Source organism: Syngnathus floridae, chromosome 8, assembly GCF_059516105.1.
Source record: "Syngnathus floridae isolate MCC-2025c chromosome 8, RoL_Sflo_1.0, whole genome shotgun sequence".
Classification (NCBI taxonomy): domain Eukaryota; kingdom Metazoa; phylum Chordata; class Actinopteri; order Syngnathiformes; family Syngnathidae; genus Syngnathus; species Syngnathus floridae.
This window is the reverse complement of record NC_142420.1, coordinates 9529139-9652656: the sequence shown is the minus strand read 5'-3', so window position 1 is coordinate 9652656 and position 123518 is coordinate 9529139. Positions and strand designations below refer to the sequence as shown.

Genomic DNA, 123518 nt, shown 5'->3' with positions numbered 1-123518 from the left:
TGTAAATTTAGTACGTTTTCACTAAAAAGGGAACGTTAGGAAGCGTCACTTGGGCCGTGCTTGCACTTGGCGTACGATTGGCTATGCACACTCTCATGCATGTTCAATGCAGACATGAGAACCCTTTTGGAATAAATTATATAAATATAAGCAGAAAGTCAAAACGCTTATTATATTATATTATATTATATTATATTATATTATATTATATTATATTATATTATGTTATGTTATGTTATGTTATGTTATGTTATGTTATGTTATGTTATGTTATGTTATGTTATGTTATGTTGTGTTGTGTTGTGTTGTGTTGTTGTGTCGTGTTGCTATATTATGCTATGTTACATATATTATATTATATTATTATATTATATTATATTATATTATATTATATTATATTATATTATATTATATTATATTATATTATATTATATTATATTATATAAATGGTTTTTAAACCTATATCCATCCATGAATGAATTGCTTGAAGACCTATGGCAAGGTTTAGTCAGTGTGTGTTTGTGTGTGTGTGTGTGTGTCGCAGTGTGGGAGTGAGGATACACTTCACTACTTAATAATGACTTTTTTGCCCTTCCTCCTCTCTGTCACTTGCAATCGATTCTGTTTTTGTATCTTTGTCCTGCCCCTTAGCATGGCCAAATACAGTCACACACACATGCGCATACAGTACAGACACACACACAGAGTGAAGCTGTCCGGCAGACATATTTCCGCCAAAATTCTGTCAAGTCTCCTCGCACATGCTCCCTCTCCCAGCCTCCCCAAAAAAGGAGCAAATACATGCAGCGTTTGACGTCAACCGTTAGGCAAGCCGTAGGGAACGGCTCCTGCCAACTGCTTCTCTTTATTAAAGTGATTTTTCACAACGTCAATGCCGCTAACGAGTAGCTGTGGAAGGCACATACACGCACAAGAATACACGCACGGCAGCCACACTGAAGGTGACATCTAAATTATGTTTACCAAAAAAAGGCCCTCAAACATGGCCTCTGAACCAGCAGCGGGCAAATAAAAAGCTTGTCACTTGGAAATTGTTGATGTGGGTTTAGGGTGGAGACAAATAGCTTCCTAAATTAGAAGCTTCTTGATTTGAATCACTTTTTATTAGCTTGAGTGCGCTTTCTATAAATGATTATATCAATAGCAATCGTCCAAAAAAATTTCATTGACAATAAGAAAAAAACTCACTCCAAATGAACATTGGCGTTAGCCTCGCATCGCTAGCTTTGGCTAGCCCGATAGCGCAGAGACTCACGACGACCAACAAACTTTCAATATCACCATCAAAATGGAGTTTAATATTTTCATGAATATTTAAACAGCTGTTTCTGTTGGTGTATTAAAAACTATGGTACTTTTCCAACCCTTCCATTTAATCAGACATACACGACATCACAACAAGGCAGTCAGTCATGTAATTTAATGAAACCTAACACAAAGTTCTTTTATTCATACAGCAACATATATTCTGCCACTGAAATCTCACATCTGACTTGTAAAGTAGGTGCTCTTTGCCTTTTAGCATATCTCATTTGCAGTATGTTTGTGTCTTGCGGTTACTGCCTGAATAAATATTCCCGCACGGAAATTATCAGCAATAATCCAGTAGCCATTTTGGATACACTTGAGTTGATGTAATCATTAGTTCAGGTTTATTCCACAGTGAGCGATATCACTTTTTGTTTTTTTGCTCTGACTGAATCATTATCAAGTTAATGAAATTTACACCTCCGTGGCTTCCGTTGTACCTGAATGCTTATCATGCATAATCGCTACCCAACGATGAAGTGGTAGTCATAGTCAGTCTGCAGCTTTTGCGTGAAGGGGTCAACTACACCACCTTAATGGGGAGATGATTCATCTGCTGGAGGTTATTACTCACAAGAGCATCTGGCCTTTTTTAAAGATCACAGTTTATTTCAGAAAACCACAGCGGGAGCATTAACATATTTCCCATGATTGTTTTCATTAGTGCGTAAATGCCAAGGTCACCCCACTGACTGTCCCGCAAGGAGCCGTGCAAAGCCCACAAGCTGTTTGGGATGATCAGAAGATAGACAGGGATGGCTAATTTAGAAGAAACAGCCAAAATCTAAGTTTTGCTCTTTTAATGACCTTTTTCATAGCAATCATTTTGTCATAGTAAAAAGCTGTTACATTTATGAGGGTTCTGTTCCCTTTTATTTCAATTTAAATTGTTGTTTGCTTATGTTTGTTCTCATTCTAGCACTGACTCAGTTATAAGATAATTAATAATTAATATGATATCATTCATAATTAAATTGATAATTATTTTGCCCTGCACTTGTTGTGTGAGTTAGCCCGTTTCCCTGGCAATACTCTCCACAAATGAAGAATAGCTCAGACTTTCGGTTGCACCGGTGAGACGAGATGGCTCAAGTATGAAACTCTTTCACTGACAAAGTCTCTGAGGCAGTGAAAAGTAAGTTCACGCAGCCGTGAACTCCCGGGAGAACCTGCCTTTCACCATTGACAGCCGCCTTCTCCTTCCTGCATTCCATGCACCGCAAATCAAACCAAGTGTCCCACTTGTGGTTCTCAAAATAATGTTTTTAAAATGTGTAAACATTCAAACTACTTATTGAATGCAATATTTTTGCTGATAAGAGCAAGAGAAGAACGCTGATCTGAATCTTACACTATTTAATTTAGCGATACTTTGCATGTAAAATCCCGTCATTTGTGGACTGAGAAGAACAAAACTAACAAATACTGTTTTTTTATTTTCAATCTGTAATAAATCTGCCACGTCCTTCAAGTGGTTTTTATTGCCCCGTTGACTTATCATTGTTGTTCACTCGTCCTTTATGTCCATTTTCAGAAGGACGGAGGATTACTCAAGGAGGATCTGAGGTAAAGAACACAATCCGCCCACACAACCTCTAAACATTGATCGATTTGTTACTCAGGCTCAGACTGTTAATTTTGGATCGCCCCATTTTGAGACAGCAAACAGCAAATAATGTCTGCATGAGTCTGTTTACTCGAGAAAGCGAATTCATTTCGAGAAAAAACACGTTTCGCTGGTGCAGCTTCTTCACAAGCCGGTTGAGGAGAAGCACCTGTGTGAGAACATGGCGTCCTCCTCATTATGCTGACAAACGTTCTATGGAAACTCTCCATTCTTTCCTTGTTCCTAGCTCTTATCTTTTGTGCATCCGTGCTCCCGGTGTTATCCGGGACAACGGTTACGCTAAACTGCATCAGCCCTTCCCCCTCCCACCTCCGACATAGAAATGACCTTCACCACAGCGAGACGCAGCAGAAAATGGAAAAAGGCAGAAAAACAAGGAATGTTATGAGTGGGGAAATTCTGATGGAGGGGTGCAGGGGAAAGGCAACGGGGGGCCATCTTTAAATGGAATATGGGGGATATGAATAAGATGATGGGGAAAAGAAAGAAAATCATCGCAGAATGAGAAAATGGGGTCTGAGTAAAGGAGGCTCTTGACAAGATCAGTCAGAATGTCTCACCTCCCTTCTCTGTTCAATCTAAAACGGAAGGCGCTATGTATTGGACAAATAATTGAGCATACCCTCCGGGAACATTGTCTCGCACGGTCGGGATGACAGGCGAAAGATGAAGTGAGTCCATCTGCGTTTGACCTTCTCTTTAACCTTGTTTAGCCTCCTCACACTGCGCCATAGAGACGGCGAGCGAGCAGATTCTCCACAACGCTGCAGGCGTCGCCATCTAAAACTCCCTCTTTTTTTCCCCCTCCACTCTGAGTCATCGCAAAGTCATAAATACTAAAGCGGGTAAGGAAAGATTATTTGAAAACTATCTCATACGTTCAGAGGGAAAGCGTGACTGTCAGCTCCGGCGGAAAAAGAGTGAGCGAGAATATAGAGGAGCACTCTTGCTCTCTCTCTCTCTGCTTTTAGCATCAAGCTTACTCTTCCTTGCTCGACCTCGCTCTTCACGCTGTATAATCTTCAACTCATTAGCATTTAAAAAAAATAATATCGTTTATGAGTCATGCAGGGAGAGCGCTTTGGTGAGTTTGTCATGACTTGCTTATGAAAGCAGAGTCACCGCGTTTGCTTGCTGCAAGATCCTCTTCGGGGGTTGCTGCCAAAACAAAGACGAGGGAAAGCACAGTTGGAGGTTGGGAACAACTTGTCATTGTTTACATTTTGATATTCTCCTGAAAAAAAAAAAGGCATGCTCATATTTTTGGGTAGAGGACACAACATGTCTTGTTTTTCATACTAGGCTTTAAATCAATTCACCTTGCTTAAACTAAGATCACAGAGGATTCATTTCTGTGCAGATAACTTAGTTTTTATTCCAATCTAGATGTTCCATTGTTGTCTTTTGTCTGCCAAAAATAGTTTCTAAACAATCAATGCAGCTATTTTTCATTCAAGACCAACTGAAAGCACATTTTATATTTTATACAAATTTATTGTCTTCTGTAATCTGTAATCCAAACATACATAACTTCCTACAATACCAAATTCATCAAGGTCAACAAAACCCAAAAAGGGTTTGAACTTTACTGCCAATTAAAGTCAGAATTTTGAGAAAAAAAGTCAGAATCCTGTCACCCCTCGGTTTTTTTTTCTTCAATGGCCCTAATCCTCTTCCGTATGAAACAGACATGAGACAAAATAACCTTGGAATTGGAAGTTGAATCTAACAAATCACAACAGACTGTGATGCTTATACAATCAAAAACAAAAGTAGTTTTTGTGATTTAAATCCAAACCAAGTGTATACATGTACCAAATCATTGTCACATCAAAGTGATCTTTCAGGGAAAACCCATCATGATATCTGTTTTCAGTGATTAGCATAATAATAGGCACTCCATTGCATAAAAGTGGGAGTCTGGCAAGATGAAAGATGAGGCGGAATAAACGGTAGGAGGGGGGCATCGCAAATGTGACCAACCAAGTGTTGCAGTCAAAAAATTAGACCACCTCAAGGTGGTCTAATTTATTTCAGTAAGTGTTCAAATGAGCCAGAACAAAGACAAAGTGACAAAAATAAATAAATAAATAAATAAATCGTTCTGTTGTACGAAATGGAAATCTGTCTTTCTCTCGGGTCAGGATGTAGGCGTACTGCCGTGTTTCCGAACTTTATTCAGAAAAATCTCATGCCACGCCAACAAACAAAAATGACACAAAATGTATAGATAGAGAAACAAATAATTACTCAGCGAGAAATCTGGAAATTCAAATGACAAGAACTAACTAGGGTTAGCTAACTCAGATTAGCTAACTTATGTTAGGGTTAGTTGTAATGCTTATCTCAGGGCATGCCCCACCTAAAGCACAAAAAAAATTGTGATAGGCAATAGATTTTAAGTGTTGATTTATCCTCAAAACCAATTTGATTCGTGATTGAAAGAAAGCCAACATTATTGCTAGCAGTTATGCAGACGCTTTGCTTCACTTGCCTCGGAAGATTCCATTTCAGACCTCTTTGTTAGGGAAACAAAAGGTGAACACTTGGCTGGACCAGAGGGACTTTGACTCTGCATTAATCACGGTGTCTGCGGCGAGCCCCTCGTCCCATTAACACTATTATACCCTCCCCGCAGAACTTGGCCCACATGAATTTATCAGCATGGCCCCGATAGTTGAGTGGCAGCTGTGCTATCTGACTTCGCTGCTGGAAAGAGACTGCTAATTCACAGGTGCAGCACTGCCCGATTCTTTCATCGTGCGGCATAACGTTTCCAAATTTGCAAATACGTCGCCGCTATGTTTTCAGCGCGAGTTAAAGCACACGTGCTAAAAATGAAACGCACTCAAAGGTGCATGCACTCGAGTGTTTTGAAAGAGCTCCTCACGCAGAGAGCCATCTCAGCACCGCAGGGTCTCAACAAACACTCGCATCAACACCAATTTTATTGTTTGCACTCTAACAGCCTCTCCGTCGAGGTTAAGCCGCCCCCGGCCCGCTACGCTAACTGCCTTGACATCAGAGAGCCTCTGATTTTTTCATGACAAGGGTCAAGACATGTTGACGTGGGTGAATGTGTCTCATCCCAAAGCACCTGAGAATTAAAAAAAAAAAAAACAACTCATTTGTATCATCACATCGCTGGCACTTTTTGAGGCAAGAAAAGATGTACAGTATGAACTTAGCTAACTTAGCTGTCAATGACTTGGGCCACGATGGATCGATCGGCGTTATCCAAGAAATGCACTATGCTGCTTTCCCTCCCTCCCTTTGTGCAGGATGATACTTGACTACTATGCTAATTTATTCTGATTTGTGATTAGGAGCCCACAGTCATACGCCTCACATCTTCTTTCTTCCATTTAACATGACCTTCCTAAGTCTCTGTCATACCAATACGCCTCATTACTGCACGATAGGGGTGCTTATGCACAGAGAGCAAAAAAAAAAAACTCGGAAATACTGAAAAATACTGACAGGCAGACAAAAAGATAAAATGTATGAAAAAGAAAAGACCAAAAAAAATGCAAAGCTGATCTCCTTGTTCAAACACACACATACACACATGCGTTGCGCAAGAGCAGAGCACTATTGACTGACAGCAAAATTCCAGAAAGGCAAAATAAGAAAGAAAATAAGTTCAAGTACTGGTGGAACAGGAAGAGGTGATGCATTTCAAACACATGCGAATACAAACACATGCACGCATGCACACCTGGAGAAGAAAATACGTACAAAGTAAAGTGTGTATATATATATATATATATATATATATATATATATATATATATATATATATATATATATATATATATATATATATATATATATATATATATATATATATATATATATATATATATATATACCAAAATGAGCCGTAGTTTAATGTTTGAGTATACCTGAATGTTCTTTGACTTTAATTTGTCTCCTCCATCCTGAGGATGAGCAAGAGATTAGTCACAGAGAGATAGACAAGATTAAGACGCGGAAGGAGGATCAAGAGGAAGGATGAGAACAAAAGATAGTGAGTGATCTTGAGCAAGCAGAATATTCCTGGAACCAAAAATTCCTTTTTGTACACTGTGCATTGCTGTGAAATGAAAGTTTTTACATGGGAGTCGCACAAAAACAGATACATTTATAAAATACTCATTTATCTTAGTTGTTCAATTCAATTCATCACCATCAAATCAGCATCCACCATTACAGCAAGTTCCAAACCTGCGATTCACAAACAAGTTGACGGAGAGTTTTTCCAGTTATGTAAATAGAGAGAATTCAGATAAGTATAATCTGGAAGAAGACCATGGCAACATAAATAACATTACGGCTGCTTTTTATTTATGAATCTTCTTATAGCCTTTCCCCTCCATTTTCACATCAAATCCAACCTGCTTCATTTCCAATTCCACCAGTAACTGGTTTTGTTTCTTTTTCTAGCTCCAACAGATCAAGCAGATTCGGGTCCTGAGAGTGCCTGACAGGTGCAACCACACCATAATTCGATTGGTCGCTCACTTGTCTCAAGGTCTCTCGAGTTGTCTGATCACAACGGGTGTGAGCGAAAAATAATTGCCATCTGTCATATTAGCGGCTCAGCTATCACTCGGCAAAATCACTAAAAATTCTTTCCGCCCGTTATTTTCCGCATGTGAAGTGTCAGCCACGCAATCAATTGCGCAACCCATACTGTTTCGTTTATTTGGATTTTGCTTATTTTCCTGACATGTTTATGTATGCCTATAAGGTGACTCTTTCGTAAGCGTGCTACAATTTAGTTAAAAGCGGCAATTACAGCAGCTGCAGCATGATTTTCTTTCAAAGTCAATCCATGAAGGTCAGCCTAAATGATTAATGTTCTATACTGATTGATTAGGCCTGTGATTAATTGCACATCACTATTGATAAAATTGATGGAAAGGAAAAAAGGACGAATAAAATGACTGTAAGTGATGGCACAGTAACAAAGTCCAAATATTTCAAGGTGTGTTACTTTTATTCCTTATATTTAAAAAAAGTTATCAACACTAATGAATTCAATTTACAAGATTGATTCCGATGTCTTTGTACTCAATGGCTAACAGTGATTGCCGTCTTTTTGTGGCATTTAAGCTAAACGTATCTTGGCCCTTAATAGAGAATGAACCCACATTGATCGCCTCAAAGCGCAGGACGGAAGTCAGATAACTGATTTTCCAAAATGTCACGCCGGCGCTCTAACGATGCCCGCAAGACACAGCGGGGCACTTTATAATGTTAATGCTTATTTATTGCCTTTTGACTCTCAGGTACCTTTTTAGAAAGCGCTTTTAAAATGTGAGCACATTCCATGCTATGACTCAGCACCATCTTGTTCAGAACGCATATTAAACTTTTCAATGATAATAATGCCGCCAAGCTGTAATTAAAGTCTGGACCCCGATGAAAATGTAATGTTTCCCCTCCCATTCAATTTGTTAATCAAATTGTATTTATTTTGCTAAATGTGTGGCGAGGCAGGCAGCTGATGACATTTGGCAGCTTTCAAATTAATTCCCCTTGCCATCATCATTAGAGGGGCCGTAACCTGTTGATGGTTTATTAGGAATTTGTTTCGCTTTCGGTATAAATCGGCCTTGCAAAAAAAAAAAGTCCCAACTGAGCTCGTCTCATTTTGAAATCTGATTGTTTTTAACTGGCCATCTGAAGAAAAAAAATAAAATAAATGCAGTTTAAGAGCTTGTTAGCTTGCTGCATGTGAGTTTCAAGGACAGCAAAGGACACTGAAGGCAAAGTGCTTTTTTTTTTCCCCAGAAAAAAAAAAAACCAAGAAGTGTGTTCTGGCACCTTAGAGCAGATTGTCATTCAGCAGGCGTTTGATGGCGTCAGGCACTTCTCCACTGCAGATGTGACGCAAACGTTACACTCCTCTTTCTCGCCTCTTCGCTGTGTCATCCTCCCCCTCCTTCCCCCCCCCCCCTCACTCCTTTCCTCCACCTCCTCTCATCCTCGTCTGGCCCGCAGATGCGGGTCTCTACCCTCTCGTTGTGGCGTTTTCTCTCCAGATCTCTGCCCTCCCACCTCTCTATTTTCCTTTCTCCCTGTCTCTCCATTCTCTCAGCAGAGATGAGTGGGTGGAATGAGGGATTGTGCCCTGGAGATTGTTGTGCCATCCGCTTTTCAGATGGGCCTGCCTGCGTGTGTGTGTGTGTGTGTAGCCTCGTGTGTGTTGACGAGCCCTCACACAACAAGAAAATCGAACTGTCCCTTTTAGGTAGACTTAAACGAATTATTTGATTTACTGGGTCGTTGCTGTCATCGCACAAATGCATACATCTTGCTTACAGAATGGCGGGCAATTTTCCACTGGCTCGCTTTATTTGATTTTGTCTGCAGCCGCACGACTTTTTGTTCCCTCTGATGTTTTTTTTTTTTTCTTATCTAGCCTCATTTCTCTTTTCTTCATAGCAAGAAATAGTATACCCCTCCTTTCTCGCTCTCTCTTGCCTGTCTTTTTACATTTTCACAAATCTTTTCACTTCTCATCCCTTCCTTCCTCCTCCTCCCCCTTCCTCATTGGACATTTTTAGACGGTAAATCTCATCCCTTCCTATACAGCACTCTACTGAGAGTGTATAGAAGAAGCGAGGACATGGCGTCGACATAGCCTCAATTAAACACGAACATTTTCCTCAACGTGACCAACCCTCGACCCTTCCGTCAATTGAAATTAGATGTTTGGGTCAAGTGTGATAAATGGCAAAAAGTAATGTGATAAGACCAATCCTCCAAGCAGGAACACGGTACAAGAGTCATTTGTTTGTTCCTGCTCACGTATTATCTTATTAGTCTACGCAGGTGTAAGCTATTGTGTTGTCCCCCAAGTGTGTTTTGCAGCAATCATTGTGGGTGCGTTTTTCAGCCAAAGAAAAAGCAGTGACACATTTCCTCCTCACCACCAAATAATTGCTTTTACACAACAGCAGTGATGTGTTATTCAGGCCGTGTGTTGTCTTAAGGCCAGTTAAGATTTTTTTTTTTCAGGTCATTTCATCCATCCCTCCATCAAGAATGGCGACAGGGTCCCATGTATCATTTAGCCGTGATCTGTCGGGTCTTTCTCACAAACGGCTGCTGTCTGAAAGATTAATGGCTTGCCTTAATCTTGCACTTAGAAAATGCCAATATGAGGTCCTGAGGACATACTGAGCTGCATGGGACTAGAGACCTCTCATTTGTTTGCTATCAGCGTTCACCTTTCAAGGGCCTTTCATTGTTCCCAACTCTCTCGTGTTATGTGACAAGACCTAAAAGTACAAGAAATCATTCTTATTCACATCAGGAAACTATTTGCTGACTCAGAAGAGAGGAAAAATACGAAAATTCAACCTGATTATAGGATGCACGTACCTTGCTTAACTCATTGACTGCCAGCCCAGTTAAAATGGATATTTAACATCTATAACCATCAATGGTGGTGAAAGGTCATACCTCGAGTATTCAATAGGTCATGTAGGAAAAATAAACATAAATTATTACTAGTTAAATTGATAAGAAGCAATATTTGTCCAGTTTTGTCCCTGATTATACCTTCGATATCATAAGTCGTCAATTTTATAAAACGAGGATTCTATCACTTGTTCAGACACCACTTAACATGTGCACAATGGGCTATTAAGTGTGTTTATAACACCCTGGGAATTAAACTCAATTATTACAAAAAGTGTCCTGTGTATGTGATCATCAATTACAGGGACATGAATAGAGACGATCATTTTGTCATTTCCAGTGGCTCCGTCTCACTCCCAGCTTTATTTCCTGCTTGAGTGACCTCTGATGACAGTCAATTAAGAACACACACACACACACACACACACACACACACACACACACACACACACACACACACACACACACACACACACACACACACACACACACACTGACAAGACATGTCCTCAGATTGTTTCAAAGAGCTAATGGAGAAAGTACCTCATTCCAACAAGGAGGCTTACAATGGGCAGCCAGTCGTTTTGAGAACGCCTCAATACTTTTCTTCTTAGTGCTTTCTGCTGTCAAATACTACGAGACTCGTTTATGTCTGATCTGTCGCTTAATCAGGTGTGTCACGAGCGATGTCCTTCAAGGAGGCAGTCACCGTCGTCGTCTTCTCATTTTCGCCCAAGGGTAACGACCACTAATGACACGGAGTCGTTTGATTTATTTGCTCAAGGTTTCAGATATTTCAAGGTTATTTTCTTTTACTGAGTAGGCAAAAAATAAGATGTCGATTCCACATGCCACCTCGCAAGGTTCACCTCTTAAAGACCATAAAGATTTTCTATAATATAAATGTCGTCGATATGATTTACAACTCATGGTAAAATTTATATTGCACGATGTAGGTCAAACAAAAATAAAAAAATGATGTACTAGGCCTGCACACGCTACTTGAGGAGGAGGAAGAGTTCACTCAAGTGCGCTTATAGCAAACGAGAGCCTGATGGTGTGTGATCTGGTGCTGAAGTTCAGACCGCGCCTCGGGCTCGACGTCTCATCCCGCATGTCATCAGACTGACAAGATTCTCTCTCACACACATTGTCAAAGACGGAGAGGAAGCGTGACACCATGATATGTTTATTGAGAGGCTTTGGATAATAGAAAAGGTGGCGGCTACTGCTGGAATGTCACAAGCGTCGACAAAAAACATACGGAAAAAAAACATGGACTCCATTTTTGAGACACGCACGCAGGCACACACACACACACACACACACACACACACACACACACACACACACACACACACACACACACACACACCCTTAAAAGTTACAGCAATGCACAGGACAAGACGGTTTCACAGTTTGAACAAGTTCATTTCTACATTAAAAATTCACAGTTACCTAATTATGGGGAGAGGTTTACTTTTACAAGGCAACAAAAAAAGAGCTCAACAACAAAATCATGTTAAAAAAATAAAACCTTTTTTTTTGTTTTTTTCTTTTTTTTTTACACTTTTCATAAAATCAACAGGGGCCCAGATGGACTGAGTATTGACATTGGATTTGAGGAGGACAGCGTGCAAACATCCTGTGCACCAGATTGGACATCAAAGCTGAGAATGCAAGGAGATGTAAGATGGAGACACGAAATTCAGTTCATCTGGCTGCCCCACTTTGTATACAATAATATGTTCTCTCTATACACATTTATGATTTACACAACTTGAGCCGGGAACATTTAATATAAATGTAATTCCAGGTCAATCAGAAGAAGACTACAAAGAGCTTCTCCGGTCCGTTGCCTTCAGCGACAATTTGAAACGATGACGGACGAGTAAATTACACTTGGGACATGATCACAGACAGTCGACTTAAGCGTTTGCTGCTCTTTTTCATTTGGCCTTTGAAGTTCAACACCCACCCGACGTGTTTTGTCCGTGTCGAACACACTCGAGACGGCGCTGTGTGTTGCCTCCCGACAAGGTCATCCAATACTGACAACAACAAAAACAGAGCTTCGTAATCATCGTCTTTGGATAAAAACACCGACTGGAGTATGATTTTTTTTCCACACCAGATTTAGTTTACAAAACCTTGTATGCTTTTTCAAATAATGCTCAGGAACAAGCGCTATTGAAATGTGAAAGAGGATGGAGGTTTATTTGCTCCAGAGTGACCTAAGCATGTTTGTCCTGTTCCTTAGGCAGCCTCTTACATGAGCAGCCACACAATCAAACAAGCGAGCCCTCGAGTTACAACCTTCGCTTGCTTTCTGAGGCTGAGAAAATGAGGATAGGGAAACAATAAAAAAAAAGGCTGACAAGCTGAAAAATATACAGAATTGAAAAACAACAAGAATTATTCTGCCTGGGCCAATTCCAAAATGATGATGATGAAGTGTGCAACCTGCTATTTTGATAACGATCTATAATTTACGAGCGCAAAGCTGTGAAAACACCAGCATACCTGCAAAAAAAAAAAAAATCAATATGGATACCCATATCAGCTATGCTCTGTCATTCGAGGATAATCAAAGCCTAATTTAACGCTTGACCTAGGACATTGTCATTCAAACCCTCACACAAGCTTGAACTGAATAATGGAGAATGATTTCAGCATCACTAATATCTCCAGAAATATGATATGCGTTGTGCAGAAAGCTCTCCAAAATCCAGCCAATGTTTGTTTTTCATGCTGCTGCTGTGTCGAACTAAAAGGTCGTCTATTTAGCTCACATTCTACGAGATGCTTGTCTGAAAGATGTCACGAGCAGTAGTGGTGCCAGACAACGTTACTGTAAATAATTAAAACATGTTGTTGAACACCCAAACACACCATGGCCTAGATTCTGAAGAAGAATCTGTGAATGTGACATATATTTAAAATAATAATAAAAAAAAAGGTGTAGACAGATATATTGATATATTGGAAACAAAACAGAAAAAGATTTAGGCTGGTTTTCCACCCATCCTTGTTTGTGATCTACTATTTGGCGATTAGCTCCACATTGATCGTATTCTTTCACACATAACTGAACATAATTATGAATGGATATCATTACACACTCGTAGAGTGACGATCGTTTGGGAGATGAAATGTTCTATTTTCACAGTCGAAATGTTAGATCACAGTGGCTAACAACAGTTGTTTTTGTTTACTGTCTGTTTGATGAGAGAACTGTGCCTGGATGTTCTTCCAATGTTTATGAACGAATATGTGTGTGTGTTTGCGTGTGTGTGTGTGTATGAGCTTAGCTGATGGAGCTTGACTCTCCCCACCGGGAAATCTCACTCGCACAATGCACTCGGAGCAACGCCAAATGAAGATGTGGAAGTCGCAAGGAACCAATCACAGCTTGAATGTTGAACACCAAAAATTGCTTTTTTCCCTTGCTCTTCTTCGATCTGTAAGATCTCGCCATTTTTGTGCAAACCATCAACATAAACCGAAGGCAGAATTAAAGTTCATTGTGGAATAATGTATAAAGCACATGCACACAGATACTGATTCTGTAAAACGGATTAACACAGGTCACAAAGGAAAATGGGGGCAGACTCAAGCGGCCATTGTTTCACGTTCTCGTCTATTTTTGTCTCGGCATAAATCCTGGTTTTGGAAAATGGTGTTTTCCTAAAACAAATCCAATACCTTTTTTTTAGAAGAGGGAAGGGTAAAATACCCTACTATTCTATATTTAATTTCAGTGCAGTGTTGTTTTTGCCATAATCTTCTGGAGACAAATACTTATTCGTCGTAGTTACGTAGTTTTGTCACTCACAGAAAATGGGTCAATATGACAAGTTTGACGAAACTCAGAAGTCCTTGCCTGTTCCACACATTATAGCTGCTAACACACATAATGGAAAGCTAATGAATCGACGACAAAGCTAACTTTAGCCCGAAGCTAGCTTAAAGTTCATTTGCGGCAGGTGTCATGCAGAAAACTTGAATCTTATGAAACATATTCCAAGAACGTCGAAAGAACATCTGTTGGCTACGTTAGTGCAAAAATTCACACCCGTCTCGTCAGTTCGTCAACAAAGCGCCATGTTTAGCTCGACACCGTTTTGTTGACGCCATTTTAAAAAAAGGGCCGTCAATGGAACCGTTTTGCCATCCTTGACGAAAACAACACTGTTGAAGTGCAAATAGCAAATGCCATGAGTTGTTAATGAAGGTCATTTGTTGTTTATTTTTAAAACACACCTAATTGCCTGACAAGAAGAAGAGAACGTGAACACTCAGAAGTGGCCATTTCAAGACAACAAATGCACTAAAAAGCAAAGTGCTCCAAGTCATCACGAGATGACCCAAGATGATGACATCACTTGGCGCCTCCGTATTGACGGCGCTTTAGAGAAATCCAGAGTGCGTGCTACACTTTGATTGACATTTTTGAACAGTGGGCCAAAACCTACTTTCTAAAAGCTGGTTGTTTTTTGCTTAGAATTACATTAGTGAGCTGCAGAAGCATTAGGAAGAATTCATTAACCTCCTCATTGACCAGGAGAGCGCTGTTAAGGCAGGCTGCTGTGGACCGATGGCGATGGCCTAGCATGTACGTGTAATGTTTGCTAGCTCACAATGGGGAAAAAGTTCCGTTCATTGTAGCCCTTCTTTGGCGGGAGTAAAGAAAAAATTTGGTGTTTTCACCCCCAAACAGCCAGTCATAGTTTCCAGTCCAGAGTGAGATTGTCAACAAAAATCGCAACGATTAAATATAAAGAAGCTGATTGGCACAATTAAATACAGTTTGAGTTACTGTGGAACCAGAAAGTTGTGGCTGGTTTCCCACAAGAGCTGCTGAATCTGGGGGTCAAATGTCAGTGGGGTAGTCACGTCTCTGCGTCCATTGGCCCAGTAGCCTCCTCCGCATTCGCCTTCCAGTGCTGGTGACAGAGCAGCGTACAAGACGGTGGCAGCACCCTCAGTAGGAGTCTGTGGGAATGAAAATATACAGAGAGCCTCGATTTACAATTCGTCCGAATAAAATTGGTTTATGTTTTGTACGACGTAGTGGTATTTCCATAGACACGTAAAATTGGGGTGTTTTGGGAGGAGGCTTGGAATGGATTAATGGCTTTCAATTCATTGTAGTGGGGAATATTGATTTGACATACAAATAAATTGAGTTACAAGCATGGCCGCAGAACAAATTAAAATCATAAGTCAAAGTTTACATCAAACTGTAAACATGTTATTTGTTAGGAAGAGAGGCAGAGGTATTGTTTGATTTTAAAGTAATGATAAAGTGATTAGTATTTAACCATCATTCAAATTCTCAGCTCCTTTTTCGCTCACTATTTTTTTTTAGTTGGGGTAGCTTGAGAACCTAATTATTCATATTTTCTATCCGGAGATTAAGTCCGTTTGTGTGTGACAATCATTTATTGAAATGCTTGAAACTAAATTAATCTTGCATTACACCAGGGCAAACCGTAAAAACTTTTGTTTTTTTCATACATATCACTCTGTGCTTAGTTGAATGTTGTGGCATGTTAACACTACTGTGGGGACTTTTCCTCAGGTTGATTATAATATTACAAACAAAAACAGCTTCTTGGTTGCATCGTTGTTATACTTGTTAAATCTTTCCGTTTGAGATGTAAGATGTTGTGACAGGAAAGAAAAACTGTTTGTGCATTGCAATGTTGGCCGTGAATGGTGAGTGTGTGTTAGCGTGTTAACAACTGGCATGCATGAGTGTGTGTGATTAATGTGTTTGTGTATGTGGGGCAGAACCACCCCAAAGGTTGTGCTCACAGGCAAGTCCCCGTGACAATTGCAGTTTGAATTCAAACACGCACACAAGTCTCCTTACATTAAATCCCGAGAACAGTAACAGTAGCTCGTGGCCTCAGCTTCAAGCTACGCAAGGATCGTTTTCAAATTTAACGCAACGTCAACACCCTTGATTTTTAGAAGCACTTTGTTTTTCTGTGATGGGCTCACTTTGTGTATTTGTATTAGTATGCATGCAGGTGACCTACCCTGAAAAGCAAGCGGGCCACAACACCATGTGCCAGGCGCAGGGGCGTCCAGAGGTGGCGGTAGAGAGACGTAGCGACCACGCCAGGGTCGATGGCGCACGAACTGACGGGGAAACCTCCCTGCTCCAGCTCCCGATGGAGGTGGGAGCTAAATAAAAGCTGCGCCAGCTTACTGTGACAATAAGCGGCGTGGGCTGAGTAGCACTGTCTGCTGAGCAAGAACGCTGTCAGACATTTGACACGGGTCTCTGCTTGTTCGTGTGTGTGCTAATCGAGTGAGAACCTACCTGCTATTCAAGTCATCCAGTCGGATCTCGCCATTGCGGTGTGCAGAGGAGGAGACGTTGACCACCCTTGAGAAGTTGTCAGATTTGCCGCTGAGCTTTAATGTGTCCAAGAGCAGCAAGGTCAATAGGAAGTGGCCCAGATAGTTCACACCAAAGTGCACTTCGAATCCATTCTCGGTACAACTCTCGGGAACTAGCATGACACCCGCTACACATGCAAAACAAACGTATTAGGAAATGAATATACTTATATACTTATATAGTTACTGTATTTTCCGCACTATAAGGCGCACCTAAAAACCTCCAATTTTGTTATAAGCCGACAGTGCGCCTTATAATCAGGTGCGCCTTATATATGGACCAATATTGAGCCACTACAGCAGCCGTGTCCAAAGTCTGGCCCGCGGGCCAAATGTATATACCTTATATGTGGACAATGTTTTAAAATGGGCCATTATAATCTGGTGCGCCTTATTTATGGACAAAGTTTTAAAATGGGCCATTCATTGAAGGTGCGCCTTATAATCCGGTGCGCTTTATAGTGCGGAAAATACGGTACACTGAATTGCAGATGTCCATAACCGACACTTACCATTGTTGACCAAAATATTGAGTGGTAAATCGCGTTCCTTGAAGCTCTGGACAAACTGACGGATAGACTGCAGAGATGCTAGGTCCAGTTTTTTAAACTCCACTAGAGAGAAAACACACACACAGAAAGAGACGCACGTACATGAGAGCCATTGCAAACGGATTATTTCCACTAACCATTTAGCCGGTAAGACATCAAAGAGTTTTCATCATCTTTTCCAGCCGCCTGTTGTTGCATGGCCACTTTACATTGAAACCTAATTCCTGTTTCTATCATAGTGTGAAACGCTATTAGATGAGGTTTAAGGTATGACAGGGCATGGGACAAGAGCTATAGAAAACAGATGAATGGATTAAATCGAAAGGCCAAAATCGGACATACACAAACATATAAAAACGAAGAACCAGTTTTCAAAACATCGAGAGCAAATATGTCTGTGTGAGTGTGTGTGCACGTGTGTGTCCCATCTGTCAGCGCTCCCCTGTCTCCTTCATTGGCCTCCCCAAGGACCCCTGTCAAGAAAAGCCAGTCATATCGAGAGAGCCCAATGGGAGCAAAATGGCATCGATTGGACGGTTCTTGCTGGTGTCAGGCTGCTTTTAATTCCTTTCTAGATCTTCTCTAAGCCTCGGCTTCCTCTACGCTGCAGTCGAACACTCTGCTTTTTTTTTTTTTTTTAAAGGAATAATTTTGAACTGACAACGGTACTGCTTTTGAATATAAAAATCTCTTCGGCCCTATTCAACCACGCCGGTACATATAAACTGCGGTGAGCAGATGTCCTCTTGTCCTCAATAAAAAAAAAATTCTTTCACATCTAAAATGTGATTATTCTTCCAATTGCACAATTAGCCTAATAAATTAGCAAAGCTTGATATCAACAGGAACTTTAATTTGCATTTTTGTTGATATTGTTCCAAGAAGACCAAAGCTAACTTCAAATTATTTTATTTTACCAGTTTTGATGACACACAAAGAAAAAAAAATCATTAAAGCACAGCAATTCACCAATGACTCATGGCTAGATGAAAACTAGCCTCGCTTTCATGTTCTTGCTGACTCAGCATCTCCTAATCTTTCTCTCTTCAAAAGAAAAAAAAAATACAATTACTCCATTGGTTATCTCGAAGCTTTATTATTTGATGACCGTGTGGAACAGCTATCTAGTTCGATAATGACCGTGTCTTTTTGGCGGGGGGGGATTTTCACGCTCGTTTGGACATTTTGTGAACATTTTGAGTGCAACTTTCACTTCATCGTTGTTGACGTAGATCTTAGAGCTCAATGTTTTCCCGAGACTACTTGTGCTACATTTTGAGTAGTTTCAAAAATTATACTGCATTGAAAAAAAAAAAAAGCACCTTTTCCCTTAGCCGTTATAGATTACATTTTGTGACTATGTACTGTGACTAAATGGGGGTAAAAAATATAACCACTTTGAAACGTGACAGAATTTCTTGACAATTACAAATTGGAATAGGCAAAGCAAGACAATCAGGGATGTTACAGATGACTTGAGTTGATATCAGCATGCTGATGTCTCCCCGAGATAAACTCATCAATCTGCGACTCGGTCTCACAAATAGCACAGCTTACAAAATAAATTACATTTTTCCCGATTTCTCAAAGATGGAATGTATAAAATGCAGAAAGAAATACATGAGATTATTGCAACCATTTGCTTTGATTTTATCAATATTTCTTTTTGAAACATTGTCGCAAGGTCAGTGATGGACAGCAAACTTGAAGTTATATTTTGTTTTTACAAGCTCAGCTGTTTTTTGACACAGCCTGCCAGGAATATCTGGACACATCCAGAGTAAACTACCCTGAACAGCCGCTAATTAACATGAAAGTTGGCTTCCAGCAGCACCTTATTAGACTTCAATTTATGTCTTTCATCTTCCTGCACCTGTCAAATATCTTCAACGCAAGATGAAATAATTTTCTCAGATCGACGGGGGGAAAAAAGATGATGGACGACGGCGCCTGTGTCACTTAGCATAAATCCACCTGGCTACAAAATGCATCTTGTGACCCGGTTGTGGCCGTAGTAAATATGATTAAGCTGGATTACATATAAAGCTGATATTAAAATGTGCCACCCTGTAAACACATCACATTTGTCCTCCCGCTCACCACAATCTCATTTTACATTCAAAACACATATTTTGTGTTTAATAGTGTGCCTGGTCTCTCACGCCACCAAATATTGAGATATAATATTGATCCTTATAATTCAACAGTGCCAACAGGAAAAGGAACAATGAACTCGCCCCTTTGAGAGCCCCTCTAAAAATTCAGACAAGGAAGTAAATGGTTTCACTTGGAGATGTCTGATAAACAACGCGGAGATAGTGAAGAATATTACATCTGGGCCCCGTGCCAGCATTCACTCCTCCACTGGCTGTTATTATTCAGCTGATGTAGCAGACAGGAGGCGGGCGGCGTGACGGTCAATGCCCGGTTTGCCGTGTTAATGCAATGACACTTTCCTAAATCAAGACCGGTTGTGTCTTTCAGCTGCAATTATTTGCTTGCAAGAACAGCCATCTTTTATTTGGAATGCAAGTGATTCCATTAAATGGATTACAGGCAAACCTTTTAAGTCCACTGTTGAGTATTTTGGAATGAGAATATTTTTCATCACGATAATACAAATAACAAATTGAAACTTTTTACCAAATGTAAAAATATTTTGAGTTGTCAGAACTCGCTCGTAGCAGTCATCTACGATGCTCATTGAACTGTGCTTATGCTAAGAGACATTATTTGTCACACAGAAACACACACACACACACACACTTACATGTGCACTGGTTTTCTCTCTTCACATTTTTTTAATCCAAGCTTTTGGTTTGAGGGGGATTGTGTAACTTTCAAGTGCAGCGTGACTAAAGTTAGTGGACAGACAGAGCTCCCTGTGGCAAATATGCATAAGTACCTCCTCATATCTGTGTCTAGCCTGTATTTGTGTGTCTGAATAATCAAAACTAAATTGCTACGTTTTTTTTTTTCATGTGAACCAAAGGTGACACTGGGTTATTCATTCAAAAAATTGGAAAATTGACCTGCTGGACTATTTGGAGTGAAAATGTTAGCATTTAGCAATATTTGCATTATTGAAGGCTAATTAGACCCTTTTATGACTTACAATAAAAAACTGCAGTTCTCAATTTCAAAAAGCTTGACACACAAATTTGCACGTAAATTGTTGTTAAACAACACTCACAGAAGCAGATCCTGTTTTTCATGTGCGGGTCTGTGCTCAAAACTACAAACGCAAAAATAGCTTTGCCTCTTAAAGAGATGAAGGATCATATCAAATTGATTTAATCAAGGCCAATATATTTGGTGCAAATACCAGGAAGCGTGCCAAAGGGAGTTTGGACAGAGATGTTAAGTGCACCGCCGCACATACTAATGAGAATCCATTACCGGTTCATTCAACCACAAACATACACACATTTTCATTCAGTGCACAAGCATCTGGCAGCAGTCACCCCCTTGTCCCTAATGCCTCAGTGCCTGCCAATTACAAAAGAAGTGATCAATCCCGCCGCAGCCTCGTTCAAGGAAATCGACTTCAATGACACGAGCGACATTAGTTGCCGACGCTGAGCTTGACAGCCACTGACGGGCAAGTAGGACTGTTGCCAACCACTCTTCAGCCGCTTTTGGATTTTTGTGTGCTATCTGCTGAGGGCACCACCAAGAAATAGAAATATTTAGGAAAATGCTCGGAATGGAAACCAGAATCCATTGAATAAATGTTCCCGCCATTTTTGAATGTGTGCCGCAATGTTGAAATTTTGTGAAATTTCAATGAAATGTACAAACACCAATGGGAAAGCTCTTAAGTGTTCCCATTTTTATTCACAGACATTCGCACACGTTCACCTTTAGCCTCGTTGTACTCTTTCTGGATCCTTCTGATGGATGCCAGACCTTGTTGTTCATCCCTGCAAGCTGAGAAAAAAAGGACACAAATTAACAAAAGATAGATTTTTTTTTTTCTGCCAAGAAATTGGTGATTAGCTTTGGGAAAAAAAAAAAAAAAAAGCAAGCAATTCAAGACTACCTGCGGAGCTCTGATGAGCTCTAATAGTTCAATAACTCCTAATTGGATCAAAATGAGTTGAAGAGTTCTGTGAGCAATATCTCTCGAAAGTTTCCAAAATGAACTCTATTTGGTAGAGCAATGTGGAAAAAAAAAATGTCTGACATTATTCCGATAGTTCCACTGCTTAAACTATCAGGCAGGGACTAAGCGTTTTCTCAAAAAGCGTTCTGAAGATTATATTTGTCATAAAAGGAGGATTTACTGTGCGGTTGTTGAATTATACTGCATTGGTTTTGCCTCATAAATGCAAAAGTGAGAGGATGTTGAGCATCCCGAGGTTGATGCTTGTGCACGCTTACTTTCCCAGCACGAAGGAGGTCATTTCTCATTGCTTGCAAGGATTGTTTCATTTGCGAAAATAGACCCCTATTTCCAAAGTCAATGTGTACATTACTGGTTGAAAGCGAAAACACTCACACAGCAGCTTGAATCTTCACAAATTCCAATCAAGTCACATGATTGGAATTTGTTTTGGCGAGATTAGATTTGCGTGTGTGTGTGTGTGTGCGTGCGTGCGTGTGTGTGTGTGTGTGTGTGTGTGACAAAACCATAGGCTACACAAATGCACCTTTATTCTGAATTAATTCTATTGACTTTGCAGTAAATACAATTTGAATGACTAAAGCTGAGCCTTATTTTGTTTTCAAGCTTGTGATTGGAATGAAGAACGTAGTATTAACCTTGAAGTAAAGAGATATGAGGCCTAACAAAATCTTTACAAAAATTAAAACTATAAAATGAAATATAAAATATATAATATAAAATAAAAAAATATCTGAAGGCGCTCTGTTTTTATCCAGTTATCTGCTGTACTCATGCTGTTTACATGGCAGCAAAGTGGAATATGATACCGTACCTATGATAACATGTACCCCCAGTTTGGACATGTGGCGGGCAACCTCATAGCCGATTCCCCTGCCTCCTCCCGTCACTATGGCAACCTTGCCATCTTGCCTGGGCATCACTGGCAGAGGCAGAAGAGGACACATGGTTATCAGATGGAATGTCACGAGATAAGGATGACATCATTTGGAGGAGATTTTAAAGCCATGTGAGGTGACTGTTAAATATGTGGTTGTTGAAATATTCATCCATGCATTTTTTTCATCGTTATCGTAAACTGGAGCTTGTAGTTGACTTTGGACGATATGCGCGTACCAAATTGGTTGCGTTAGTATCGTACGAACGTGTCGTAAGAGTGAAGCTAATACGTAATAACTATAAACTCTGCTGATTGGCTGATAAATAACTGACTGCAACCAATGGGCGTCTTATGCGTTATTTCAAACCAACCTGCATTATGAAAACAGGCCATTTAAACTTTGGCCGGAGTGACAACAAAAGCAGACGAGGCCACGTTGACAGCAATAAGAAATGTTACACCTTTCCCCTAAATTTGGGATAAATACTGCAGTAAAAAAAATTAATTGAACCATATACGGCTGGAACCGGTAGCGAGCTGTCAAACACGAACCAGCAGCAAGACTGAACCAACCTGGCAACTTGAAACGCTTGCTGAACAGCTGAATCACAAGAACCTTCAAGCCGAGCAGGTACAGCTTGATAGCTGACACCAAACGAAATATTATAGAAGAGATCATTATATCGGTTGTTTTGATCGAGCCGTGCACGGTACAAATCGTAGTTAGCTTGCAGAGGGAGAGAGAGAAAGAAGAGCGGCTACGAATACGAGCGAGTGTGTGGGACGCGTTCCAATATGAAGTTGGCAACCTCTCGCGTCCTTCCTCGCTTCCTTCCTCTCAATAATAACACGAAGACGCATTTTTAAGCTACAATATTTCATTTTAGGGCCATGAGAAGACTAGCTCAACTGTGAACTAATCTAACATTTTTTAAGTGTGTTTCCTTCTTCCTTTGAATAATTTTCCACCCAAAATCATATTCTTGCTCTGTACGTTCTTTTAGTACTTTTTATTTCCTTACTTTGCCTTTAAATGACTTAGTCTTCAATATGAGCTTTAAAACTAATAGACACCACATTGAGTCATTTTAAACATATAATAACTAATCTGAGCTATCACGGTGCATGATCACATAATGTACTTTAGTGTGCAGGATCTCTGCAGCTCTGCAAATGTTCAGTGATTTAAGTGCAAATTAATGGTGCCCGTGGTTTAAAGTAATATAAAGAATCCGTAGGTACACGGATGGAGTGAGCATATGATGAAAGACACTCAGCATTGTGGCAGGAGTGCACACACTGTCCAATGAGTCTCCCCCTATACATCCATCATGTTGCTTTTGTCATCTCACTGACAATCATATTGCCCCCTGCCAGAGAGAGCACATGTGATGGAAGTAGCGGAGCGACCTGTTTGAGCCGTCGTTTCTCAAGATGTGCTCGAAGCATGTCTCTGCAGCAGGGCCGCGTGTCTCATCAGAGCTAGATTACAGAGTCGACAATAAATAAATAAATAGAAATCTAGCATTTGACTAAAAGGTGGACAAGCCATGCATGACAAGCTACAAAATGAAGATAGACTGGTAGGGAAAATAAAATTCAACTATTCCATGTAAGATATAAATCTAGGTCAGTGCTTTTGACGGCGTCAGAAAATAGCACAAAAGTTTACTTCACCTTGGCAGAGGTCCGCAATCATTTTCAAATTACCCCCACAAAATGCTAAAAATCTTGTTAGCGTGCCATCATGAATGTTAAATTTGAACGTCAACACTGTCAGAAACACTGGAGGGCAGAGCGCTTGGCGCAAAAGGAGACAAAATAAGAGCATCATTACAGTCATCGGGAAGAATATGAAGCAAATGAATGCAGAGCCGCATTAGCGCAAATGTGAACGGACAACCTACTGCCGGGCGAGATTGTGATTGGCGTGCCCAACAGGAGCCACCTGAATTATCACGCCACTCAAAGTAGGCCAGCCAAAATGGCCTCTCAAGGACATGTTTTTTTTTTTTTTTGTTCCAGCATCCTTTCACTTTTTTTCTTCTCAGTATGATTGATTTGTCTCACCCGCTATCCATTAACTCTGATGCCCATGACATGGTTTCAATAATTATTCGACTTGAGTAGCAAGAGATTGTGTCACCACCACCACACGCTTGGACAAAATGCTCATTTTTTGCCTCTACACGTGTCGCTGTTAATGCGAGCTGAGTGGATGTGTGTGCTCTGTTTATTTGTGAGTCTTTGCTCTGCCACAGCCTGAGAGGTTGAAGGTCAGCGAGGCGAGCCGGCCTGCTATTGTTTAAAGGAAATTGCATCTCACGCATGACTGTGGGATGATTATTTGGGATGATGGGACGTCAAGGATACAGCTCTCCATATACGCACCCCCCCTCCCACACACACATAAATACTTGTAGAAATAGGACATGACAAGGATGGTGTGTGATGTACACAATATGTGAACAGCATCAAAATAGCTTCAACAGTCACCTAGTTTTCATGACAACCACTGGCTGGCTCCAAATTCCAACTCATCTCATTTTGTAAATTGAGGCTCATAGTAGCGCCGTTGGATATGATGATGGAGTGTTTTTGTGTTTAAAAAAAAAAAAAAGATTCTCAATTCTCAACCAAAATGGCCCTGTGGTTTTCATGGGCATAATAGTCAGTTGATGAATTATTAATGAATTGATTGTTAAAAATATGTGTTGAATTGATGGTGGTTAATTAATGACTTGCAGTACTTGGCTGCAACCAGCAGAGGCGCTGTTTGTTCTACTTGAACTAGTTTGAGGTCAGTTGATCTGGTCTTATTTGCACATTTCATTGCAGATACCCAGAGGTTATGGCAGTCTGGGTTTTTTTTTTTTTCGCAGCAGTTCCTCACGGGGACAAAGTCAGACTCTCAAGAGAGGGACTCACAGCTCAGACACTAACAAGACAGCACATAAGCACGCAGAGACCTCCGCAGGGATTGCCACAATTTATAGTCTGAAGAGGGGGCAGAGCGTGACTGCGTGTTTTTTTGCAACAGGTGGCATGACTGTATTTCGCCGGTGGGCATGAAAATCCCACATCTCTTATTTGTCAGATAGCAAGTCAAATCTAACTGTGCTACTGGAGGAAAGAAAACGTCTCATCTATGTTCATGCTTTTTGAGAGCTTGTCCTAAACCCGCAGCAGATTGACAGTGTTCCTAATGTTGTGACCAGCCATATCTAGTAGGAAGTATTCAGGACATGAATTCCGATGAGTTTAAATGTGAAGTCATGAATGTAAATAATGTGCATGTTTCTATTTGGAAGGAAGTCACATTGCATGGAGTAGCTTCTTGAAACAAGCACGCCTGTAGCTATTTTACATGTGTCAGTAGATGCATACATGAATGAATGTGTTGTGTGTGTGTGTTTGCTCTTGTGTGTACTCATCATCTTAATCCCAGCACAGTTTTTTCCCTACTTTGTCTTCAGGGAGTGGGAGACTTTTCATTAGTAGATGTAGAATAAGGAGCAGTGGGAGGGATAGTTGCTGGCTCCAATTAAGTCTGTCATTAACTTACACATTCATAATCTTTCTCTCACACTCGTTCGCCTTTAAAAGATTTTGTTAGCGTGTAACAAAATAGAGCAATTTTCTCTCCCTTTCTGTCTTTTTTTTTTCACATCTTGGACTTCAGGCAGAAAAAGCCTTCGAGGTGCTGTGTGCACGCTCTGCTTCCTTGGCATCCGGCCCTTCACCGCCCCCTCCGTTTAACCTGGTCATCCAGTCACACAAACACAGACAACAGGCCGCCATGTGACTCAAAAGGGAAATAGAAGAAAATACATTCAAGAATCTGATTCAGATGATTCATAATAGTTGACTCAAATATGGGGTCATTTGTTAAATCGAGCTTCCATTATTGTTTAGAATAAAAAAAATGATTACACACCTCTGTGTGCAGATTCTTAACACAGTAAAAATGTCAAACAACTATTTTACAGCGTGTCCTATCAAAGGCTAATTGTGACTCTTCTCAAATCCCTGTGTGAATAATAAGAGCGATTCCCAATTCAAGGTGGGGGAGCCTCCGAATGAAATGAATAACAAAAACAAAGTGTTAATGAGACAGGAAATGTATTTGCATAGAAGATGATTAAGATGTCTCATTATAAGACGGCTTAAAGTGTTCCCACAGGAAGTCGGTGCAGATGATGAGCAAGTATGCATCACTGCCTTTTTAAAAGAAGCAATAGTGGCGGCGGGTTGGGTCGGTGGATGGGGGCGGGCGGTATTTGGAAGTGTGATGTTTCAAAACATGTTCAATTAGGACTCTGGATGTAGATTTGTGTGCGGGATGTATGTCCGCCAATATGGATGGCTACCTGGCCAGAGGGGTGTCGGATGTGATTTAAATGTGAAGTGGTGTTTTCTTCCCAGTGAGCTCTAAAATGCTATTAATGTAGCGGTTTAGCCTGAAGGGACTCCATCATGTTGAGTGTATCACATTGGGATGTGCTTGCATGGGTGTGTACACTTGAAAGTGAAAAAATGAAGGAGGTGCTTGTGTGTGTGTTTTTTTGTGTGTGTACGGACACAGAAGACATGTGTCACCTCAGCTTCAGTGGCATCCAGCGAAACTGACATAACGCTCCCGAAGCGGCCCTATCAGAGATGGACTTTACATAACGGCTGAGTCACTGGCAATCTATTTTTATGGCTTTGAGGTGTGCGTGCTTCAGGACAACTATCTTCCTGAAAGCCAATTTGAGTTGAGGGTGATGACATGTTTTGTGACATTGGCTTCGCCCGGCCTCCTCGGACTTTTGCGAGAATTTCAATTTGTGTCCCACTTGGGATAACCGTTGATCGAAAAGAATCACGTCCATATTTGTGACGGCCATATTGATTATATTGAACTGGCAGGACTAAATCAGTCGGCTTTATTTAAAAGACGCTTTTTTTTTTTTTGGGCTGTGTATCATCATAGCCGGCCAGAATAGCAACTTCCTGCCGCTTCAATAATTCACCTTCAATCTTACATATTTTATGACTTCAATCTTGATTGAATTTGAGCTCTATCAAGGTGTATCAACGTTGGGATGTTCTGACTTTTTTGTGTTGGGGGAGGGGAGGAGCTCTGTGAATCATATACTATAATTGGATAAATCATGTGTACAATGCAAATTCAAATTCACACAATTAATTGTGTCGGTCATCCGGACAAACACAACAATATTGTTATTTTAACACACACACTTTGAACCGGTGGAGACTGAGCTGCCATTTAATGTCCACACTATGTGTGTGTTTGAGAGAAAGTTGAAAAGTAGCACAGGTTAGTTGCGACGCCAGCGGTCGTTTTATATTCTGGTCGAATTGGACATCTGCACTTGGGCTCCTCATGTATTTTAAAATACCACAGTGGTGGCGCCGCAGTTTCAAATCTTCAACTCTCACTTTATTTGTGAGCTGCACTGCTGTTTATTGCCTCCAGGCTGTTTAAAGGGGGAATAGTGATGAGGAAACGCGCAGACAGGTGTCAAAACTGCAGGCAGCTTCTATCACGTTGCCATCTTTTCATCTGCACGTGTGTCATATCTCGGAGACTTACAGGAGCATAAAAAGATGACGTCTGAAATGAGCTCGCAATTTGTACGGCATGCGAAGCTTCCTGTTGTAGAAGCCGCATGCCCTTGACGTGTCCTTCGCAGCCTCCACTTTGGAATCTATGCAAATGTACAAATGATCTGGATTTGAAGCCTCTCCGGAGCGACATGTGAGAATGTCAATCACATTTCAGCCTCCGCATTTAACAGTTTTATGGGTCATGTGACAATACGCATGCTGGCACTGGGGTCATATTACTGTGGCTGTAATATGGAAACGTCTTCCATAAAGCATTAGATGGATGTGGGCAGAGAACATCTTAATTACGTAGGATTGGATGACAAGGGGATTTAATTGCATGATGGAATATTCATGATATGGACTTGGGAGACATATTTTAAGAAATATTCCAAAGAAGAGGACCTAAATAGAGATAATCCGGTTAGGTGGGATGTCTTCTGCAGAGCAAGATGAACTGAGCATGAACTAATGGTGCATCCGAGAGGGGCTGGGAGGCAATATTGTCAAAGCAAGGTAAACATTGCTGGTTCCTGACCTTAAGAGACTCGCGTGCTTCCTTACCGCAATGTCACTGGCGGTCATTGCACGACCCGAAGCACGCCTTGACCGCGCATCCCGGTGACACCACTTCCACTATTCCCGTTACTAATGAGGCGGTGGATGTTGCGCGCAAGTTTAGAGGGGGGGAGGGGGGTAATTTCGGGAGGGCAAAGGGCTCGAGGTGCCAGGTGGTTAATTTACGCACAGCGCGCACCCACCTTGACACGCAACTTAAAACCAAGAAACACACAAATGAGAAAACGGGCAAAACGCACTCACAGGGTGACCCCGGGCTCCTCCATTTGCGAATTCCCTTCCGTCTTTTTCTTCTCTTGTTGTTTGATTTTTAAAATAAAGGAATCCTCAAATGCCGTGGTCGCAGTCCACGTCCCTGCAAATGTACCAGAGGATCACGTAGAGGATGAGGAGTATGGCGAAGATGAAGAGTGCGACTAGGATGGCCTTGGTCACCGGAGAGATGATCGACTGCATGTCAGGAGCAGAAGCCGGGGCAGGAGCTGCGTGGCTCTCCGCGTCCCTTCCGTCCTCAGTCTGTTGTCTCCCCCGCTCTCCTCCTCCTCCTCTCCGGTGGCAACTGTTGAGGAAGACGGAGCCCCGGGCTACACGCACGCACAGGCGCGACGCAGGAGATCCACTCAGCGAGTCAAGCGTGGTAGGGGCTTCCCCTCACTAAAGGCTGCACAAGGGGGGTGGGGGGTGTTGATGAGTGGGTGGGCTGTCTGTCCCCGCTTCCACTCTCGCGTCGGTGGGAAGAGACGAGATGAGACGCGTGGAACGCGGTGACAGCTTACAATCACAGCCGGGGAGGAGAGAGACTGCCTGTGAGCAGCGGATGGGGGCTTACATCCAAAAAGATAAGTTACTTCTCCACATGAGGGGCTGGACAAGTGTTCGTGCGCGCGCCGAGCTGCTGCAAACAGGTTGATTAGGATTCCTCGTGGCGCGCGTGTGCGCCATATTCATAACAGCACTCACACTGCCACAACGCGGGGTTGCCTACATCTGCATTGTACAGATGTCTAAAAACATAACTTACTGTTCACATTTGTGCTTTTTATATTTGCGGTTGTTGCTGCGTTGAACTGCATTGCACCAAACTTTGGAGCGTTTGTAACATTTTGGCTACCTGTTAGGGCGTCAAAAATATGCGCAGTAGTGATGCACACTACAACAGCACAGAAATAAACATACTGTTAAAGTGTTTGTCTTTCTGCATGATATTTAGGGCATCTTTAATGTTACACACCTTAAAGCTGCTCAAAAACAACCCAATTTTAGTTTAAAAAATTAACAACTCGGGAAGTTGGGTCTTTCCTTGGTTGTTTTGCTAAAAAAAAACCATTTTTTCTAAGAAATAATCCCCCCCCAAAGTTTTTTTTTCCAAAATTTTAACTTGTATACATATTTTTGTGCGAATATTACAGAATACTACAAACAAACAAGTTAGAGATGTGTTTAACTAAAGAGCAACAGCTCACATTGTTCAGTACACTAACACATACTAGCCACCTGGTGGCGACAAATACATATTTTCAGGTGTTCGTGAAACGTGAGATATCTGATTATTCCGCACACTGAGTACACTTGAGTCCTGCAAGGCAATCATGACAGCTACTCGGGCTTAAAGGGCGAGTTGCAGGTAAGAAGAGATTTTGAATATCATTTTATGTGCCAACTGAGACTTGCGGTGTCGTGTGAGCTTCAGTGAGCTAGCTAGTTATCGAGTTTTACTAACCGATTACTGTCTATGGGGCCTATTGAGCGAAGTGAGCTAGGAAAGGTAAGGTGCTACTAGCGCTGCAGTGAAGCGCACCTCTTACATATTTGGTCAGTAATTCTAGCGGATGTTGTTGAATGTGCGTTACAAACACGCCGATTTTAGAGGTCATTTGTCGCATGTGGCGAGAAACAACGCAAGTGGTTATATGCACCGCTGACATTAAACAAGCTGCAACTTGCTAGAAGCCTAGCCAGCTCCCCTCTAGCAGGCCGGGTTATTTTCCACAACATCAGTGAGCATTTTCCGGGCACACTTTCAAAATAAAATCTACATGGTGATGTACTTGATAGAAAAGCAACCTTTGATATTACATTTGAATTAATGTGCCTCTATTTACTGTAACAAAATTGTGTTGTAATATTTAATGATTCAAAATAATGTTTTTTTTCTCACTTTAAGTCGTCAGATAACTTTAATCTTGAAATTTACTCCGTGTTTCCGAGTGGGTGTTCTAAACTTTACAGCATTGACATGCATAGCTAACTAGCCATTTAGCAACCAGATCACCCGAGCCCACTTTACATCAACAATACAGAGGTTGGAAACACTCATGCAAACAAGCAGTGCCGAGTTTCCAGTTGCTATTCTGTCACCCAAGTATGTCTTTACTCGATGCATTACTGTCAAACGTCAAGGAAGAATCCCGATGAGCTAATTTAGCAAACGCTAACGGTTCAACATTAATGGCTCGCAAGTGGTGTCTCATTTTAGAAACGTCAAAACAAGTGGAATGTTGAAATTACTAAGTGTCTAACCAACGTGTGTTGTCAGCGCTTCTAAAAACATGCAAATCATCACTTACTTGTACAGAATGCTCAAATGTTTTATTCAATCCATGTTTGCATAACTTATGTAATATTGTGGCCTTGCATATTGTATTTTTAATGAGTTGCAAGAACAGAATTTTACAATTTCAGTGAGACAAAGTAGTTCTTGTCTTATTCCGGTGTGGAGAACATTTCTCAGGTTTAATGCCGAGCTGACCTGTTACACAAGTTTCTACTAGTTTTAGGATGGATACTAGTTTTGAGATTCTGAGTTTGTGTGGAGTTTGCATGATTGCTTTCAAACAAATCGGCAATACCTGACCCTAATGAGGACAAGTTCTATAGCAAATGGATGGATGCATCAACATCATCAGTGCAAATATTTAACTTTTATTCTAACAGTTATCTAATGTCTCCTGTTTTTACAGAGTCAGTAAGCTACTCTATGTAAGATGAACACTGAGGACAAGTTGGAGGGCATGCTGTTTAAGTGCAGCAGTAGCGGGATAGACGGCGGCGGCAGAGTCGGGCTGGTGATGACGCTCGGGGAACGATCTCTGGCAGACCACCCGTTGTTGGCGGAAGATAATGACGACGAGGATGAGGATGAAAACTTGACCGTGAGCTCCCTGGTGACTCACGACCTGGTACCTCCCGAGCAGCTGATGATGCAGGAAATGTCCAAGAATAGTGGAGGAGATGATGAAGATGGAGGAGGAGAGGTGGGGGTGCACTTCCCCTTGAAGCTCACCCATAAGTTGCCCTGCTTGCCTGTGAGTTCATGCCGATTCAAAGCGTCGGTGTGTCAGTTATATACAGCACTGTGCAAAAGTCTTATTTATTTATTATTATTTTCTTAGACTATTTATAGTCGTTGGGGAGCGTGAAATATTCTTCCTGGGAAAAGCAAAAAGAGAAGCACTGGTTTAGATTCAAAGCATTTCATTTTATTTACTGAGCTCCAGAAATAGACTACCAACAAGCAACTTGTAGTCAAAAAAGGAGACTGCATAAAATCCCAGGCTGCCATAGTGAATGTTGTGAAAGAGAAAGAGAGAGGCCTTAGTCCCCCAAGTATGTTCAGAACCAGCACTGGTATTGTTATGGCACATTCTTCATGATAACTAATGGTGAGTAACACAAAAGCTAAAGGCAATAGGGGGAGGAAAAAAAAAAAAAGTCAAGTTGTGTTCTCTAGCTGCACTGCAGTTCTATTAGACATTCCCAGTATCTAAAAATATTCACATTGATCCCCATGTGACCCCATCTTGTAAATTTAATTACAGAAGTCAGGAGAATGTGTGTGTACCGCGCATAGGTTCTGTAAAAATATTAGCAATGTTAAGCGCAGCTTCTGCAGGGGCTTGAATGAACCATGAGAACTTGCTCTCTTGTAAGGCATCTTCGTGATTGGTTAATTATCATCACATTGGTTTAGGTCAAGCTGAATGTCCTCTCTTGTCTATGCTCCTTCTGTTACAGCTGAGCATTAAGCAAGAATTAAAATTGACTGAGCATCCACTACAGATGAAGAAGGACAAAAAAGTAGTCAAGGACCTGGTTGTGTGTCCCAAGAAGAAGAAAAGGAAACAGCGTTCACCAGCAAAGGTAGAAAAGTCAACAGCTCTCTCTTAGCCATGTATGTTTGATGGTAGACTGAAACGTCTACTGATATATTTTCTGCGTCATTTTGCCGTTACAGATTCTTAGCATTAATGAGGACGGTTCATTTGGCATCCAAAGCCCCAAGTGCCATGTTTGTAATCATTGTAATGCGGCGTTCAGAACCAACTACCATCTACAGAGGCATGTCTTCATTCACACAGGTATTTATATATTAACAAAAATAATCAACGTGCAATTAAAACAAATGCATATGAAATTCCATTTAAACTCTTGCTATGTATTATTATTATTTTTTTTAATTATAGGCGAGAAACCATTTCAGTGTAGCCAGTGTGACATGCGCTTCATTCAGAAATACCTTCTCCAGAGACATGAAAAAATCCACACCGGTGAGTGGTCCAACCCAAAGATCGTATTTGACCATAGCGACGTCCCCCTTTTTTTTTTTTAAGTATATAATTATTTTTAGGCGAGAAGCCTTTCCGCTGCGATGAGTGCGGTATGAAGTTCATCCAGAAGTATCACATGGAGAGACACAAACGGACACACAGCGGGGAGAAGCCTTACCAATGCGACTACTGTCACCAGGTTACTTTTTTTGGCTGCTTTCATGTGGTGTATGTTAAGAGTTTAATACAAAAGAGGTTGCGGATCAGATTTCTGTATGTCCTCGAATAGCGAGCTCCCCTCAAATAGAAATTGCTTGAAGTTTAATCATCCTTTAATTTTAGCTGCAGTTCAATGTTGTTGTTGTTTTTTTTTCTTCATCCACAGTACTTCTCCAGAACCGACCGTGTTTTAAAGCACAGAAGAATGTGCCACGAAAACCGAGAACGAAAGAGCAACAAGGCTGCCAATAAAAGTGGAGCGCTGCACGAAGCAGATGCCTTGAGCCCCTTTCTCACCAAAGAGTGCGCCTTACCCAAGAAGAAGCGACAAAAGTGCTCCGAAAACAAATCCGACAGTTCGTGCTCGTCCACCAGTGGCCAAGCAGAAGATCTCACGGCCACCGTTAAAGAAACTGAAGTGAAAGAGGAGGAGAGACTCACTAAAAGTGAAGCTCTGCCTCTTTTTGCCGTGTCCTCCAAAGTCAAACACGAGTATGTGATCGGGGAATACTCAGTGGAGCTTCCGGAAGAAACCACCAGCCAACATCGAGAGCAAGACTTATCCCCCGAGGAGGCGTCGACCCCTAAACTAGTCTTGAAGAAGGTCTCCAAGAGGAGATTCAAACAGTCTGGCGAACAAGCTCCTTGCTTGGCTACTCTGTCCTCATTTGAGGAAAACAACAAAGTCACACATTATACCTTTGAAATCGTGGACAAGCAAAGCCTTCTCGATGAAGTGACCACTACGGAAGCAGTGGAAACTCCGACAAAGCCTGCGGCCAGCAGCACAAACTACGACGACGCCATGCAGTTCCTCAAGAAGAAACGCTACCTTCACGCGGCCAACAACACTCGCGATTACGGCCTGAACGCGAGCGGCATCTCCTCTCAGCCCACCGTAACCCAAACGGTGGTGTCGGCGGTCATCGACGAAACGGTCCCCGCCACCATTCTGGAACCTCAGCCCATTAACGCCGAGATTAAGTCTATTCATGATAGGAACGTGTTGCCCGATGAGGTTCTTCAGACTCTGTTGGACCACTACTCCAACAAAGCCAACGGCCAGTCGGAAATTTCCTTCAGCGTGGCCGATACTGAGGTGACCTCAAGCATATCTATTAATTCCTCAGACGTTTCGGACGGCAGCCCTGCCGAGAGCCTCGGCGTCGCCAGCGCTCAGACTCAGCCATCGAGCGAGAAGGCCAGCCTCTTGCAAGAATATTCCAAATTTCTCCAGCAGGCGTTGGAGAGGACCAGTCAGAACGACAGCTACCTGACGAGCCAGAGCCTCAGCTTGGTGACGGAAAACCCAACCTTAGCCGGGCAGCCGCTGTTCTCCACCGAGAAACAGTTTCCGTCGCCTAGTAGGTTCAAATCGGGGACCAGTTCCCCGTTGAGATCCACCATGGAGAAACCTCACTTTGGACTTCTGGTGGGGGACTCTCAGCACTCATTTTCATTTTCGGGCGATGAAACCACTCCCCCTTCCACGGTGTCCCCCTCTGATGAGGACTTCCTGGAACAGGTGTCACCTCCCAAAAAGACGGACTCCTCCCCAGCAACACTGCAGACCTTTCAGATTAGCGCTTTCGATCCAAACTTCAAGTCTCATTTCCAGACCTCGAGATCTGGTACCTCGTCACAGTTCACAGGCGCCAACGGACAAGTAAGTCTGCGATCGCACGGCACAGACTTCACCGAGTTTCCTTTAGTGAGAGTCACTGAGAGCAGGTCCCAATTGAACTCCTCCCCAGACGTTTCATCAAGCGAAACTTTTGGTTGAAGAAAAGTGTGGTGCGATCATGACATTAATAATTTCTGCAGCACTTTATCCCATTTCACCTGCTTTGCCAAAGCACATCTCATTGCATTTCTATTCTTTCTTTAGGCCTTTTGATAAAAAAAAAAAAAAAATGGACAAAAAATATTTTAATGTGGTAATTGAGCTCTTGTCATACTGGTAATTGTGATAAAATTGGCAGTGCCCCTTTAAAAATGTTTTAATTTGCATTGAGAGATTACAGTGATAAATACAGAAATACGGACCGGCAGATGTGGAGTAAAAGTATTTTGACTGGAAAATACGTCCGAACGTACTTGTGATTTTATTCACACATATTTGTTGATAAAATTGGCAGCGCCCTTTTAAAAATGTTATAATTTGCATTGAGAGATTAGGTGATAAATACAGAAGCATGGATCTGCCGATGTGGAGTAAAAGTATTTTGACTGAATTCATTTGTGAAAACATTTGAACGTATTTAAGTACATTTAAACTTATTTGCAAATGTGTTTGAACGTACTGGTACTTGTAGGCTAAATGCTACATGTAGCATTTTTAACATTATACCACAAGGTGGTATTGTGGCATAAAAAAAGTAAAAATAAATTAAAAAAGTAAAAAAAACTTTTTTAGTAGTTAGTACATTTGGAAATTAAGTAAACATGATTGATTCGTAATGTTATGTTTTATTTTATCTGCATTTGTTTGTAGCATTCAGCCTAAGTATTTGTCAATCAAAATATTTTTACTCTACAATTGTTACTCCACGCTGCTGTAGATCAAACCTTAATAAGACAGTTAAAAAAAATGCCATATTGGTATACATATTTATGTTTTTGTCACTTTTGCTTACACACACACCAGTTTTGGTTTTTGCTGTTGGCTACCTCCCCTAGTTGATCATTGATCAAAAAAGTGAAGGTAAAAAAAAAAAAAAATTGAAATCTTTTTTTTTTTTTTTTTTCTAAATCCAGCTGTACAACTGCTCACTTGTTGCCTCCTGAGACGACGCCATCACTATAATACTGTCAACGATGTTGCCACTTGAATCTTGTTGCATTTTTTGGGGGGCAAGTGAAAACACAAGCCCGCCCACAAAAATTAGATGTGCCCACACTTCCCTAGAAGAAATTTGTAGTGAAATGACTTAATAAGATTGTGCTGGACGTCTGCACAATTTTGCACATTTTTCACTACAGAAAGAATGTAGTACTTTGTATCACAGTGTGGAAAAATCCTGTACTAATTGAAAAAATGTTTTTGCATTAAATCTTTGAAACAAAGACGATTCGTCTGTTTGGGGAAACAACCATGTGATGGAAGTGCCCCCCTATGACAAATTATACAAATAAAGAATAGTGATGTTATAACATAAAAAACTCTTTTTAGAGCAGACTTTTCCGAAACCATATGCTTTTAAATTTAATGTTTGAGTGACCCCCCCCCCCCTCCTCCTCTTTTCCCCCCTGTCAAATCACTGCTGAGGGGTTTCAAAGTGATGCTTAAGGTGCTATTGTGTTAAACACTGACCTTTTAGGCCATCACAATAAGTTCCATTGACAATCAGGGACAGGCGGCACCAATAATCATCAAATAATGTATTTTTTCCTTTTACATTCCCTTTTTATATATGTAGATCCTGTAAATACATTGTATATTTTTGAGTTCCGATGAGTACCCTTATAGCTGTGTGTTTTGTGCAAAACTATTGTTTCTCTCGAGAAGCATAAGATTTTTTTTAATTTTTTTTTGCCACATTGAGTAGATTTGACAATAAATCGGTTTCCTTATAAGATTTGTATATAAAGGATGTAATCAGTGATATCGAAGAAAGTCTTTTCTGTATAGTGTGTTGGTGACAGGTTAAGGTGAATTTAGATGGTTATGCTTGTAATTTAATGCAGTGGATCGGACATCTCGATGACTTTTCCTGAACTCTCCCCCCCCTCCCCCAAAAGACACGTCACTAAAATTTGCTTGAAATTTTCCGGTTGTAAATGGCCTTTGTAAATCACTTTTAAGCACAATGATGACCTGAATAATTCTTGTACTTGCTAAAAAAAAAAAAAAAAAAAAAAGAAGATGAATCATTTATGGACAATTTTGAGTTCAATTAAGCAAATAAAAATGTGGTTGAGTTTTATGAGTTAAAATGGCAGCACTATATTTTTGTTTTTTTCCCCCTCCCAATTTTTGGCCATAAGTGTCCTTGTATAAGCTAGTGAAAATTACCAGTTCTGTATGGAAAAACATCTGGGTTATGTCTTTCTAACTGAAAAAAAATATATAAATATATATATACAGTATACTATTTTTGAACCATGAAATTTAAGGCACTGATATGTATGGTACATCATAAGCACTCACTATACACTCAGTCGTCTCTGTAAAAGTGGTTTGTGTCATCTTATTTCAATGTGAATCTCAGCCTGACATCTTCTCATAACTTCACTGTGGGAAGGAGTCAATGAAAAAGGTTTATCTGCATGGTCACAAAGTTGTCGGAGCAAGCGAACCCGTTTGACAAATGGGGTGAGGCTTTAAATGTAGCGGATTAATTTCAATCGCGTAAGCCCATATTGTTAGAATTCTGCAATATATGATGATTTGTAAACAATCTGATTCAGTTTTCTTGATTGTTGTGTCATGTCCACATGAATAAAATGTTTCCCAAAAAATACATTGGAATTTTGGGCTTTGGCTTTGTTTTGTTTTTTTTGTATTTTTTTAGTGTCTGATGATTAGTTTTCCATTGCCTTTATTTTTATTTTTTTTATTTATCTAAAAAAAGATAAGGACACTGACATGCATGTGCCTCCTTTCAGCTGTGTTCACTGGCAAGCTAGCGACTAGATTTATTGCCAAAACCAATAGAGGATCATCGTGTAAAGCAGCAACACCCTGCAAACAAAGTAAGCAACGTTCAGTTCTGCTGCACACCTGCTGCAGTCTCTTTGCTTGCTGCCCACATTGATACACACGCTCGGATCATGGAAAAGTTAGTCTTATTTTTATAATCATTTTATCCCCATTATGGACTAATTATATTTTTGGAAAGGTAGGTTTAAATCGGTTTAACCATTACTGAACCACATTATGTCACGAAGGCACAGTTTTGATTTTTCCTAATATACTAGGGCCTTAATTATTTTATTAATTTAGTTTCTTATTGATAGTTATGTCATTCTGTTTGTTAACTGTAATTCTCGGCTGTGCTTTAATTTGAGTGTCTGCTATTGTAACGTAACTTGACACAATTTCTTATAGAGACTTAGATGTTATTCTTTAATACATAATTCAAATATGCAGTAAAAACAAAAAGGCAGACAACTCAGACATTCTGCTCCTCACTTACGTACTTGTGCATTATAGGTTACAATGGAGTCCTTACCCGTGCACACCTGTGATCAGACAGGAGCTGGAGCAGGCCTGCCAAAGGAGGCAAATCCAAGCAACACTGACCCTCATGAGCAAGATCTTTTCCACGAGGATGCACAAGTAAGCTTTCAAATATGATTTTCTTAAAAAGTATTACATGTTTAGTCATTCTAAGGTGTGGTTTTGTTACAACATGACATTCAGCATAATTAAACCTGCAAAGGACTCAATGCAAACATGCAGGCTTTTATCGCAGAGGATAGAAAGGGTTCACTTGTAAACCGGGGTTTACGTTTGTTTGTTTTAAAGACATCGCCCTCTGCTCAAATACATGTTTGGCTTTGACGTGGCGGTAGCCAATGTTGTATTTTCATTATTCTTATGTGAGCCACATGCTGGAAAGTAAAATATACTTTCAAAGCACATCTTCATATTGGCCTGCAGTTGCATGATGATTATGATGACGTCAATATGGATTTTAATAAAGTAAGCTTTTATCCTCAGCAGTCCAGTCAACCATGGTGGAGAATCAAACTCTTTGTTTGGGAGCCGGTTCTTTTTGGTACCTGGGATGGTGTCTTCACCACGTGCATGATTAACATCTTTGGTGTTGTTTTGTTCCTGCGTACTGGCTACTTAGTGGTGAGTACATGCTGTTCTACTTTTATTGTTTTTTTAGAAATTAATTTTGCAGTTTTGTTTAACTTATCTTCCAGGGCAACACAGGTGTGCTGCTCGGGATGCTCCTGGTCTCCATGGTGGTTCTGTTTGCTTTGGTGACAGTCATGTCTGGGATTGGCGTGTGTGAGTACTGCGGAGTGGGAAGTGGAGGTGTGTACTCCATGATCTCCACGGTCCTTGGGGGCAGGGTGGGGGGCACCATGGGCCTTCTCTATGTGTTTGGACAGGTGAGTCCCAAATTGGATTGACACCTTTTTTGAGGGGGGGGTCAGGTCTATGTGATCACATCTTCTGCCACAGTGCGTCGCCGGCGCCATGTACATCACTGGCTTTTCGGAGTCGGTAGCACAGCTGCTGGCTCTTCAGAGCCAGTGGGCGGTGCGAGGAATGTCAGCTGCTGTACTGCTCGCCCTGCTTGGAATCAACCTGGCAGGTGTCAAGTGGATTGTGCGACTCCAACTGCTGTTGCTGACGGTGCTGGCTGTCTCAACATTGGACTTTGTCGTTGGTACTTTCACGCACCTTGACCCAGGTAAGACGGATGAACTTTTTTTATTTTATTATTTTTTTTAAATAGTTACTGTTCAAAGAGCACTGTACAGTAAGTAGGTTTCAGTGTCACTGTTCAGCATGTGTAATTTGATTAGACCAGCAGGCGGCGCACTACTACCACCCGATATCACGATCAAAATTCTGAAGGACTTTTAACATAAACATATATTTCAAGTCTTAACAATTTTCAATATTTTTAACCAGTTTGATATATTGAGAATTTTTTTTGAAAAAAAGATTTTTGTCCGAGTTGGTTCTGTTTTTGAGTAGACTTACAGGAAGTAGAATTTCCTGTTCTGACTGATTATCTATGTCCTGTCCAGTAGGAAGAGAAAGGTATTATTTCAATCTAAAGTTGAAAAAATATTTAATGTGTGAAAGAAATTCTCTGACATCCAAATCTATGGCAAGCACATCTTGTAACTAATCATGCACACATCTGCAGATTATATATTCTAATATTGAATTACTACCTAAAATAATCACATGTCCAGGTTTTTCCAGTTAAGGGCTACGTGTTGTTGTGACCTCATATTTGGCAGGGGGCCAGCAGGTCCCTTAGCTGGTTGAATCAGCCGAGATTAGAATGCACTCAATGAACGCTCAGCTCCATCCCGAAGGAGGACAAACCTCAGCGCCCACCATAACCAATGCAGTAAATCAAATCCAAACTTTGTGACACAACGTTCATGACACGCTTATATAAATGTTGCTTCCGAGAGTTGAGGTGATGTAATTTGGCGCTCCATTTTTTGTTTCAATATTTAGGTTCCCTTGATTACTTTGAGTCATACTCATTTCCCATTTCTGCTGAAATCCAACCCGAAGTTAAAAGTTCATCCATTTGCTTATATCAACTGCGGTTAAATGCATCAAGGCTTTGTCAAGCCCGATGGGAGAAGAATTTCTCTCTTGTAATTCATTTTGACTCCGAACGCACCGACATTGCCAAGTTATTGTCTGCGCAACCACAACAATCTCATCGTCATGCGAGTAAAGCCCTTCTGTGTAGTTGAAGACTTTTCCCCGTAGAAAGCTCCAATGTGGTCCTCGGGCTACGGCTTGAGGGTGTTAACCAGACTCACCCACATATTTGCAAAATGACAAAGAAAGAAAAACTCAGTTGACTCGGAACCAGCACGGCTTTTTACGCTGGTCGCTAATGTGCAGCTAGCTGCCAGTCATCTCAGTGGGACCTGCCTCACCGCTGTGACCTCGCAGCCTGACAATGTGGGTGACAAAGAGGTCAGGCAGAGGGAGAGGCCTCAGACACATGGAATCTGCATTCCAGTGTGTTTCAAGACGAAAGCTGAACACAAGAGAGAGGAACTCCATTCTGTTCTTATCCACCCTTCCTCACACCTCCCATGGATGTAGTCACTTGATTGTCCTTAACTGCACTTCAAAGCGGGGAACGAAATTTTGGTTTCTTTATGTGCCTTTGGCATGTGGAGAAATTGACAATAAAGCTGACTTTGACTTTGACACTTGGCAAACTCCCAGAAAAAAAGCTTCTAACACCCCTTAAGTCACATTATAAAAAATATAACCTTTTGTCTAATTTTCATTGATCTAAACTGATCTTTATTTTAATGATAATTAACACTTTTTTTTTAACATGTCGTCTGTCTCCTCTTTTTTTTAATTCAAACTTGGAAGCTGCACAGCTTCTGAAAAGGGTGGTTACTTCCTTTTGGATAAACATGTCATTAATCTGGGAGAACACATTCTTTCCCATCGCAAGATAATCAAGGGGGAAATGTCCCGTGTTGGTGAAGCAAAGGCCTCCAGCAATGCAGAGCAATCTGTTCCTGTGCAATTTAGAATTTCGCTAAATAGTTTGAAAGTAAAGACACATGTTTGGTGTTTGTGTTTAGTTAGACATCCAATCAAGATGGGCACCGGTATTTAAAACGTGATTATCGTCCGTCAGCCATGTTGGAGTTTAAAAATGTTGTCGATGCACAGAAAAAGCTGGTCCTCGTGGTGCGAGGTTCCATAATGACGGGCTTTCTGTTTGTGCTACCTCCTCTTTTAGAGCATGGTTTCATTGGTTATTCTGTTGGTCTGCTCAGCCACAACTTGCTGCCGGATTATAGCCCGGGAGAACATTTCTTTACAATCTTCGGGGTCTTCTTCCCTGCTGCTACAGGTGGGCGTGCTTGCTCATTGACTAAAGCCAAGACAAAAGTCTTTCAATGTTGTTTACATTCTTGTGTGTGTGTGTGTTGCATCTGTGTGTGTGTGTGTAGGTGTTATGTCAGGCTTCAACATGAGCGCAGACCTGCAGCGGGCCGAACACAATATCCCTTTGGGAACGCTGGCGGCGGTTTTCACCTCGTATGATAAACACACACTTAGCTGCACACAAGATGGTAAAATACAAAAATGCTCAACAGAGACAGGACAGGTCAAAAAATATTTTTAGAATTTAAAGATGTTATATCACCTCCCCAAAAATCTGAGATTTTTAGTTGATGTTTTATGTTGCAAACTTTCAAATTTTCTCAATTTTTTAAAAACGTAAACAGTTAGCAGGCTGACAAATACGCATATTTCAAAAAATAATTTCCTCCTTTTTAGCAACACATGACTTTTCTCATAATGTTAAAAAGAGTGCTCACTCATGACTTTCTCAAACTTTTATGTGTGATACAAACAAAAATACTCTACTCCACAGGTGTCAAACTCAAGGCCCGGGGGCCAAATATGGCCTGCCACATCCTTTTATGTGGCCCGCGAAGACAAATTGTGCATCAAATTCGTGTGTCATTACTAGAATTGCAAATTGTCTTCACTTTTAATAAATTTTTTTTTTTTAAATATTTGACCAGTTTTTACTCATCTGATTTGAAAATGAGTTATTTGTCAGTTTGTTTTGTAGCTTTTACTGTATATAATATGAGGTTCTCATACATTTATTTGGGTTGACAGTCATAATGGCCCTCTGAAAGAAGCTATGACTACAATGCGGCCCGCGAAAAAAATGAGCTTGTCACCCCTCCTCTACTCACATGCTGAGTCATAAGGAAAGATCACAGACTAGTGACGTCTCAAAAAAAATAAAAAAAAAATAATGAAGAGAATAAACACAAATCCCTCTTTATTTTTTTCAAATACCCAAAATGTCACTGCACATTTTTTTTCAGTAATATATACAGTCGTAGAATAAATCCGGTGCACTGTCTGTGACCCACAGGTGGTTCCTGTATCTGGTCTTCGTCTTCCTCCTCGGTGCCATATGTACTAGAGAAGCTCTGCGCTTTGACTTCTTAATAGCAGAAAAGGTAATTTTACCACAGATGTATTTAGGCTTGTCTTTTGTAAACGAGCCTAGCAACCAACTTTTGTTTATTTCCACCTACATGTTGCAAACACATGCAATCAGAGTATTAATAACAAATCACTCTGTGACATAACGCATGCCTCGGTCATGACTAAAGCTAAATACATCACAAAGCGACTCATTAACCTTGACCTGTTCATCCGGGGGTTAGCGCTGGCTGTTTTTTTAAGATCTGACTACAGCGGAACTGAACAGGGTGTAGCTCGCACCCCACCCCATCCTCTTCCAGCCTCTGTTTGTTTTCTCCCTTCCTTCAGGTCTCCTTGGTGGGTTTCCTGTTTCTGCTGGGCCTCTACGTCTCCTCCCTGGCTTCCTGCATGGGCGGCTTGTATGGAGCGCCCAGGATCCTGCAGTGCATCGCCCAAGAAAAGGTCATCCCTGCGCTGGCCTTTCTGGGAACGGGGGTAGGTTGGATCAGTGGGGCGGACATTCCCTTTGATTTAGCTAAAGTGAAATGATTACATATATACTGGTCAGTGAAATTCCCTGCAAATGAAATAAGCGTGAATTTTTGGAGGAAAAAGTTAGGCGGACTCGTCAGGAAAAAAAAGTCACTAATTAGAGAGCGTGAACTCCACTTCATAAAAGTGGCACACATACACCGAGCGTTAACATCTCGACCCCATCCGCCCCCTCACTTTCCCTCAGACTGCCAGCAGTGTCTGACCTCTCTCAGTGTGTTGGAATGAGGCCCGAGACATCTTGGCCCAAATCAAAGGTTCAGAACAAACGCAGGAAGGGCGACAGGCTGGACTCTGCTTTGCTGTATGCTCTGGACCTCTGCCAAGCACACAGAACAGCACCGATGTAACCGGCAGATAGGAAGGCAATGCTAGCTAATGTACATTTAGAGAACCGTTTGCATATATAGACAATTAAAATTTTTCTATGTGGTCCCTGCTGTGACTAATTATTTCAAGTTGTCCAACAGAGAGGCCCAAACAAGACTCCCGTGGCAGCTATCTGCCTGACCAGCCTGCTGAGCATGGCCTTCGTTTTCATCGGCCAGGTCAACGTGCTGGCACCCATCGTCACCATCAACTTCATGCTCACCTACAGCTTCATTGACTACTCCTACTTCTGCGTCTTCATGACCTTCCAGTTGAAGAATCAAGACAAAAGCAGCCAACGGAGATTCACCAGACAGATGTCCGAGCCTTTGATTGACACCGCGGCGACTGGTTATGGTAGTGGAGAGGGAAGTCCACAAAGGAAGGACACTTTGATGGAGTTCACCAAGGACATGGATCGGATCTTTCCCTCGGCCTTCGATGAAGTTGCTGGAGCTGAGAAAACTTCAGACGGTGGGAGCAAGAGCAAGGAGGCCAAGCAGAAGCTGATGGACAGTTTTGGCTTGGACCCGCAGCGCAATGTCTTTGCGAATAAACAAGTTCAGCCACCTGAGATGGAGAAAGCAGAAACCTGTCTTGGTGAACATCCATCGTCCGGCCAAAATCATACAGGTGCTTCATAGATGGAGATCAAACAATCCATTTCTAGGTCTCGGTAGATTTATTTGGGTTATAGAGTGGATATCAAAATCACTTTACATTTTTTTTCAGCCACTGGAGAAAAAGCAGAGCAGCACAATTTAGAAATCAAACCCAAGCCTGACTCAATCTACGCCAAGTTTAGTAGCCACTGGATGGCTCTTCTTGGTGTAAGTTCTACACAAGCATCATCTTTTTGCTCCCATCTGCTGTGAATGAATAATATGTGTGTTCTCTTTCAGGCTTTGAGCTCCCTGTTGATCATGTTTATTATTCATTGGCTTTATGCACTAGCAAACATAGTCGTTGCATTGCTGCTTTACTTCTACATCGGCAAAACCAGCCCAGGACTACACAGAGGTGATGTTCACACTTGCATCATTCAGTCTGGCAGCTGCTAGGGCTCAATTCTCCCCCCCCAAATTTATTTTCAGGTGTTGCGGCTCGATTCAGTTTTCCTGCGTGGCTCAAATCAACATTCAACAGGATTTGCAGGTATTTGGTTTTGTTACCTTGCATTGATTTTTTTTTTTTTTTTTTTGCTTCAGTAATGTCCTTCTAAATTTGAACATGAGTGACACATTCTTGCCTTTCTGCCAGGAGGACGGCGTCTCCCAGAGATGAAATTGTAGTGACACCATCTCTGTCAGGGGTCGGTATTAGAACTAAGCAGCTGACGGAGGAAAATGCCGACTTTGCGTCTCGCAGCCGCTATCACCAGTCCTCGTTCATCAAGAGGGACGTGATGTTGCAACCGCCTCATGGGTAACTTAAGCACAACCTCAGTGGTTGGAACTTAACTGGTTATTATTGCAGTGCATGTGAGTTCATGCGTGTGTGTGAGCGAGAGGGCAAATCTTTGACTACTTTTCTATTCAATGAAGTTGAATCAAACAAAAAGACAATTTTGTCCTCATGTGCAGAAGAACATCAAATAAGATTGTACTATCACTGTTCAACTTGTTTACAGGACTATGTGTTCGAAACGAATTAAAAGGTTATACTCCAACAGTTATTGCTCATTTGGTGTTGAGATTAGAAACGGGAGGAAACCACATATCACATCAATCTTCAGATATCATAAAGTACGCACGCTATACTTGATGACGTCACTGCTGTCAGAGTGGATGCGCACTGCTAAGACATTTCCTATGCTTCAACTAAATAAAGTATTTTGTGTCAAAATGACATTTTAAGAATCTAAATGTGCTAAGGAGGAAGGACAACAAAAAAGTCATCAATTCCCTAAAATTGTAAAGCCAACTGTGAATTAATTCTAGTGACTCTGACAACACAAGCAAGTTTAGGGAACGGAAATAAAACATTTGCTCAAATCATCTTTAATTATTGACGTAGAGCATAAAATCATTTATGTTAAGTGGTGATCCACGCACTTAGTACTCTGTTGATGTTTACAATCGGATGCGCGTGAGTTAGAGCGCGCCTGTGTGTGCGCGGAGTAAAGGAGGAGGAGGAGCCCGCTGCTCCCGCTTACTCAGTGATAACAGGCTGCTGTCGCCTCGCCCCGGTTCGGTTCCCCCGCCGATCGGACCGGACATAAGGCCGATCTCTACCACGGGCGAGGCTTCCTCTGCCCCTCCATGCCCTCCTTCCCTGGGAGACCCGCGGGTCTGTCTTTCCTTGATTTCAGCGACCACCGCGCTGGCCTGGCTTCTTTGAAATTATGAAAACGTGGTCGCCGGAGCCCGTCCTCGCCTTGTTCCTGTGGGGGCTTGCGTTCAGTCTACCCCAGCCCCTCGGGGCAGAGACCCCCGTTAACAGCAGCCCGTATGCGGAGACGAGCGTCTTTTATTCATCAAGTAGCACCAATGAGGCGAGCAACGCGGACTACGAGTTCACTTCCACTTCTCCCACAAGTGAGAGTTCATCAGCCTCATCCCAAGAGGACCTGCTGCTGCTCAAAAGCTCTGCGGGTAAGATGCGTCGCTCACTCTGCGGCCTACGTGACATTCTTTGCAGCCTCAATCTGCACTGCAAACCTCGCGCGCACTAGTATTCTAGAAATAAAATCTCAACAGCTCGTTATATTATTACATTACTTCATTTGATATTGACAATTAGAGTGCACTTAGTACTTAGTGGTTCTTAAATTCTTAATGCCAAGCACCACCACAAAGACCACTACTAAAATACAGTAACATAGTCAGCCTAAGTGTTCATAAAAACATGATTTATAAATGCAAGCAGCTCCAGCAATATGCACAGTTTGATCATTAACACTGGTCTTAAATATAGCAAAATACATCATTACAATAAGGATTCAGTTTACCCTCCTGTCATGTTGCGGGTCAAATTGACCCGCTGTCAAAGAATATAAGGTAGCTGTAACATTGATTGTCATGAACTAAGTATGAGTTTTGATAACAGGGCTGGGGATAGATGGATGGACTTCAATAAAGCCGATAAAAACAAAATTATTTGATCGTTTGTTTCTCAGTTACATTCCTGACATACTAAATGCCTTTCTTGCTTTCTTTGTGACAATTTAAATCCTCAATGATTCAGTAGTTATTGGAAGGAATACAATAGAATAGATCTTGCCATCACCATGTGTCCAACATATGCTCTCTCAATAGTCTAACTCAATGCTACTTTAGTCTCTTCTATAGTATATATTATTTAAGTTTGCTAGCTTGCCATGATCACATGTGCTTGAGAATTTGTACACACCCAGACATCAACTTGAAGAGCATGTTTACTTTTTATGTATTTACAGTAAATTTCTTAAATTCCAGGACTCACAATGACAGTACCAACAATAACATGACATGCAAACACAATTTACAATTGCTTTCTGACAACAGCCTGTCCCGTTTGTTCCCCAAATCAACATCAGCATCGAAAATATTGTTTTGGTTTTGGCATTGTGTCAAAGAAAGGAACTCAGCTCCCAATTCCAGTGGTTAGTGGGTTTAAAAGTAATTCTTTGAACTGTGAAACCCAAATCCACGCGTGATAGTCTTCTGCCTTGTGCTCACTCAGCTTTAGGAAGGAAGCCACCGATCCCCAGCGGGGACATTGGCCGCCATATTTAGGCCTTCAAGCCTTTGTTCGAGTAGATAAGCCCGCCTACCAATTGTTCTCCACCCAGAATTGTTGCCTCTGCTCTGCAGCAGTGGAACTTCACACAGCATCATTGTGGATGGATGCGGTTTCCCTCACCTCCCTCTAGTGACGATTTGTAGAACTGCACCTATGTTGTTGCTGCGAAAATCTAGAGAATATACTTTTGCTTATAAAATCAGAACAAAATGTCTGTAGTGTGACATCATAATTCTTTTAGTGATAATAATATGAAATACCTTCTCCGAATAGCAATGCTGTTTTGTTTTTCCTCAGGCACTGAGCAAACACAAACTCTACGAGAACCAACTACCAGGTCACTGGAGACCGTCAGTGGCTCCACTGAGTTGTTCACGTCATCCCATGTCGGCACCTCCTCTGAGGCCAGCAGTAGCAGGAGAAACCGGAATGATGCCTTACAAACCCAAAACCTGCTTGATGTCTCCACCGTTGTGTCCGACAAAGCGATGTTGTCCTGGACATCCACAGAGGACTCCAGCTTGCCGCAGGACAGTCCGGTTTCGCATCTCCGTTTAGGAGATGCCGTGTCCTCCCAGTCTCAAGTCCTCACAGACAGCATTTTCATCTCGACCACCATCAGCCGGGCAGGGGAGCGGACTCTGTTGTCTGTCACCTCCTCTTCCTCTGACAACATCTCCTCCTCCTCAGCCTTTACAGAGAGCTCCAGCTCCCACCAACCCCCCTCCACTTGGAGTGTTCCATCACCAGGGGGAACAGAGACTGAAGACTACACTCACAGTTCCCCGTCCACCAGGAGCGAAGAAGCCAGAGACAGCACTCTCACTCAATCGTCATTTCCTGAGACGTCCACAGGAACGCAAACTCTCGTTAGCCCTCCGAATGCGACTGAACATCACCACCCTCTGACATCAGAGGTGACTTCAGATTCCACATCCAGGATGTCCAGCACTGACCAATTGGACGAATCCTTCTCATCCACACCTCCAGTCGTCCCACCTGTAAGGAGCCCCACTCTTGTGTCCTACCAGGAACCCACAGTGGAACCCTCTGCTGAATCTTCTACTAGGACCGTTAGCTTCAGCACTCAGAGCCTCAGCCAGAGCACAGAGGAGAGTTCATCCAAGAGCGAGGAGGAAAAACTGGGATTTAGTTTCACCACAGTGCCCCCACTGATTAGTAGCCCGACTAATCAGTATGACTCTCGCACGGAGACAACTGAGGTCTTCATCACCACCACAGCAGTCACTGAAAGGTAACAAAGTATTTCTTCTCCATGAATCCACAATGGCATCGTTTTTACTGTTTGCTCCCAACAGATCTGAACTAACGAACAAGGCCGCGAGTACCTCAATGGTGTCTACCAGCAGCTTTCCACTCCTCGCCACCTCATCTTTCAAGCTCAGCAGCACGTCCGTTATCTCCACTCCCGACTCTCCAACCCAGCCCACCATCCCTCCCACGACCTCCGCAACAAGTGCCCCCACGCTGACTCAGCAGAGCTCTGCAACCCCGACCGCTTCCCTCCCCAGCACCAACCAAGCCCCCTCATCGCCGACGGTGACTGCCGAGCCCGCCGACGTCACCACCCCAAAGCAGGAAACTAGCACGCGCACGCTGGCCGTCTCCACCCCGACCCGAAACCAACCAAGCACTGCTCCTCACACCCTCAACACCCCAACAAGAAGCACGGAGGCTCCGCACACCACCCGCAAACAAATAGACCGAGTGACCACAAAGAGGGTGACGCTAACAACACCCGTTCATGTCCAACCCACTAAGGCAGCTCCAACAAGTGAGTACTGAACAGTTTCTGACTGTCAGGCTTATTATAATATAATTTACCAAGCTGCCAAATACTAATTCCTTTATCCTCCATGACCAGCATGGGACCCCTGCATGTCCAACCCATGTTGGAACGGAGGAACATGCAGAAGCTATGAAGGGCATCAGTTCACTTGCACGTGTCAGCAAGCCTGGACGGGCCCCACTTGCAACCAGGGTGAGGTTCCACAAAATTCTCGTTATATAAATATATCTTTCCAATAAGAGCTTGTTATTAATTCATTTGCTCTTTTCCATTCGACTCTTCAAAATGTGTTGGTCTAGATTTGGATTACAAAATAACTACCAACCCCGATGCAGATTTGCTAAATAACCCAAATTTCTTGTGTGTGCAGATATGGACGAGTGCGAGAAGGACCCTTGCCCCGTTGGCTCCACATGTGTGAACACCAGGGGTTCCTTCAATTGTGAGTGTCCGCTGGGCTTCGACCTGGAGGATGGACGCACGTGCACAAAAGGTAACATTAAAAAAAATTTAATCGCAAAATTCTGTTTTGTTAAATGCCGTTGTGTCATCCCTTGACAGCAAAGACCTTTTTGGGAACATTCAGTGTAAACAAAATGTCACATGACTCGAGTATCTTCAGGAGCGCCGCCATGCATGAAATCCAGAGGGAGATCATACAGCTGGTGAGAAATATACTCTTGAGTCTTGCAATTGGGATGAAAATGCCTTTCAGTTTTACTCACTGATGTCCTCTCTCCGACTCAGCTAAACGCCTCCTTGTCCCACCTCAGTGGTTACAGCCGCTCCACTCTCAGCAAAAAGTGAGTTCATCAAGTTACTTTTAAACCCAAATGACAAATTTCATTTTTTTAAAATCTGCTAACAAAATGACACAGACTCATACAAATATCTCCTCCTTATAGGGACCTGGATGGCGTTCATATAACAGCCGTCAACATGTTCGCCAAGTCCTCCAATGTGTCCAGTGTGGAGGTCTACAACAGCATCCAGATGTTTCTAAAGAACTGCAGCTCTTTACAGTCTCACTGCCACGTGGTGCTGCACCACAGATTCACTTATCACGGTAGGTGGGGGAAAAAAAATCTCTATTCATCACAACCAACTTGTATCACATCCAAACTGAAAATATTGTATTCTACCGCTAGTGGGCGCTTTTTGTCTTTATCCTCATGTCTGCTCCCACTATTTTCTTTTAGAGGAGAGTCTCTGTATGGCTCAGAGATTTCAGTGCAACCCAGAGCGCTCCACCTGCACCGATATCAGTGGCACCGCCCAATGCCAATGTCTGCCAGGTTATTACAAGCACAACCTTGATGACCTATCCTGCTTAGGTAAGCTTTTTTTTTAATTTTGTTTTTTTATTCGTAGTCTGTGAGAAAGGACCAGTAAAAAACACAAATTGTATTTTGTCTTTTTCCAGAATGCGGGGATGGCTACAAGCTGGAAAATGGCACCTGTGTCCCGTAAGTTTGCATTTGTTGTACTTGTGTACTCTGGATTTAAGGTCACATTCTTACGGTGACCTCTTTCCAGGTGCATGTTTGGATTTGGAGGATTCAACTGTGGGAATTGTAAGTGGCGTTAAGTTTCACGGGATGATCGTTCCCATTGAAATAAATCAAGTAACGTGCGAAGAGAATCTTTGCACATGCTTATTGTGTTTCATTTTGTCTTTGCAGTTTACAAGCTGATAGCTGTGGTTGTATCGCCAGCAGGGGGCGCCTTACTCCTTATCCTCATCATTGTGCTTATTGTCACTTGCTGCAAGTAAGCTCTCTCTTGTCAAATAAAATACTATAAGAAGGAAAACTATGTCATGCTTGAACTTGTGTCTCAACCACCAGGAGAGACAAAAATGACCTCAACAAGATCATCTTCAAGAACGGAGACCTCCAAATGTCTCCATACACCGACTTCCCCAAGAGCAACCGCATCTCCATGGAGTGGGGACGGGAGACCATCGAGATGCAAGAAAACGGCAGCACCAAGAACCTGCTGCAGATGACTGACATTTACTATTCGGTAAGAATTTTTTCCACTATCGACTGTCTTAATCCAAAAGGCCAAACTAAAGCACAACTCTGCGTTTTCCTGCAGCCGGCGTTGCGCAACTCTGACCTGGAGAGAAACGGTTTGTACCCATTCACAGGTCTTCCGGGATCTCGCCACTCGTGTATCTACCCCGCCCAATGGAACCCGTCCTTCATAAGTGACGATTCACGCCGCAGAGACTACTTTTAAACAAACAATTCTCACTGAGACTCAGAATCAGACAAACAAAAAAAATCACCTGACCATGTGTGACTTCATAGGACGTAAGTGCACAATTTTTGCAAGTTAAATGTGGCTCGAAACATCTTCTCGGCCCATTTCAGTGCCTTTGCATGGGTTGAGCTCATTTCCTTCAATGCAAAAACATTTGTTTGGTGCTGTTGCCATTTCATCCAAGTCTACTGATGAAGCTTCCGTGGATTGACACTGATTAAAACCCACTAAAGTTCAGTTTGGAGAAACTGAAAACTAATACCAGCCTTTATTTATTCTGATTATCCAAGTGCAGGACATGTGTGGAAATTTCAATCAAATGCACTGAAAGATAAAACCTGTGGCTTTAAGTATGTATGCGTTGCGTGTGACAAGAGTTCATGTTTTTTATTCTGGTAGTATTTTAAGTGTTAAGTGTTGGAATGTAAAGCTATTATTATGATGCAATTTATATTCTCTATATTCTGGCGTTTTAGTCGGATGTGTTAATTTAAATAAAAACATCGCACAGATGTCCGTCTCTCGACTGGTGACTTGTGTGGACTACTCAAATTCAGACAAACATGATAAAATTGATTGGAGAGGGAGTTTTCGTGGTGTGGTTTGAAAATGTTTTTCTTTTGTTGTTGTTACCGGGTCAACTTTCTCTCTGTGCAGGCAACGCATCATTAATAGTTCTTCCGACGGGGCAGCCCATTATGCAAACGCGTATTAACACCAGTCCCCTACTTTCCCTGTCAAGCCATCTATGTATCAAAAGCTGTGTTGAAGAACTCCTCCATTTGTTTGAGTCATTTTTAAAGTTAACAATGGATGAATACATTGATATCAGTCGGCTGGTATTCTTTTTAATCAACAGCCCGTTGGTTCTTTTCATCTTTGCTGTGAATGTTTTCTTTTTATTTTTCTTGGTCAAACCACAAGGCGACAACAACAAACGACTCAAGCTGCCTTTGAAGATACTCTTGGAATATGTCATGTGCTGCGCCATTTTGTATACAGTCTTTTTAACGCTGGTCTTCACCTTGGATGATTATCTGACCTTCACAGCATCTTTTTTGCTGTGGCTGATAATGCAGTCCTTTGTACGGATCAGCATGACCTCCTACGTTTGGCTCAACTTCTATTTTTTCCTCCGGATAGTTCCCACACGATGCGCTTTGCTTATTTGGCTGAAGAGAAACATCATGGTCACAATTTGGATGGTTGCTTTTCTTGATTTTGTGATTTTAGTCTACAACTGGGCCCTCGAGACTGTCGTTGCTCTAACTATCGGGCCTCTGCTGCTCTCTTCCATCAACAGCACAGTGATTCCCATCAGTGATGACATTTTCCTCATCAGAGAAATTAGTTTCATCATTACTTGGAGCTACCTGTTTATCATTTTGTGGTTTATGATCGTTACCAGCTGTATCACCGTTCGATACCTGCGAGGTCACATGAGAAGTGTGGCGAAGAACGGCATCGCCCTACCTGGGGCAAGACTTCGGACTTACTTTTGGGTCACCGCGACGGGAATTTCTCAATGTGTCGTCTTCTTTTTTTGTGCACATTATTTTTTCTTGAACTGTTTCACACTGGTATTTCCACTAGATTTCTACATTGGTTTCCGCATCACTTACACTACCAGTACAGTGTACGTATTTTGTACAACACTCAACCTGTGTATCGGTCAATCAATGTTTAGGCAAAAGCTGATGAGTTTTTATAGGGCTCTCAAATGCATGTGTTGGCACGGAAACAAATGAGCTGGTCGCGGCCTCCAGTTGAACATAATAGTCAATTCACTGAAGTCACCGATATTTAGATTTCTGTTTCTGTCTCAGCACTTGTTGAAAGGATTTTTTTTTTTTAAATACAATTAGGAGGTTTAACACATGAATGATTGAACAATAAATATTAAATTGAATATGCTAGAAAATATAAAACGTAAATAAATTAAAATTTTAAGTAAATCTGTGAAATAAACAGACATGATTATTTGTGATTTTTCAAGACTGCATGAAAAAAATTACAAAATACCGTATTTTATCAGAGTTTTATCACATGCTTAAAATAATTGTATTACTGGAAATTATGTTTTATCATAATATGCGTGAAATAATTATATTACTGGAAAGTATGTTTAATCTGCCGTGATCTATGAATTTTAAAGACATGATACACTTAAAAAAGTGATAGATATTTTGCAACTATTATATGATAGATTCTTACTCTATTTGCAGCAATTTATATGCAGTAATGGTTTCTTGAAATGGAATATGAGTTATTAATGATAAAAATAAAATCTGTCACATACCGCACATCCACAAAATGCCTGCCTCTTGTTTTTATGTAATTATTATTTAGTTTGTCAAATCTTAGAATTATCCTCAGACACAAATCTGCCTCTTGTTTAGGTGCGGCGGTATTGCCGGTGTTACGGTAATGAGCCGTGAAAAAAACCTCGAGAAAAAAAATGCATCGGCCTGAGTCATATGGTCATTACGGTACAAGCAGTCTGCGGTGACTGTGTAGTCTGCAAAGCCGGTGTTGCATTGGGGACGCTGCGCCGAACAGGTAATAAAAAAAAAACACAATTCCGCCTTTTTTTCCCCATTACTTTTGATCAGACGAAACGGGCATTCATGCATGAGAAGCCACAGGAGATCTGTTTCTGATTCTTGCTTGCTGGGTCTGTCTGGGTCTCTCCTTCTTCCTCAATATTTTTGCCTGATTTAAATCCCAGTTGAGTAAACATGTCTCACGGAAAGCTGATTTGAGTGGGGAGCTCATTTTGCTTTCATCACGCGTGTTGATTTGTAATGAATGGTTTGAAAGAATCTCTGCATTGGACCTCATTAAACCCGCAAGGAGGCACGTACTGCGGGAACTTGGATCTGTCTTACACCCGTTTCTCAATGAAATAAACCTCCGTATATTTATATGGAAGCATTCAGTGCACCAGACGGGACACATCATGCGCGGAGTCATTTCGTGATTGCATGACCACACCAAAGACAACATCTCATACAGTGCACATGCTTAAATGTGATTTCAAATCAAACGTGGCAGGTCCATTAAAGATTGCTCTAAATGGCTCTTGCAGGATAATGGAACGCAGCGTACAGCTTTCCTGCAATTGATGCAGCCCATATTCACGTCTCATTTCCATAAAGGGACTGACTATTGATTTATCTGTGTGTGTCCACTGGGCTGCAGTGAATGGAGACACTGTTAATGTCTGATGCATGCACAATGATGTTGCAATCTATTGAGTCATTGGCAGGGAGGCAGGCGGGTGGGCTTGATGTTTGGGTTGACCACCTCTCTGCTTTTTTTTTTCTTCCAAGATCAAATGTAAAGCATGTTATCAGATTAAAGTGCTTACAGACGGCCATTAGGTGTGACATGACTGAGCAAGATTACATAAAAAATGACTTTCATGTTCTACTTTGCACTTACAGGCTACTTCCCCCCCAAAGTATGTTTAATTTTTTACCCCCCTGTTCACCACCAAGCTTTCAGATGCATGTTGAAAGTATAAATGTCAAGGTAATACCCGGGTGGCAAAGATCCGCGCCTATGAATCACCACCTGATTCGTGGGCGCTGGATGATGTAGGAGGTGGACTGTCAGTCAGCCAGCAGAAACAGGTGCACTTCTCTTATAATGCAGCGTTGTCTTTATTCATCTCACCGTGTAGCTAATGAGGTAGATAACTTCATGGTGAACAGCCAAGCAATGCTTATCACATAAGACTTAAAACCATTTGACAAGTATTCAAGGGCTGTGAGGACTTTATTGGGCTTTGTGGCATTTTTCTATCTACTTCCAGACGTCTGCTTTAGTTATTTTGAAAAGAAAGCACCAGAGCGTGATAGTTTTGGAGGAAAAAAAAGGTTGAACCTTAACCCCTTAATCGGATGACTCTTGCCTGTCCTAATTGACTTTGCTACACGTGTGACTACATCGCTGTGATTCCAAGCAGATTAGCGATTGAGACGTTTATTCTTTTGATGGGGAAACGTAACAAGCTCATTCTTTTTCAGGGATGGGAATCGCAGAGTGGCTCGTTAGACGATGAGATTACCGTATTTTCCGGAATATAAGGCGCACCGGACTATAAGGCGCACTTTCAATGAATGGCCCATTTTAAAACTTTGTCCTTATATAAGGCGCACCAGACTATCAGGCGCATCATTAATGCATCATGTCAGATTTTTAATCCAAATCAAATCATTCTCCATTTTATCTTTTTTATTTCAACTTCTGACGCAACAAATTACTTTATAATCACAAAATAATGATCCATAGTCTTTTTGATTCATGATTCATAGTCTTCAGCGGGCCACTTATGATTGATTTCATGACACAATGCTTTGGGCCAGTTTAAATTGAGGAATTTGGTCCATATATAAGGCGCACTAGACTATAAGGCGCACTGTCGGCTTTAGAGAAAATGTTAGGTTTTTAGGTGCGCCTTATAGTCCGGAAAATACCGTATGTCATGGAACGGCCTTTCGGATGAATTTTGTATGCTAGCATAGGCAAATATATATATATATTACATTGGCATTGGGGCTTGTATGTTGAAGTTGCAGAAAATCTATTTAGGGGTTTAGTTGCTTTCAATGACTCCTTTCTTTTACGGTAACACACTGTGTGAATAAAGCAACCTCTTAAAAGCTTTCTGATGATATAGAGAGGTACTTTGGATGCATTTAGATACACGTTACTCGGCCGAAGCTTTTTGTACGCCGTCATTGATAAGAGCTTGTATGTCAACACGAGATGAAGATATATTTGAGGCTTTAAAAACGGTCATGCTCTCTGTGGCTTACATTGTTTTGTTTATTTCAAAATGTTGCTGGAAAACAGATAAAAACTACAGTTTTATCTGTTTCTGTGGTTTTGTGTCAACTATCGGCTTATGTTTTCTTTTGGCGCGTGACAGCAGTAAAAGCAATTCTTATCATTGTCCAAATATTTGGGCCTAAAATATTCCTTCCTAAACAAGAAAACAGGCAACGTATTCAAGTGAAAGGCAAATTTCCTTGAAGATCTGCTGAAACTTCACTTTTTTTCCAGATGTAGTGAGGAAAGAATGATAGATTACTCCCAAAATTGAAGTTACAGTACCACCTCGCATATCGCTGACTGTGTCACATCAAAGCTTTGCGTTAAGACGACTGCTCTGAACCTGTTGATGATCTGCTGGGATTCGCAGTGATGATCTTTTTTGAGCGACTCAGAAGATGAATTATTCAAAAGTCTTTGAGCTTTTGAGGTGTCGCACTTTTTGTTACCTAATCAGTGTTGACAGCTAGCTAGCTACATGTGTGCGGAACCAAATAGAGAAAAGAGAAATCACGCACAAAAACCAAATACGTGACCTTAATGTTTCTTAACAGGTCAATCCTTTTACTGTTACATCTCATCGACGTATTTTTAACCCATTAAGATCCATTACAGCGTGCCGTTTTATGTGGTTCTTTCTTAAGCGGCTTTAAGCTCGGATCATCTGCTCTTGGCAAACTCGAACTTGCGACTCTCGCCGCACGTAACACATGATGCTTCACTTCGCGATATTCAGTCAAATTATGGCTTGAATAGTTTTGAACGTGCTGAGTCATTACTCGAGAGAGGTTGAATGTTTGATAAAAAAAAATGTCAGGCAAACATTCAGATAAAATGGGATTTCTATGTTTTGCGAATAGTTCGAAGTTGGTCATAATTTTGTCAAAAGAAGCTAACCACTGCTAATTAAAAAAAACAACCTTTAAATTCTTATATTAATGATGTTTCAGCTTTGCATGTGACCTTGTGGACTTCAGAGCGTCGCTGCGTTTGTGTGACTTGACTTGATGTGAAATTCTGCTTGAGTTGTCTGAAATGTCACAACTAACAAACCACGCTCTCTGGAGTCCCAAAAATATTTCTCAGCAAATTCCATTATGCAATGGATTCTTACAATGTCAGTGTATTGCAATGGGGAATATCAAATAATTTCTAAATTGCTGCTGAATTGGGTAGGTAAGAGCGACATGGTTGTCAAGTGTCGCCAACGAAAACCCTAACCTCGCTTAACCGTCTTATTTTAATCCGAAAGGTTTCATGAGGTCGTAGGTTTCGGATTACCTTAATTTCCGTGCCAAGTTCATTATTACTTGCTGACTCGCCGCTTTTGACGACTTCCATTAACCTAGCATCTGTTTAGCAACAACTTCAAACACGCATTTATTGTCGTCAGTGTCTGTAGACTTATTTACTTTACACTGGAAGCCATTTTGCCTCTTGTCTGCGGCCTCTCGTGCTCTTTGATTTGCCCATTGCGATGTACTGCTGCTCTGTTGCGCCACATTGTTTTATGTGCCTTCATCTTGTTTTCAGCAGTAGAGGGCTGAGACGAGTGAAGGAATCTAGTGGCTTGAGGCGTAGTTCCTGATAATAGTTTCTACCTGCGTGGCATTGTTTTAGAAATGCTGTCTTTTTGACTTTTTTTATGCCATTTTTATTCAATTGGAAATGAACTAAATGCACAACACTGGTTTGATGTCTGAACATTAACGGTAACTATCTTGATTGATGATTGGAAACACAACAATGGTTGACGAATCACAAGAATATTTACAAAAGATACGTTCAGCCATCTTGGAATGGGCATCCGTGAGAACGATCATTCTTTTTTATATGAACATTTTCTGAATCAGCTAATGCCGTTATTAGTTGCCATGGAGACTGACAGAGTTAGGGTGTTGCTATGGAAACAGAGCGGCTGCTCATCACCACGCACAGCAGGCTTCACCACTCCCTCGAGCAAACCGCTATTGTACAAATACACCAGACATCAGCACACAATAAACATTAACACATTTGTTGGTAAAAATGTCTTTTGAATAGCATTTTTTTTGTGTGTATTTTTATTTTTTTCAAATCAATAATAAAGTGGTGAAATAGCCTTTATCATGAGCCCTGCATTGTCATTGGATAATTTTTGTGTGCGTTAGGGATGATTCATCGGTCAACCTTAATGGATTTATGGTTCCTTACAGCCCGAGGAATCTGAATTTTTCCATTCTAATGAAAATAAGAACACACATTGGCGAGAAAGCAGCTGAGCATGTTCCTCTAAGTGAACGCGGAGGAGGATAATTACTTAAAAACCTAAAACGAGTTCAAATTTCTAAATCAGATGAGCCAACCAATTATGGCTCCTGCCTTCCCCCAAAGGAGATAATTACCAATCTGCTTCGTCTTTAAAGGTCAGATTTGTTGCATGTGTGGCAGGATTCTGGAATCATACAGATTGATTTGTCTTACGAGGCAGTGCATGACTGCGCAAAAGCTTTTTTAAATAGACTGCTCAGTGGATAATTTTGATTTATTAATTTTTTTACTTTAGAGAAACCTAACAACTTTAATTTCCCCAAGACTTAAACTCTGGAACCTGCCCGATTCAACTAAAAAGGAAACGGGGCCTCTTAAGTGGAAACATTGATTCATGGGAACGGCTTCTTCCTAAAACCTTCGTCTCTTGAACCACAATAGGTCTACGACTTAATTAATCACGCTGACATTCTAATGGACAATTTTAATCAGTACAACATGATTGATCATTTATGAAAATGACTTTTTGGTTGAAACTAAATTTTCCAGAAGCTGTGTTATAGTAATTGGAGCCATGGGGCAGGATTTAGTACTCATTCAGGGAAATAGCTAAGGTTTTCAACGTGGTGTAAAAAAAAAAAAAAAAAAAAAAGGTTGTTATTTGGTGTTCATTTTTGCTCAACCTGTCTCCTATCAAAAAAAAATCCAAAAATTTAAACAACCCAACTGTTTTTTTAAAATGTATTCATTTATTTATTTTTTAGAAATTTAGGAATGATGAATAATGTAAAACCTGTTGTTTTTGTCAGTGGGATTCCAATACACACAAACACCGAATCCAATTTGCAGTGAGTCCCATATGGCATCGTGTGTGTGTACGTGAATGTGTGCGTGTGTGTGTGTGTGTGTGTGTGTGTGTGTGTGCCACACAAGACATCCACTTTGGATTACATTCAAGTGTTTGTTGATGGGTGGTTTCAGCGCTGCAATATACAGTATAGAGCAGTGTAATGGAATAATAAAGGACGGACGCTCCCAGGCAGGACAGGACAAGAACAACAACGATTCACTTCTCATTTCCGTTTATATGAGCTGACATTTCGATTACCACAGCTCGTGAGGCCTATTGTAAGAATAGGTGCGTGCCTTGTAGTGTTTCATGTAAATATAATGTCACATCACAAAACCTGGGGAATCTAAAAAATATTAAAGGAAGATTAGATTTAAATTTTAGGATGTGTCTGTATGTGCAAAAAATACCTAGTAATGATATTATAAATCAAAACAAAGCTTGCTGCTTTTGGTGTGTTAGTAACAAATACTGACATTGTTATCATTTGGATCACTAGTATGACTTTTTAATTCCATTTCATTGTATTTGAAGTTTTTATAGATACATAAATAAAATGTCTTTCAGGACATATAGGTTCTTTAACTGATTAACTCATTCACTGCCAATGGTAACTTGGCTGGCAGTGAAAAAGTTAAGAAACTCGCCCCTCCCAATGACAACTAATCTTTCTTTTTTCAAGCAGATAAAAGTGCAGCACATCAGCATTCAACTGCAGCGCTGCAAAGTTCAGCTTGTCCTTCAAAGTAGAACAGTCAATTGCATGTCTTATACACTTTTTTTTTTCTTCACAAAACCAGATGCCCTTTACTTGAACTGTTAAAAGAAACGATACTTTCCAAGTTTGCATTTTATGCTACTCAATGGGGGAAAAAAGATTAACTTGTCCGGATGGATAGGGATGAGCTATGAATCCATTTTTTTTTCCCTTCACATTTCTCAATTTAATTCTGGTCTATCACTTGCCCATTCTAAAACCTACATTTTGTTTATTTCTCCTTTCAAACAGTTTGAACTGAGGTATGTTGTGTCTTGTCCTGCTGCACAACGCCAAGAACACTTCAATTTAAAGATGCAAACTGATTCAGCATGTGTGTACTTATTTGTCAGGTTACACACAGTTGTTCCTGGCAATTGCAGTGCTATCAATAACCTTTTTACGTCTTACCGTAGTGACAGAATCGTGCCTCACCAGACAGACCGCTTTTCTTATGCCCTTAATGAGGCATTTCATACGTCGTGTGTGTGCATGTGTGTGTGTGACAAGACAGCAGCAGGAAAGTGGATCTGTATTTCAGTTGTCACACTAACAACCGTGGACAGCACACACAGACAATCCCAACCCCCCAATTTTGCGACTTCAACTATCTCTCTCCCATTGACTGATTACTACTTTCTCCCCTCAGCTTCCACTTCATCCTCTCTCCATCTGTCGTGCAGATTTGAAGGTGCTAGGTTTGTGTGTGTTTGTGTGCGTGTGTATTAAGAGACACCACCTGCCACCGCACTCCCAAAGGACCAAGCGGCAAATCTGTCTCTCTACCTTCACAACTGTTCTTACCCGTTTTCCACTGTCACTTTTCTAGGACTCGGATGTAAGCTTTCCCCTGAGTCACGGACCGTATCGCAGTCTGCCAGGTGAGTCTCCGTTTATTCCTCATTGTTCCTCTCTGCATCAGTATGTGCTGCTGTAAAGTTGCTGCGTCACTGTGCTGCTAAAAGGCGCTGTTAGCTTCATGATAGCTGCAAAAAAGCAATTTTAATGGCGGGCTACAGTGGCAATGTGTACATTTGCTGCACCATTACCACATTGAGTGGGAATGTTTGTCCATATGTGTGCTGTGATTGGTTGGCAACCTGTCAAGGGTGCAGGTGTAAAGTGATCTGGATTATGCCAACTAGGGCTGTCACTGTCGAGTATTTCTAGAATCGAATTCTAGAATGTTATAGATTAATCAAATTAATTTAATATTCAGGTACAATTTTTTTGCGATAAAGTGTATTTAATACATTTTTAATCTTTATTAACCAGATATTTTTGTTTTGTTGGTATTATTTATTGATGGGAAAAAAAATGATTAAAAAAAATAGCACACAAGAAGGATTGATGATCACTGTTTTCAAAAATAAAATCTGTTTTTTATGTCTTTTTTTGATTAAACACAAAGGATAAATTAGTTTACTTTTATGAAAGACCAAAGAAAACTGAATTATTACTTTTGATAGCCTGAAATAACAAGATTTGGACAATCTTTAGTTACTCAGTTCCTAAAATAAGAGGCGATTCATTTGATTGTTCTTTTTGTCGATTAATCGATTCAGTTTGACAAATACTGACAACAAAACTGGAAAAAATCAAAAGAATTGTGTTTCAGTATTGACTCATGATAGCCATGTTGTGGTTGCTATTCCATCAGATAATGCTCATTTGAAAAGAATTCCAGAAAGAAATTTGAATTCAAATCATGTGGCTTTAGTTTAATCTAAAAAAAATAGTATTAGATAACAAGTTAATGTTTATTCATTAGGTTTGCTCTGTCCTCAAGATAATGGCTCTGACCCACCGCCAGCTATCCTCTTTTATTTGTTATCTGTCTGTCTTCTTGAGCTTTTCCACCAACACATCCTTTCTCATCTCCTTCCCTCGTCATATTCTCTTCTATCTCACTTCATATCTGTCAGTCAGGTTCATTCTTTATCTGCTGCACATTAAGAAAAATATTTTCAAGGCCATCACTGTATGTTATTGGTGTGTTTAATGTGTGTGTGTGTCTCCCCCCCCCCCTAATTCTAGCAAGCTACATCTTGTTTTATAAACATTAGTGAATCCGGTGTGATGTTTTTGTGATTCTGCTGAGTAAGACGCTTGGCATCTAAAACCAGCTTGGTTCAGCTGTTTTCTTCAAGTAATTCCCAGTTACTTTGTCATCAAACTCCATAAAAATAAACATTAAGATGTCTGCTTGGCTACAAAGTGTGAATTATGAAGAAACCGTGAAAGTGTTTTGGGCTTTCCTGAAATTCTATTGTGTTTGCACAGAAGTTCTGAAGCTCATTTACACAGCTCTTTGTGATCATGAACAATGTGTTTCTCTTATGGCATGTGGATGCAACCTAAGGGCACTGGGAGCTTTGTGAATGGGATATTTTTTTTAATGAGCAAAAGTAGTTGCTTACACACATGAAAGCATTTGTCGTAGCGTTCTTTCTGGGGGAGAGCAGGTTAATGACAAGGGAGATTAGACTAATAGAGGTAAATATTAGCCTTGCATGAAAGAAGTATTGCAACATTTCGTAAAAATCCAACATTTGTGTTTGCAGGCTTCCAATTGTTGCCAGTGGACAAAACAATACGTTTTTAAACATCTGTATTTCTTTAAAAAGGTTCCCACTCAAAAAGCCCCTTAAACTAATAACATGAAGTTTTTAAAATTTTTACGTAAAGTTAGATTTTGTTGTACACAATTTTAAATTATTTTACTTACTGAATCAGTTCCCACGTTTACACATCAAACTCACCCACATTCACTTTTTATAGTCATTTATCTCATTTCCCCAAAAGGTTTAGTTTTTTTTTTTAAATTGCAACTACAGTTTTATAAAAACATATTGCTTTATGAATCAGTCATGCACATGTCCTGTTAGTCCCCACTTGAAGCATCAACAAACACACATATGCACACACGCCAAAACGCATTAAGTACACACACACACACACACACACACACACACACACACACACACACACACACACACACACACACACACACACACACACACACACACACACACACTGTACACTCTGCTGATCGCATTAAAACTGACAGGTGGCTGCTGGATGCGTAGTCCCATGAGAAGAACAAAGTGCTTGTGTGTGTGTTCACACATAAAAATTATGACAGCGAAGCTGCTTGACAATTAAAAAAAAAAAACTACTCTGTTGCAGTATTTTACGAGTATTTTTATTTTGCAAGTAATGAAGCTCATGTGAGTACACTGGGAATATTTTCAATCACTATGTCTATATTCATGTAAACGTCAATATGAACCCGGCTCAACTCAGCTGTATTTTTAGAGCACTATAAAACAACCACGGAGCAAAAAATAAGTCATACAGCAACACACACAAATAAATTAAGAATGAAGAGTGTAAAAAACAAAAACAGCAAAACAGTCAAACCAAGTCTCATGCTGAGTCAAAGGCGGTTAAAGTATCCCGCAGTGCCCTTGAATTGAAATGAATTACTGTGTATTTCAAGCACTTCAAAAAGATTTTGAGATGAATGCAGTGAAATTACTTGGCGGTGTTCCTGGGAGATTACTGCGCCCTTTTCTTGACTCCCTCTCCTACAGAGCTCCTACGTCGTCTTTTGTTTTGTGTGGTAAAAGGACAAAAGTCATTCATTGTCATTCAGTAATAGGAAAACATTTGCGGTGCCGCTGGTGAGTCACCCTTTGGTTGGATTTGCACTTTTCTTAACGCATTTTAATTTAATTTGCTTGGTTATTAAGTCCGACCTACAGACTCTGTAAATTTCCTGTATTACGAATTGGGTTGGAATGATCCGTCACGATGAACAAGATTAATCGGTTAATCGACAACAAATCAATTATCAAATTAATAAATTAACCATTTTAATTGAGTAATAGGTTGTAGCCGTTTTTTTTATCTTAAAATTGTCAAAATCATCTGTTAGCCTCCCAACAAAATTATTCATTAATCTTTAATATCTTTCTTTCAAAAGCCCTCATTTTTTTTAATCACTAAACAATATCAAATAAAGCAAAATAATTGGTTGCTGAACAATATATGGAGAAAAGAAAGTTTTTTTAACACACTTTTATGCAAAGTAAAATATTCTTCAATAAATAATAGAAAAATCGATTAACAAAATATTGCAATGTGAATTATTCCAGGCCTGTCTGCCAACAGCAGTGGCTAAAAAGTGCACTGCTTGCTAGCAGAACAAGGATGTATCTAAAAAAAAAATCTTTCTGCTTTTTGAGCTTGTGCATTACCCCGAAGGAAGAAGCCCTAGACGCTGCTTCAAAAATAGCTGTTTGAAAGTCTTAAATACTATACCTGTACAGACTGACTGGCAGAAGCCTCAAGCACTTCACACCATCTCTGTGAGCTTGCGAGGCACTGTTAAGTGGATTTTGCGTTCCCGTCAAGAGAGTGTTTCAATCGAGTGAAGGCTTAATGCTAGGCCTGTTCTGACTTTGGGGATTTATTTATGGTACAAGCATGACAGTGGTATCGGAACGCTTCTTATCACCGTCTAATAGAAGGAAAGGCTGACTTCAATGTTGCAGTTTTGCATTTAAGGGCTGCTTTATGAATACCTGAACGAAAAATTGTAGCGTAGTCCCGGAACAAAAATGCACTTTTTTGTGTTATCATCAATGTAGACTACAGTGGACACCAATTCCAAACCTTTTTTTTTTTGTTTCTTTTTATCATTTCTAGGTTCATCGAGGAAGTCACACTTTTGGTTTTGACTATCGGCGCAACACTCTTCAAAGGAACGAGGGAATTCGTTTTTTTAGACTTGGCTTTGATTCCTTTACAAGTCCCGCACAGGCGAATCAGGTAAACACATTTTTCCTTATTTATTATAATGCTGGTGCTCCTTTGATGCAGTTTGGTATTTGTCTAAATCCCTAATGATAAAACATTTGGTTCTATAATTGGGCTATTGGCTGAACTTATCTTTCTACACTTCCCAGATGTGCTGTATACCTGTCAAATAGGTAAAAAGAAACACTTTGTTTGGAATGAAAGAGAGAGAGAGTGGCTGTCTGTTACCTCCATAAAAGTGGTGGCCATGTGGGTGGATGTACATGTGAGTGCAGGCTGCTCAGAGCTGAGTGGGAAGTGGGTATTGAGTGGGAAGAGAAGAGCTGCTTTAGTGAGACGATCAACACCAAGGTCCGCTGAAAGCCAGTCACGCTTTTATGGGCTCTCATTGTTTCCTGCACAAATTTCCTGCTAGCGAGATTGCTGACGGGGGTTGGATAAGAGCCTTTTTATTTTCTGCTTTCTGCATGGAGTCTGTTTAATTTGGATGAAGGCCTGTGGCTGGGTGTACGGTTTTCTTTTGAATCACAAGCTACAAGTCTACAAATGGGGTTGGAGTTTTTTACATGGAATAAGAGAAATAATACTTTGCACCATCCACCATCACCTGTTATGAAGGAAGATTTTTAAACGTCCGTCACAAGATAATCAAATTATTGATAATTCAGGAGTAATTGCATCTCCACTAAAAAGGTTTGAGGTTACTTCTAGAAGCCACAAAATGATGGCAAAGCACCTTTTTAGTTTCAACAAAGCGCTTTCATCGTAGTTCCTTGTCACCCAGATGCTATAAGTTATAACTACTTTTGTCTAAATAAAACTCCTCAACTTATTGCGCTGCAGTTTTCAGACAATTGCAGCAAAGCACTACTTTTGGCTAGATGGAGCACACTCCTGTATACACTGCTATACTGTGAATATAAATCTGGTGCCAGTAGCGTTCTGGCTCAGAAGCAAGGGAACCTTTCTAGGCCAGGACACCCGCTAGGCCGCTTAAACTCGCTTTAGCTTCCCTGACAGCATTGCTTTTTTGCATTCAAAATTCATGATAGGCTATCTCATGGCCTATTTGTCATTTTTGAGCAGATAACTCCAGGTAGAAATTTTATGACTATTATTAGAAAAAGAGGCCATGCCTGGTAAGCTCCTTTGCAGCTCTCCAACTCCTGCAGTGAGAGGAGAGCCCTGCAATGCAGCATCTGCGTGACGTACGCGCGCACACACACTGAGATGTTGGCATGTGAATGTTTTCAGAACGTAGGAGGGAGATGGAAAAAAAAACTAGAGAGGAGGGGAAAGATGAAGGCTGATGGAAGCCGGGGGAGGAGTGTGTAGGTGGAAGGACGATACTAGGAGGAAGGTAAAGAGGTGGGAAGAAATAACAGGTGGGAGAAAGACTCGTGGGTAAAAAAAAAAAAAAAACTAAGAAATTAGACTAATGACACATATAAGCACCACCAGGAAAAATATTATTTTCTTTCACTAGGTCGAGCCGAAACCCGGCTGGTACCGTCAGGACTGTCGGCACTCTATCGACCGGGCCGGTCATTCCTTATAGATTGTGTCATCCCGGGAAATGTGTCCCTTCCAACTCATGTCAATTATGGTTAAGGTGCCCTTGAACAAGGTGGTGAACCTTCTGTGCTGAATGTCTCCAGTAGGACATCTGTTATGCCGGATGGCCATTTGCTTAATGTTGCTTCTCTAAGAAAAGCCATCACAAAGCATCTGAACTTATATTTTAAGCTCAAAATAGTGTTATTTGGGATTGCTGATTCAGTCATGGAAAAAAAATTGCATCGTCAGTGTGCCATCAGGTGAAAAGAGCAGCTCAGTCAGCCGTCTGTCTGTGCAACACATCTCGTGTGACGCGCTCTGCAATATGTTCAATATTTTGCGGCAGGAAATGGTTCGCTTGGGAAAACAACCAAAGAAGTCATTAATTCATTTTGCTTTCCATTTTGTAGCTCGGTTTAACAGACGGATGAAAATCAAGTCAAAATTGAGATTATGGCTGGAAAAATGTACACAGCCAGTCCACCACTAAGGATGATCAAGTCGGAAGTGGAGGTCAGCCACCAAACACAAATACCGGCAGGACCAAGACAGAATGACAACCTCATTTTGATATTTTACGACTTTCAATAAATAGGAGTGCTGTTGAGTTGAAGCCCCGAGCAGGGTCACAGTGGTGAAAGACGAGCTGTGACAGTCAAGGAACCTTCAAACGAGACATTCTGAGCAGAGGAATCACTGCAGAGTCTCTATTGGGCTGTCACTCCCGTATCTGTCGAGCTGAGTCATGCAAATCTTGACAATTATTCATTTCGGCTTGGAGCTTAAACACTCTTCATTAAATATTCAACGTAAGCGTTTTCTGGCAGGTAGACAGATCCATTGGTATTCTATTTGACTACTGTGAGTTTCTGAGACATTCATTATGTTTTACTGGTTGATTTTTTTTTAACACTGCAATAAAAGTCTGGTCTTTAGCTGACGTTGCTAACTTTTAATAACCTGCTGACTTGTTACCATGTCTGCCTCTCCTCGCATCTCACAGAAGGAGAGACATCCCTCGACCGACCGCCCGCCCCTCCCACCCCTATCCTGAGCTCGTACTAGCATGGCAGATGACCGACAGCCAGAAGACGGTGCCGCTCAGTGGGACCCTTCCAGGAGCCAGGAGTCCACCGGTACCCACGGGGCCAATGGTTTCTCATCCTCCTCGTACAGGACGTGCCAGACGGCTGGGGCTCACCCGACCTCCGCCCCCTTCTCCGCGAGGGAGAATGGCTTTGATGGGGAGTTAACTGGTGCTCATGCTATAACTGCAGGTATGTGTGATCTCTCTTTTACAACTCAGCAGATGGCTTGTTTACAAAAACATCATCGTAGTGTGTCGACACAGTCCATACGTGGATGTGTCGGCTTTCCTTGCACACGTATGTAGTCGGCGTGTTATGCATCGTTGCGTGGGTTTGCAACACACCGAGTCCAACCCGAATCAGAGCTGTTATTAAACGTGCTATAATTACAATGTTACCCCTCAGCTCCCAGATCACCCTCACCGACACCCCGGAGACAGAAATGGCGGTGCAGCAGTTGTGTTACCATGACAACAAGTCTCCCACCAATTTGCTTTTTGTTCAGTTTTGCCTTCCGCTTGCATTATTGGCGCCGTTAACCACATGACTTCAACTTAACGATAAGCGATTCTTGCTATTTGAGACATTAGCTGAACGCTCGATTGTGAAAAATTCCACACCATCAACAAGATTCTCAAGAAACAATCGATTGACTAATCAATTTTTATCCCCATCCCTACTAAGAGGTGACTCCAACATGCTGTGGCAGAGAATTGCTGACGTTGGATAATCCCCCCCAGCCTTGAGCCTTCCGAGAGTCAGCTCTTCAGATGCAACAAGAACCTCTGAAGCACTAAATTGCCCCCTTGACATTCTGTTAAAGCTGGAGCTCGCTATGTCGGCTTTTTTTTTTTTTTTGGTCTCAAAGAGGTCAAGAGCAACATGCTACAAACATCTCTAGTGTGTAAAAATTCTATATAAAAATAGAATGTTGCTAACATTCAAAACATTTTGCGTGTTTCCGTTTGATATGCTCACTAGTCTGTTGTCAAGGAAACATTCAGTTTTTTTTTAAAAACACATTTGGAATGCTGACTGGTTTTGCATCCAATGCCGCTCTCTTTGCTCTCCCATTGTGTGTCTTTGTATAATTTCTGCCTAAACATTCTCATCTTTACCATTTATTATTATTATTATTATTGTTATTGAGAGCAATTTTCTGTTTGTTTCTGTGTTCAGAGCAAGTGTCTGCAAGAATCGTGCAGGAAGTGACTGCCGAGGCAGTGGCGGTACTAAAGGGGGAACAGGAGAGTCAAAGGCTGCCATCAGGTTTGCCATACACACTCACAAAAAATATCCACTGCTAACAACATTACGAACCTTTTACAATTTCAAACATACTGAACCTCCAATTATCGTGGGGAATATGTTCCCACAAAAAAAAAAAAACAGTCATCTTCAATCTTTGTATTTCATTGTAGTCGAAGACACCACCAATTTACCTCCGTCACCGCCTCCTTCACCTGCTGCGGAACAATTTGGCCCTCTTGAGCAAGGTAGGCCAAAAAATGCCAAATGTACTCTGTATAAGCATCCAACGGACCCCTCCTCCTGTTGCATCACGAATTGCCGAGATCTTAGGGAAGACTCTGTCCCGACAGACCATCCAGAGTTCATAACAAGCTAATTTTTCTTTATTTCAGTCACAGATTTTCGCATGCTCCATCCTCCTTAATTTGAAGCAATGACTGGCTGACGCAGGTTGTCTCTTCAACATTTACTTCTAGAGGAGCAGTTTTATTTGAATCATTGTTTCCTACCATTTCCCCTTCTAACAACCAGCATATCTCACAGTCTTCCCACATACTAATCTGACAACTTTCTCTTTCTTACATGTCTCTTCATGGTGTTTTTTTTTGTTTTTTTTGGCAGCTGTCAGTGTTTTTGTGTGTGATTCTGGGCCTTCATGGCTCAGCACTGTAGACCTGACTCGAACATTTGTGGAGTAAGTCACAAAATAGGATTAGGAATGAAGCTGGTGAGAAGTGTGCAAGTTCTAGTAACGCAGCTAATTATTTTAGCTTGACTGTGCTGATATAAATGATCCTTTAAATGTATGACAAAAACATCTCGAATTGTTTGTTTGGGTAAGACAGATGTGCATTTGTTTTTATAGAGTCTTATTATGCTTGACTGTCTACTAAAGGATAATTAAAAATCAGATTTTTTTAGGTCAAAGGCACCCTAAAAAGACAATAAATAAGTTAGAATGGGTTTACGGCAGCAGAATTACATTTGACGATAGATATTGCGCTTTGGTTAGGTTGTTGGATAAGTCCTGTTTTAGTATGATTGCTGTTTACTTACGCTACCTGATCGTATTGAGCATTGATACGGTTGTTTAACTAAGCAATAGAGGTTTAGTCATTTCCTTAAAAAAAGAAAAAGTCAATCTTGGTCGCTAATCAGTTGCTATTAACAGTCACCCCATCAATGTCTGTGTGTCATGTCATTTTTGTAACCCCCTTTCTGATTTGCTTGACTTTTTATTTACTGATGTTCAATGGGCTCTTTGCATCTACAGCAAGCGCCATGATGTCATATTTATTGGGGATATTGCGAATGAAACTTTAGTGGTTTGGTAAACTACCACATTCATGTATGCATAGGTTCGACTAAACAGACAAGTATAAGCCTTTGATTTTTTTTTTTTACATTTCAAAAGAAATAACTGTTGTGTGGCCTAATTAAAATTTTATAGCGGTTTTAGCACTCGTAGATTTTGCTGTGTTCTAGAATTTTTTTTTTTACTGCACACCGCTGTGTATAAATAATATTACATTAAAAGGAGAAAAAGTCTCATTAAAAAAAGAGGTCCCAGAACTGGAAAATTAATTATATATGTAGAACTGGAGATTATTTTGCAATGAGCCCATTTTGTTTTGCCCCTCAACTCTTATACAGAAAATGTCCATTTTAAAGTACCCCTTGATACCATAAAGCTCCTGACAAGCAAAACATTTGCAGATTTTATTCATTTTAAAACCAAGCAAGAAACATGACAGTAAAATTAGTAGAATTCAATGTACTGAAAAAAATAACATCTGTCAGCAAACATTTTTATCCAATTATTTTCATGATACTGTATTTTGTATTATTTCATTCTCTATGACAGACAAAAGTGCTGACTAATTTTTAAAATGGATATTTTCGTTTGAGGTGTTACATCACCCCCCACCCCCCTTTTTACGTCCTATTTTATTTCTTCCTCATTGTGCGTGTCCAGATTTCCCTTGCAGTTCTTCTCCTTGTGTCTGTCTTGTTTGTAGATGTAGGGGATGAGGAGGAGGCAGGCCCTCTCCGCCGCTTCCAAAATTCTCGGGAGAGGTGCAAGTTCCTCGCCCCCTCTATCTCAGTTTCTGTGCCTGAGGACGACCCCTACCACTCCGACGAGGAGTACTATGAACACCCCTTGTTCAGCCCCGAGTGGACGCACTCGGGCGCCCGCCCCATGGGGCAGGCTGTGGCCTTTAGACAAATTGAAGGTGAACCACGCACGGTTCCTCTTTGCCGTCGATCAACCCCTCCACCACCCCTTAACTTTCCGTTGAACATCTCCCTCATCTGTATTGTGCTTTCGTCAGGGGGGGGGGCGTCTATCCGCCCTTTCCGTCCCTCCATTCGTCACTCCGTCCTTCATCTTTGTGTGTTTGCGTGTCCTTGTGATGTCCATTTACTGGGAATCTGAGAGATTTCAGATTTGTAAAACATCATGTTCTTGTTTACTTTGCCCGTCATTGCCACTTGTGTTTGCAATCATGCTTAATAGCAGGAGAGTTTTATTGAGGTTCCGTCAATTAAAATAGGATGAAGTGATAAGGTGTACGGTTTTGGTGGCTGTAAGGTTATATAATATCAATTAATTACCTACACAAGACCTCACTTATGAATTATAAACACATAATTTGACTGGGCAAACACATCCTCACAAACTGAAAAAATGTCTGCTGCTGTTTGCTCTTGTTTACTCTTTCGTAGTGAAGAATGTGACCTGGAGTGTAGTTTGATTATCTATAACCAATCATTTTTGTTTTTGTAAAGTAAATTTGATAAGGGACTGGTGGTGAGAATGAAAAGAAAAATATTCCAAATTTTTCTTCATAAGGACATCTTCAGAAGTGCCATCCATCCCAAAAGCCAAAATATATCAAATATACTTACATGCAATACCTGTGCCTATGTGTGATGTATCTGTGAACACTTTGGATCATCTCAAAGTGTCCCTTCATTAGTTCTGTTTTCACACTGCCCGAGTCTGTGTTGCCTGTAGTCTTAATGTGTCCCCCCTCCCCTCTCACCTTGTTTTGGAGAAGAAGAGACCATGGAGGCTCTTACAGCTGAATACGAGGAGGAGGAGGAGGTTGAAGAGGAGGATGATGAGGATGAGGAAGAGGATGAGGAGGAGAGTGCAGAGGCAGCTCTTGATGAGCAGCAATGGAGCGGGGAAGAGCCTGACCTGGACATCCCCGAAGCGGAAGTTTTAGAACAGGCAGAGGACATAGACAAGGCCCCGGATTTAGATCTGGGGTCGGCTGAGGCAGTTAGTGCTCCTGCAGCAAGTTCTTTGGAAGCAGAGGGTGAGGAGGAAAGCCCTGAGACAGGTGTGTCCTCCTCTCTGTGCACCCTGCCTGCATGTTAAAGCTTGTCCACTGTATACGAATGCCGGATGTTTGGAGAAGCAGGAGAATTCCAGCGTCAGTCACCTGGAATGGCAAATCATTGGCCCCCTGCATTGCTGTGTCTGCAAGGCAACAGAGGCTTGTTAGTAGATAAAAAAAAAAAAAAATCACGTTGTTATGCCTGTGTTTTATTCTCGTTGCTCTTGTTCGGGGCTGGCTCTTTTTTGTCCTGGTATGATTACGTGTCGCACTTGCAATCATGCTTTTGATCACCAGCTAGAAGCTTCCAGGACTGTCATTATGTTTACACCGATGGCTTGGTGCTGGTATACCAGAGCATTGCATTAATGTAATTTTAATTATTTTAGTGGTCACTCGTTGGCAGGGCGATGGCAGTTTTTTTTTTTTTTTGATGTTGGCTCTTGTTTTTTAATAAAATGTATATCTATTATTGTATATTTTAAGTATTCAGTATTTATCAAATGACCAAGTCATCTGTTTTAGTTTTTTTATTATTATAGTCACCTGGTATTCACAACCAGGATTCTTTAGCATTCCTCCAAATTTTGAGATCATTAACTAGCATGGTCATTTGATCAAAAACTAAGTCAACATTTGTATCTCTCAATTTTAAGAAAGAATAACTGACATTTGATGTTATATCGACTTTTGCATGGATATCCATTCCATGAATTATTGTTTGTTTTTCATCAGTCCGCCTGACAGTTGCCTCATGCCGGCATTATGACATACCATGCCATATTTCCATCCATCTCTGACTTGGCGGACCTCATTGTTTCGCCGCTCATCTTCGGTGATGGCTGTTTCATTGTGCTGTAAGTTTCAGAGGAGAGCTTTGCCTGTTTTATTCGCCCATTACCTGGCCAAATCAATACCAGCGCATGCCAAAACAAAAACTTTTCATATTGTCTTCATAACGACCAACTTACAGATGTTCTTTCAGCTGTGAAGATGGACTCGGAAAAAGCCGTAAGTGAGAAAAGTGGTTCCATGAGCCCAGACAGCATCGGATCAGAGAGACGTCCAGAGGAGTTATTGGAGCAACAGACCCAAGGCTTCTTTGCTGGAGAACGAATGGTACCGGAGAGTCCCACCATAGATACGCCATCTTTTGTACCTCCAGATGTGCAAACCCAAGCCAAAGAACCCGCAAAGTCAATCACGCTTCAGCCCATCTATGGTGAGCCCATCACTGTGTCAGAGAAGCAACCATCCGTGGAGGTCGTAGAGTTCAGCAGCCTCGGTTCTCCCTCGGATTTCTCCTCAATGGGAGTCAAAGTTGAAGGAGGAAACGTGACCAGTGATGCAATGTCAGCATATTTTGAAACATCAGCCACTGATGCTCTTGTGTCCCCTCAAGGTAAGGGTGAAGGCTATTATGAACTGAGCAGAGTCAGTGAGGAGACCAATACTGTTGATTCCAAGTCTCCGAAGATTAGTTTGTCAGTACAGGAGAGTCCTAAAACCCAAGACGCTGACACTCAAGATTTCCCAGTTCCAGACAGGGGGAATGAATGCAAGCTCTCCCCGGGTAAATTGGCCTTGGACCAAAGGAGCTACTCCCTCAACATCACAATCGGAGCAATGGATCGCAACAGCCAAGGTAGAACGAGCACGTTCTCGCCATTGGCCGCGGATATCATGACGCACACCAGCGGAAGTCTCGACGAGTCTGCAGATTACCTCCCGATCACTACTCCTTCTGGAGAAAAGCCACCTCCCTTCCCTCCACTCATCCTGGAGACAGCAGCTTCCATCACCTCTGATTCCTCATCTCCACCGAGGATGGCTGAAGCCGTTTCAAACCCCAGCCCTGAACCCGAGTCACCCGAGTCTCCCGAGTCACCAAAACCATGCGAGGGCAGTCCTAAGAATAACAACGTCATGGCTCAAGACTTGCCTGAGATGCTAGACCTTGCCGGACCCCGTTCACGGCTCTCATCTGAAGCCGCTGAACCAGAACTCGGACGGCGAAAGTCATTTCAAGCCTTCTCTGATGACCTGCTTTCTAGCTTGGGTTCAGGTGAACAAAGTCCTGGAATAAGAAAGAGTGACAGTCAGATGGAAGAGATGGGCTATTGTGTTTTCAGTGAATACTCTGGACCTATGCCATCCCCTGCAGATGTGGTCAGCCCAACAAACACTTCTGCACAGGTCTTCACTCCAGCTGTTCTTCAGGAGAAAGTTGCTGCCCAAGCCAGGAAACTAGCTGTTAGGGACACATCTGTGGAAGACAAGACCCCGACTTTAGACCTGACTGTCAGTGACGATAATGAGACGAGAGAAAAGGAGAGAGAAGATTCCTCAGAAGAAAGTCAAAGCAACGTAAAGGACCAGCTGAATACAAGTCAGCAGGTGAAATCCTCAGCCCCGCCAATGGAGTCGTTTGTGACACCCACCGTCACGGTGACTCTAGAAGAAAGTGGGCGTTCAGGAAGCGAGACCGAGCGACAAGCTAGCGGCGAAGGATCTGCTTCTGAAACCGAGATTGCTGATTATGAGCGGCAGATCCGCAAACTGGAGATGGAGGGAAGGCCTCTCAGTTTGGAGGAAGAACGAGAGTTGCAGGAGCTTCGGGAGAAGGTCAAGCTGGTGCACCAAGAAGCCTATGAAGAGGTGGATGCTGAAGATGTTTACCAGTTAACGGGGGTGGCCAAGGACCGCATTGCTAGGCCCGTCAAGACTTCACCCACTTCTTCAGTTGAAAGCAATATCGACGATGATAAACTACTTTCTCCGGTTCTCTCACCGTCCAAGCTCAAACAAAAAGAACTTTATGGTTCCCCGAAAAGAGCACTGTCACCAGTGCTAACCGTAACCAAAGAATCCAAAGAAGAAACTGATACAAATGCCAGAGAACAGCCTGATAAAGTTGAGGAGAAAATAAAGATTGAAACAGAAAAGAAAATTCCAGAAGACACTGAAAAGAAAGTGGATGGGACGAAAGAAAGTGAAGAGAAGGAAGGAAAGAAAAAAGATGTGGCAGAGAGGATTCAAAAGGAAGACAATGAGAAAGAGCAATTGAGACAGAAAGAAGAGCAGGAGATACGTGAAAAGGAGATGAAAGAAAAGGAAGAGAAAGAAAGGATTGAGAAAGAAAGGAAAGACAAGGAGAGGGAAAGGGAAGAGGAAGAGAGGATTGAGAAAGAAAGGAAAGACAAGGAAGAGGCTGAAAGATTAGAGAAAGAGAGGAAAGAAAAAGCAGAGAGGGAATTGAGAGAAAAGGAAGAGGCTGAGAGGATGGAGAAAGAGAGGAAAGAAAAAGCAGAGAAGGAATTGAGAGAAAAGGAAGAGGCTGAGAGGATGGAGAAAGAGAGAAAAGAAAAAGCAGAGAGGGAGTTGAGAGAAAAGGAAGAAGCTGAGAGAATAGAGAAAGAAAGGAAAGAAAAAGCGGAGAGGGAAATCAAAGAAAGGGAAGAGGCTGAGAAAATGGAGAAAGAAAAACAGGAGAAGGCATTGAAAGAAAAAGAAGAGGCAGAGAGAATAGAGAAAGAAAGAAAAGAAAAAGAGGAGAGGGAAATCAGAGAAAGAGAGGAGGCAGAGAAAATTGAGAAAGAAAGGAAAGAAAAACAAGAGAGGGAAACGAGAGAAAGGCAAGAGGCGGAAAGAGTTGAGCAAGAAAGAAAAGAACAAGAGAAGCAGTTGAGAGAAAAGGAAGAGAAGACGAGGCTTGAAAATGAGAAGAGAGCCAAAGAACAGAAAGAGAAAGAGGAAAGGGAAGAGCAAGTAAAGTTAGAGGAAGCAAGGAAAGAGGAAAAGGAAAGACACGAGTCAAGGGAGAAGGAAAATCAGCCTGAACAAGAGACGCAACATATTGAAGAGACAAAAATATTGACCGAAATAGACAAAGTCCAACGAACCGAAAAAGCGGAACAGAAAGAAGAGCAAAATGCCGAAGCGGTCAAGGAGATCACGGAAACTCGCGCCGCCATCGAATCCGTCGTGACGGTCGAAGATGACTTCATCACTGTGGTCCAAACCATCGATGAAGCGGATGAACCGGGACACAGTGTTCGATTCTCCGCTCCACCTGAAGCCTTGTGTATACCCAGCGGGGGAGAGCAAGAGGAGGAAGACGATGACGAGGAGGAGGAGGATGACGAGGAGGAGTCCGTGGAGTTGGCCCAGGAGGCCGACATCGAGGCTGCCAGTTTCGAAGAGGTTCCTGAGACCCCCGTGTCTCAACCTGAGGAAACAGAAGCTCCAACAGAAAGTTATGACAGAGATGAAACCACCATGGACGACTCCATCTTGGACAGTTCTTGGGTGGACACACAAGGTGAGGCCTTGGAAAACCACGTCGATCGGAATTTTTTATTTCCTGAAAATAATTTTGACATAATGCCAACCCTCTTTTTTTTCTTCGCAGATGATGACAAGAGCATGGCTACAGAGCAGATCCAACCCTTGCCCAAGGTGCCCAGCTCTGTCAAAGACTCCACTGAGCTCCAAACTAAGCAGCAGACGAGAGTAGAGAAGCACGAAAAGTCCGGCAAGCCCAAAACTAAAGGGGGGCGGTTTAAAGGCCGACTCTCCACTCCTGAACGCAAGCCACTGCGCAAGGAACCGGTTTGCATCCCTCGGGAGAAGAAAAAAGGTTCTTTCCTTTTTCAGTCTCGATTAATTCGATTAACTCAACGCGATTCGTGACTCCTGTTTTGCGTCAGGGCTGATTTTAGATTCTTTCAAAACAATTCATAACTTGGATTTTCTTCAATCGGATATTGTCTTGCATGACGTGTTTTGTTTTTTAATGATAATGTCCAGATCAATTTTACTCAACTGGAGGAATTGTTAAAAAAACGATTGTTGTTTTTATTCTTCGGCATTCACTTATTGATGTCTCCCTGCGGCCGATTGATATAGCTGTGATAAAGCAAACGGAGTTTACCAAAAAAATGGAGGCTCAGACTCTGTCCCCGTCCAAGAGGATTGGACCCAAACAAGTTGTCCGCCAGGGCCGTCCCACCCAGCATCATTCCTGTCCTAGAAGGAGACCCACAGGTGATACTTTGCTTTTTCTGTTTCTGCGTGTGGTCTTTTCTGCACCAGCATGTCCACCAATGTCTTCTATGTCCACCAATGTCTTCCATGTCCACCAATGTCTTCCATCTTCTCTTCATTTGTACATGTCGATGTTTGGAATTCATTTAATTAGGTCACTCTTGAAAAACTGACACTTGTGCTGACTTGCATTTTTCTCTGTATTATTTTCTTTATGTCTGTTTTTTACTTTTTTGACATAATAAAAAAAAAATCATGTTACCTTTCTAGTTGGCTTCATTTCTATCTTCATCTTTGCTGTTGTCTTTCTCTCCACTCTTTAAAATATTTGTCATGGTCTCATGCTCTGCATGCTTCTCACCCATACTTTGTATTTCATGTACAGAAAATACCAATCAGATTGCTTTTTAGACATGAGTTATGTTTAATGTTGCCCACTTGTTGCATGATTTATTTATTTTTTATTCAAGTCTTGAAACATACAGTCTGTACTTTTGTCTTTTAGAGCCACTTTCTGACAGTCGTCAGCCTCTCACCGTTGCTAGGCGGTCTTGCGACAGAGCGTTGGTGAGTAAATTCCATTAACGTCAACAGTATCAGTGGCCTCTGGCACCATTTAGAAACATCCAGGTTGTGTTTTCTGTGGATTATTAGATTCAAAATCTCAACTGTCCTCAATGCGCTTGGCATCTTATTACCATAGCAACTCAGTACCTTGATCATTTTTGTCTCTTGACTCATGTGTCAAATAGAAAACCAATTATGCTGGAGAATATTTTATATTTCTTTGAAGCGAAAGCTGAAAGGTTTTCTCCTTGCATAATTATCACATAATTGCATGTTTGCTCCAATGCTTCTTTATTTTTTTACCATGACTTTGTTGACTTTTGAGTTAATGGGTTTTTTCGCAGGAGTGTTTAAAGTCACAGTGTAGGTGCTAAATCATCTGGTGACATTTATCTTGCGATTGTCTCTCTCCTCCGACATTCTAATGACAGTTATTGACTCAGAATAATGGCATTTATGCATATCATAACTGTCACTGAAGAATGATAATGAAGTATTAATTTGAACACAAATTTGTGTTTTCTTTTTTTTGTTTATAGTCTTCATGTCCTTATCTGCTATTAGTCACAAAGCAGCTGGTTGTTCAGATTTATATGTTTGAGCTATTTTTGATTATTCATCCCTCCTCAAAGAGCTCCATGAATCAAATCGAGAAACACTAGATGATTCATGCATCTTCAGCATTTTGCAAAAAAACACACCTTCATGCCCACAATGATTACATCATTAGATGGACCTCTTCCATCCCCACAGTCAATATTTACAACTTTTATAGATATGTAAGGCAATGTGGCAGACGCTGCAAGGATACAGAAGGAAAAATATGTGTTCATATTTTGAAAACCAGTTACCTAAAGTATTACTGGCCATGAAAATATTTTTTGTTTTATTTGATAGGATGGTAGATCGCAAAGTCCTTCTATGCCGCGGCAAGCTTCGTCTCTGAATCGCCGTGTATACCATGACCATGAGGACAGCTCAACTTCCATTACTAGTTCTGGTTCAACAGCTCCCCGCAGACCCACAAGTAAGCTGCCGCCGGACCACAAAAGCCGCCTTGAACAAACTCTGACATTTGTCCCGTGACCCCTATCAGCCTGCCGTGCTGCGATGAGGGCAGAACAAAGGACGGGTCGAGCTCCTAGTATGACAGGTGGAGTAAATTCAATTTCATTTCATGGCTTTCATAACCCAGAAAAATTCTATGGTGGTACCCCACCCTTTACTGCACATTTAGGGTTTATCCTTGTTTTTTTCCCCACAGTCTCGGAGCCGTTACGCTCCCGTTCAGCCCGTAGTGGCCACTCAACGCCGCGTACCCCCGGCTCCAGTGCCATGACCCCTGGGACCCCTCCCAGCTGCTCATCATCCTCAAGAACGCCGGGAACTCCACGCTCCCTTAGCTTGATGTCCCATGAGAGGAAGGTGGCTGTGGCGCGCACCCCGCCCAAATCCCCCGCCACCACTCCCAAGCAGCTGAGAGTCCTTAACCAACCGCTACCTGACTTCAAGAAAGTTCGCTCCAAGGTCGGCTCCATAGATAATATCAAGTACCAGCCCAAAGGCGGACAGGTAAGCCCCAATTTTAGCTAACTACTGTGTGTTTCTTTTGGGTCGTAGGATCTATTTTAGTTCACTCATCTTTGACATGGTCACCTTTCATCAATAGTGAATGTCAGCATTTTCATTCCCCATTCACAAGCACAATTTTGACATTTTTTATAATCCCAGTGGTTGTTTGAAGAACGGCGGGCTCAATGAACACTCTTTCCGCAGTCATGAACAAAATCTTCCTTGCTGACCTGATTAAGAGCAATGGCTTGTGTTGATGACTTTTCTTCATTATGTGCTACTTTTTGCGCAGCCAGCCTCGAAAAATGTCAGCTCAGCTTTAAGTGTAAGTCAAATGCCGAATGCAAATCTGTCAGTTTGACACAATTATAAATAGAGGATACTGTTGTACAAAGCTTGTTTCACCTCGAGACGGCAGTAGTCTCAATAGCGTGGCTTGTGTGTGTGGTGAGGCAGTCCCTTGCGTAATTTAAGAGTCTTGCCACCGTCATCATCCCAACCTTGACCTTGTAGTTCCTAAAGAGAGCGCCCTGCAGTCCCCAGAGTCCCTCACCTGGCCACTGACCTGCGACCTAATTTGTCACCATAGAAGCACAAGGAGCAAATAATGGCAGTCGAAGCCAAACACAAGGCTTCGTCTTGGATCTGGAACTCGGTGCTACGTGTCATCTCCTTGACGTTATGTCTGTCAGCGGCTCACAGTATGACCTGGACCCAAGGCCTGCTGGTACACCGCAGCACCGTACATTAGAAATGAATAGCACGCAAACCCTATTGGATCGCTCAATGTTATTTCAGCTCAATGAATGTAGAGCTAACTAATCAATTTTAAGTGATAAAATTTGCATTTTGATGAGGCTATTTTAATGAGGGCTGAATGCAAAGTCCTTGGTATTAAAGTGATTGTAGTCTGCGGTGGTGTAGAACTGCAGAGAGATGTTTTTGATATTATCATTATTTATATCTAGTAATTTAACTATAATTTAAACTTAATAATTTATCTATAATTTTTCCAAACCTTTTCCTGACTAAAAGAACTGTTTAAAATAGATTTTTGTTTATCTTTTATAATTTATTTATGTAATGTGATTTGGACAAAAAATTTCCAAGCCACTGCAAATTCTAACCACAATTATAACCACTTTTAAATGACGCCATTTTGTATTAAATTCTTTATACTGCCTAGAATTTTCCATTCAACCCTCATTCTGGATCTCATTACATCGCGGTGTGACAATTAATGACTTTTTCAGCGCCTAAACATTGTAATTATACTTGCTAAAACCCGATACTATCCATAAAACCAGGTCACTGCCTAAACATGAAATGCACAGTGATAGACCACAGTAATTAAAGCAAGCTCTTTGAGACAACAACAAGGCAGCTTTTAATTAGCGGTTATATTTTTCTTGGCAGTCTCAAAATGCGTAGTTAAAAATATGCACATCAACTCAAAGGCTGCTCATGTCCTGAGGTGATATAAAAGAATGAGGCGTCAGTATGATGTAGGAGGAAAACGCAAACAGCAATAAATGAGCAAAATCATGAAGTGGCATAAAAATTTTCAGTCTGGATTGTTTGACTCTGAACAAGCCTTGGATATTCAAATTTCGTTCTCGGGACAATGGTAGTGGCCGGCTAGAAAGAAGCATTTTCATCCCCATGTCATCCTTTTTGTTTTTCTTTAGAATCATATTCTAAACAAGAAGCTGGACTTCAGGTACATACAATCAAAATGCAGCTCCAAGGATAATCTGAAGCAACCTCTCAGTGGAGGCAATGTATGTAGTCCTTAATGTTTAAACACCCTCACCTTGTCGTCCTTCCCTGGAGCCGACAAGTTTCCCCTTGTAGGTTCCAGCTGGATATTTTCCACTGTGTAAAATTCCCGACTAGCTTAAAGGTGACATGTATGACCCTAATGTTTTATCACTATTGTCATCATTTGTATGCTGTCGTGGATAACGTCATCAATGTTGAAGTCTGTGTATGACCTCCAACTGGAAGACACTGAATCTTGTGACCTCGGTTTTGGGGTGTTAGACATATTAGATTATTTTGTGAGATGTTCGGCTGGTTCAATTCTACGCTGTCCATGCCAAATGACTAAATTGCAATATGTATTCTAATTTGTACTGTGTTATTTTCTGTCAGTGTGGCTGCACTGCTTTTCCCCGCGCTGGCTGAAATGTATTTGTTGCTACACCAACACTTCTGTCTGCATTTCATTCCCGCTTTTTCTCTTTTGCAGCTTCAATAGTCTTTAGACAATGCTGAGATATTAGCATCCTTGCTAGTTAAATGAATAGTTTCAGCTTTTGTCCGTGTGTGTGTGCTTGTGTCATTTTACATGTGCAAGCTAAGACTTTAACTTTAATTAACACAGATTGTTTTTCAATATAGTAAGAAAAAAACTGTCCTTAAAACATATTCATTTAAAATTAATTCTACTACTATTATTATTATTATTTGTACTGGGAAAATTACAGTTTGGACACCTCTGTACTAAATCCAGAGCTTCCAACATGGTTCATCGTGACACCATGATTTCTCGAGTGGGCTCAAACCTATTTATGAGTGCATAATTGACTGACTGACTCCTGTGCATATATTCATGAGGCTTTTGAAGAATGCAGATTTCAGAAAGCTTGCTGAAGCCCATTCCCAGCTCATTACGCACCTCCATTCTGCAGGTCCACATCCCCAGCGTTAAGCTGGACTATAGCCATGTTCAGTCTAGGTGTGGGTCCTTGGACAGGAGGGGCTACTCAGCAGGAGGTGGCAATGTGAGTCTTGTGCAGCAAAAAGTCATCGTCTGAGTGTTTGTGTCACTTTTGTGTCCTTGTGTTGTGTTTGGCTGTGCCAACCCGGGTGATGCTGGCTTGTCCGCAAATCAAAGCTCGATTTTCATCTTTGCTGAATTGCTTCAAAACTGCCATTTTGCCAAGCTTTCCTTCAGTTGCTCATGGCAGCAGTGGGTTACCATGGTAACAGCTGCCAAAGCTTTTGAGTATTCGAAGCAAAATTAAGTACGGAGTGGGTTAAGAACACTTGGGACATGTGTCATGTCTTGGTATTGTCTTTTTTGCCTCCTTCTTTTGCATAATAATACATTTAAAAAAAATAAAAATATTAAATGATATAAAATGATAATAAAAAAACTTTATTTAAAAAATAGTAATTGCCGATAGATCCGACAGAATGTTTTTTTAAAATGTATTATTTTTTTAATTTCCACATCAGCAAGCCCTCTAACCTGACAACCTGTTTCAATTGCTCTCCTTTGCAGATACAGATACAGAACAAGAAGATTGACCTGAGTCACGTGACCTCAAAGTGTGGCTCATTAGACAACATTCACCATCGCCCCGGTAACACACATTCGACAGACACGACATAAAAATTCCAAGAATCATTTGGCTATGTCTGAGTCTGTAAACTTAATATTTGTGTCATGGTGGAAATCTCATAACGGAAAATAATGAGTCTGGTTCCTCACCTGATGTTTCATTCATGGGCCTTTTACTCATTAGTTTTTGCAGTCACTCAGAGGAAACTGCAGTGATTATTTGCAGGATATTACGCAGACCAATTTTCCCAGACAGCCTAAAATGAAGCTAAAAGCATTTTTTTTCTCTTTCTACGAGGATAGCTTTGGGTGCTGCAGCTCCATCTGCTGGTGTTATCCATTGTTCTGAATGTGCCCATTTGTAAAATGTGTTATTGCTGCTCAGGTGGCGGTAACGTTCGTATTGAGAGTGTAAAGTTGGACTTTAAAGACAAAGCCCAAGCCAAGGTGGGATCCTTAGATAATGCTCACCATACTCCAGGAGGAGGTCGTGTCACAGTAAGTAAATATATATATTAAAAAAAAATGCATTTGACCCTGGGTCAGCCTGAAAAACATTTTATCAGCTTGTGTAGATTCATTTGATGACCTTTAAGAATGATTGAAGGGGAAAAAAAAAATATATATATACGTATATATATATATCATATTTAATATATAAAATATATCATATCAAAATACCCAGTCTCTTCTTTCTTGCTAGATTGAGAGCCACAAGTTGACATTCCGTGACCACGCGAAGGCTCGAGTGGACCACGGGGCCGACATCATCGTCCGGTCGCCGGGCCGGTCCCGTTCCATGTCGCCCCAGCGCCACCGGGACAGCCACCTTTCATCGTCCGGCAGCCTCAACATGTTGGATTCGCCGCAGTTAGCCACCTTAGCCGAGGACGTCACCGCCGCTCTGGCCAAGCAGGGTTTGTGAACATGCATCGCGGATGCTCTTACCCTGAATCTGTCAGCTCTTCACCTACCACTCACCCACTTGCCGCCGCCTTGGGGCCCACTCAGGGTGATCACAACTTTGCTTCACATCTCAAAGACCCACCAGGAGGGACTCCTAAACTTTTGCTTCTCTTTATCTGTCTGTTTTCCCCCCTCTCCTTTTGAATGATGTTGCATAGAATAGTTCACCTGTAGTGCTAAATGGGATTACCTGTACATACAAATGGGGGATCAGGAAGCGCCTCATATCGGCCTTATTGATCTCGGGTCTACATTTTAAAAAAAGCGATTAGCTTTTATTTACTTGTGGCCATATTCTGTACGTGGAAGTAATGTGGCCCGCACATCACGCTGCACGTGTTGTTCTTGCTAACGTGCATGGACGGCAGACTCCTTAATAAGCCCAGTACCCTTACTGCTCGTTATTCTTTTCCTCCTAATAAATATATATATATATATATGTCCAAACAAATACCAATATATATATATAGAAACGAGTATAAGAATACAGGTTCTTACCCATCTACATGTCCTTTAAAGCATTTCCAAGGATGACCATCAATAAAATTTCCTGTGTGATTGCAAAAGTTCAGTCATGTATGAACAACATGAATTGATTCTCCCGCCCAAAAAAAAATCAACAAAGAGGCTATTTTGTAATTTGAAAAGGCATTTTAGTAAGTCATTTTCTCAATCATTGGCTAAGAAATGAATAAGATCACGTTTTGTAGTTCTTAGTTCTTTACGGTGTTTTTCTTGGTGTCGGGCAGCGCTGTTGTTGTGTTGCTGAGCAACGCAAAGACATGGGCAAATACAGATTTTGAAGCGTCTCCGCTTTAAAGGAGTGCGGATGAAAGTCGGATTGTGACATGGCGTTTATGGATTCCGTTTGTGTGTGCATTTGGTGCAGATCTCGAGATGTTTTACAACCAACGTGTTTGGCTGTTTTGTTGCAGTATGTGCAAATCTTTTGAAAAAGTTTTAAAGATGAATCATCAAAAAAGCAAAAGTAGATTCATCCATTGAGAAAAAAGTTGTTGGAGTGATCTTGTTTGTTTTTTGGAGGAAGTGTGTTTTATCCTGACCTGTTTGTTTGCTTCTGTGTTTTTTCAGCATTGCCCATCTCTGTAATCCCCCTCTCGCCCCCACCCCGCAGCAAATGTAATGTATTTAAACGGTCAAGTAGATGTATGCGATTTATTTTTTTTTCCCGCTGCCGCTGATATGACTCCAATTAAGGTAATTCATTAAAATAAATGAGATAAGAAAAAAAATGTACTTGAGATCGTACTCCTTCTTTTGAGTGTGGGAGATGCAGCAATAAAATGGGGAACTTGTGAAAAGTTTATTGTGAAATGGCAGAGGAGAGTACAATAAGTTAAGACTCAGGGTCGGGGGAAGATGAGGAGGGAATCGACCTCGGTAGCCAGTCCTGTGCCGAAACAGTCACTCAAGACTGCTGGCCAATGAGTTACAAAGAGGGGAGGAGGGGTCTTCAATTTCCCACCACCCCCTCCTGGACTGAGAAAACTAGGGGCATCCCCAATCAGGCGGAGGAATTTTGGGAGATGAAAATTTAGGAGCACGTCTGGAACCGAAGAGGCCTAAAAAGCACCAGTTGGAGACGAGAGGGGAAAAAATGTGTGGAACAAAACAATAGAAGGATTTAGAAATGGCATCTCATAGTCCTTTGTTTGCCCTGCTTCATCAGGTGGTGCAGAAAGCAGCGAGTCAATGTCTCGACACCATGGGGTCTGCACATACTCGATGCTCACCACCACCGTGGTGGAATTGGGTGGGGAGGGGAGGGGTCGGATGGTGACGTCCTTACACTGACATGATGTGCTTGACAAAGGCTGCATGTGACGATCAGGGCAGGACATAGGGAGGACACAAGAGAAGAATTCAAATAAGTCAGTGTTCAATGCAGGCTTGGATTTGAAGACATTATTTTACTAAGCAATGGCCACAATATTATGTAAAATTATGGGGGGTTAATATTAAAATGCAGTATTCTCAACAGACCTTGGGGAAAACCTTTTTGCCAAATTATTTAATTAGAGATGCAAAAGTTTTCATAATATTAATATTATTATAAAAAATGGATATTGACGATATAAATATTGATATTGATAATATAATAGAAAACATTTTTTTTAATTTTTTAATTATTTATTAATATTAATAATAACAACAATAATATGAAGATTCACGGATGAAATATAACTGACTTGTATTGGGAGTAATTCATTTGCCCACCAGTAGAGGTGCCTGTGTACCACATTTTGAGAATAACTGCTCTGCATCGCCAGCATGTGTCTCACCCTCGTAGTTGATGCAGCCGTTCTCGTCCTCCTGACCCGCCATGAGGGCGTCGATCTCAGTCTCATTCATCTTCTCTCCTAAAAGGAGATTAAAAGGCAACAAACATCAACAAGGCCCAATAAACAGTTTTGTTTGCAGCCACGGGGGGTCAGCGTCTGGCTTACCCAGTGTTGACAGAACGATACGCAGCTCAGCACCCATCACCGTGCCGTTACCCTCCTTGTCGAACACGCGCAGACCCTCAACGTAGTCCTCGAAGCCGGCCTTGTTCGGGCTGTTGATGATGGTCTGAAGCATGGGCAGGAAACCTTCAAACGTAACTCTCTTGTTGGCCAAGTCTGTGTACAAAAACGGCAAGTCATATAAGGTAATTCCATTTTTTTTTCTGATATTACCATAGTCCTACAGAATCTCATCAAATGGTAGTTTTAATGGGAATGATTGCACACAAAGCATTTTATTTTACAAGTCTGATCTGAATATAACCAAAAGTCAATATTTGGTTCAGATTGATGTTTTGTTTTCTTGCGGAATAGCAAGCAAATAAGAATCTTACCCTCAGCGGAGGGGTTTCCCAGCAGTTTGTTCACATCCTTGTTGGTGGGGTTCTGTCCCAGAGCGCGCATGATGTCTGCGATCTGGCCATAGGCCACCTTGTTGTCACCCACCCTGTCGAACAGACCGAAGGCCTCCTTGTAGTCTGGGGGGGGGGTTCAACCAACATGCGTTAGTACTGTACATTTCAATTAATTCCAATGGATTGATTAACCTTTGCACGCTAACATTATACAAACATTAATATGAGTTTGTGCGTCGCCTTACGAGGAATGCTGATTTAATATGGATGCAACTTTCCAATTTTGAACACAATAGAGAGTAGCTGTGACTGCATGATGGCTAGTGAAGGCAGTGCCTCAAGGGGGGGGGGGGACTCTATAGGTTGTGATATTATTGGATGAATGGATACAGTCCTGTAGAGCTCAGTCACCCTTCAAACTATTTCTATTTCAGATGTCTCACTCGCTCTAAGCAAGGCTATGGGCTCTTTTAAAAGACCACCTTGGAATTGATAGCTGAGAATATGAGCCCCCCCCTCCTCCTTTAAAGGCAAGGCCTGCGTGTGATACGTGTGTGCTGACTCCAGTGAGATGTCCAGCCATCAAACAGTCCACTGAAGAATTGACTAAATTTGCATGTTTGTTTATTTAATTCTTTTCAGTTTCTTCAGTGTGGAAATGGAAAAACAAGGTTCATACCTTCGAGTTGGTCTGCGTTGAATTCAATCTGGAGGTGAGTAAAAAGTAACAATGTGAGTTGGCATTTGCTACCAAAATAGACATCTCAAGAAGATTTACATCAAAAACCCAAGACCGCCCTAACAAGGACTTTCTCTTAATCTGGACTAATAAATCATGTCTGAACTGGGATTAAATTTGCCTCTTGGACAAATTTAGCGTCACATGGTGGTACCCGATATGCGGGGGTCCATCTTTAGCAACATTAAGATGCCCTCATTTGGTGTCTTCCAGCAGTGCCATCACACCACTTGAGGGACAGGGGGCGGGGTCAAGGACATCGGCCATGAGCTAGCCGTGGTTCTGAGAAATCTAATGCAATGCTCCGCAAGCATCCATTACAAACTTGCATCAGTTTACAGGAAACACTATAAACCTGTCCATCCGTTCATCTAGTCATTTTCCAAAGCGACACCCCCCATTTTTGTACTGCTCATCCTGTTCAGATTGCTGCGCGCAAAAGGATTGATTGCCAGTCAAACCCAGGCCACATATAGACACACACAACTATTTACACACACATTCACACCTACATTTAATAAATGGGGTTCCAAATGGGCCACGTCGATGTAAGCTGCTACACAACTCCTTAGTAAACACTACATTGAATTTTGGAGTATGGTAGAAAATGTTTTGATTTCTAGAAAAATACGTGTCTGTCTGTATGTATGTATGTATGTGTACATATGTATGTATGCATGCTTGTATGTATGCATATGTATATATGTATATGTATATATGCATGTACGAGAGCGAATAATATATCTAAAAAAATATGTGTATATATATATATATATATATATATATATATAGATAGATAGATAGATAGATAGATAGATAGATAGATAGATAGATAGATAGATAGATAGATAGATAGATAGATAGATAGATAGATAGATAGATAGATAGATAGATAGATAGATAGATAGATAGATATAGTTTCCGTTATCTACTCTAGCAATTTATGTTTAAATGTCCATTATAACTTGTTCCTTTCCCATAGGATAATACAAATATAAAAATGCTATTAAGTCCGTACCTTGACGGCGGACAGGTCCACAGCAGGGGTTTTGGCAGCAGCTGCAGGTGCGGGTGCAGCTGCAGCTGCAGGTAAAGGTGCCGCTACTGCAGGTTCAGCCTTCTTGACGGGAGCCTTTGGGTCCTTCTTGGGTGCCATTTTAGTCAAAGTCAAACGACCGTGCTCCTTCAAAGACAAACACTCCCGGGTAAGGGTGACAGCACAAGGTGTGCAAAACAAAGTGGAGGAGTCTCAAAGCGCATACAAAGCCCTTTGGGTGTATATATATGAGTCTATTTTTCCTCCTGGACCCCCGCAAGGCTAAACTTGTGTGTGGATTGGATAGTGCTTCGGAGGGGTGTGTGTATGTGTGTGGCCTCTCTCTAAACATGGCATATTGGGCTGAGGGCTAAAACTCATTTAAAATACGTCACGAAGCTTAAAAAAAATGAAAAATTATATCATAGGTGTTAATATATACTTAAAATGATAAAAAAAACTATTATAATTTACAAAGACATGCAGAATGTACAAACAAGATGATCGATGGATGTTTTTTTAGTTATTACAACCTACTGTGAGTGACTAAAATTTGCAAATAAATAATTTTAATTCAATCACAAAATGTGCAGCTAATCCACAATGCATACTGTACATACTGCATATAGTGTATTATGCAAGACTGTGGTAAAACTAGCAAATTTGATGACAAAATACTGATGCTTGATTCTATCTGCTCCAAAATGAACCAAATGTATATTTCTGGTCATTGAGAATGTGTGTAAGGGCACAACTGCGTTCAATTCCTGGCCACCTCCAGCGAGGAAGTGACGTACAATCCACGAGGGTGCTTTCAGCTGCCAATGCCAGTTACCCCGACAAGGCTAACGGTGTAAATTCTGCCTTCCTTAATTCTTCTCTATATCTGTCTCAGTGCCAACGGTGCAAACCTGTCCCCCCTTGACAACCCCCCCCCCCCCCCCACCACCACCACCACCACCACCACACACACACACACACGCTTGCTTTTTCTGACCCCATCTCAACTGGGGCAAGCCAGAGAAAGCCTCAGTCCCTCAGCTGTCAACTAGGCTCACCCGTTGGCACCAAGCTGCACCTTCTCAGATTCAATGTCCCTTCACCCCCTCCCCCAATAGAAACCGTGGGCCCCCCAGTCCTTGCACCTGTGCTTCAGCCCAGTCTAAGCTCCACTATGGAATCCCAATGGAATCACTGGTCCACTTAAGTGGGCTTATTCAACATGGGCCTATCAAAAACATGACTTGAATTTTCCATTTAATGTATCCTATTCTTCTCACTTCCAATTTCCTGAGTGGAATAATCTCCTGCTATAACCAAGTTTCTAAATTTTTTTGGTTTAATGTTACCGAGTCATTCCGAAGAACCATTAGCCAAGAGTGTGTAATTTTCACCTCCGACTGAACATGTAACGCTTTACTTATTTGTAAACAGGGTGCAGCTCCTTGGGGGAGGCCATATGAGACGTCAGATAGTCGAGTGTGGGGGTTCTGTAAATGTTGTGACACATACCATCTTAACATTTATTTCAAGGATTCAAGCCGCCGGTATACCTCTATCAAAAAAATGGAAATGAGTCAGATTATTTTTTTTACAGCATAACTATGTTGGCTGCTATTATCGCTATAAAATTATGACATTTCTAATCTGTTTATTGACACATTCATAGCCATTTTAAGCAGTCAGCTGCCAAATGTGATCATAATTGTTTATCTACTTTGAACTGGATGCTGGAAAAAATTATATCCATCCATCTTCCCTTTTTGTGACCACTTGGTACCTGTTTTTTTTTTTTTTATATCCTGGATGACTTTGAGCAAGACACATAGATTTATAATTTCTTTGTAAACTAAGTTGAATCCAAGTTTACAACCTCACTCTTTTATCCTGAATGGACAACAAGATATTTGATGGACTATGTAGTCAGTGATCCCTAACCCTAAGCCCCCCCCCCCCGAATATCTCTCAGACGCATCCTGATGTGAACTCTGTCTGTAGTAACACTAAAACTCAGCAAGCATGAAATCATGGGCTGGGTCTATACTGTGAAGGGCAAACAGAAAAGGACAGAGATTAGGAGACACGCTTCTTTGCCAACCGTGACGTCCTGGTGCTTAATGAAATGTGAAGAACTTGAGCCGCTGGAAAATCCGAGCATGAGTGCGATGTGGCGTAAGACTTCAAAGATGGCAGATGCTTTGCCGTCTGAAGGGAGGTTAGGTGTTGACAAGTTGCAGTACAGGAAGGAAATCACATTGCCTTTGCAACTAAATATGCTTCAAAAAGTGGATAGAAAAAGTCTACACACCCGTGTTTGAATGCTAAACTTTGGTGCTCCCAAAAAATGAGACAAGGTTATATAATTTCAAAATATTTTTTTCACCATTACTGCATTATAAATTGAGCAGTAAAAAGAAACAACAGAAATAATGTGTTTGCATTAGTGCACACACCCTCTTCGTCAACACTTCAATTAAGTTGTTTAGGTAAAAGTTCACATTCATTCTTGGCAAAATTGTGAAATTATTTATCTTTGTCTCATTTTTTCCAAATCACACAAACCTGGCAAGGCTGTGTAGACTTTTTTTTAAATCGACTATATGTCGACATGTATGCAGACTGGAATAAAAAAAGTTTTGGATCAAAGTTATTCCCCTACTTCATCACTCATAGTTGCTTTTCCAAACACTGCGTGCTTCCTTTACCACCCTCCAACCATTCCACACAGGAACGAGGCTGTAACTGAGCCTGGGGGACAGATGGGCCCTATTTATAGGCCTTAGCGAGAGGTGTGAAGTTTCTTGGGATTTCTAAGAGCGGGGGGGCATGACTCCTTAAGGGGCCTGATGCACTCGCTGTTGCCACATGCTCTCTTTAGCCACCTCGCTCTCTCAATATCCCTCTACAGGCCAGACAGGAATTAGCCAGGGGTCGGGCTAAACAAAGCTTCTCATTGGCCTTTTTATTGGGGACAGCATGATAGAGGAAGGGAAGGTCGTTCTCATGATATGATGCCGTGTCTAAAAGAGGGCTGGTGACGTTTTTTGTGACATCTCATTCTATAAACGACTGCCAATTCAGATCTCAGAACGTTACAACTGGGGGTGCCAAGAAAAGTGATGAAGATTTTAAGGGCCACGATGATATTTTTAATTAGCCGGGCTGAAGTCCTAACTATTTTTTTTTTTTTTTTTTTTACAGGGCTCCAAATCCTTCGCAGTGCTCCTGTATGTGCAACTGTTACTACTTTTGAGTAATTGATCATAAATCAGAAGTGACACTAAGAATTTAAAAAAATCTGATTTTGTATTGAAAAGATCCTTAAAACAAAATGTTTTTTTCTCTCATTTTTTGGCCACGACTGGGCCTGGAAATCCATCAGAGAGAGGCGAGGGACCCTGTTGGTCTATTTTGGGCCTCTCTTAAGCTCGATCCCCCATCTGAAAGTCACTCTTGAAACAGCGGACAATGTGGGGACCATTCACAGAGGAGAGACACTTGAGCTCATTAGAGCACGAGGCAGCCAATCAGTGAAGGAATTCAGAACATATAATCACAGTTTGCGCCATCCTATATTACGCTGGCTTCTCATCTTCCCCTCGACTGAATTGTTGAGCAATTTCATGTGACATATTCATTTGCAGAAATTGAAGCTCTTACTTTTGAGTGTAAATATAGTTTCAAATAGATAATTATGATAAAAGCATAAAAATGATAACATGATGATTCTATTAAAGGTAATGTTGCCTGGTTGTTGGTAATTTGAGGGACCACTTCACATGTGGTTATTATACCTTCAAAACTGCTCAGAGTAAACAATAAATATTACCACTGGATGTCAGCAAAGGACCAGTGTCCAAAACACAACCTGCGGCTAAACTGGAAAAAAACGAGTGAATTAATATAATGTCAGAACTGGGGATAATTAGAGATTCCAGAGACCAAAAATCAAATATTCCCAAATATGTCCCCCTTAAAGACATTGTCTTTTCTCCTCAGTTCGCCATTCTTGGATAGCTCGAATTTGATGGGCATCTAATCACAACCCCAAAAATCTGATAGCTCCTCACAGATCTTAAAATTGAATGCGATGACAGTTCGGGCCTTCATTACTGCACAGAATCATGGCTACGGCATAGATAGAGCCGCTTTTCATCAATGTCAACGCCGGTACAAATGAGGTTAGTTTCACTCATTGTAAATGACTTTCAAGAAAACATTCCGTATGAATTTTTTTTCCATTCCATGAATAAGCATAGCTCTCGTCTCGGCTCATGAAATATGGAGTGAAGTGGCGATATCTCCACGGGGTGGTGAGTATAATACTGTTGACTTGATTTTGTGCACTCACATCAAATTTGGATGTTTTGCAGCGCACCAGGCACAACTCTAAACCGGTTTTCACAGCTCACTTCCACCCAGAGGCTCATTGCAGCCCCACTGAGGTATTTAAAGATTTACCGTGTTCCCAATACACATCACTACGTTTGACGCTTCTCACATTTGTTATACAACATGTAATAATGAGGCCCACAATCAGAATTTTGATGCGACAACAATGTTGTGAAACGTGGCAGTATAAGACCCGGTGCAAGCACAACGAAGCCATGTCTGACATCTAGTGGTGAATGGTGATATTACAACTTCAACTATGCTATATGCAGACTGTTTAATTCATATTCAACAAACATAACATTATTCAAAACACTGTTTTGACTAGTTAGGCCATACAAAACATATTGCAAAAAAAAAATTGTGGATTTGATTTCCCCTTTAAGGATTAAACCCCTCTGGTCCTAAACAAATGTATTATTGACCTCATTGATTATTTTGCTCTTGCATGATGTCTAATGTGTCACAGATACCCCTTTGGCATTTCTGGCTGCCAAGTTAGCGCTTGGGATCCCTTTACCTGAGGTGAAGAATTATATTTCCAAAAAGACCACAGCCTGCTCTGAGCCCGGTTTAGGCAACACCGTCACCAAGATCCCCCCCTACTGGGACCTGGACCGCTTTCAAGGCATGTCAAGTGAACCGGGCAGTGCGATGAAGAGTGTTGAAGAGGTGATGGATATCAGTCATTCACTCACTTGCTGTATTTGGCTTTATGACACATCATAAACTTTCGGTTGTGATTTATAAATACTATACGGATATCAATCAAATGGATTCAGGTGGTGGCGATGTTGGCATGCAGAACACCCTGAGGATGTGCCATCCATCAGTGGATGGATTTGTGCCCCGACTGCCTCTGGAAAAAAAAAGCTTGGACAAACACCTCACAATTTGCAACATGAGCTTTGATTAAGCCTCAATAATTCAACCATGGCGTCAAATTGGATAAAACATGATTAAGTCACATTACGATGCACATCATGACTTTTTTCAATTCTCCAGTCCACCATGTATTATTTGGAGCATTACTTGAACAAGCAATGAATTTTAAGATTCTATTGAAGGAAATGTGTTGGATTTCTGCCCTTGCAAGAAGGAGAATGAATGATGAAGTTGATTATGATGAATTATAAATGTCCCGCTGCTTCTGTTTCATGTTTCTCCCCTTAAAGCCCTTCGTAGCGGTTTGAGTGTAGATCTGATCCATCAGTTGACAGCCATTGACATTGACATGTGCTTCCTGCACCAACTCCAAAAGATGGAGCAGCACCCTGCGAATTACAAAAAGGTAACACAAATTACCTGTAAAGTGTTTTAAGGGTTGAAAATTGACCAAATATTTAGAATCATACTACACGTTTGGGTTTTCTATTTTTGTTGGGGTTATAATAGATCTTCTTTTGTTCTGCCTTCCAGCGTCAACATGAAGAATTCTTCTCAGAGTCCACTGTGAACTTATTCCAACATGGATTTCCTTCTCTCAGTCTTACTGTTTAATAATGGATGTCTGGTTGTCGTACAGGCAGCCTTCCATGTGTCAGCTTCTTGTAGTCTGCATCGCCTTTGGGGTAGAAGCGATTGAGATGGACACATTATAGTGGGCTGCTGGCAGATGGACGCCCCACAGAGGCCCCCTTGGTCCACAGTATCATTATCATTGAAGAGAATTATTTTTACAATATAGGCAAATTATAGGACGATGAAGCCTGAAGCATATGTGTGATTCATATAAATTCAAATTTACTTTCATGAAACATCATCATGCCAAGTTTATGTCTTCATCCTCTTATGTAATTTGTTGTGTTGAAGCCAGTTTACAGGGAATAAGGCAAATGATGCTTAAGACTATTACCGGTACTTATGTTTTCCTTTACTGGTGTCATTTTTTTTTTTTTGGCATCCATTGAATGCTGTGATTGAACTGGAGTGTGATTAAAGATTTGTGTGTTCAGGGAGCTCGCATTAGCATAAATCCCACTCTCACAGCTACATAACCCTGTGGCTTTGTTTTTAAATGTGTGTGTGGGTAGGCGTGTGCATATGTGTGTGTTGGGGGGGGGGGGGGGGGGGCTCGGTGGTGTCGGCATTGGAGCTTGAAGATAAACCCTGGTCAGGGGAGCAAGCCCATGAATAATGAAGAGAATTTCCAGGGTTCCACCTGGTATTGCCATGGAAACGGCATCATGCTGCATACAGACTAAAAAGGGAGCCGCAAACTGTGAACAAAAGGTGCAGGAACATTTTTTTTTTTCTTGTGACACACACACACACTTCCTCGGTTGATAAACTAAACCCATGGCACAGCTGAGATGAACCGTTTTTAGCCGTCTCATCTTTTCACCGTGTCATCAGTCTCCAAAATAATTAAAATTGGCCACAGTCTATAAATCTTGGTTGATAGCGGTTTGGCAGTCGGATAAAGTGTATTGACAAAGTGCATTCTGTCTCTGGCTTTTTTCCTGTGCCTTGTTTTTCTGCTTCTCTGTTCTTTTTCTGAACTTATTCATTAGGTTTTTGTTGCCTCTTTTTTTCCCCCATATCCTCTCCAGGGTTGACATATCAGTGGAAAGTCCGATCCCCCAACCACCTGAATGGGGTGAACATTTTGGGGAACATTAAATGTTCTGATGATATCGATGACTACTCAAGAATTGAGTACTAAAAAAAGGGGTATTGAACATCCTTATTGGAAATATAATTCTAACATAAATATAACTAATGTGATGAATCCATTCAAAAGTCAGATCTGTTTTTTTGTTGGCAATATCAGTGCAGCTTTTTCCTTCACCCTGTCAATCAAGCATGAATAATTTCTAGTGTTTTAAATATTTGCTTCTTTTCAACGAAGCATAAAGGACAAATTATGGCCCGCTTTAAAAATCAGTTTCTTTACTTACTTTCTTTCCTCTTATGCTACTTTAAAACTATTACGTATATTGTACCCAGACATAATGTTCTATTTCCGCAATGATTTCAAAGACTTTGTTATTGTTTGGGGAGAATAATACCATCTGAGCTGCGGGGTGCTTGTTTCTGTCAAGGCTGCCTTGTTGCATGCTTATGAGTGAATGTTGCAAAATGGCAAAGGTGAGTGTGTGTGTGTGTGTGTGTGTGTGTGTGTGTGTGTGCTTCACATTAGCTTCAGTGTAGTTGCATGTTTACCTTGCTAATGTTAGATTCCTGTTACAAGCAAAACTCATTTCTGTGTGACATGTCTCATGCGGGGTTTTGTTGTTGAGGTTTGCATTATGTCTCATCTTCTTTCCATGATTCCATTTAGAGATCCATTAAAAAAAAAAAACAGCCAATTACTTTAATTGTGACATGTATTGGCATTGACAGTCGTGACTGATTAAGCACCATAAGGAAACAATAGTAATGCACGAGGAATGAAATAAAACCTATCTGGGAAATTGCTTCCTTCTGGTCTTCCCATTCTTTATGCAAAGGGAAAGGAAAAGGAGGGAGAGATACAAGTTTATTTTTGTTTTGCCATTGCCACTAGATGGCGACAAAGTATTGTTTTGTTTTGTGCTTGTTTTGTGTTTTATGACTCACCACAATTAGAAACTGGCTCTCAGAATTTCTTGCAAGGACACGCTGGCCTTTTTTTGAATCATATAAAAATCACTTCTTGCATATATTTGATATTTTTTTCTGCCTATAGCTAAGTATTTGTTCCAGGAATTTAGAAATTTCTTCATGACCTTCTTGCATGGCAGAAATTGGAGTAATAAGACATCAAAACGAAAGTCTGAAGTGTGCAGGTGCTCTTTGTAATTCAAATGTTTTATTTTATTTCTCATTTTCTAATTATTGTGCTACAAATCTGTTGCTTTTATTTTTGTTCATTACATAATTGATACCATAGTCAATATACTGATTCCCAGTTGCAGGTCCACAGAAGAACAATCAGTTATCATCTGGGTTTGTACCTGCTCCTCACAGCTGTCATCCAAGCCCGTGGCCTTCATCTTTCCTACCGCCTCCAGCCCATTCTTTCTAATCGCCAGAAATTCGAACAAAGAGCATTCAAACGTCACGAGCCGTATTCCCATACAAACTTGAGAACTTGGTTTGAAGAGCCCGCGGTGCTTTTCATCTCAATTGCTACATCGCTTGTTTGCCATTTTTACTGTTTCCAGACCTTGTTCCCGATGGTGATGCAAGAGAACGATAATGAGTGTCTGAAGCTTTTATGTGCTCTTTTTTTTTTGCTTCTCTTCTTCTCATGTGGCCTTCCGCCTCAATCCTTTTCTTTGTGTCTCTTTTGCTTAACCAGTGGCTCAGCAATGGATGTTGGACTTGGAGAGGACGAGATGAAGTGGTTGTTGAAGAAGGCCGCCCAGGTGTCTCAGGTGAGAGTAGCGTCCAAGAATTGAGTGTGTGTTAGTAAGTGAGAGAGAAACAGTGTGTGTTTGTGTGTGTGTGTGTGTGTCCTTGTGTGTCCATGGGCCTAATGGCCACCATAACACACAGTGCATGTACACTTCATGCTGAGTTCTCCCTCTGCTTTCAATTATCTGCTGCTAGCAGCTGATGTAGCTGTTGGCTAGCCGAGTGTGCCCATTTTTTTTTTCACCCCCCTACCCCAAGTGGTTCAGGGGCAGCTGTCGCTTAAAAAAAAATAATACAATACTCAGGGCTAGAACAATACACACATTTTTACTTGCAGTGCACCAAAGCAAGCTTGTTAGTTGTTTTGTCAGCTCTTTGTTTTTATATATAAAAAAAAATACTGACTTTTTAGCCTCCAACCTTTTTTTTTTCCCCCTCAAGAGTCTTACCAAACATAAATGTAGCCTAAACACAAGGCGTTTCAGTTATCTTCATTTTTCCGACATGGAGAACCCCTTGGATATTTTTTACTTAAACTTGTCATTTATTTTGCAGAGTATTTGCAGTCGGGAGACAAAATGTTGTCACCTGTGTTTACTTGAAAGTATCTCTTGCCCTCATGATGGGGAATGGGGAGTAGCCGTAGGTGTTTTCTTCAACCGGCCTGGAGACTTACTTCTTTGATTGGATTAGAGAGCGTTTATGTTTCGCCAGCTGTTCCAAAGCCTTTTTTTTCAAAGTAATTTCTCTCTCTAATTATGGTTGAGCTGCTGTAACAATGGTTGTCATTTGAAGCTACTCAGGCAGGTATAATCCTCCACTTTCCCAGCCACCAAAAGTTTTCAATTTGTTGTCTGTGTGCTGGTGCAGAATATTAATCAGAGCTCTAAATAAACAATTCAACAGACTTTAAATACTTCCAGAGTTTACCAATGTAACCTCTGCCCCAATACTAAAGAAGCTAAAAAAAAACATTTAAATTGAAAAGCAATAAAAAAAACTGTGCTGTAAGGAATTGTGACACAGAATATTGTATTATATATTTTCTCTCAATAACTGACCAATGCCAGAGTTTTTTTATAAGCCTCGCCTGAATATAATTACTCTTCTGTGTTCACACCGGTCAAAGCAATTCGTTCTAACAGTGAAAACAAACTAGAGTTTGATTATGACAAAGGGGTGGTTGTGTGAAAGCACCCTAAAATAAGTATTCATATATTCATGTAAAGAATCCTTTCTCAGATTCTTTAAAGAGTTTATACTGTCGGGAATATAAAATATTCATCTTGCCCAGCTCCGGTTTTCTTTTGCAAACAATGTTACTTGCACCTCCGACAAGGTTCACTGTCAGAAACAATATGAAGTGGAAACGTTGGACTTTATTTTTCTCTGGCACCCGGAGATACAATTGTTGAGGAGCTTTGACAATTTCTCCGTCTCTGCGGTGTGGGTGGTTAGCGGGGATATGGAAATAGACAAGCTCCATTTTTGTGTGTTGGGATTTGTGCTTACAAATATGGCATGACAAAATGGCAACTCTACCCATTGTAATCCAGTCACGAGATTGAGGGCCACATTTGGGCTTGATTTGTTCTGGAATTTAAATAACTGGTTAATTTTATTCAAATCTAGGGATGTTCAATACCATATCAATGACAGTATGTGAAATTGAATCTTGAATAGTCACTGTACTGATACCAAGTGCCGATACCACTAATATTTATAAAACATAAAATCACCCCTCCCCAAAAACTATTACAGATCATTTAAAAAAAAAGACCTTTAAAATCTGATATAGCAGTTTAATTGCATGAAATTAATGGTGTTTTTATATTTCTATTTTCTAATTTCTAGTTCCTAGTCCCGTCGCGATTTCCAATAACCTGATATAAGGCTAGTATCGGTATCAATACCTATATCTGGTACCGATACCCACCCAGTATCATATTCAAATCTACGACTAATCTTATTTACTGGACGTATTTACTGGACTAGCCTCAAAATGACAGGCTGAATGACAAATCGTCTTTCATTGTTTTTTTTGTGTATTTGTCAAACATTTAAAATGATTGACATCATATGACTCATGGGCAGACGTGAAATGTTCTTTCTGCTTCAGAGTGTTATTTTATCTCATTTGTGTGGCTATGCGGATAGTTCGGTTTCTTTCTGGGACTCTTTGAACAGTGCAATGATAAGCTTTGCCACATTCCCCACATTGTTCCGTCGGACATTAGTATGCTCACATTACATTCAACTGATTAGATAACTCGCCTCAAGGATAAATCCCTCTTGTGGCTGCTGTGTGTGTGTGTGTGTGTGTGTGTGTGCGTGTGTGTGTGTGTTCAACCACAAACTTTTGCACACTTTCTGCTGCACTGCCTTTTTTTTCCTCTTATTCTTCATTTGATTCGTTTTCTCAAGTCTTCGTATTCTGAAGATGTAATGATAGCGTTATTTTCACTCACAACGCCGTGTTTACAATTTATAGTTTATATTACACACGCATACGCAATTGTTATCCCTTATGGGGCTCAACAGGTTTTCTCTCTAGGTGGCAGCAGTGTCATGGAAATTATTATTTTTTCTTTTGTCAACTCATGTATACTGTATAGAATTTTGAAAGTCAAGAGACTTGCGCTAGCTAAATTTTAAACTTCACAATTGGCTTTTTTTCCCCCCAAGACTCCTTTCATCCACTTTACGTTTCAGCCTGATCACATGACACAAATTAATCCCTGAAACTACTTGGGTCATACGATTCAATAATAATTTCCCTGTCTTAGTTGATTAATTCGAAAATACCTCTTGACTGCTTGAACCACTTTAAACAGCTCTAAAATCAACAGTTAATACACGGTTTTAAATACTAGCCACCAAAAACTGTTTCATGTCACCACATACATGAGTTTGAGTAATTAAGTCCTGCTGTCACTATGGGGTGTCAAACTGTGAGTTTGACTAATCCAACTTTAACAAAGCATTCATTACAAAGACTGTGTAATTGGTACCCTGGAGGGAAGTGGACCACTTCAAGGCAAATGCCTGGGGTCACAAATACACCCCAACATGGCTGACAGATCCAGAACACAGCTGAAATGATCTCTGGGGTATAATTTTGGTTTGAAGGTTATCTGGGTAACAAAACAATATTTACATGTTCGCATAAAACAGGAATATTTCTTTGTTTTAGTTTAAGATTACCGTAATTTCCAGACTATAAGCCGCAGCTTTTTTCCAAAATTTTGAACCCTGCGGCTTATAGTCAGGTGCGGCTTATATAAGATTTTTTTCATGATTTTTGTGATGACTTGATCACTTTTATACACTCGTAAAAAGGCTGTGGACCACTCTTGTGCGGTATCTTGAAGAAAAAAACAACAAAAATACTATTTTAAAAATACACACTACTATGGCTGCTGCTTTTTCTGGCTGTGTTGCTTGTGACTATTATGAGCTTTAGTAGGAATGCATGCTAGGTGACCTGCGTCAAAGGGCTCTAAACCCTTTCTCTTACTCTGCCATGTGACTCAGAGATTACACAAAGCAGTGGCGCTGTTTGGACCATCTGCATTGTATTAAAACCCAATCAATCAGCATTTAAATTCAATTCTTCTGACATTTTGCTCACCAAAAACAAGTTGTAATGAATATGAACTTTTAATGCATTTTATTCAGAAGGTTACTTTGAACCCTGAGGCTTAAATGGTGGCACGGTGTATTTATGGATTTTTACAGCTTTCTGTGTACTGTCTTTCCTTGTAAAAAACTCATGTGCACGTGCGGCTTATAGTCCGGTGCGGCTTATGTAAGAAAAAAACTAAAATATCCCTGAATTTTAGCTGGTGCGGCTTATAGTCCGGTGCGGATTATAGTCCGGAAATTACGGTAGTAGAATTAAAAAAATATCCTAACAGTTTAAAATATAAGACACCCCACTCATGATAACAAAACAATTTGTGCTCAAGAAATGCTCACTACTCTCATCATGCGTGGTCTACTCAAGATGACCAACAGTGCACACCACCCACTTAGCAATCTGTCCAAAAACAATCAAGAGTCTTTTTCGACCAATCGAAAAGTTTTGGGTGATCGGTGGCGTGCAGAGCACTGTAGCTGCCCGGTGCGAACACGTACCGATGACGACGCTTTGAGAAACGATTCTCGATGGGTGGGAGAGATTGATAAACACACATTTTCCCCAAAACTTGAGAGTTTCCACTGTAGGATAATTTTTTTGTTTGCTGTCCTGCAGCTCAAAAGTACGGAATCCACCTTGGCTTGGCTTTGTGCTAATGTTGTAATGTTGGCCCACCAAAGTACAGAGCAGTGTTCCCCACTATAAAAGGGTGAGGATAATTTAGTTTGACCCTGACATATATTGTCTTTCCCGTTTATACACTAAAGTGTGCATCTTAAAAGTAGAGCCATCCATCCCTGCAGGGGATAATAAGTAAACCTTCTTTAAATTCCAAATTAGGATATCTGATCAGCATATGATGCTGAGATCTGAGGGCAAACCTCCTTCATTATCTCCGTTATATGCTGCCAAGATCAAAGAAAGACTCAGAAGTCCACTTCATTGCATTTGGGGATGAATATGGAGAGTGAGGAAAGTCTGCTACCACGCTATCATGACACAATATAGAAAGGGGAGCATTATTATTATTATTATTATTAGGGTTATTATTATTAAATTATTATTAGTAGTTAATTTATTAATTTATATTATTTATTTATTATTTATAATATTATTATATAATATTATATAAATCTATATTATTTAATAATTATTATTAATAATAATTATTATTATTATTCATATTATTTTTATTATTTCTGATCAAAATGAACGTTGCGTAAACAGCCGTGCACAACAACTAATGCACCTTGAAGGTTACCTTAGTTGTAGGGCAATGCCTCCACAAAGATATTATGACTATGCTACGGTGTTACCATCTGTTTGAAATGAGGTGTTGCAGGGATTACACTCACACATATCGACACACACGTCTGGCAGGCATCAGCTGCTCGAGGTGGCATATAGGCCGACACTTTTTAGAGGAACTCGACCTGTGTTCCCTCTGTCTTTCCTATCGTCTTTTGGAATCTATTGGATGATTCCACACTCTGTCAAACACGGCGGCATGAAAAGGCAGTGTACAATATCTGTGACTGTGAGAGAGGGAGTGTAGTTGGCAGAAAAAAAAGTTGCACATTCTATGCAAATGACATTCAAATGAAATAACAGCAAACAAATCAACAACAATACTTCAACAAGGTTATATTTCATATTTTCACCTAGTTTGTTGTATAGCGCAATTTGCTCGGCAGATTAGCTTGACTCCAACAGAGAAAATGCATATCAAGGCTAGTGCTTCCATTTCTGCCCTTGACTACATTTTCTAATAGTCTGGGCAAATTTCTCTTTTTGAGAAGGCTGTTTTCCACTAGCTTCATCAAGGTCAAGAAGGCAGCTGCTGCCTGTCTGGAAATATTTAGAGCAAAAAATGATGTGTTCTCGCTGCACCAAGAATCATTTCGAAAAGTCTTACTAAGCGCAAAGGTTGTCAGACTAAACTCAAATATGTGTTTGTCTTCTTCCCAGGAGGGCCGTTCGAATATCGTATGTGATGGTAAAAGGAATCGAATAGAGTAGATACCTTGACTTTCTCATCATATGTTGAGTTGTGAGTAAGATGTGGGCAACTGAGGGGATGTTGTGTTTGCTGATGCCATAGCTTCAAATTCAGGCCCGCAACATGAGACATTTTTTTTTTTGATAACAGTAACCAATATTAATCTCCAACACAAGCATGTCTCACCTTGCAATGGAATTGATTTATTTTCTGCCTCTGCCTGTTGACTGCGCCTCATTTAGCACCTTTAAGTCTATTAACTGCATGATAAAAAGCCAGTGCATGTATATTGAATGATTTTGGTGGCTTCAAACAGCCTTAGGTCATGCCTGAAGGTCAAAGTTCAGAAGTCCATGTCTGATTGATTAAAGCGATGCTGAGGGTGAATGATTTGAAATTATGAAGTCCCTAAATCAATGCTTCTCCTCTTTGCTTGAGGCGAAGATGCTGAAGGTTGAAAAATCTCCACGAGCACTAAAAACCTTGCGACGTGTATTCCCGCTGGATCGGTTTTGCTTTGTGGTCTCACACAAACTTCCTGTTTCCCTCTCAAAAATGATTTTAAAAGATTTGATGTTGCTAAGACAAAAGTATTGAAATATATCTTGGAAATATGAGTATGACAAAGATGAAGTTTCAATATATTCAGTTCAAATATAATTGGCATGCTGTTTTTATGCAGTTAAAAATTACTGATATTTAAATTTATGGTGGTTGTGAGCATGCGCAGCTCAGAAGAATCCCATTGTGATTAGTCACATGCACATGAAGGCCAATCACTATACCTTGCTCTAAGGCACTGAGCATCCATTACTGAATGTAATCGATGGAATAATTATTAAGCTAATTCAGTCAAAAAAAGATCCAATATTGACTGTCCATATGCCAGACAGATTCCATAGGGCCATCACTGTTGTTGTATGATTAGGGATTAGTAGGTATTGAAAAACTTCACTTAATTAATTTGACCCATTTGTTGATAAAGTAAATTTAAAGTTAATGCATTCTCATTTCTCCCACAAATGACTTTAGATTAGAACATCGTTTACGGCAGCTTTGGTGCTTAAAGTACTTGAGAGTGGGAGGTTTGTGCTCAACCCATTGCGGTGCGTGTTAAATACCATTGTGACAGCAAGACGTCATTCCATTAGCAGCGATGGCTTCTCATTGCAGCCGTCATTGTGCAGCTTAATTGTTTCTCACACCATCAAACAGTTAGAGTTGCCATCTGTGGGAAGAGATTGTGGCAATAATGTGTTACCATGCTGCTAAAATTGAGTTAACCATTGTTTGACAGGTTCTCTTCGCCACATGGCTTACGAAATAGTTGTTTTAGGTGTAGTATTGGTTCATCTTATTCTGGAAATATTTTTTGGTTTAAATTATACATATATTATTATATGTACATTTTGGTTTTCTTTGGTCGATATTTTATTTATAAACATATTACGTATGTTCAGAACCAAAAATTTGGAAATTTATTGAAGTAGAACCATGCACTCTTTTTGAGACACATATTTTAAGCACAACAAATAAAGAATAAATAAATAAATAAATAACCATCCATCCATCTTGATTCTCACAACCTGTGCTGAAAATTGCAGACATTTATGGTTCAAATGGTTGAACAAAAGCTATTTTATCTGTGCTTCCTCACCAGCCCTAAGCTAAAATAACAATACAGGAAAAGTGCTTCAGTTTTTTTTGTGAATAGAGGCGATAATTAGAGACATTAATCTAAAGGCCCCTCCTGTGTTTATTATTAGAGGACACATCTCAATCGGATTTGCTTGCATACCTGTTGTCTTTGAGGCCATTTGATATGAATCTAGGCCAAGTAAATATTTCACCATGGGCCAATGTGTTGTCTGATCTCAATCCCCCGTTCTGTCTTTGAACCACACTGAAAATATCCCACCGACCTCTGTTGTTGTCTCCCCCCTCGAAATAATCCTCAACCCCTTTATCACAATGTGCATCTTTGTTTAAATGACTGCTAAAAATAGTTTCTCCACAGCAGCAACAGGACAAAATAACACCCTCGATGCTGCCCTCGACTTTAACTGTGTCTTCTGTGACTATAAGAGATAAATAATCAGTGAAGGTATTTTTAAATGAACACTGCCGGGCAAAAGGGAACAATAACATTTTTAATGAGTGGCATTGGTGTATGCGTGCTCATGTGTGGGTGGGGGGAGCACACCAGGTTTGACTGCAGCACAGTTGCCCACTGGGCTAATGGCTGCTTGAGTAAAGAGACATAGACTATAATGAGATAAGAGTTTTCACTGATTAGCCCACATTACAACACAGTTAATCCATGCCTTTAATATTCATTGGAGGTGACATGCCTCCCCTACTACTATTTTTTTTCTTTTCGGACGACAGATGTGCCATTTGTGCACATGCATCGATTTCCCACGGCAGGAGATTAAGGAAGACACACTGGAGGCCAGAGCCAAATGATAAATAAATTGTCTGTGTGAAAAATAAACTTATCTTTGATGTGCGGATCTTTGTAAGTGGTATACACTCAGATTTGAGATCGCAAGTCATAAACTTTCAGACAATAATTAAGTCCATTTTTTTTAGCTATTTAGATGAGCAAATGAGGTTACATTGACGGCTGTTTGATACGCACTTGTCATTGTGAGTTTAGATTCCCATTTGGTGGGTGCAATAACATGCGGGAGATAGACGGATACTAATAGGAAGAAATAACTTGCATCAGTGTGCTGATTGACGCGTCATAATTACAACCCAGCCAAAATGCCCGCACGACTTGGCTATTTAAGACTTGAGGAAAATCCAATGTGACACTGCACACCAAGTTTGGAACCACTAAAAATTAACAGTCGGTTGCGTGATGCTCGTGCTTTAATGTTGTTTTGTCATGTCAAGGTGAGTCATATTTCAGACTCACATTACTAAAGGTACAAATAAAAGTTAACCAATGGAACAAGGGAAAAAAAAACTTTGCTGGGAAAGTTTTTTTTCTTTTAATTTAAGAGGTTCACTGAACCAAAATTTAGTGTAACTTAATGGTGAAATATTCCTGATACGTTAAAATAATAATTTCAATAACTGTACAACCTTCAGTGTATTTAGAGGTTCCATCGAAAATCTGATGACTTCTTTGAAACAGACTTGCACATCCCCAAAGAGGTCACAGATGAGGGTCAGGCACAAAATTCATTTGACCTTTTTTTTTTTTTTTTTTTTTTCATCAACACCCACAAGTGTGAGTGAAGCTTAACCCCAGATTGTCTACTTGAGTTCCGCCCCCACCGCATTGCATAATCTCTAACCCTCACCCTATGCTCCCTCTTTGCACAAGGTCTTCACTTCAAACAAGGACGCTTAAACTGTCTCCAACTCAAGACCCCATCTTCACTTCCTAGACTAATTATAAAGAATATAAAGAACCTATTAGATAAAATTTTAGTGTGTCACACTGACATATTAAGTGTAATGTTGTAGCATTTTTGTGTAGTACAAGCTTAGTCCTCTCATTTTATACAAAAAAATTCAGTGGCCCTTTGTGTGACAAGAACTATATCAGTGTCAGTGACGTGCGGTGAGGTTCATGACTGGGGAGGCACTGACCCAACCCTAACCCTTAGGGGGGTATATGGTTTTAACACACACGAGCAACTATATTGCAAATTTGTCTAGGATAAAATGTTTCAGGTCCCTCCGAGATTCGAACTCGGGTTGCTGGGTTCAGAGTGCAGAGTGTTTCTTATTGAATAAGAAATAAAAAGATTTTGCACACGTAAATAAGGCCTCAAATGCATCTGATTGGCAAAAATTTGATGGTCCGTGTCTCTTTTGGGCATTACGTGAACTTTATTTATTTGAGTGACGTCACAGGAAAACAACCAATCAGGAGGTGGGGGTGAGGGCAGTTAAGATTTGACCAAGAATTTTCCCTAATGAAGTGGCCTGTTATTAGGTACACCTCATGACGTCACAAAGAAAACAGCCAATCAGGAGGTGGGGGTGAGGGCAGTTAAGATTTGACCAAGTTTTTTTCCCTAATGAAGTGGCCTGTTATTAGGTACCCCCTCGTGACGTCACAAAGACAACAGGAGGTGGGGGTGAGGGCAGTTTTACACTTTAAGTTTAATACTTTAATAGGTACACTACACGAGGTAAAAATAAACAAAACATCCATGGTGTACCTCATGTAGTGTACCTATTAAACTTTAATAGTGTAGTGACTACACCATGGAACCTTGGCTTGTATGGCATGGAAGACGCGCTGCTGTTCTGACAGCGGCTGAGTGGCTATCACAGTCGAGGTGTCTCGACTTGACTGTGTATTTTACATTGGTGAAATATCCAAGCCATTTGGGCTCCTAAAGTGAATTGCTCTTTTTTCAGTTCATATGACTTCAACCAGTAGGTGTCGGTGATGCGTATTGAAGCTGGTGCCACCACGCTGTAAATCAAAACGAAGAAGAAAATGACGTAACTTCCCGTTCACGAACGAGTCGTGAATTGTTCACCAACTGAACGGAGTGAACGAGTCTGTGATTTGCATTTCCAGTTCATCGCGTGAACGGATCAGTGAGGGAACGAATCCTGACTTTCCCGTTCGCGAACGAGTTAATGGGTGAACTGCCTTCCCGTGCATCAACGGATCAGTCAGTGAATGTATTGCGTCTCCTGGCGTGAACTATATGTAAGCCAGAATGTCGATTTACGATTTGCCAAGGAAAGAAAGAACCACTGACTGAAACGCCACTTCTTTTATGCGCGTTTTCTCCAAGCTAACGGCTAACTTTATTGCATGAAGGGATGCGCCGTTATGCAACAACGGGGAGATTATGCTTCTCTTTGGGTAATCTTGATTTTATAACACTTGTGGTAGTTTTTAAATAACGTGTATGCATATATACGCCTAAATATTGTTATCCAATATAGATATATTGCAATTTCACATTGGATTGCTGGTTTGAAATTTACTTTTATTATTATTATTTTAATAAACATTTATGTCAAAACTTGTCTGGTGTTTTATTCTTTGTTTTTATATTCGCCAATTAAAACATAAAAATCAGACATTTGGTTAACTGCTTTATATGACAACATGTGGAGGTACACCTCATGGACACTTCAATAGTCACACTACACGAGGTAAAAAAAAACAAAAAAGGATAAATAAAGGGTTAATTGCACAATAAAACCACAATCAAGCATTTTCTTACACCTAGGATCAAACCAAGATCGTACTGAGCTGGAGCCCATGTCACTAACCAGTCAGCTGTTTCGACATGGCAGGTTGTAGTAGAATGCACTGTTTTGTACTAGTGATGTGCATCACAGGCCAATAGAGAAAAAGCTTAAGTGAAAGTGAAAAGTGCCACACCCGCCCTCACCCCCACCTCCTGATTGGCTGTTTGAGCTGTGACGTCACTTGGACACTCCATTAGGTACACCGCCATTTGCAAGTGTACCTAATAACAGGCCACTTTATTAGGGAAAAATCATGGTCAAAGGTCACAGGTGTCAAGCTCTAGTCCTCGGGGCCGCGTTCCAACATGTTTTCCAAGTGACCCTCGTTAAGCGCACCTGCGTGAAAAGTTTTTGGTCACTTTCACGTTCCGCAGGAGCTAAAACTTTTCACGCAGGTGCACTTAACGAGGGAATCACACGGACACTCCATTAGGTACACCACCATTTTCAAGTGTACCTAATAACAGGCCACTTTATTAGGGAAATACACGAGGTGAATCTTGGAAAACATGTTGGAATGCGGCCCCGAGGACGAGAGCTTGACACCTGTGACCTTTGACCATGATATTTCCCTAGTAAAGTGGCCTGTTATTAGGTACACTTGAAAATGGTGGTGTACCTAATGGAGTGTCCGTGTGATTCCCTCGTTAAGTGCACCTGCGTGAAAAGTTTTAGCTCCTGCGGAAAGTAAAAGTGACCAAAAACTTTTCACGCAGGTGCGCTTAACGAGGGTCACTTGTAAAACATGTTGGAACGCGGCCCCGAGGACTAGAGCTTGACACCTGTGACCTTTGACCATGATATTTCCCTAATAAAGTGGCCTGTTATTAGGTACACTTGAAAATGGTGGTGTACCTAATGGAGTGTCCGTGTGATTCCCTCGTTAAGTGCACCTGCGTGAAAAGTTTTCGTTCCTGCGGAACGTGAAAGTGACCAAAAACTTTTCACGCAGGTGCGCTTAACGAGGGTCACTTGGAAAACATGTTGGAACGCGGCCCCGAGGACTAGAGCTTGACACCTGTGACCTTTGACCATGATATTTCCCTAATAAAGTGGGCTGTTATTAGGTACACATGAAAATGGTGGTGTACCTAATGGAGTGTCCAATTGACATCACAGCTCAAACAGCCAATCAGGAGGTGGGGGTGAGGGCGGGTGTGGCACTTTTCACTTTCACTTAAGCTTTTTCTCTATTGGCCTGTGATGCACATCACTAGTACAAAACAGTGCAGTCGACCATTGCCTGCCATGTCGAAACAGCTAACTGGTTAGTGACATGGGCTCTGGCTCAGTGCGATCTTGGTTCGATCCCAGGTGTAAGAAAATGCTTGGTTGTGCTTTTATTGTGCAATTAACCCTTTATTTATTCTTTTTTGTTTTTTTTTTACCTCGTGTAGTGTGACTATTGAAGTGTCCATGAGGTGTACCTACACATGTTGTCATATAAAGCAATTAACCAAATGTCTGATTTTTATGTTTTAATTGGCAAATATAAAAACAAGGAATAAAACACCTGACAAGTTTTAACATAAATGTTTATTAAAATAAAAATAATAATAAAAGTAAATTTCAAACCAGCAATCCAATGTGAAATTGCAATATATCTATATTGGATAACAATATTTAGGTGTATATATGCATACACGTTATTTAAAAACTACTACAAGTGTTATAAAATCAAGATTACCCAAAGAGAAGCATAATCTCCCCGTTGTTGCATAACGGCGCATCCCTTCATGCAATAAAGTTAGCCGTTAGCTTGGAGAAAACGCGCATAAACGAAGTGGTGTTTCAGTGAGTGGTTCTTTCTTTCCTTGGCAAATCGTAAATCGACATTCTGGCTTACATAGTTCACGCCAGGAGGGAGACGCAATACGTTCACTGACTGATCCGTTGATGCACGGGAAGGAAGGCAGTTGACCCATTGACTCGTTTGCGAACGGGAAAGTCAGGATTCGTCCCCTCACTGATCCGTTCTCGCGATGAACTGGAAATGCAAATCATTCACTCACTGATTCGTTCACTCACAGATTCGTTCGTTGTGAACGGGAAATGCAATTCACGACTCGTTCGTGAACGGGAAGTTACGTCATTTTCTTCTTCGTTTTGTTTTACGGCGAGGTGGCACCAGCTTCAATGCACATTACCGGCACCTACTGGTTAAAGTCATATGAACTGAAAAAGGAACGAATCACTTTAGGAAGTGATTCGTTCACTCTCGTTCACTGAAAACAAAAGCGTTCTTTTGAACGAATCGTTCACTCACGAGCCAACACTAACAGCAACACACATAAACTGAGTATGTGCCGATGCCACAACATGAAATCTCAAGATTCTCCGATTTGCCACGCATGCACGATTAGCAAGTGGCTGACTAGGCCTTGCGCTAACTGACCTGTGGTTTGGCGATCCTGCTGCGGCACACTGGTTGGGAAACACTGCACTAGACTACGGAATCCTGATGACATGGAAGGTGTATGCTGTAGCAGTGATGTGCGGTGAGGTTAATCACGGAAGGCACTGACGTCACTGTCCAGTATAAAACCCTACTTTGAAACCCTAACCCTAGCTTTAAACCCTACTTTGAAACCCTAACTCTAGTATGAAACCCTACTTTGAAACCCTAACCCTAGCTTTAAACCCTACTTTGAAAACCTAACTCTAGTATGAAACCCTACTTTGAAACCCTAACCCTAGCTTTAAACCCTACTTTGAAAACCTAACTCTAGTATGAAACCCTACTTTGAAACCCTAACCCTAGCTTTAAACCCTGCTTTGAAACCCTAACTCTAGTATGAAACCCTGCTTTGAAACCCTAACCCTAGCTTTAAACCCTACTTTGAAAACTAACTCTAGTATGAAACCCTAACCCCTAACAACAACTCTAACCGCTAACTCTAACCCTAAGACTACCCCCAACCCCAGCCCTAAATCCAACCCTAACGGGGGTATATGGTTTTAAGGGGCAGCACACGATCAACTATGTTGTAAATTCTTACAGAATAAAATGCTACAGGTACCTCCAAGATTCGAACTTAGGTTGCTGGGTTCAGAGTCCAGAGCACTAACCACTACACTATGGATCCTTGGCTTGTATCTAAGGAAGATATATGGTTTCATCGAGCAGCTAACAAGCGACTGGAGAACCGATGAATGCTAAAATGATTTTATGGGGGAGCACCAAGCCACTATGTTGCAAATTTTTCCAGGATAATATGTTGGAGTTCTCACTGAGATTTGAACTAACGTCACTGCGTTCAGATTCCAGAGCACTAACCACTACACTATGGAACCCTCGCTTGTGTAGCATGGAGGATATATCGTTTGATCGAGCATCTAACAAGCGAATATCATAGATCAATGCCAAAATGGTTTTATGGGGTAGCACCAACAACCTATGTTGCAAATATTTCCAGGAAAACTAATCTGATTTCCACTGAGATTTCGAACTCACATCACAGGGTCCAGAGGCCAGAGCACTAACTACCACAGTTAGCAGTTCAGTCTAACTGCATAACCTGTCAGCATAGGCTGCCATATGATTTTACAATCCTCAGAGGAGGCAAGGCAGGAAGTTGCCTCCTCCGAGCGACTTGTCTTCAGTTTTAACAAAACTATAAAAATTCAGCGATTTTAGTTCAAAATATTACAAAACGACTGAAATTAAAAGGAAAATGACTTTATAATAAAAAAATTGGATGACTATGACAACTGAATTTGTTTTTCCCCTTTTCATGATGGCAGGGGAGGCAGGGCCTCCCTTGCCTCCCCTGACTGCACGTCCCTGAACAGTGTGTACGTCCATCCGTAGCCATTATGGATCAGGACCGTAGAGCCCACACACTGTCAAACTATCCGTCTCAATGCCCTCAGGCACACGTGTGTTGTTTATCGTTTTGTATATCCCTCTAAAACGTAGTCAGGCATATCTTAAAGGTGGGACCGTGCTCCATATTTATGAAATTGGCTCTGTGTGAAATTGATTTTTACCTAATGGATCCTTTGCATGGGTGCTCCACCTGATACCGCTGCTTCAGCTTATTGGCACGGGAGTCACACACAGGACGCAACTGGAAGAGATAAATAAACACTAAAATAATGGCTGGCAAATGAAAGGGAAATAGCACTCAAACGAGAGGAGAAAAGAGTCACGGGCGCCATTTATATAAATAGTAATGATGTACTTGGTGTTTTTGCGGCATAAAAAAGACAATCTAGCAATGTATCACAAGCTATTACAATACATCAAATAAACACCATTAATTGCTGCGGCATAATAGATAATACAGAATTAACAATTGTCGCCTAGCTCTGATTTTATTCAAAGGCAAACAAATGTGCTCTAAGGATTCTTTCACACATTTTAATAAAAATGATGATTGAAAAAATGGTTTTAAGCATCAGTGTAACCTTAAAAAGACTCAGATGGTAATTCTCTGATATTGCAAACATGGATAAGGTATGTTATCGACTTCAACATTAATGTAGTAACGACAGAATTTAGAATATGAACCTTTTAATCAAAATAGTAATGGTCTCTCTCTTATAATCCTAATAAAATACAAACCTGGATTGCAGTTTTATGCATTACGGAAACTCCCAAGGGAAAATTAGATCGTGGATTTAAAGCAAATGAGTGTTTATATGTGTGTTAAAAACATTTATTGACAAATTAATGCTCCCATTTTCCCTTCATTCTAATTTATATATTTTATTTATAGCGTCAGAAAAATTAGGACAACTGCACAGTGGGAAAGGAGGAAGAGGAGAGCGGAAGAAAAGAACGTGAGATGGATGGATGGATGGATGGATGGATGGATGGATGGATGGATGGATGGATGGATGGATGGATGGATGGATGGATGGATGGATGGATGGATGGATGGATGGATGGATGGATGGATGGATGGATGGATGGATGGATGGATGGATGGATGGATGGATGGATGGATGGGAGGATAAGCCCTATCCCTCTCACCCTCATCCATCCTTAGTGTGTTGGCAGCAGCGCCTGCATACCAGCTAATTCATATTCTCTACCTTCACAGCCCCCCAACACAAACACACAAAGGGACCAAAGCAAGATGGAGAATTAAATGATTGATGATTAATATTCTTCCGCATTCTGTTGAAAAAATAATCATCATTCTAAGCAGCACAATATATTCTCTGCAGGTTTAGTGTTATACGTTCAGGGACATTTCTTCTTTCCTTTTCGAAATGCTTGCTGACCTCCACAGAACTTTTCAGTGTCATTTTAATGTAAATAAAAAAATAGAAATACGGAGACTGCTGCAGCACACAATGTTAGTCCTGGCCAGGAACTGTCAGATGCTCAGGGCGGTGTGAGTTGCCTCGTTATGATGAAGTAGTCATAAATTTTCTCGCCACACCTTTCACCTCTTTGCACTCAATGAAGCAGACATTCGGGACCTGAGTAAGGTTCTTTCACGGAACATAGTCATTAAGAAACTAGCATCTGACAAGATACCAAAAGTTTCCTCACAACATTTTAATTAGCCTTGTTTGAAGAAACTCTCTCCTCATTTCCTCCTCCCCTTGCTGTCTCTCCATTGGTTCGTTGCAATGCAGCAGACGTCGCAAGCAATCTTAACCACTGGATGAGGACAGATTGTAGGCTTCGGCAGCATAGCGGAACCAATAGGTGATTGGATTGAGAATAATTCCCTCTAATGACGAGGCCAGCTCAAGGCTGTTAGTGGTAATTAGAACACAGTACGTGTGAGGAACCAAACACAGTCTCGTCTCCCAATGCACCACCGGAGGCAAGGAAGCTGTGCACGTACGTGCACGCCAAAACACAAAAAGAGAACCACAGACAAGGACGGGCACACGGTGCAATAGTACAGTTGAGTCATTGTGAAGCTTCAAGTAGATGACACAAGACCCTGGGGGTTTAAATATTTTGGTGCAGGGACAGAAGCACGATTTTTCCAAGGACCACGTCCATCTGTGTATTTTCACCCAGAGCAGGGCTGGACTAGCACACACACAAAAAAAATCTGTCATTTTGACCAGTCTGACTACGGGTTGTATCTTGTAAATGGATTGATAGGCTAAAAGGGTTTCTTATGTTAAAATGGAGGAAAATAATAATTAGTGCCCCCGAAAATTGCCGGCCCACTATGCATTTAACCAGTCTGCCAGATGGCCAATCTAGCCATGAAAAGATTTTCATAATTTTTGCCAAATTGAACATTTCAGCATACAGTTCATTCCATCACATTAGCATAACACAGCTATTAAAAATTCCCTCCATGTTTACACATGAGTACAAATGTTTATTTTTGTTGGCCATTCATGCTTACCTGCTCGTGGCTGTTTATTCTTCCCTGAAAGAGGCCTGAGGCATTGGCAGGAGATGTTATGGCCGGGCGCCGCTGTCTGGTGCTTCTAACTGGCACGTGGGCTCACCATTGGTGTGTCGCAAACCGCCGACCAGGCGCACATGTTACATGTATGTTGCCAGAAAAGACGTTTCCGCACCCCTGCCGCACATGCTGTCGTGTGAACGCAACGAAGCATCCCTATGTCATCTTCGCCTTTCCTCACACGTACAATTATATGTGCATTTTGCTCACCTACAAGGCAGGTGACTTATTTAAACATAAGCACAAACACATGCAGCCACACAAGGCCACTGAGTAAGAAATTAACAGATGCCGCTACACGCATATATACACACTCAAGGTGGCATGAAAAATGCAAATAAACACACAGTCGCCCCCACACACACAGACCTATTTGTCGATAGTGTTCATAATAGCAGGCAGATTGTGTTTCCGAGTGTTGGGAGCGTAACCAAATGATGCCTGCTTGTGGTTGATTAATCATAAAGCTCAATCGCCGTCCCCCGTGTGGGAGTCAGAGCAGACGATGCAAAATAGTAGCACTTCACATGCACTTTTTAATGACGGATCGCCAGATGCTCAATGGAATGCTCACTGGAGCCCGTCGCTGCCGAGGGTGATGGTGAAGGTCCTTGTGTACCCGCGATTCCCTCGTCCGTCGGCGAGGACTTGACCGCTCGCAGCAGTCAAGCAGGTCATTCCAGACTCTGGAGACAAGGGAAAGTTTTAGAAGACTAACAAAATGCTATGTTGTAATTCCCTTGCACCTCTAAGGACCTAGGTCATAGGGGTGTCAAACTCATTTTTGTCATGGGCCAAATCTTAGTCATAGTTTCCTTTGGAGGGCTATTAAAACTGTAACCCGAGTTTTAAACCCTAGTTTGAAACCCTAACCCTAGTTTGAAACCCTAACACTAGTTTTAAACCCTAGTTTGAAACCTAACCCTAGTTTAAAACCCTAATTTGAAACCTCAACCCAAATTTGAAACCCTAACCTTAGTTTTAAACCCTAGTTTGAAACGCTAATCCTAGTTTTAAACCCTAGCTTGAAACCATAACCCCCTCTTTCTAATGTGAAAACATTTTGTAATTTTAATATCCATCCATCCATCCATCCATCCATCCATCCATCCATCCATCCATCCATCCATCCATCCATCCATCCATCCATCCATCCATCCATCCATCCATCCATCCATCCATCCATCCATCCATCCATCCATCCATCCATTTCCTATACCACTTGTTGACATATTAATTCGAGGGACAATTTGTCTTCGCGGGCCACATAAAATGATGTGGAGGGCCGTATCTAGGCCTTGAGTTTGATATCCGTGAGTTCTAGGAGATAGTTGTTTGTTCTAATCTACTGTGAATTATTTAGGAATTTCATAATACATCCAGTTTGTTTACGTCATCCCGAGCGTTCGAGTCTCCTTAAGCCACCCGGGGGGGGAGCTACTGCAGTTCAATTTACATTTAAACACTGCAGCTTATCGGCAGGGATTTTTTTGTGTAATCCTGACCATATAGTAGGATGATTTAGGTGGAAAAATAAGTGATTCCAAGAACAATGAGCCTTTGTTCCCTGATTCTGCTATGGGTGTCCGCTGCTGCTGATTAAATGAATTCCCAAAGATGAACAATCCTTGTGATGCGTCATCCTGCTGTGACAGTGATGAGCTACTACCTGCAGTCATGTTTACTAAACACAATGAATGCTTAATGGGGAGGGGGGAGGGGGGGGCTCATTGCTGCAAGCAATCCCCGCTCCTGTTTGTTGCATTAAAATCTATATTATTGCGTGGAAGTATCATTAATAGTTATTAGCGATGGGCATCATTAATTTTCAGTTTTAGTCTGAAAATGACTTACAATTACCCTGCAGTACAGTTTGTGCCCTTGTATTTTTTTTTTATAACAATAAATGAGTGATTAAGTCATTTGATTTCCTCCAAACAAGTCTAAGGACCATTTACTTTTTTTTTTCTACTTCAAAAGGAACTCGGCCATTCCTTTTCTCCCCAAACAGGCAGCTTAAATACAACAAATCCTGCCATCCGTAATGCAACTTAATTGCGCCATTGGTTTTGAACCTCCGCAGCCCGGTAAGACTCTTTACAAAGAGAAAGAATTGAATTGAACATCTTCTTCGAAACAATTCCATAACCGGTTTGAGGCATTTGACGTTTGCAAACAATAGCGTGCATTGAAAGCAAAACAAAGGAGGCGAGTCGCACTTCAGAGAAAACAATTAATCAGAAAATACCCAATTTTACTGGATAACAAGAGCCAGAATAAAAATTGTCAATCAGGCTCCAGTCTCTGTCTTTTATTCTCCGCAGAGCTGTCAACACTTCCAAGTGACAGCCGACTAAACTCGTGCAGTGTGTGTATGATGTGCCGTATCAGTGTGTACTCATCCAGCAAGACATTCCATCCTGTTAACTGGGTTGGCCATAAAAAAGAGCTGAGATGGCACTAGATAAAGGCTCCGAAAAGTAGCCAGTACAGTTGTCATCAAAACTCTTTTACATCTTAATATATAAGTCACAAAAGCAAGATCTGGAATTTTGCTCATCTCACAATTCGTGGGATTTTTGTCCGGATTGATTTCTAGTCACATACAGTACATTGCTGCTTAAACGAGAGCAGAGGTCCCAAAGGTAGAGGGCAGCAACATTAACTGTTGTGGTTTTAATAAAAACATCAGGCATCACTCTGGGAGGAACCTTGATCTGATTTTATGGTGCATTTAGTGCAGGTTGATTAGTCGGCTGGGCCGCAATAAAGCGCTTGTAACCTGGCTCTTAAATTTTAACCTGTCGCCAGCAGCCTTCCACCTAACAGCCCACCAGGGTTTGTCGCTCTCGTATAATTGCTCCCTTTGAACTGATCCACTATTAGGAAACATAACTAGTGTCTTGTTCTCTTGACATTTTTGTGAAGGGTGTTACCAGCATGGTACTTGAAAAGCAATTTAATGGCTTTTGTAGCAGTAGGAATTTTTGCATTAACTGTAAAAAAAATGTTTTCTTTTCCAAACCAGTAATATCTGATTGACTGCTAATAGAGGGAATGATTGACATTGTAAATCATCAAACCATTTTTATGACAGAAAGGTCAGAGTAGCAGTAAAAAATATAAAGACAATTTTATGTTGGATTCTCAAATATTTGCTGCCATCCAGACTGAGACACTTCAACATTCAGGTTTTAATGTGAGACCTGAATTCCTTGTGAGTTTTAGAAAAGAAAAAAAAAAGAAAGAATATGTTTTCGGTCTAAGGTCAATTTTATTGACCCTGGAAGTTCCACTATTAGAATAAATTCAATCACTCATCATTCATCTACTTCAATTATAATTATAAAAAGCTTTCAGAGAATTTCTAAAATTGGCTTTGGCATTTGGGAAGGTGTGATGAGACCAGTTTCCGAAGCTTAGATAAGCTAAATTAACTTTGGCCAAGGTAATTCTTTGGTAAATTGACGGACAGTACGCATTTTTAATTAGAAAATGACCTCTTTCTGGGGTGCCAGTTATCTTCTGATTGCTTTGTAAGAATTGCTTGTTTGTCCCTCACCACTTGTCCCACGCAAGAAAAAGAATATAAGAATAATAATAAGAAGAATATATATCTTTTAAAAATAATCACGGGGTGCATCCCGTGTCGCCATTTTGGCATAATCTCCAGTACATCTTCACACAGCCATGCAGAAAAGATGTTAACTTAATTGACAATCGAGAAAGCACAAACCACCTCATCCTCTCTCTCTCCAATGTGCCCTTATTAAAATTTCAAGATGTGAAATATGTGTGCGGCTTCAGAGAGGTAAAAACGTCTTTTGGGTCATTTCTGAGTGAAAAAGATGGCCGTGATAGGGAGCATAATGAGAATTAAAGACGAGAGTTACAAAATGATCCTGAACGGGGACTCTCTTTCATTCACACGTCTAATTTTGGCTGCATAGAGGAGTCGATATGAAATAGTAAAAAAAAAAAATCCGTCCAGGCTGGTCTTTCACCGTTTACACCTTCTCCGTGTCTCCTTGTACTCTGTTAAACCCATTACTTCATTTCACTTACTGCCTGCTTCAATTGGCAAGAAGCACACACATTTTTCAACATATCCAATGTGATGGAAGAGCAAAATGCTATCAGTATTGAAATATGGTCAAGGATACCTCTTCTTGGATGTAATCATCATATAGTATAATCCTGCCCATTATTTTCATAATCATACATCATGAAGATAGTCACATTTTCTATCTCTACTCCTGTGCATTCAACACAATTTCACAAACGGGTACATTAGTGGATGTAAAGTACTTTTGTGATATCTGGCTGATGCAGATTTGTGAGCTCATTTGTAGGGGTCATTGTGACGCTTGAAGTAGATGACGCAAGACTAGAACTAAACTAGAGGTAAAATAATATCTTGGCATTATAACAAAAGAGCAAAACTCATTTGAGCTCTTGACACTTATAGATCTTTCTTGTACTCATAAAGTATATTATAGATCTTAAGATTTTTTTTGGATCTGAAAACATCCATCCATCCATCCATTTTCTGAACCGCTTAGTCCCCACGGGGGTCGCGGGCGTGCTGGAGCCTAACCCAGCCGTCATCGGGCAGTAGACACCCTGAACTGGTTGCCAGCCAATCGCAGGGCACACAGAGACAGACAACCAATCGCACTCACACTCACACTCACACCTAGGGACAATTTGGAGTCTTCAATCGGCCTACCAAGCATGTTTTTGGAATGTGGGAGGAAACCGGAGTGCCCGGAGAAAACCCACGCGGGCCCGGGGAGAACATGCAAACTCCACACAGGGAGGGCCGGAGGTGGAATCGTACCCGCACCCTCCTAACTGTGAGGCCGACGTGCTAACCAGTGCGCCACCGAGCCGCAGGATCTGAAAACAAAGGGTAAAAACAAATTACCTTCATAAAACGTGTCTCCATGTACTAATGCATCTGTATTTGGTCTAAACATCAATTTCTACCGCCAGTGCAATATTCATTCTCATATACTCGAAAGTAGTCACCTGTGCAAAGCAGCCAGCAAATGATTAGCAAGGACAATTACCCAGAAATGACCTGGCAAACAAATAGAGTAAACAAAAAAGCATCCATTATCGTAACGTACACCTTGTTTCCAATTGGGGATCTTCGTCCAGGGCTGCTGGCAGATGTAAACAGACGTAATGGAATGTTTTTAATGTAGTCCCACATGTAAACTAGGTTCTTGGACATGCTAACAGTCCAAATAAAACCCACATGGTTTCTAATTAGCTGGACTCAACGATGAGCTAGACCGGGCGGCTGTTCAAAGAAAAACATCGACAGTTATAATCCAGAACCAATCAGAAATATCAGATGAACAGAAGTTTCAATTTGGACCGTCAATTTTCCACTCAGCAGTTGATAATGTGTTCTGAACTTGAAATGGAAAGGAAGCTCCAGAGGTTCTTGGTTACAGCTCAGCGTTTAAATCATAGCCTTCCTGAACACCGGCTTACTCCATTCACATCATTCATGGCTTCATTTGCCACTCAAAGCACGGTGACTTCTGAAGTCAAGACATGTACATGCCATATCTTATTCATGTCAATTGAGTGGTCGGGTGGCTCTTCTTGAAAGTCGGACGCAATCACTTTTACTGGTAAACACAAACTTAATGGGTGCATCTGACAAAGAAGAGTTGCTGCCGGAGAGGTTGGCATGTATAAAAAATGAACATCAAGGATGTGTAAGACACGGGCAAAAAGCAGACAGACAGAAAATCCTGCCATGTAGAAAATGTCTCTTACTAAAAAAAGGATGAGACAATATGCTCGGTTGAGCTCTCCGCAAGAAAATTATGCTCTCAAATTTTAGATAGCACTGGCCGTCTTTGTGTATCCTGACAAGTTGGAAACACATTTTATTTTATTTTATTTTATTTCACAGCCCCATGCCAAAGATGACTTTGTCACAGCAATACATTTCGATTATTTATACATTCCGATTCTGGTGTCATATCAAGTTGACTAAGGCGCTTTCGAGTTGATTTGTTAGAGAAACAGCTTTCCACTTCTCCCTGGCAAAAAGATTCAAATCCTTCAAGAAGTTGTTTAGGGGATTTTTGGACCAGGCTTTCTCCCACATCCCACCCACAAGCTTGTAGAATATGCACAAAACTCATTTGCATGCACAAGCTGGTGTTCAAGTGGGAAGTGAATCCAAAAAGTCGAAATAAGACAGAAAAAAAAAAGTCTCCTTTAGTAGTTTTCTTCTCTGTTCATTAGTGCAAACCTATAATGGATGCAGTATGAAAATACGAATATGGCTAATTGGGCAAGGCAGAGAGCAGTGCACACCACGTGAGGTCGACGCACAGGAACATTCATCCATGCTGAACATTTTTGTACATGCTGATGAACTCACAATCGCAAAGTATGTAAAACATTTTTTTTCTTTTAAAAGCATGGATTCTGGTCAAATGTATGCATGACATTAATTGAGAGCATCCATCCATGTAAGAGTCCCGAGAAGCTTAAGACAAAGGCCGATGACATTTTTGACGAGTCACCGGGTAACTAGCACATGCACTGCCCCCTCCCACCCCTTGAAATGTGTTTGGACCCCCCCAGGTACCAAACCAGACTTTGGTGTATTTCTGGACTTTTCCAGTATTTTCTTTTCATATTCCACCCATCCCTTGTAAGGAACAGGTGATAAATTTTCATGACTATTTATTAATACTTTTGCGGGTTTGTAAAAATTGTTTTGCAAAACGAGGCAAATTGTCTTGGCTTTTAAAGTTAATTTATGGAGATTTCACTTGATTACACAAATGTTGCTTTTGGCTAAATGCACCATACTGTGCTTGTTAATACATAATGTTTCTACTTTTACATGCTGGTTAGTGCTTTCCTAGGTGCTGATTGTGCCCACATTTAGACTTGGGACCACACAATGTGTAATCTATTTCTACCAACCATTTGAAGCAATTGTGTTAGTGGGTGTGTGAAAGAGTGGAGAACCTGCCAATTTTTTTTCCTGTGAGATGTACAAAAACTTTCATATGTGATTATTTTCGTTCCAGCAAGCGTTGACTATTGGTGATTTTTTTTATATATATATTTTTTTATATATTTGTTTTTATTAATGAACCAATGAAGCAGTTTGTCACCTGCCATTTTTTGTTTTGTATTTTTTAAAAAGTTCCATAGTGCAAAGTAGGTGGCAGATATATTAAAATCCTTTATAGCCAATTTTTTTCCACACACTCAGCAGACAGCGCTATGTGTCAAATCGTATACGTAGCGTCCCTTCTGCGCTCATTCATAAAACGTTTCATACTGGTGTGCTGATAATGTCACAACTAGATTTATGCAGTACGGGCAGTAGTCTATTCTCCAAATGGAACTGACGCAAGTTTATCTGTTTTATATGCTAATGAATTCAAACGGGCAAAAAGTCAGATTTGCGGTTCGACTTTTATCATGCCAGACAGTTCTACAAACAGCTCGGAGAAGTGAGAAGACTAAGAGGTCAATCGCATTCAATTGCGGTTGCCCTCACCCTGCATTTAACAGGTCCGACTGACAAACTGGATAACATGTATAGAAATAAACAAATAGAGGGGGGAAGGGAAATCAATGGCATTCATTTCTCTCCCTCATTCACATTCACACAGTAGGGCCCATCGCTCTCGGGCGGGTGATCTTCAACTGATTTCTTGGCGCTCGTACCCATCAGCGTATTTTCACCGTCATGTATCAAAGCTGTCGCGTGTATGAATAAACCCCCAAACCAAGACGTCACAACCTGGCAGAGCCCCAGCGATATTGAGGAGCACATCAGGAGTAAGCGGGGGCCACGGTGCTGGAGGGACTTGCATGGGATCATCGCGGGAGACGACGCTATACATCAGCAAGGACATTGGCTGTCAGAGCGTGAATAGGTTTTGTCATGAATGAACAACTACCAGAAATGTACAACGCGAAGAAGAAGAGAGCTTTGCTTGCATAGGCCTTTTCATCTTCTGTGAGACTAACTTGGGAGAATGTGTGGATGTGCAGAAATAAATGTTTTTTCTTAATTGGAAAAAATGCGTAAAGACAGATGCATGTTCACTGTGATATTTGGGAGACAATGGAAATCGCTCTACTGTCTGTCTATGTAAGTGTCGGTTTCTGATGTGAGCTTGGCTTTTAGAATAAAGAGACTGTGTCATTAACACGATCGTAAAATTAAATATTTTTATGTAAAACGTGTAATGTTAATATTCTATGCATTTATTTTGTTATTTTTGTTTATTTTAATAAATAACAGAAGAAGGTGTGGGTTGTACATTGGGGTTTTATGTGGCCGGTGAATGCAAGTATTTGAATCCACTTCACGGGTCTTTAAAATACCAAAATTACAGAAACAAGTTCTTTTTTGAGCGATTATAATCATTTTTGTTACTAATACTGAGTAGATTTATTAGTACACTTTACTAGTACAATTTAAATTTCTTAATAGGTCAAGTATTAAATGACAACAGTATTTTGCTGCAAGTGAACGTGAAAATAAACAGTTTGCCGGATAAAAGTGGTTCATAAAGATTGAGTCCTCCATCCCATAGGAAGAAACAGTCCATGCTGTGAAGAGGTGGGTGAGAATTAGAAGGTGAGGAAGCTGGGCTGAAGTGGGAGTGGACATCAAATCTTGCTTGTATACTTGCGCCACACTCCAAGCATACCACCTGCTGATTTCCCGTCTGCCTTGGCACTGCCTCTCCTGTCAGTTGGCATCCCATCCAGGGAATGAACGCAACAATGGTTTGGAAGGCTAAGCTGACGGTGGTGTCAAAGATGAGCTCCACCTCTCACTCCTAAGCTTCTGCTCTCCTGAAACCTTTTGACCTTTGAGTCTCACTCATTGATGCC

The 123518-nt window shown here is 41.1% G+C and overlaps 7 protein-coding genes and 1 long non-coding RNA gene across 25 annotated transcripts; 6 read left to right on the top strand and 2 right to left on the bottom strand.

The window, feature by feature from the left end:
- Window positions 1-11557: 11557 nt before the first annotated feature.
- LOC148394436 (polyprenol dehydrogenase) lies at window positions 11558-29351 on the bottom strand. Of its 3 annotated transcripts, none has more exons than XM_088383024.1 (7): window positions 28797-29351; window positions 22296-22403; window positions 21217-21285; window positions 17317-17418; window positions 16725-16932; window positions 16438-16645; window positions 11558-15385 (listed from the first exon to the last, which is right to left on the bottom strand). In XM_088383024.1, exons 2-7 carry the CDS (start codon window positions 22399-22401, stop codon window positions 15206-15208), a joined length of 873 nt encoding a protein of 290 aa, XP_088239150.1. In that variant the 5' UTR covers window positions 22402-22403; window positions 28797-29351; the 3' UTR covers window positions 11558-15205. The 3 variants fall into 3 exon arrangements, with proteins under 3 accessions (XP_088239150.1, XP_088239149.1, XP_088239151.1); XM_088383023.1 differs by lacking the exon at window positions 28797-29351 and adding an exon at window positions 22935-24751; XM_088383025.1 differs by lacking the exons at window positions 21217-21285; window positions 22296-22403; window positions 28797-29351 and adding an exon at window positions 17493-18283.
- znf148 (zinc finger protein 148) lies at window positions 29306-37782 on the top strand. Of its 5 annotated transcripts, XM_088383022.1 has the most exons (8): window positions 29306-30177; window positions 31514-31858; window positions 32568-32693; window positions 32788-32911; window positions 33017-33100; window positions 33181-33299; window positions 33486-34985; window positions 36077-37782. In XM_088383022.1, the coding sequence occupies exons 2-8, from the start codon at window positions 31538-31540 to the stop codon at window positions 36104-36106; spliced, it is 2304 nt and encodes a 767-aa protein (XP_088239148.1). In that variant the 5' UTR covers window positions 29306-30177; window positions 31514-31537; the 3' UTR covers window positions 36107-37782. The 5 variants fall into 5 exon arrangements, with proteins under 5 accessions (XP_088239148.1, XP_088239147.1, XP_088239143.1 ...); XM_088383021.1 differs by having other exon boundaries at window positions 31520-31858; window positions 33486-37782; XM_088383017.1 differs by having other exon boundaries at window positions 29307-30177; window positions 33486-37782.
- Window positions 37783-37924: 142 nt separating this feature from the next.
- On the top strand, window positions 37925-45558 carry slc12a8 (solute carrier family 12 member 8). Of its 6 annotated transcripts, none has more exons than XM_088383890.1 (14): window positions 37925-38014; window positions 38475-38600; window positions 38988-39122; window positions 39197-39388; window positions 39462-39693; window positions 41752-41865; window positions 41966-42053; window positions 42913-43000; window positions 43317-43463; window positions 43991-44522; window positions 44622-44719; window positions 44792-44909; window positions 44984-45044; window positions 45150-45558. In XM_088383890.1, the coding sequence occupies exons 2-14, from the start codon at window positions 38481-38483 to the stop codon at window positions 45316-45318; spliced, it is 2094 nt and encodes a 697-aa protein (XP_088240016.1). In that variant the 5' UTR covers window positions 37925-38014; window positions 38475-38480; the 3' UTR covers window positions 45319-45558. The 6 variants fall into 6 exon arrangements, with proteins under 6 accessions (XP_088240016.1, XP_088240013.1, XP_088240015.1 ...); XM_088383887.1 differs by having other exon boundaries at window positions 38985-39122; XM_088383889.1 differs by lacking the exon at window positions 37925-38014 and adding an exon at window positions 38023-38160.
- A 533-nt stretch (window positions 45559-46091) lies between these two features.
- Window positions 46092-52202, top strand: heg1 (heart development protein with EGF-like domains 1). Of its 2 annotated transcripts, none has more exons than XM_088383732.1 (14): window positions 46092-46483; window positions 47910-48867; window positions 48932-49408; window positions 49502-49614; window positions 49793-49915; window positions 49984-50087; window positions 50170-50225; window positions 50328-50488; window positions 50622-50756; window positions 50846-50888; window positions 50959-50996; window positions 51105-51192; window positions 51270-51447; window positions 51523-52202. In XM_088383732.1, exons 1-14 carry the CDS (start codon window positions 46234-46236, stop codon window positions 51664-51666), a joined length of 2868 nt encoding a protein of 955 aa, XP_088239858.1. In that variant the 5' UTR covers window positions 46092-46233; the 3' UTR covers window positions 51667-52202. The 2 variants fall into 2 exon arrangements, with proteins under 2 accessions (XP_088239858.1, XP_088239857.1); XM_088383731.1 differs by having other exon boundaries at window positions 46093-46483; window positions 48932-49407; window positions 49498-49614.
- Window positions 52203-52253: 51 nt separating this feature from the next.
- On the top strand, window positions 52254-53790 carry LOC148394432 (uncharacterized). Its single transcript, XM_088383733.1, has one exon. The coding sequence runs from the start codon at window positions 52254-52256 to the stop codon at window positions 53436-53438; it is 1185 nt and encodes a 394-aa protein (XP_088239859.1). The 3' UTR covers window positions 53439-53790.
- Window positions 53791-54164: 374 nt separating this feature from the next.
- Window positions 54165-85210, top strand: map2 (microtubule-associated protein 2). Of its 6 annotated transcripts, XM_088382678.1 has the most exons (21): window positions 54165-54249; window positions 61216-61267; window positions 65100-65222; window positions 67771-68044; window positions 69035-69124; window positions 69277-69351; window positions 71125-71340; window positions 72169-72456; window positions 73439-76774; window positions 76865-77092; window positions 77362-77499; window positions 78005-78066; window positions 78964-79093; window positions 79163-79219; window positions 79331-79638; window positions 80228-80365; window positions 81327-81419; window positions 82332-82424; window positions 82928-83009; window positions 83373-83485; window positions 83691-85210. In XM_088382678.1, the coding sequence occupies exons 4-21, from the start codon at window positions 67834-67836 to the stop codon at window positions 83910-83912; spliced, it is 5880 nt and encodes a 1959-aa protein (XP_088238804.1). In that variant the 5' UTR covers window positions 54165-54249; window positions 61216-61267; window positions 65100-65222; window positions 67771-67833; the 3' UTR covers window positions 83913-85210. The 6 variants fall into 6 exon arrangements, with proteins under 6 accessions (XP_088238804.1, XP_088238798.1, XP_088238801.1 ...); XM_088382672.1 differs by lacking the exons at window positions 80228-80365; window positions 81327-81419; XM_088382675.1 differs by lacking the exons at window positions 71125-71340; window positions 80228-80365; window positions 81327-81419.
- Window positions 85211-85262: 52 nt separating this feature from the next.
- On the bottom strand, window positions 85263-88829 carry myl1 (myosin, light chain 1, alkali; skeletal, fast). The gene is made up of 6 exons (XM_088382679.1): window positions 88592-88829; window positions 87514-87541; window positions 86814-86957; window positions 86422-86595; window positions 86257-86334; window positions 85263-85788 (listed from the first exon to the last, which is right to left on the bottom strand). Exons 1-6 carry the CDS (start codon window positions 88727-88729, stop codon window positions 85760-85762), a joined length of 591 nt encoding a protein of 196 aa, XP_088238805.1. The 5' UTR covers window positions 88730-88829; the 3' UTR covers window positions 85263-85759.
- Window positions 88830-89589: 760 nt separating this feature from the next.
- Window positions 89590-94959, top strand: LOC148394429 (uncharacterized). Its single transcript, XR_015859877.1, has 4 exons — window positions 89590-93054; window positions 93471-93673; window positions 94177-94292; window positions 94421-94959. It is a non-coding gene; the product is annotated as an uncharacterized LOC148394429 (long non-coding RNA).
- The last annotated feature ends 28559 nt before the right edge of the window (window positions 94960-123518 follow it).

Excerpts from the sequence above, each read along its gene's own strand:
- myl1 (XM_088382679.1), bottom strand. The coding sequence starts at position 88,729 with ATGGCACCCAAGAAGGACCCAAAGGCTCCCGTCAAGAAGGCTGAACCT. Across the intron at positions 86,596-86,813 it reads GGGAAACCCCTCCGCTGAGG|ACTTGGCCAACAAGAGAGTT; the intron begins GTAAGATTCTTA and ends TTTTGTACACAG. Across the intron at positions 86,335-86,421 it reads TATCGTTCTGTCAACACTGG|GAGAGAAGATGAATGAGACT; the intron begins GTAAGCCAGACG and ends ATCTCCTTTTAG.
- map2 (XM_088382678.1), top strand. The coding sequence starts at position 67,834 with ATGGCAGATGACCGACAGCCAGAAGACGGTGCCGCTCAGTGGGACCCT. Across the intron at positions 79,220-79,330 it reads TCGAGCTCCTAGTATGACAG|TCTCGGAGCCGTTACGCTCC; the intron begins GTGGAGTAAATT and ends TTTTCCCCACAG. Across the intron at positions 80,366-81,326 it reads CCTGGACCCAAGGCCTGCTG|AATCATATTCTAAACAAGAA; the intron begins GTACACCGCAGC and ends GTTTTTCTTTAG.
- znf148 (XM_088383021.1), top strand. The coding sequence starts at position 31,538 with ATGAACACTGAGGACAAGTTGGAGGGCATGCTGTTTAAGTGCAGCAGT. Across the intron at positions 32,912-33,016 it reads GCATGTCTTCATTCACACAG|GCGAGAAACCATTTCAGTGT; the intron begins GTATTTATATAT and ends TTTTAATTATAG. Across the intron at positions 33,101-33,180 it reads ACATGAAAAAATCCACACCG|GCGAGAAGCCTTTCCGCTGC; the intron begins GTGAGTGGTCCA and ends AATTATTTTTAG.
- LOC148394432 (XM_088383733.1), top strand. The coding sequence starts at position 52,254 with ATGATAAAATTGATTGGAGAGGGAGTTTTCGTGGTGTGGTTTGAAAAT.
- LOC148394436 (XM_088383023.1), bottom strand. The coding sequence starts at position 23,040 with ATGATCTCTTCTATAATATTTCGTTTGGTGTCAGCTATCAAGCTGTAC. Across the intron at positions 16,646-16,724 it reads CTGGATGACTTGAATAGCAG|ACAGTGCTACTCAGCCCACG; the intron begins GTAGGTTCTCAC and ends CTTGCTCAGCAG. Across the intron at positions 15,386-16,437 it reads TGGCCCGCTTGCTTTTCAGG|ACTCCTACTGAGGGTGCTGC; the intron begins GTAGGTCACCTG and ends TCATTCCCACAG.
- slc12a8 (XM_088383887.1), top strand. The coding sequence starts at position 38,481 with ATGGAGTCCTTACCCGTGCACACCTGTGATCAGACAGGAGCTGGAGCA. Across the intron at positions 43,001-43,316 it reads ACTTCTTAATAGCAGAAAAG|GTCTCCTTGGTGGGTTTCCT; the intron begins GTAATTTTACCA and ends CCCTTCCTTCAG. Across the intron at positions 44,910-44,983 it reads CAGCCCAGGACTACACAGAG|GTGTTGCGGCTCGATTCAGT; the intron begins GTGATGTTCACA and ends ATTTATTTTCAG.
- heg1 (XM_088383731.1), top strand. The coding sequence starts at position 46,234 with ATGAAAACGTGGTCGCCGGAGCCCGTCCTCGCCTTGTTCCTGTGGGGG. Across the intron at positions 50,226-50,327 it reads CGCTCCACTCTCAGCAAAAA|GGACCTGGATGGCGTTCATA; the intron begins GTGAGTTCATCA and ends TCCTCCTTATAG. Across the intron at positions 51,193-51,269 it reads CTTATTGTCACTTGCTGCAA|GAGAGACAAAAATGACCTCA; the intron begins GTAAGCTCTCTC and ends CTCAACCACCAG.